This window comes from Populus alba, chromosome 18, assembly GCF_005239225.2.
Source record: "Populus alba chromosome 18, ASM523922v2, whole genome shotgun sequence".
In the NCBI taxonomy this organism is placed as follows: domain Eukaryota; kingdom Viridiplantae; phylum Streptophyta; class Magnoliopsida; order Malpighiales; family Salicaceae; genus Populus; species Populus alba.
Genome location: NC_133301.1, coordinates 12,360,141 through 12,502,057, shown reverse-complemented (window position 1 = coordinate 12,502,057; position 141,917 = coordinate 12,360,141). Strand labels below are relative to the sequence as shown.

Sequence of the window (141,917 nt, the reverse complement as noted above, 5' to 3'; positions counted from 1 at the left end):
TAAAAGGGCAAATACATCCAGCTAACAATATTGAGGTTTGGGCTCCGATAAGTTTCGGGGCTTCTCATGACAGTAGTCAAGTCATCTACTTTTTCCAAGTAGTCAACAGCCGATCTCAAATACTCATCGTCCATTCGTTTTATTGCTTTGTGAATTCTCTCCGCTGTGTGCGCCAATGGCTCCGATAAGAGGTCACCAGAGAGAGCAATGGGTGTAGCTAGGAAGATTACATTTCCAAAATAGCCAGGTGGAATTGGTGGACGAAATCTATTCCTGCCATTCGTGGGCATGCATAACTTGGTTGCTTGATCATTGGACAAGCCTCGCGCTTTGCAAGCACAACGCCATATATGTGCTGTAAGGATCACGTAAGTGCTGTACTCGGTCTTGCTTGCATCATTCTTCGCCATAGCTCTCAAAGTGTCAAGTAAATCACTTGGGATCTTAAGGTTGGCTACAGAAATGTCTTTAGAGCCTGCTGACCCGGGAATGGGGTTTTGGAAGGGGGTGTTGATGGTAGGGAATGGATCATATTCGATGTGATGGAAGGTAGGGTTGGGCGGGACTCTGCCACGAAGAATGGTTCGATCGATGAATGGTGGGGTTTTAACAGGGAGGCCTCGGGCTATATCAGACCATGTGTTCATGAAATGAAGACACTCGGTCCCATCTGCCAGAGTATGATGCCATCCAACTCCAAGGCACACTCCACCGCATGCGAATCTGGTTAACTATCAGGGATGAAAATCATCAAAGTGAGCTACATTTTTATTGATAAGCTAGCAGCTTTTGAGTTCCAATTAAAAAAGAATTTTGGGATTTGAGATAGGCAATTCCCAATTTAAGCTGCCCAAATTTTCGCTGGATCATCTGATAATTATGCATGGAAAAGAAATTAAGCACTCCAATCTCTCTCTCTCTCTCTACACACACATATAGATATACATTATCAATAACTCTAAAACACGTGGGGAAAACACTGTAGTTTCCTGGTTTTAGCAACCAACTCAATGACAGAAAAAAATACTGCAACGGAGTGACAAACATGTATCTAGTATGTGTGTGTGTGTGTATAAAAGAAAACTCAACATGAAACTCTTTTTAGTATTCCAAATATTAATTACTATCTGATAGATCCAAGTACTCGTACCTGTAAAACAAGGAGCGGGTAAGAAGAGATGTCACTGTAGTCAACGGTAGGAATAAGCTGTCGAAGTTCGTCGCTGGGCTTGAAACCAACAAAGTCACCCATAGCAGAACCTGTTTCAGCCTCAATGAATAAAACCCCTTCGCCATCACAATTTATCTCAATTCTACCGTTCGCATCCCTTGCCAATCTCCCAGCTACAGGATAAAATGACTCAAGAACTTTGCTCAGTGCCTCCTTGAGCACTTTAACTTCAAAGAAATTGGAAGATCCATCTGGCTTGTATATGAACAGCAAAGGGACATGATATTTTGCATGAAACAGGTCTAGGTTAGTGACCTCTTGCCGGTGGTTTGGTGCATCCTGGGTCGGCAGCACCATGGATGATTCCTTTATGGTAATCTGCATCTTGTAACTTTGGCTCGGTATTCAAGTTGAGAGAGAGAGAGAGAGAGAGAGAGATGAGGACCCAGGCACTAGCGATGCTGTTCTGGCAAAAAATGGCACTAGCTGTGAACGTGATGTACTGGTCAAATTTCATGATGCCATTATTTATTTTGTACTGCCGTTTCAGTAGTCGTTTCCACGTGTAATGTAGATTGCAATCATAAAATTATATTTTTACCCTTCAGTTCAAAAAATATAAGTCTAATACTGGGGCATTTTTTGTTTTTCAAATGGTTCGTAAAATTATTTGAGGATATATTTATTTTTCAAAACAAACATAAACTGTAAAATTATTTATTTATCTTTAAAGTAAAAAAATAGAATTATTCAACAATAACTTTTTTCCTTATTAGAATACAATTAGAAACTTATTATAATACAATTAAAAGATGTTTTTTAGAATATATTTATTTTTCTAAAAATAATATTACATGTGATGAAATACAAATCAAGTAACTTCTTATTATTATAACATAACATTAAAACATTTGGCTAGAATATTGCTATGCTATAGTCAGGAATTTTTCCTGCCCTAAGCTATTATATATATATATATATATATAAAACTCATGTACTTTGAAGTTAATAGTAAAGTTTTAATTTCAATACACTACCTAAAATATTAAAAAATTGAATTTGAAAGTATATAAAATTAATGTGAAAGTAAAAATAAATTAATTATTGAAGTACATCCTTCGATGTTTTGTGGAATATAATTCATTTATAATCGAATTTGAATTGATATTGTAACAACCTCTCAACCGAGATAACATAACAATCTCATTTCAACTGGAAAACAAAGTAATTAAATTTTTTTTCTCTTTCAATTCCTCCTTCCTTCACTTGATTCTTCCTTAGATTAGTGTTTTATAACTTGGACTTTGTAAGTTTACAAGGTTATTCTCTAACTTTTCTTTTCTTTTTTTGAAATTTTTTTTATGTTTTTCCCTCACTTTTCTCTCTTTCTCTCTTGCCTTTTTTTTCTTTTTTAAATTTTCATATTCTGCTTCTGCCTAGTCGGAAACATAAAAAAGGAAGGAAGAGCTTATTTGTTTTATTTTTTAATGGCAAATAACCATTTTACCTTTAATGAGTCGTTTTGCTTTTATTTGACAGTTCTTTTTTTTTTTGTTAGCACTACCAAACTCTGTCCATCCTAAAATTCTAACAAGATTTTACTCAATATATTTTAAGATCACTCGTAAAATTTCAGCTCAATCTGATAGTAGGATTAAAAATTACACCCAATAACGTAAAACTAGTCAAATTGTGATTTTTCATCAAATTTCTAAATTTCTTCAAAAATTCTGAAATTTTAACCCAAGCTAAAGCATCATATTAGAAAGCTCCACGTAAATTTTTAGATTGATAGCTCAATTTAGAATTAAAAATTGTTTTTTTTTACATAAAACTAGTAAAAATATATATAAAATCTTGACTTGGGCTATAACACACCCAAGCCTTTAATATGTCTTTGCCGTTGTCTGCTACTGTAACCCGTGAAATATTTTCACTATATATTGTTGTCATAACCTATTTTTGGATTATTCCCTAAATTCACGTTTTCTCTTCCCAAAAATCAAAAAAATATTCAAACTAAAAACAAAAAAAAATCCAAAACATAATAACATTGAGAAGAGGATGTCAAAACGCTTAGAAAATGGTTAGAAATTGGCCGAGGAGGCTCAAAAATTTCAAAAATTAAAATTTAACAGTATATTTTTTTTACAAATAAAGAGTCATGTTAACAAAAAAAAATCAATTTGAAGAAGAAAGATCCAAAAACAAATATTTATAGACTCAATTAAATTTTATTGGAGGTTTAATTGAATTTATGAAGAGTTTGATTACAAGAAAAATTGATTTTTAAGTCAATTTGGACTTTAATCGGAAGAAATTAAAGTTCTGGTGTTAAATTGGAATTTTTGATAGTTGATTTGGTCAAATCAGGGGCTTAAATACATAATTATTGAAGTTTGATGACCAATTAGAAACTTAATTGAATAAATCTGAAACCAAGGACCAAAAGAAAAAAAGATGCTGAAATCTGGTGCTCGAATTGAAGTTCTTTAAGGGTGAAATTAAACAAAATTGAAAGTTTGAAGCCAATCAGGGATGTAATTAGAGATAAATCACAAATTGAAGGACTAAAGCATAATTGGCAGAAAAGTTGCTGTTCGAAGGGCCTCCTTCTCAAGGTATTTGATGCCTCGTTTTTTCTCCAATTTAGATGAAAGTTACACAAAAATGATCCCCTGATACCTGACTAAACGCAAGTATAAATCGTTCGGGTTGATCGAGGCTGTAGAGGTGATGACACCACCCCAAAGTGACTAATCGGACGAACTATTTTTCCTGCACAAAATTGACAGTTAATCATTGCTATTTCGAGCCAATAATTGGGATGCTTTCGGGTTGGTGGATACGTTAATTGGGTTGCTTGATCATTGGACAAGCCTCGCGCTTTGCAAGCACAACGCCATATATGTGCTGTGAGGATCACGTAAGTTCTGTACTCGGTCTTGCTTGCATCATTCTTCGCCATAGCTCTCAAAGTGTCAAGTAAATCACTTGGGATCTTAAGGTTGGCTACAGAAATGTCTTTAGAACCTGCTGACCCGGGAATGGGGTTATGGAAGGGGGTGTTGATGGTAGGGAATGGATCGTATTCGATGTGATGGAAGGTAGGGCTGGGCGAGACTCTGCCACGAAGAATGGTTCGATCGATGAATGGTGGGGTTTTAAGTTTTAACAGTGAGGCCTCGGGCTATATCAGACCATGTGTTCATGAAATGAAGACACTCGGTCCCATCTGCTAGAGTATGATTTCGACCACCAAAACATTAGATTTTGAGTAAGCTACATTCTTATTGATAAGCTAGCAGCTTTTGATTTCCAATTAAGAAAGAATTTTGGAATTTGAGATGGGGCAATTCCCAATTTAAGCTGCCCAAATGGTCGCTGGATCATCTGATAATTATGCTATATTTACTGGCTGAAAATATCGTCAGTTATTACTGCCTGTAAAAGAAATTAAGCTTGCTAATATCTATATCACTTATATATACACACACCGCGTGGCTGTTTTTTTGCATATCATTTTATTGTTTACCCTTTTATGTTTCATTATGGATTCTAATAATGAGATTTTAACAAAATTTTAATTTAGTAGTCCTTGAAAAGCATCATGGATTTAGTAAACATGTGAGGCCAAGCACCATTGATTTGGAAACATACCAAGCCCAAGCGCCATAGCTTGGGTCTCGAAGGTAACAAGTTCTTTGCATTTTTAATAATTTTATTTTGATATAAAACTTAATTTTCATCAATTTTTAGTTTTTAGTGAGTGAAAGGAGAGATAGAGGATGACTAGAATCCAACCTAGAGATATAAAAATATCATTTTTTTGATTCCGACCACCAAAACATTAGATTTTTGTTTCAAATTATTTTATATGATTGAGAAAAGTTTCACTTCAGTATTTTTTAACCATGAAAGTACTTAAAAAAAGTAAGATATGAGATCTAAAAAAAATTGATTTCCAAGTTGATTTTGAATTTTTAGTCAGTTTTAGCGTTAAAAACATCATTAAAATAATTTTTAGGTATTTTGAGTTAAAAATAAGTTGCTAGAAAATAAAAACCAACTATCCAGATTTTCTGGCAATTATAATTGTTGGAATTTGGATATTATGAGCAATGCATTGTACACGTTTTTTTTTATTTTTTAATCCAGCTGATTCAAACAACTTGAGTTTGACAATATATTGAGTTCAAACATCTTGAATTTGATAAATATATTACATCCAAGAGCTTTGAATCTAGCCAGCAGACACGCTACAGCCAAGCATCTTGGTTTTAGCAACCAACTCAATGAGAGAAAAAAATACTGCAACGGACGGAGCGACAGACATGTATCTAGTATGTGTGTGAGCGTATGTATATAAAAGAAAACTCAACAGGAAACTCTTTTTAGTATTCCAAATATTAATTACTTTCTAATAGATCCAAATATTCATATATACCTGAGCGGGTAAGAAGAGATGTCACTGTAGTCAACGGTTGGAATAAGCTGTCGAAGTTCGTCGCTGGGCTTGAAACCAACAAAGTCACCCATAGCAGAACCTGTTTCAGCCTCGATGAATAAAACCCCTTCTCCATCACAATTTATCTCAATTCTACTGTTCGCATCCCTTGCCAATCTCCCAGCTACAGGATACAATGACTCCAGAACTTTTGCAGATGCTATCTTTTCAGTGTCAACCATTAAGGACATAAACCTTACATGCATTACTCGCACAACAAATCCTACATTTTGCAGATGAGTTTGTTGCCCTAATAACGTACGATTGACACTAATCAATCCTAATTCTTGAATTGTATCGTTTGTTTGCACTAATAACGTACGATTGACGACGCTAAGCAGGCCTAATTCCTTACAGATCGTTGTTTGCTAGTCCCTACTTCATGTTCTCACATTCCGTGGTGATTAGCTTTCAAAAAAGAAAGAAAACAAAGATGATCAATCCAACTGCAACGTGTCTGGATAAGGTGGAGAGGAATGAAGAGGGTCTCAACAGCAACGAGCCTGCTCCATTCCGGTGGCCGGTACGGGGACGAAGGAGATCTCCACCACCATAAACTCCTCTTGCACGTCTTTGTAAACTACCTGCTTCTAGATGCATTTCATCTGCAAGCATAATTAATATGATAACATGCAATATTTGTGGGGTATAATTAATTTTATATACAAAATTCAGACGTAAAGGAAAGGATTTTTCAAATTGATAGCACTTACTCTTATTTTGATTTTCCCTTTGCAATGGCGTGTTGAATCGAGGAGTAAGAGAACTTTCACATGCGTAATATGAAAGAAGCGTAAAACAAATCATGAAGAAAATCCATGCAAGCATACTTCTCTTCATTTCAACAATTGATTTTCAAAGGTATAGCTGGAAGAATTAGGAGTTTTTAGCTTGCCTAGATTACTGGCGCGAGCTTAGTGGTGGTAAATTAGCTTTGGCCATTTTAAAGATGAAATTAGTGGACGACAAAAAGAAAGAGAGAACTGTTAATTAATTATACGCAATTATGGGGCATTTTAATGAGAACCTGTCGGTGGATTAAAGGCAATGTCGAGAAAGTTTTAAATGTTTTTTTTTTTTTTTTAATATGCATTTCATTTGAATTTCCTTTCCCCTTTTTATTTTTTCATTCTTTTTAGATTCGTAAATATTAATTATATTAATCGTGGGGTATATGCTAGTGATAGTGCTTTTATCTTTTGAATTGGATACCCTTATTTCCCATTCCCGTATTCTGGGCAAATTAAAGAATGTAATTCGTAGAAAAACAAAATATATAGAAACTAGCTATATTCTGGAGGTGTCTAAAGATTTATCTATCTTATAGTTGAATGATTCAACTTCTAAATCCACGTGACATAAGAGATAATCTTAAATTGATTAAAGTTTTATTGTTCATGTGAATTGTTATTTCAGTCTTTTAACTTTTTCAAGTACAATTTCATCCTTCAAAAAAAAATCTACCTTAATAATTGCAATATAGTTGTCTATGAATCACAAAGTATGAGTAATATTTCTATTGGAGTCAGAAATAAACGTTGGCATGTGTGTGGTCATGTACTAGCAAGATCTTGTGATTATTATTATTATTATTTTTATTTTGACGTCTTGTTTTTGTTTTTTTTTAATTAGTTCTTATATCATACATTATGAGAATTTTGAATGGATAATTTATTTCAAATTATTTTTTTATATGGTTATCAAAATATTAAAACAATATCTCAGCATTGAGTTGGTATCTTGAAAATATTTTAACAATATCAATGTATGATCCATTTTTAAAAAAATTTAATTAAATAAAAAATAATTAAAAAAAAACTAGATTATTAATGGAGTCAATTACCCGATTTGTAAGTTTGGTGAGGTAACCTTAGTTATCGCAGTTCATGGGTTTAGCAGGTACCTTTTTGTTTTTTGTTTTTTCTAATTGAACTTAATTATGTAATCATCTTTTTTTTATATATAGTATAGTTAAAAAAAAAAAAGTTTTTAAAAAAAGCATGTTAATAAATTTTAGAAAGTTCATGGGCTTGTTGACGGGTTTGGCGGGTTTAAGTTTTCTTTTCTTTTTCTTTAAATTCATTTTTTATTTTATTTTTTGATATTGGGTTGATTGAGAATTAAGTTTTATAATTTGTTTTATTTTTCTTTCTATGAGGTTATCGTAATCTTAAAAAAGTTTCAATAATGGTTTAATATTCGATTTTACAATTATCTATTTTTTATTATCATATAGTTAAATAAACAAGAGTTTAGAAGAATAAAAAATTATCAAACTCAATGGAGTCCATTACCAGGTTTGCAGGTCACCCGATTCACAAGTTTAAAGGGTTGACCCATCAAACTTGATATGTTTATTTTTTAGTTTTTGACCCTTTAATTTTTCTATTTTTTTTATTTCACTCTTCTTCAATAGTGCTTGATTTTGCAGGTATTTATTGTTATTATAAAATTAAATAAAAATAATTTATAAAAATAACAAAGTTATTAAATTTATTAAAGTTTATGACCCAAGTCATAAGATAATTGAGGTTAATTTAATTTAGCATTGTCTCAATATAAAAAAATAAAATTATCATCTTGAAGTGTTTTTATAAAAATTATGTTATGTTTTTACCAGTCATTCATGTTATTTTTGGATTCATTAAATTAAAATGATTTATTTTAGATCAACTCCCATACAGTTTAATTCGAAACTCGAGTTAGAAAAGAAGTAAGGTTGGTAAATTTTAAAATTAAACCAATTGATGTGCATCATGAGAATTATAATCCATCTCGTAAAGCTGAATCTAATATGCAAGAGGATTCAGATGGTCCAATGACAAGAGCGAGAGCGAAACAACTACAACGGACCTTGACGAATCAAATTGCAATGATTGAAGCTGCGTCGGAGTTAAAAATTAGCAATCAGTTTGAAATTGGTTCAAGGGTGCTTATTTGCCTACAGTTGGAACTTGGAGATGGGAAAAGCCCTTAATGGTTCTTTTCATGCTGGGCTACTTGTATTTGGATTGATAATGCAAGTGAAGGAACTAATGTTGTTTACGGTCAGAACAGTAGATGGATTTGAACCCGAATTTGAAGTCATCCAATGCATGTGAAAAGAAGATTTATGTAGGTAAAATTCAAGTTCAGAACTTGATCTTTCTATATTGTCCAACCATGATTGCATTAGACTTTTGTGTCAAAAGTTATGGCTGTTTTAAATTTCGTCTGCATATGTTTTAGAAATGTAAAAAAAAAACGTCTGTTAGTTAAATTTGTCTACTTGCTTTACTAAAAGTCTAGTTTTTAGGCTTGACTTCTGTCATGTTGAATTCACCTAACTTTGGAGGGATGTTCCAAAGATAAATATGTATCAGAATATGAAATAAACACTTTTGGCCAAGATTGAAAAAAAAACTTAATTCAGAGAATTAAGAGTTGTTCTTCCAAATTCGTTTTTGTGAAGAACCCTACCTGACTTATCACTCTTCAATCACAAAGAGTGTGGCGTCGAAATCCTAGATTGATCTTTGTGGCGTCCAGATCGACTTATCAAAGTATCACTCTAGTCTATCCTCCATCTTATTTACCTTAAATCACTACAATCCAGCCTAAATACCAAAAGAAAGACAACACAACCATACCCATCCTTCATCCATTTTCGTTAGAATCATTGTTGCCGATTTTCAAATCATTCACGGCACATCATTTGGTATCAGAGCATTAGTTGCGATCTAAGACAGGAGCCAAAAACAACAACAACAAGAAGAAAGGTTTGCTGGAACAGAGGTTGACAGACTTAACTATGGCTGGAGATAAAGAAGATTTGCCAAGAGGGTTAAGTTTGGAACAGGCACAAGTCATGGGCTTACAACGATCTCATGCTGAGATTCGGGATGAGATGACTGGAATTCGTGAACAGTTGAATACCCTTATGCAAAGGATGCAAAGAATTAATTTGCAACCCCAACCGAGGTAAGCACTTAGGGTGCCACGAAATGATATTATAGAAGCTGACGAAGATCCAGATGGGGATGACGAGGCTGATGATAGGGTCAGACCAAGAAGGCAGAATTATAATCCTCCTAATGGTCTCAAACTTAAAATTCCACCGTTTAGAGGAAGTAGTTCACCTGAGGAATACTTGGAGTGGATTCAGAAGGTTGAAAAGGTGTTTGAATGGTATGAATATTCTGAAGAAAGGAAGTGCAAGGTGGCAGCACTTGAGTTTACAGATTATGCTCTTTTATGGTGGGAAAACGTAAAGATTCAGAGGAGAAGGGATGGAGAGGAGGAGATTGCAACATGGGAAACTATGAAAAGAGTGATGAAGAAGAGATTTGTTCCTGATTACTATAAACAAGAGCTATACATCAGACTTCAGACTTTGCGATAGGGATCTTTGACTGTGGAAGAGTATGTGAAAGAGTTTGAATTGCTGCTGATTCGATGTGAATTGATGGAACCTCAAGAGCAAACAATAGCTAGATTTCTTGGAGGGTTGAAGAAGGATATAGCTAATGTTGTTGAGTTACAACCGTACATCTTCCTTGAGGAAGTTATAAAGCTTGCAACCCGAGTAGAGAGGCAGCAGAGACGAGGAGGTGTCCGAACTAGTGTAACTACGTCAAGTGCGACAAAGGTTGTTTCTACGCCTACACGAACATGGAGCACACCTAAACGAGATGAGAAGGTGGAGTTTAGCAAGGGGAATACCAGTTCTGATTCTTTGAAGGGAAAGGAGAAAGTGACAGAACCTCAACACCCTAGGAGGTCTCGAGACATCAAGTGCTTCAAGTGCTTGGGACATGGGCATATTGCTTCGGAATGTCCAAATAAAAGGGTGATGATTTTGCATGGGGATCATGAAGAGCTGATCAGTGGAGATGAGGTTGAAACTGAAGACGAAGATGAGGTACAAGTGGCTGAACAAGAAGAGGATTTCGAACCAGTGAAGGGAGATTTGTTGGTTGTTCAACGGGTTCTGAATGCACAAATTGACGTTAGTGATGAGCAACGCGAGAACATCTTTCATACTCGATGTCAGATTCGAGATAAGGTGTGCGGGATGATCATTGATAATGGAAGTTGCACTAATGTTGCGTCAACTACCTTGGTGGAGAAATTGGGTTTAAATACCCTTCCACATCTCAGACCCTATAGTTTGCGATGGCTGAATGAGAATGGGGAGATTCGGGTGACAAAACAAGTTCGTGTACCTTTTTCCATTAAAACCTATCACGACGAGGTTTTATGTGACGTTGCACCAATATCAGCTAGCCATTTGTTGTTGGGTCGTCCATGGCAGTTTGATAATGATGTGACCTACAATGGACGAAAGAACACTTAATCTTTTATGCTGAATGGAAAGAAGGTGAACTTGTTACCACTGAGTTCTCAACAAGTTAGAGAGGATCAGTTACGAAGCCAACAAAAGGAGGTGACATCACGAAAGGGGCTGTTGTTAGCCAAAAAAGGAGACATCAAACAAGCATTAGCCACAACAGGGATTGTTTTCATGGTCTGGGCAAAGAAACTACTACAAGTAGAAGGATTGGACTTACCAAGACAGATTAAGGAATTACTTGAAGAATTTAAAGATGTGTTTCCAGATGAATTGCCTAAAGGATTACCACCTATTCGTGGTATTAAGCATCAAATTGATTTGGTACCGGGAGCTTCACTTCCTAATAGATCAGCATACAGATGTAATCCAGAGGAAGCGAAAGAGATTCAAAGGCAGGTCGGTGAGCTCTTAGAGAAGGGCTATGTGCGAGAATCACTTAATCCATGTTCCGTACCTACTTTGCTTGTACCGAAGAAAGATGGTACCATGAGGATGTGCATGGACAGCCGCGCTATCAACAAAATAACAGTTAAGTATCGATTTCCTATACCCAGACTTGATGATTTGCTTGATGAGTTGCATGGTGCTGCATTGTTTTCCAAAGTCGATTTGATGAGTGGCTATCACCAAATTAGAATGAAAGAGGGAGATGAATGGAAAACAACATTTAAAACTAAACAGGGGTTATATGAATGGATGGTAATGCCGTTTGGGTTATCTAATGCGCCTAGTACATTTATGAGGCTTATGAATCATGTTTTGAGGAAGTATATTGGGCTGTTTGTTGTAGTATATTTTGACGACATCCTGGTGTATAACAAGACCTTTGATGATCATGTGAAGCATCTTAGAGTTGTGTTTGAGACTTTGCAAGATTCTAAGTTGTATGGGAAACTCACAAAGTGTTACTTTTGTAAAGAAAGTGTCGTGTTTCTTGGATATATTATCTCTAGCAGGGGAGTTAGAGTTGATGAGGAGAAAATTGAGGCAATTTGAGACTGGCCAAAACCTGCTAGTATCACTGATGTGAGGAGTTTCCATGGTTTAGCTTCTTTCTATAGGCGATTTGTGAAAGACTTCATCTCTATTGTTGCTCCTATGACAGAATGCTTGAAAAAAGGGAAGGAGTTTAGATGGAGTGAAGATGCGCAGAAAGCTTTTGAGCTAATTAAGGAAAAGTTGTGTACTGCTCCAATTTTAGCACTTCCAGACTTTGCTAAAACATTTGAAATAGAGTGCGATGCTTCCGGGGTTGGAATTGGTGCTGTTTTGATGCAAGAAAAGAGACCGATTGCATTCTTCAGTGAAAAGTTAAATGGAGCGCGTTTGAACTACTCTATTTACGACAAGGAGTTCTATGCTTTGATTCGGGCTTTGGAGGTATGGCAGCACTACTTGTTGCCTAAAGAATTTGCTATACATACTGATCATGAAGCCTTGAAGTATCTTAAGGGGCAAAACAAGTTGAATCGAAGACATGCTAAATAGGTGGAGTTCATGGAGTCATTTCCTTATGTCATAAAGTACAAGAAAGGGCAAGTTAATGTGGTTCCTTGTTGCTACCTAATTTTTGACCCATGTTTTGATATATTTTCAAAAAATCCAAAAAAATTGAGAAAAGCAAAGAAAATCAAAAATATGTTTTTTAATATATTTTCGTCATTTTAGCATTTTCAACGTCGTCTAAAAAAGAATTTAAATTGTTAAAAGATTTTCAAACGCGTTCGACTTTTCACGCGTCATTTTTAAATCATTGATTTTCCGCATTTGAGTCGACATTGATATTGTTCGTTTTTAAAAAATACAAAAAAATAAGAAAAATCAAAATTTACAAAAAAGAAAGAAGTTAAGGGACCAAGTTGAAAAACTTAGCAACATTCTGCCTATAAATACTGGTCTTTAACTCAAACAAAAGGGGGGGGGGAGGTTAATTTGGGGACATTGAGAAAAAACACAAAAACCCTAAAACCCAACATTTTCCCTCCACCACGGCTAAACATCCCCCCACCTTCTGATTTTTCTTCTCCCACCGGCCGCCAGGACAGCCCCTCTTCTTCTCTCCCGGTCGCTCCTTTCCTAACCAGAGAACTGGCCACCGTTGATCTCCCTCCCTCATCCCCACGGATCCGGCCATATCCTCCTCCCTCAGCCGACCCATCGGCCTCCCTCTCCGGGTCAACGAACGGACCCGACCACGGCAACTGGCCAGCCCGCCGAGACCGGATCAGAACCCCCAGTAACAGATCGGCCTCCAGCAACAACTTCACTATCCTTTCTCATCGGCCGCCTCTCCACCAAGCCACCGATCTGCCACCCGAAGCAGAGGAGAAGAAGACGAAACCCAGCGCCTACCGAAGCCAACCGCAGCAGCTCCTTTCCCCAACGGCGCCACCCGCTGCTCCGGCCTCCAGCAGTCGTCGCCAGTACAGGGAAGACGATCTGAAGAAGAAGAGGAAGCAGCAGATCGGAGAAGAAAGAACAAAAATCAGATCCGAAAACAAAGGAAATAAAATCTAAAATCAACTGTTTGCGGCCTTTATTTTGCGTTCTTGTGGCAGGTGAAGGTGGCAGTGACCGCCGGCGAAGAAGAAGGGAGGATCTCCCCTGCTCTTTTTTGGGCGGCGCGTGAACCCACGCGCCGCCAGTGACGGTGGCGCGTGGAACAACGCGCCGCCCATGTTCAGCTGCCCAGAATATGTTTCCGACACTGTTCCTGTGATGCCCTATAAATTCCAGATTATGTTGGGGCTGTTTTTTTGTTGTAAATTTTAAATTAATTAATGTAATTTTTATTTTGTTGTTTTGAATTTGTATTGTATAAATGTGATGTAAAAGGAAAAAAAAAGAAACAAAAAGAAAAGAAACAAAAAATAGTAAAAGTGAATGTGGGTGTTTGTATGTGTTTTATTTTTTATATATTTTATTGTTTAATGATAAAATTGCAGATATTAAAGAAGAATTTAATATTTTGATTGGATCACGGTTAAGAATTATTAACTTATACGTAAGTGATATTTCTAATTTCCGATGAAAAGACAATTATTAAAACTTCTTTTAACACATCAAATTCGCGAAGCAGCTTACCTCAGGTAGGGTGCGTTAGGGGTGCTAATACCTTCCCTAACCACAACCAGTCCCTTACCCACGAATCTCTGACAAGACCAGTACATTCGGTTTCCTAGTAGCCTTCAATAAATTACTAGGTGGCGACTCCAATTCAAGCAAACAACAACAATGAGACTTAAATCGCCAGCCCGATGCCGCGCGCTGATTTTTTTGGGGTGCGACAGAATGGCGACTCCACTGGGGAAGGTACTGTTTCTGACATTATTGGACTAAGCTTTGTATATTTGATGTGTTTAAGTTTTAGCATTTTTATCTTTTTTGTTAATATTTATTTCCATGCATTTTATAGAATTGTCTCATGCATCACCTATATTTATTTTTGAAAGCACACACAAGCTTTTAAGTTAGGTGGGGAACTAGCGATCTGCCCTAAGACTATTGGTCAGGGTTCAGATGCGTGAAACACCCAACTCATATCTGAGTGCCTGCTTGGTAATGGTGGGTATACGTGCCTTAACTATTCCTTGCAACGCCCCCACACTGTCTTTACGAAGAACGTCACTGGGCAGATATGAGACCCTTTTGAGACCAGATAGAAAACCTACCCATGTTCACATAATGAATAGAACCTGTCCTTAGGTTGTATGTGCCATCGTTTTTTTTGCATAAGGGCAAATCCTTCTTGAAGCATCTTGACCTCAAGACTTATGGGTGACACATTGGCCGTTGCTCCGAAAATTTTCATTGTAGAGTTTGGGCAAAAATCACGATTCTTGTCCATCATACAAGAGTTACGACCATATTGTCACCTCTCGAAGGGTGAGTTCATCATATAGATTACATATTCATACATTTATCATACATGAACCGGGTTGAAAGGTAGGTCCCCCGCACAAGCTGTGCTGCAAGTGATTGGAGAAAAATGATGGAGGTGAAGAAAGATGTCAGATAGAGGCTCATTATCAGATTAAGGTTGAGAGCATTAAATGTGAAGTAGCTGGACTCAGATCTGCTCGAACAAGTGTTGAGCATCAAATGGAAAGAGAATATCTGCACAGTCTTCTGTGGGAACCCTGCTTGTTCACATCTAATTGAAGCTGTATCTCTCCTTTTTCATCATGAACAAAAGCAACAACGCCTTCAGTCATCAACTAATGACAACTCTGGTTCTTATCCAGTTGCATTGTTAAATGTTCATCGCCTCCACATCATCTAATGGAACCAAACAATTACCGGTCTCCTGTACATGGTGCATTAATCTGCTTTGAAGTTACCCCGATTACGAGCTCAATTGCAGTTCAGCAGCACAAGATGGTCTGAAAAACCATGATTGAACATTGAACTTCAATGTGGCAGAGCTCTCTCTACAAAAATCAATTTATGGCTATGCAAATTGGGAAGGCAAGAGGGGATTTATAAGTTGCATATGCTACAAATATTTCTCTCATCAGTTTCAGCACGAAGACCTCTTAGTAGGTTGAAGAGCCAGACCTGGTCTGGAAAATATGAGCAGACATCAAACTTCAACGTAGTAGAGCTCTCTCAGCAGGAATCTGTTTGTGGATCCGCAAGTGGGAAGTCCAAGAAGGAATGCAGTAGTTTCAGGTCATCTATGATTTTCCTCCAACAGTGTCAGTATTAAAACGCAAAAGTAGAGAGAAAAGACATGCCTAGACTGAAAAAAAACATGAAGAATACTGAAACTTCAACAGAGCAGGACTTCCTCTATAGGTGTTTGTTTGCTGCACTGTCAGTGAGAAATCAAAGAGGGGACAAAGGACTTTCAGATTCATCAGGTGCTCTTCCAATAGAGACAATGTGTGATTCCACACGTCGGTAGTGGCGATACTACAAGTTTCTAGGTGCTGCCAAAATTACCAAGCTGTTGGAAAGTTTTCTAACAATCCTCAACCAACCACAACAATATTGGAAGATTGAAATGATGTTGTGAGGATTTGCCGAAGAATTGAACAAGCTATGAAAAGAGGAAAGATTGAAGGATCTGCCATGGATTCCAGAACAATGATGAGAGGCGAATCAGGAGATCACTTTGACAGTGTGAACCCTTAATTATGTGGTATAGCCAAGTCTCATGGTAGAATCAATTGCTCAAATGTCTTTGCCAAGATGGGACATTCCTCTGCCATTTAAGTTTGTCGACCAGCATCTGCCAGATTCCAGAATTTTGTTTGACTCCGACAAATCCCATGCAACCACCAATTTCTAGGTGGTATAATCCAGATAAGAGATGTGATGTCATTATGGGGTCCTCAACCATTTCAAGTGAACAGTTGCAAGAATTGAGTCTGAAAGTTGGTGAGCAAGAGACAAGTGGAGTCGGTGAAGGAGGGTGTCATTGGCTATATTACCCTCCAAAAATCTTCAGAATGACACGTTGATCAAAAGTGCTTGGCCAAACACAGATATAGCCAGAACAGCTAATTCAAGAATGGTGATGAATGGCGCCAACAATGCCAATCATATTGTTATGGAATTTTGCATTTTTGTTTTGATATCACATCTCATCCTTCAACGAAACATGTTTGGCTTTTGTCTCTTTGTTGTTTTTGAAATCAACAGATGTTTAAACATTTTTATTCTGACAAAATATTTTGATCAAACTCCAACATGCGATAAAGGTTAATTAATCCTGAAGATTTAAAGTGTTTTGATTGTAGAAATGACTCGCTTGTTGTTTGAAATGACATGAGGTGACCGAACAAATTTTGAGCTCACACTTAAAATTGAACCACACATCATATAGCTGAGTTTTAGCAGTATGCATAATGACATGTAGTGGATTCAATAGTTATGGACTCGTGAATCATTGACTCTTACAAGTCCAAATCGTTACACTAGATGAGGTCAAAATTTATCGGTTTTAACTGACCTTGCTTGAAATGAGAAAAGGCCATCTTTGATATCCCTTCACTTTCTAAAGATTATATCCCTTGTAGTCCCATTTTGAGCTGGATAGAATATTTTTTTCATGAAAACCCTGACTAGGATCACACCCTACACTGGGGGCAGATGAGAGATATGTTGGAGACATTGATATAATTAATGGATAAAGGGGAGGGCTTAGAACAAAGGTCCAATGATTGAGAGAGAGAGCTAAAAGAAGAGACATAGACTAGGGGCGTATGGGAAATTTTTAAGGAAGGCTATGATGAAAAAAAAAGAAGAAGAAGAAGTTGAAATTGCCTTCACTTAAAGACAAGTCAAAGATAAAGGAAGGAGAACGCCTATCAAGTCTATGAAGAGCAAAAGAAATTCCAATCAAGGAAAGGCACAACAAAAGTCAATACCAGAAAAAAGAGTTGATGAATATTTGATGTTGATCCTAGGTCTTTGAAACCCTCAAACACTTTTTGAGCCTATGAAATTCCTTTCTTCTATAGCCATGAACCATAGCCTACATTACGTGCTTTTAAAAGTCCTTTTTAATCAAGCAAGCGACTTGAACCGATAAATGGCGCTCTCGAAACTTGAAGAGCTTTTCCATAAAGGTCGTGACTTCATGAATTAAGCTACTAGTTATTATGCATGTTGATAAAATAAACGCTAAGAAAAGAAACAACCTTTCTTGATAAAGCCTGAGCATCTTGTTTTTGAAATTCATAAAAATGTCACCTCATCACAGACTATCAAAAAGATATACCCAAAATCAAAGTTTAAAATGGACACAAAGAACCATGAAAAAGTCATTTTAAATCTTACAACGGGTCATTTCTGTTTTCAAAATACAAGACAATCAAAGGACTGCATTGAATAGTGTGTTGGGTCTTTGACCAAAGGAGCTCGAATTTCAAAAATAACTTTTCAAAAACTGATATCTCTCTGATTTCATTTCAACAATTATACTTGAATAGACATGATCGTTGAAATGTTGAGATTTGATTCCAGAACAAGAAAGATTTTCAAACAAGAACATCAATTGAGTTTGCAAAATTCTTGACAAAAATGACATCAACATTTCTCGACACTCCTTCTCGACACTCCTTGAAACGTTGACCACCTGGGGGCAATACAGTGGACCTTAAGAAGGAAAGCAAACAGTATCCAGATCAGCTGGGGGCAAAGAAAGAATCCGATGATGAGTCGTCAAAGTTATGTTTAGCATCTGACAATGACAAAGAAAAACCTTCTTGAGTATAAACTGATGAACGAACTTTCAGATCATACTTGGGCCAATGTTGTTCAAAGACAATCCAGGATCTAGTGCACTTTAGCAGCAATTGATGAGCAACGCTGCACTAGAAAGATATTTTCATATCTTCATCTTGGGTCACCCTCTGAAACATGGCTATGACTCCTGACAGATGTTATCGGGTGAGTGAATTTGAATGAACATCGAACATATGCACACCACCAAGACTGACTGTGGAACAATGCTGCACTTGAAGGACAATCTCATATTGTCATCCTTTGAAATATGGTTATCGACAGGCATTATCATGCAACTGCATTAAATGAATGTCAGAAAGGCACCCACCCCGAAGACTGACTGTGGGGGACAATTTGTTTTGAAGCCATATGAGCACTTCACCGTATGAGTATGGGTGATAACATGAACATCATTGATGATGCCAAAGCAGTTATTTTCACGATCTGATTTGACAAGCTAAGAGGAATCCATAGAGAAATACATCGCGCTTATAATGATGAGTTGTTTACTGCAAAGAATGAGATGCATGTCGGGATCACGCGACAGTTCCATGATTATGATTGACCACATATACTTGAATGATGTTTCAACTAGAGGCAAGTTCATGACTGATTAACAATCTTGATGGGTGTTGACATGATGCACACAATCAATCAAAGGATAATTCTCAGAAGAATCCAAGAGAGAAAATCCTTCATAATGAATCAAGCAGCACCACACTTGGGGGCAGGGTCAAGCTTGATGAACGATGCGAGCAGTAATTGTCGAAGACCGCCTAGGATGGGCACTGCATTTACAGCTGAGTGGATGGCTAACACATGAATGAGCCAATACATCGGAAGAACAAAGAAAGCTTTGGGATACAAACAAGGGCACCCTATGACGATGGAGCATCAAAGAGGGGGGACCTATATTTCAAATCAGGTAAGGATGCATGCATATCATCTAACCTCAAAAAAAAAAAAAAAAACATTTGCACATATTTTTGAATTGTTAAAGGAAAATCTATAATGAAGTCCAGCAAGATGGTGGAAAGAGAAAGAAGCATTGTGGTGATGATAAATAAAGAATCAGTTTTGATCATGGAATAAAAGGACGATGGGATGAACCCTACCATTAGGAAAATCCCAAAGAAATGAATAGATCAACCTTGCAACCGGGAAGCCTCGAGTTTTCAACCCTTGCAGTCAGGAAACACCGAGTTTTCAAACCCCATGATCGGGAATTATCAGGAAGCACCAAGTTTTCCAGCCCTTTCTTCTGTCATCCCTTCAGAACTTCACCAGGTAAGTCCTATTTTTCACACTTGTCATATCACATTTTTTTCCCATCTGGGTAGGTCGCCCATCATAATAAGACCGTTTTTCATATTTTTTCCATCTGGGTTGGTCACCCATTACAATGAGACCACACTTCATATTTTTTCCATTTTTTTGGGTAGGTCACCCATTACAATGAGACCGCACTTCATATTCTTTCTATTTGGGTAGGTCACCCATCACAACGAGACCGTTCATCATATCTTTTCCATCTGGGTTGGTCACCCATTACAATGAGACCACATTTCATATTTTTTCCATTTTTGGGTAGGTCACCCATTACAATGAGACCGCACTTCATATTCTTTCTATTTGGGTAGGTCGCCCATCACAACGAGACCGTTCATCATATTTTTTCCATCTGGGTAGGTCACCCATTACAATGAGACCCCACTTCATATTTTTTCCATTTTCGGGTAGGTCACCCATGACAATGAGACCGCACTTCATCATATTTCTTCCATCTGGGTAGGTCACCCATTACAATGAGACCACACTTCATCATATTTTTTCCATTTGGGTAGGTCACCCATTATAATGAGACCGCACATCACATTTGTTCTATTTGGGTAGGTCGCCCATCACAACGAGACCACCTTTTCATATTCTTTCCACGTGGGTAGGTCACCCATTACAATGAGACCACACTTCTTCATATTTTTTCCATTTTTGGGTCGGTCACCCATACAATGAGACCAGCATTTTTCCAGGGTTAGTCACCCGTACAATGAGACCAGCATTTTTCTAGGGTTCGTCACCCGTACAATGAGACCAACATAGGGTTCGTCACCCGTACAATGAGACCAGTTTTTTTTCTAGGGTTTGTCACCCGTACAATGAGACCAGCACTAGGGTTCGTCACCCGTACAATGAGACCAGCAGCACCAGGGTTCGTCACCCGTACAATGAGACCAGCTTTTTTCTAGGGTTAGTCACCCGTACAATGAGACCAGAATGAGGTCGCCAGATGGGATCTCATGTAGCTTTGGTTAAAGGGAATCGCCAGATGGGATTTCAGGTTAACCGAGTTACATAGTTTAGTTCCAGTAGAATGAGGTCGCCAGATGGGATCTCATGTAGCTTTGGTTAAAGGGAATCGCCAGATGGGATTTCAGGTTAACCGAGTTACGTATATTTCGTTCCAGTTGAATGAGGTCGCCAGATTGGATCTCAGGTAAACCCAATGTGTGGGCAGGTCGCCCGTGAAAATAGACTATTGGGAGAGTGTGGGTCGGTCGCCCGTGAAAATAGACTTGAGTGAGTACGTGTGGGTAGGTCGCCCGTGAAAATAGACCAAAACAGATCAGTGTGAGTGTGTGGGCAGGTCGCCCAAGATAATGAAATCATTTTCCTTTTGTTTTCTTTACAAAGCTTACTATGCAAAATTTTGAGGAGTTTTGCTTCGTAAGCATTGTAAAGAGGGGGCATCTGTTGCTACCTAATTTTTGACCCATGCTTTGATATATTTTCAAAAAATCCAAAAAAATTGAGAAAAGCAAAGAAAATCAAAAATATGTTTTTTAATATATTTTCGTCATTTTAGCATTTTCAACGTCGTCTAAAAAAGAATTTAAATTGTTAAAAGATTTTCAAACGCGTTCGACTTTTCACGCGTCATTTTTAAATCATTGATTTTCCGCATTTGAGTCGACATTGATATTGTTCGTTTTCAAAAAATACAAAAAAATAAGAAAAATCAAAATTTACAAAAAAGAAAGAAGTTAAGGGACCAAGTTGAAAAACTTAGCAACATTCTGCCTATAAATACTGGTCTTTAACTCAAACAAAAGGGGGGGGAGGTTAATTTGGGGACATTGAGAAAAAACACAAAAACCCTAAAACCCAACATTTTCCCTCCACCACGGCTAAACATCCCCCCACCTTCTGATTTTTCTTCTCCCACCGGCCGCCAGGACAGCCCCTCTTCTTCTCTCCCGGTCGCTCCTTTCCTAACCAGAGAACTGGCCACCGTTGATCTCCCTCCCTCATCCCCACGGATCCGGCCATATCCTCCTCCCTCAGCCGACCCATCGGCCTCCCTCTCCGGGTCAACGAACGGACCCGACCACGGCAACTGGCCAGCCCGCCGAGACCGGATCAGAACCCCCAGTAACAGATCGGCCTCCAGCAACAACTTCACTATCCTTTCTCACCGGCCGCCTCTCCACCAAGCCACCGATCTGCCACCCGAAGCAGAGGAGAAGAAGACGAAACCCAGCGCCTACCGAAGCCAACCGCAGCAGCTCCTTTCCCCAACGGCGCCACCCGCTGCTCCGGCCTCCAGCAGTCGTCGCCAGTACAGGGAAGACGATCTGAAGAAGAAGAGGAAGCAGCAGATCGGAGAAGAAAGAACAAAAATCAGATCCGAAAACAAAGGAAATAAAATCTAAAATCAACTGTTTGCGGCCTTTATTTTGCGTTCTTGTGGCAGGTGAAGGTGGCAGTGACCGCCGGCGAAGAAGAAGGGAGGATCTCCCCTGCTCTTTTTTGGGCGGCGCGTGAACCCACGCGCCGCCAGTGACGGAGGCGCGTGGAACAACGCGCCGCCCATGTTCAGCTGCCCAGAATATGTTTCCGACACTGTTCCTGTGATGCCCTATAAATTCCAGATTATGTTGGGGCTGTTTTTTTGTTGTAAATTTTAAATTAATTAATGTAATTTTTATTTTTGTGTTTTGAATTTGTATTGTATAAATGTGATGTAAAAGGAAAAAAAAAGAAACAAAAAGAAAAAGAAACAAAAATAGTAAAAGTGAATGTGGGTGTTTTGTATGTGTTTTATTTTTTATATATTTTATTGTTTAATGATAAAATTGCAGATATTAAAGAAGAATTTAATATTTTGATTGGATCACGGTTAAGAATTATTAACTTATACATAAGTGATATTTCTAATTTTCGATGAAAAGACAATTATTAAAACTTCTTTTAACACATCAAATTCGCGAAGCAGCTTACCTCAGGTAGGGTGCGTTAGGGGTGCTAATACCTTCCCTAACCACAACCAGTCCCTTACCCACGAATCTCTGACAAGACCAGTACATCCGGTTTCCTAGTAGCCTTCAATAAATTACTAGGTGGCGACTCCAATTCAAGCAAACAACAACAATGAGACTTAAATCGCCAGCCCGATGCCGCGCGCTGATTGTTTTGGGGTGCGACAGTTCCTGATGCTCTTTCTAGGAGGTATGCACTGATCTCTATGTTGAATGCAAGGCTGATGGGTTTTGAACAGGTGAAGGATCAGTATGCCAATGATTCCTACTTTGCTAATGTGGTTGCCGAATGCGCAAAGGGAGCTTGTGATGGGTTCTTTATGCATGAAGGTTACTTGTTCAAAATGGGCAGAATGTGTATTCCTTCAGGTTCGTTACGGGAATTGCTTGTGCGAGAGGCTCATAGTGGTGGTCTTAGTGGTCATTTTGGGGAGAAGAAGACTTATGAGCTGCTGAAAGAACATTTTTTTTAGCCCAGTATGTTATGGGATGTACACAAGGTGATTGAAAGATGTGCTATTTGCAAGAGAGCTAAAGGTAAAGAGAATGCGTATGGACTATATATGCCACTGCCTATTCCAGAGCAACCATGGATGGACATTAGCATGGATTTTGTACTTGGACTACTGAGAACACAACGTGGGAAGGATTCAATAATGGTGGTGGTTGATCGATTCTCCAAAATGTCCCATTTCATTCCTTGTACGAAAACTGACGATGCAGTACATGTTGCTGATTTGTTCTTTCAAGAGATTGTTCGTTTGCATGGAATTCCTAAAAGCATTGTCTCTGATCGTGATACAAAGTTCTTAAGCCACTTTTGGAAGACTCTTTGGAGGAAACTTGGAACAAAGTTACTTTTCAGTACGGCATGTCATCCACAAACTGATGGACAAACTGAGGTAGTAAACCGAACTTTATCTTCTTTGTTACGAGCTGTTATACATAAGAATTTGAAGAGTTGGGATACTTGTTTGCCGATTGTGGAGTTTGCATATAATCGTAGTGTGCATGGGGCTACAAAATTTTCACCATTTGAGGTTGTCTATGGCTTTAATCCTTATGTTCCTATTGATCTTGTTTCATATTCCAATTGATGAGAGGACATCTATGGATGGATGGAATTAGAAAGGCAGAATTGATGAAGAAACTACATGAGCAGGTTCGACTACATATTAAGGAGAAAACAACAAAGTATGCTAAACAAGCTAACAAGGGGCGAAAGATGGTCAGGTTTGAACCTGGAGATCTTGTTTGGATTCATATTAGCAAGGGCAGATTTCCAAGCAAACGTAAGTCCAAGTTGATGCCAAGAGCTGACGGTCCATTTCGTATTATAAAGAAGGTGAATGACAATGCGTATAAGGTAGATCTTCCTGGTGATTACAATGTATCAGCTACTTTTAATGTGAAAGACTTATCTCCGTACTTGGATGATGATGACGATTCTGATTTGAGGACAAATCATTTTCAACCCGGGGCTGATGATGTGCATCATGGGAATTATAATCCATCTCGTAAAGCTGAATCTAATATGCAAGAGGATTCATATGGTCCAATGACAAGAGCGAGAGCGAAACAACTACAACGGGCCTTGACGAATCAAATTGCAATGATTGAAGCTGGGTCGGAGTTAAAAATTAACAATCAGTTTGAAATTGGTTCAAGGGTGCTTATTTGCCTACAGTTGGAACTTGGAGATGGGAAAAGCCCTTAATGGTTCTTTTCATGCTGGGCTACTTGTATTTGGATTGATAATGCAAGTGAAGGAACTAATGCTGTTTACGGTCAGAACAGTAGATGGATTTGAACCCGAATTTGAAGTCATCCAATGCATGTGAAAAGAAGATTTATGTAGGTAAAATTCAAGTTCAGAACTTGATCTTTCTATATTGTCCAACCATGATTGCATTAGACTTTTGTGTCAAAAGTTATGGCTGTTTTAAATTTCGTCTGCATATGTTTTAGAAATGTAAAAAAAAACGTCTGTTAGTTAAATTTGTCTACTTGCTTTATTAAAAGTCTAGTTTTTAGGCTTGACTTCTGTCATGTTGAATTCACCTAACTTTGGAGGGATGTTCCAAAGATAAATATGTATCAGAATATGAAATAAACACTTTTGGCCAAGATTGAAAAAAAACTTAATTCAGAGAATTAAGAGTTGTTCTTCCAAATTCGTTTTTGTGAAGAACCCTACCTGACTTATCACTCTTCAATCACAAAGAGTGTGGCGTCGAAATCCTAGATTGATCTTTGTGGCGTCCAGATCGACTTATCAAAGTATCACTCTAGTCTATCCTCCATCTTATTTACCTTAAATCACTACAATCCAGCCTAAATACCAAAAGAAAGACAACACAACCAGACCCATCCTTCATCCATTTTCGTTAGAATCATTGTTGCCGATTTTCAAATCATTCACGGCACATCACCAATTAATTGGATTTAATAATATTTCTAAAACCAAAAACAATGAATGCAAAACTTAGACAACACTTATTATTATTTTGTAACTAAATGTCTAACCATAGTACATCTTTAAATCCTATATAAGCAGAATAAATATTCAGAATTAATCCATTCCCGAACTATAATGCTTATCTTCTGATGATGCTACAGTCTAGCCTAATTTATAACTTTTTCAACGGCCAAACACATCTTAAATATTTCCTTGAGCAATTTAGTTTTCTTAAGAATATTATGATCCTAATAATGAGGGGTTTTTTTTCTTTTCTTTTTTCTGATATCATATTCTTAGAATCCAGTATACAAAGCCTTTTATTATTCTATAAAGTAACTGTAGAGAAATCTAGAGAAAAATCTTTGTTATTTTATTGAATATAAATAATAATATTGATCTCTATAAAATAAATTAGACATCTTTATTTATATTAGTACTGGAATTTTTTATAGAAAATGATTCTTCTTTAAAATTTCATAAATAATTGAATAAATCTAGCATTATAATTTGTAATTAGTAAAATATTAATTAAATTAAAAGTCCTAAACTAAGTAGAAAATAAATAATTAAAATCTAAAATTTACTAGAAAAATAATTAAAACAAAAAAATAGTAACTTCAAGCTTCATATAAAATGTTTCCAAATTTCTTCACAGACTTATTTTTAGGCTTAACATTATCAATATAGTATATAAACTTTTGAGATAATTGTTCCATGTCATTATAACATACTCTAATTTTCATTTATTATTATTCAAAATGGAACAAAGTAAACATTGAAAATCTCAACAAGAAATCTGAAATGACCCAAGATCTTGAGCTAGATGAAAGTTGTTTCATCTTGTTTTATATTTTGAAATAATATAGGGTATATCAGTCATTATAGCCAATACTGAATGAAATTGACAACTTTAGTTCATATGAATAGTAACAAATTTTATTTTCATTTCAATTTTTAAACTTTTTTAATTACAATTCCATCCTCCCAAATTACATTATCATGGTTTTATATATGGAGATGTCTTTTGAATATATTTCTCATACATATAAAGCAGTGTCTAGTGATATTTTAGTGATGGATTGAAGAGCAATTTTATAAAATAAAAATTTATTTATAGTTACACATAAAAATTAAAAGAAGGACCAAACTTAACAAAAACAAACACCATGTCGATATTGGCACAAAAAACTTTAATTTGCTCCTTATAGTTTTTTTTAAATTTTCTCCTTATAGTTTTAAGCTCATTTATTGTGTGGTCCTTGTTATTTTAGAATTTCTCATTTTGATTCAAAACTTTATCATTTTTTTTTTTGCTTTCCAGTATTTGAAAGTTGATGAGTAAAGAGAAAGTCACCGAAAATCTTAATGAGAGAAAACATGGCTAAATGTCAACATTCAAGCCACTAAAAATAGATATTAGTGTCACTGAATTTGAATGTATGGGGGTTCATTGAAAGTGGGTTTTCCCTCTAGAAATATCAAAATAAAAATAAAAAGATCTTGGTCGTTAAAGTTTTTTTTAATTCATAATTAGTTTTATCAAATGATAATTAAGGATTAGGTTTTGTATTCCAAAAGTTAAGAAAATAAAAGATTGTCGGAGCAAATTGGATAGTTGATTAACATCAATATTCCAACAAGAGGCTTAATCCACCATTAAGGAGGAGGAGGAAAGCAAGGTAAATTAGGTAACAATGAGATTTGGTAACAAAGCTATACTACCTCGATCTTAATCAAAAGAAAACCAAAAACATGACGAATCCAACTATAGCAGATCCGAATGTTCTTGACAGAATTGTAGAGGATTTCAACAGTAAAGTATGTGCTCCGCTCTTGGACTTGGTACGAGGACGAAGCATATCTCCGCCACCAGAAATTCCCTTGGCTCTTTGCAAACTCTTTAAATCAACTCCCTGCATGACCCCCTCAAGCCTTCTCCGATCACCCTTTTCTTTTGATTCGCTCATCATCCCGTATACATCTGCACAGGACAGGAAGAACAGGTAGTTTCGAAACAAAAATGGCAAATTCTACAGTCCGAATGAAACAATCTTGCTAACACTTACTCTGGAGTTGATCTCTTCTCATCAATGCGTTATATTGAGGGGCAACCGTTCCTTCGCATGCATAGCATGAAAGGGCCGTGAAGCAAATGAGGAGGAGCAGCCATGCTAGTGTTCTTCCCCTCATGTTATACCTGCTAATTCTCAGCTTCTATTTCAAATGTTTATGCAGGTGTGAGGGAAGTAGAGACAAGGTTCAGTTGACAATTCAGCTACCTCTTGGAGCTCACCGGATTTACATTAGCGGTGGTCGCTTATAAGATTTCCTCTCAGGTGGGCCATTAAGGAAATGGAATAAGTTCGGTGACTTCTTTTTCTGTAGAGTTGCTGGCTCCAGCTAGCTTTAACTGTGGCTGCAATAAGATGCTCTTCCTTCTTTTCCATGAATAAAAAGAAGATGCTTTGTACATGGCTTAAACTATCTTATTACTCAACAAGTTTTTAGTTTAATTGGCACTCATATTCCATCCCCTTAAAGTTTCTGAATTTCATTCTTGAAAATGTGATAATGGTTGTTTTTAAATATTTTTTATTTAAAAATATATTAAAATAATATTTTTTGTATTTTTAAAAAAATTATTTTTTATATCAATATATTAAATTAAAAAATAAATAAATTTTATACAAACGCATGAAACGAAGAAACCGTTTGGCAATGTGGTGGCTTCCACGTTTCCTACGATTTCAAGCTTGCAAGTTGTTTGGTAATTAATAAACGTGTGTTACTGTTCACTGGGTCTCACATGCAGCTGCGTGTGAAACGCGAGAAAAGGAGAAGTAGCTCCTGCCTGCTTTCTACACGGCCAAACTGATGTAGTTGTAGTGCTCCACTGTTCACTAAACAGTTTTTTTTTTTTTGGAAAACAGTGGAGGCATGCATCCATTGTTCAGTGAACAGTTTTTTTTTTTTTACCAGTGCAGTTAATTAATTTCACTCGCACTGTTCACGTGAACGTGAACAACAACTTTTTTCGTTTTAAATTAGTTTAAGGTGAATTAAATTTACTTGTAATGTAATCTTAATTTTATTCTTGATAATATTTTACTTAATTTTGTAGTTCTTGTCGGATGAATTTTGTAAGTAATGAAATTGTAGATAGTTTTTTGTTAAAGTAATTTTTTTTATATAAAGTGTGATTTATTTCATGATGTAATAGCAATAGTTAAATCCATAATATTTAAATTAAAAACCATCAATATTAATATATATTTTTTAAAATTATTTTATAATCTCAATTTCAAAAGCATTCTTAACCAAACACATTAAAAAAAAAAAAAAAATTCGACCTTAATTTCAACCACAGTTTTAACCAAACACTTATTTTTCAAACCAACCTTAACTAAAAGTACTTTTTATAAAACAATTTTTTTTAAATCACAACCATAATTATTACCGCAATACCAAACACACTTGAAATAATAAACGTGTGGTTTAAATGGCAGTAAAGTAGGACTATACCTCACACTAACATTTGCAATCCTTTAATGTGAGATTCTAAAATTTCTCTGCCCACCAATAAGTCTTTTTCTTTTTCAAGATTCACTGAAATTGCTTCCATGTCAATTTAATGTGAGACCAAAGAGCATCACAAAGTCAAATCACTTTAATATTGTAATAAAAAAATCATTTTAATTTTAAAATTTATTCTGATTCTAAGATGTAATTATTTAAAACATCCTGTCTTTTCCTTTCAAGTGGAGCAATGTTTTCGGGTTCGGTTACAGTTCTGAAACTAAGAAGAAGAATACTTCTACTGCTCATTCTAAATTCCCAAGGAGAAATATGAATATTTGGTACTAATTACTGGAAACCTAGTGGGCACTTTCCCTTCCCCGTAAGTAAAAAAATCTTTTGTATTGTGATTCTTTTTTGAGGTGCTAATACATGTTGATTTGATATGTGTTTGTGATGATGATAGGATAAGTCTGTAAATTTTGAATTTATGAATCTGGTATCATAGTGTAGTGATGATCTCCGTATTTATCCCGGTCAAGCTACTAAGCTAGTATTTAAGATATTTCTTGGTTTTAATAATTTGATTTATATTTTTTGAATGAGATGATTGGTTAATTATATTTGATATCCACAAAAAATCATCTATTTTATATTTACGATCTCTCCAATAATTAAATGAGTATCATTTAAGGGGAAAAAATTATAATTTAAATGAAAAACCTAAAATTAGATATGTTATTTGTAATGAAAAAACACTAAACCTGCTTTTAAAGAATTCAGACATGTTTGAGTTAAGTGTTTAACTGAGCTTAAAAATGATGGATTATTACCCTTTTGCTGGTCATTCTTTTAAGGAGCAAATTCAAATAAAAACAATAAATGCTAATACAAGAAAATTATGAAGTTCAAAATAAAGTTTAAAGAATAATTTTATATTATTTTTCAATAATACATGCATAAAAATGACCTTCTACCATTCAAAATGATGTTAGTCGATCTATTCAGAATAAGAATTCGCCTGCAGTCTTAATTTCCCTTCAATCTTTTCACTTGTTCATTCTTTTTAGACGCCTAAAGATAATAATGGAAAAAAATGGGGGATATGCTGCTGGACGGTGCATGACCGCCGGTAAAGGAGTTGGGCGGCGGATGCAAAAGAGAGTAAAAGAAGAGGGAATAAAGATTACTTTCTGGATCAACTGGCCTAAGCGCACTGCATAAAGGAAGATCTAACACGAATAATTATCATAAATTTCCTTCAATAATTTGTGCTTTAAATCTTGTGCTTCTTGTTGCCTCCCTCTCCCCCGACCAGAAGAATCGCCTGAACTTCAGAACCACCGGTCTAAAGCACCGAATTTTTCAAGTTGGATTGGCTGAGGTAAACACGATCCTCGAGAATTAATAAAGCTTAACCTCAACGCAAAACATATGCTGTGATGTTTTCTTATCGTATTTTTATTTTATAAAAATGATATCATGAATTATAATTCTGTGTATATGTGAAGATTTAAAGAAACAAAAAATAATTCTTTGTATTCATTTTTACATATAATTAAATATAAATGAAGGCAAATCTCGTACTATGGGTGCTTTCATTGACTTCCATCAATTATGAATGTTAATGCTTCTCTGAACCCTGTTAAATTAACAGAAACAATAACGTGCGTAGGCTAAACATTGTGTAAAATATATATTTTTTTATCTCATTTTGTTTTCCTTCTTCATCTCTCAATATTATTTAAAAAAATTGTTATGTGGTTATCTTGAATTTTTTTTTTTATTAGTTTATCCTGGTGTCATAAACTAGCCCACGAGTTTTGCAAAAAAATAAAATTGAATAAAGGTTTTTTTATAATTATTTTGAGTGTGTTTGATTTTTGAAGATATTAATTTGATTTATTTATGAATTTTATATATACATATATGAATTTTATTTTAAAAAATATTATATATTTATTTTTTTAAAAATATTTCTAATATATGCAACCTTGCATGGTATTCTTTTCACTTTCATTTTATTCAATCATTTTCATGTGAGTGTTTATTTATATTGTTATTGGATTTAATAAAATATTAATTTTAATAAACAAACTCAATAAACTCATTTGGATAAATATCTCATGTTGTGAGATCAAATATCTTGATCGAAATCTATCACTTAATTTTTTTAATTTTGCTTTTAGTTATTGTTGATGAATCTTTTTTATTTATCTATACAAATTATTATCGATTTATTTAATTAAGTGCTTGCATAAAATTTTTAATTTAAAATTAAATTTTTTATATATATAAAAACATGTTTAAAAAACCGGATATCCAATAAAAGATCTTTGATAAAAAAAAAAAAAAAAAGAAGGTGTGTGACCATATTATAGGTAGTAAGAATATATTTTGCACATGCTACAAACACAATGAGATATATAATAAAACCTTAAAGTTAATAAAAAAAAACTAAATTTTATTCAAAAATAAAATAAAATGAAGAAAAAGATCTAATAAAAACGAAAAAGCATTAAGATATCTTACATTATAAAAAAAAATACTAAAATACTATAAAAGTCTCTCTCACCTTTTTCTCCACCAAAGCCAAAAAAGAATTAAAATGATACCACCTTAGAGAAAATAAAATAAAATAGCGAAGTTACTAAAAAAAAATCTAGATTTTATGCCATTAAGAAAAGATGAGTTTATTTACACACAAAAATATGCTCGAGTTAAGATCAAGAAAAAAAAGTAAGAAAAAAATTTACAAAAATACAATAAAAGTCAAAGCCTCTCTCTCCATTTTCTATACCCCTGTTATTAGCAAAAAAGAAAGGCTCATATTAGTCCCCTAACTATTAAGAATTCTCAACATAGTCTCCAAAATCTGGATCCGTGATGTAAATAGTACTCATGAGTCGTGACAAACAGGCGCATAATTGAGGAAACCATAAAAGATGGGTGACCCAAATGAAAAAACAGGAGCAAAATTGCTTACTTTCTGGTCAGAAATTAGAAGAATCGAGCCATATATTTGTATTCTGCACGTACGACTTGTGTGAAATCCATTTAGAAAATGGGTTAAGCCCAAATTGTATGGAGACCAGATGAGCTGTTCTTACAGGATTTTATAACCATCTCAAATCTCATAAACGATGTAAAATAAAATTATATCTAAAATAATTTTAGAGTTGTAATTTCAAAACATGAAATATAAAAAATACAGACCACCGGCTCCACGATGTAAAAATGTTTCTAAGTGACTGTATACATGGAGCCGAGGCTCGCCGGTGAAAAGCTCAGAGGAGAAAGGATTTCCAAACCAAATCCAATGTGACCCTTTGAGAACTGTGAGCCTAGGTTGTGCCACAGAAAGAGAGGGATGTTTATTATTGATTTTTTTTAAAAAAAAAAAAAAACTTTTTTGGCATAGCTTATGTCACCGGAAGCTGTGGGGTCCTGGAACTGGCATTTCTGTTTTCTTACAGCTTGACCTTTCTTGGAACGTGGCACCGAAAGGGAAAAGATTTTATTGGAACATGCCATCTGCTATTTTAGCCGCTTGAAGCCTGTGTAAAATTGAAGCTATGAAAAAATTGAGATTTTATTAAGATCCTGTTTGCTCAAAATGGTTGCCCATCAGATCTTAACCCCCTTTTATGCCTAGGGCTTCAAAATGTTGGTTCCCCGTCAGATTGAAATATCCTACGTTTTCTTACAGTCGAATGCTTCGTATCATATCTGCATCGTATTATATTATTCGAGGAAGTTTCAAAATCCAGCAGGTTATTTTTGTATTTAGATTGAGGTTAATTAAGATGTTCACCTATATAGTTTTTTCTTTTGAGCTCATGAAGCACTAGGTTAATAATAAAAGTTTTATTACCTGCAAAAACAATTCCTGATTGTAAGATTTAAAGACTAATCAATAATAAAATCGGTAACCTTCTATGAGAAAAAACAATTAAAAAAAATTTAATTATAAAAATAAGAGTATTTATTTTTATGTTTTTAAATGATTAATATTTTGAAATATATATAAACTTTTAAAATAGAAAAAGTTTTGAACATTTTACTTGAATAATTCAGAAAGTATTTATATTTCTCGAACCTTATCATTTTGATGAAGACAAAAGGACTTAGAAACCCATCTTTACTTAATTATATTAACGAGGGATAAAATTTTTTTACAATATATTAATAAGAGATACATATCTCTTATATGTTATTAATGAGATGGAAGATAAAATAGGCCATTTGAGAAACTTTGTATAAGTCTATAGATGCAGAGAGATAATTATATCTGACACGAGTAGTTTATTTTATTAATCGAGAATAGGGCTCTATAATTTTAAATTTCTAAGACCAATTGGACTTGACACGTAGCCAAACTTAGATTAAAAAAAAATGCATGGATATTCATTAAAAAAAATCATATCATATTGGGTTTAATGGTCGTAAAAACTTAAGTTTATTGAATATAGCAACATGCTAGGTTCATGTTCCCTTTAAATTTAGTTAATGGTTAAACCTAAATGCATTGTCTGGTAACCTGCTAAGTTCACATTACCTTGAGTTGAGTTGTAGACTAAACTCAAGTCTATTAGATTTGACAACTTGCTAGATACATATTAGTTTGGGTTTAACTGATGGCTAAATTCAAGCGTGTTAGATCTGATAAATTAATGGACCCATATTATCTCAAGTTTTTTTAATATATAAAAATATTAAGTGAAAAATATTGAATAATCATTATTGATACAGGTAAGCTAGAGTCATCAACCCCATCCATCATCGAGGCATGCTCAACATTCTAGGCATGCTACAATATAAAAAAGACTAACTTAATTTTCAATATACTCGGGCGGGCCAACTAGACAGTTCTTGTCCTGTTGGCTATTCTAGTTTTCATGTCACGCTCAATGCTAAAGGAAAAGGAGATTACTTCAAACTCAAAATTAGTAGATTCGTCCAAATTTCAATACTAGGTCCCACCCATGCTGTCATTATTATAACCCATATTTTAAAAACAAGCGCTTATGGACAACCCACCAAACCAGATATTATTAAAAATAGGCTGACATTTTATTTACTTACAATATTAAGAAAATTAACAGGCTAAGTATTGGTACAAGCAACTACCTACTACGACTCTCTGTTTATGCAGATCCTCTAGTTGTGCTGAGAATATCTGCTAAATAAATACGAGGCACGTGGAAAAGCCAGAGGCGGGGTAACATAGAAAAGACATCCTTTTTCCTAATAAGGTAAAGCACCGCTTGGTATACGGCGACTCATTGAGAGAATTACTGAACACTCAACTTCAACAAATTGGGCAATTAACCATCAGGCTTAGAACAGGAAGAAACTGAGGAAGGCGAGAACTGAACCAATTATATGGCGGGAAGGAAGTTGGGTTCGGACAGCAGACGATTTGCGACCACTACGAGGATAATAACGAGCCCTTTTTCTGATGTGAACTCCTAACTTCGGAGTCTGAAATGAACTGACCAGGCCATTTTGTCTTCCCTGAGGCAGTTGGGGTTTGGTGGGAACTTTATCAAATTGACTCTTGACAGCTGAACTTGGAAGAGAGTGTGATAGCAAGAGGAGGCTGAAGAGCAGGAGAGTGAACACATTCCTCGTTTGAGTCATGTCTGCTAAGGAAAAGTAGCTAAGATATTTGTTGTTTAGTGGACTCTATGGTTGATAAGGAGGAGATATTTATAAGTAGTGCCGCAAGCAATCAAGAATTTAAAATATTACCTACCTGTGAAATGTCCCTCCCTGCACATGGACGTCTGTTGAAAGATACCCACAACAGCCTAGCAAATTGACAAGAGTAGCAAACTTAAGTAAGGTATCTCTTTCCAGCATGACAAGGGAATTTGAACGGCAAGATTTTACTTCACTTGATTTCATGATAAGAAAAGGGCAGAACAGAATCATCTTGCATGTCAGCAAAAATAACTTTTGAGTAAAAAATGACGAGAAGAAAATAAGCTAGGACTTCTTTATCCCAAAACTAGCTTCGAGTTTTCTACAGGATACCCCTTGTAATAAAATTCATGGGGTAAATTACTTGGATTGCCAAAAAACAATTGACACAAAATAAAGTTCGGTGGAGGATGATTCTTGATGTTGATATCAAATATTGACTCCAAGGCAATGGTGCAATGTCAATAAACTACTAAAGCACCTAAAGTGGAAGATGAATTTTAATTTAATCAAATCTTTCTATCTTTTTTCCTAGATACAATGCTTCCAACTAATACTAGACAGACTTTATTTAGATCTTACTATGCAAAGGCCTTACTCTTCTGCTGTTAAACATGTTCCTTTGGCATTTGCTTTGCAAAATTCAAATAAAGCACTGGTATCTTAGAAAGTTGGTGTCCACTGGTATTTTAGACAGGAAATACTGGCATTGGATGAATCCATGCTTTAGTCGGCAGAATCGTTTATCAAGAATATCTTGGCTGAGTTACTGAAATGTTGAAACATGGCCCACATGTTTAGCCAGTTCACCTGTGACTCGATCCAAGGACAAAACATAAAGCCCATTTCTGCTTTCAAGAAGTGCTAATGCATTGCGAGCATGGAGAAATGAGATCACCCACTCCTCAAACACCGCTGCAATGTAGCTATTGGATGTCATGTTTATGGTTTCTGATGCATGCTTCTAAAGCGTGATCTTAGATCCAACAAAGAGAAGTATACCAACAATGTTCTCAAATTACAGAATGCCAAGAATGTATTAACTTCTGATCCAGCTTTAGAGAAATACTAATTGTAAAACAGCTAGCATGAAATTCGAAAGCAAAACCAAGAGGAAGCTTAATCAGCAGAAACCAACGAGAACCTAATCAACATGGACAAAAGGCGGGAAAGATATATACCATTGTCTAAGCCTTCAACCCTCAACCAAGTTAACAAGTAGCCTGATATCAAAAACTCAATAAGCTGGATCATATCATCTACCAAAAAATTAAAAGAACAATGAGAAGAAGATAAATGAGAAGGCCAGGGTACTCCTAGAGAACCAACTTATACTTGCATCTAAATTCTTTATCGAAGAACCAATATGAAATTTCCATTCTAATAAAAGTTCAGCTCAAAATAAGATCACATATCCTCAAAGAAAGGTCTGATGATAAGACATAATAGATAAGTAGAACCAGCAGGAATCATGCATGGATTAGCTTCACATAATGAAATGCTGTTTCCAAGCTCAAGTTAATGGGCTTCGGTTATGAATAGTTTTGAAAAACTGATTAGGGTCAGGATGGAATTGATGATCATGATTGTGAATCTTACCACAGTACTTACATGATGAACAGGCACTCATGCAAGTTTGGAAAAGCCTCTTCTCAAATGGATCCAAATTCCAAGAATAGCCCTTTTTCTGCTACCATGGAAATTCTTTGAGAAACTGGGTATTGCACGCTGCCCAGAGTAAGGTTCACATCCAAGTTTTCGGATCAAGTGGTGAATATAGAACTGGGTATCAGTTTCAATTTGATGTGACCCTGTAACAGCGCATCAAGATATTAACAGGAAGAACTCATTAACAGGCAAAAATACAATGAAATTAAATAACATAAAACAGCCAATAGAATACTCGTTGGAGCAAACCAAAGCACTTAGTAATTTCGTGTTCCTTCCAATTTTGTCACCAAGGAAATCAAGAGTGTTGGTTCAATTAACCAAGGAGAGACACCAAAATAATAGATCAAAGTTCCTACTGTTAGATATCATATGTGTATCTACTAAATTTTATTACATCTTAATTTCCAAAAGCAGCCAGATGCTTAAAATCTCCATGTGTAGGGAAACACATCCTTTTCACTAAACTCACAATTAAGCTACCGACAATTCCTTCAATGGACTCCATGTTTATCTCCTATTGATAACGGGTTCCTCAGTGACGCTACAAGAGACAGGAATAAGAACAAAATTTAAAATAGTCTAAGCAACAAGGGAAAAGATTAACAGAAGTGGTGATTGCAGGAAGATGCGATGGCCCTTAACCAATCTATCGATGAAGAGAAACTGTACATAGAAAAGAGGTAATAATGCAAAGCTTATCAGCCCATCATTGGATGTATTTGAAAACAGAACTGCAGAGCATATTCAAACATTAATGTTTGAATCTAAGTCTTTCTTGTACTGAATTGAACAAACTTCAGACAGCTTACGGTATTTGATTGAAAAAATGCTAGCACCTAATCAATGGAGAGTGGCTAATGAAATAAATAGGCATGTTATTATTTATTTTCTTAGCAGTTCTTCATCACCAACTAGTCCAAATCAACTTAAGTGAAACGTTTCCCAACTTATCACCTAAAGCCATAGGTTTAGTTTTTCTATACAACGATGTCTCTTATTCCTTTTCTTTTGATTTGTGAATACGTGCCTTAAAACCTGAGAATTCGATATATGATGGTGTCAAAAAGTATCGCCACCCGCTCCCGCTCTGTAGCAACTTCCACTAGAATTAATCGACAGCTACTACTGCGTAGGACATATTCAACCTCTTCCTATGGTACTTTTTCCCCGTACTCTCGTGAGTCCTACAGCTTACAAGCATCCGGAATATCATTAGGTTTCATGGCAATGGCGGATATTTAATTTAATTTAATTTATGAGATTTAACTTGGTTGAGAACATTGATTGTTCAGGTTATATTTGTAATCCATGAGATACGTTATACCTATTATTGCATAGAAGCAAGAGTACTTCCCTTTCTATATGCACCTACGTCATGTCCAGTCAGTCTGCACAATTATTCTTGTGAAAGTTTAAAACAAAATAACCAATCTAAAGACTCATTTACCATCACGATTGCACCCAACTCGTTCTTGGAATAAAGAACAGACGGTAAAAGACTCATTTACCATCACGATTCCCTCACTTGCACTAGAGCAAACACAAAATTCCTAAAAACCCTCTTGATTACTGATAACAAAACAGTAGGTCTGCCTAGCAAACGGAATCAAAACGGTTGTTATATTATTTTTCAGCAGTTTTATGAATTATTGACTTTTCAGAAATCTACAGTTAATAGCTATAACCTTAGCGCTTGAGAAACCCTAGTTTTATTTTTTCCTTTATACGTTGCTTCAATGCCTCCCAGCGCCTATCCTACGTAAATCCCCCAATCCCCACCTCTGAACAAGATATGATCACATCAATCCACCGATATCTTCATAAATGAACTAATATGTATGTTTAGCGACTTACTAACAGGAGAAGGAAAAAAATGTCTGCTGAAGATGCTTCAAGTTAATTCCACATGTATCAAAGGTCGGGAAGAAGTGAAGAAAACAAATCTCTATTGATCTCATAGTGTCAAAAATTACAGATAACTCATGTGAAGCAAATTAAATATATTAATCAAAATGCATTTAAAAGCAATAAATATTCCATTCATGGTATTAAAAAATTAAAGAAAATACTATTTCCAGGAGATTACGCAACAGCACTTGAATTAACTCAATTAACCACACTGATTCCAAATGCCGCTAATTTGAGGTAAAAATTGTCAGTCGAATCACCTGAAAATCGTAGTTTTCTATTTGAATTATTTCTTCTTCTTCCTTCTTTATCTTTAACGGCACTGCAAAAATAAAATATCCAGTCAAGTAATTATATTGATTAACTGATGAACCTAGTTAATAAATTGAGAGTGAAAATCGTTATATCAGTCATAATGATAATGAGAATAATGAGACCTTGTCTAAGAAATCGACGGCGAAGAGCATCTTTAAATCTGCGATCAGAGCCGTCTCCGGCTTGCTTAGGCCTTAATTTCCCCAAATTATTAAAGAAAAAGCATCTGCATAACCCAGTTTGTGGAAACAAATCACACTGTGAAGCATCTATAACACACACAAAAAACAAGAAAAAAAAACTGAAAAACCTAAGCAGAGAGAGAGAGAGAGAGAGAGAAATTCTATAACCTTCAGCTTCCTTGAGATCTTCTCTCAGTCGAAGCTCTTGTTTTCACTCCAGTCTTTCAAATAAATAAAAAAAAAAAACAGATTATGCTCTGTTTGTTTTGTCAAAACCTAATCGCGTTAAATTTTGACTCAAATGTCTGCATTTTATTGTGTTCCAAACAGAGAATAGAGATAGGTGAAAATCAAGCGAAGAGCGTCGGATTCTGAAGGAAGATTGTTAGGCGGAGGAGGAGCAGGAGGAGGCTGTTTCCGGAGAAGTTTTGATCGCAGGAGTGAAATTGCAACGGTGAGCTTCAGTGATTAGTCATCTGTTGATGACGCCGACGCCGTTTTGGTGTTTGTTGCTGGTTTCACTTGAGGCCATACTTTTAATTTGAAGTTTACTTAACGCGGGAGAATCTTGAGCTTTGTAGTTCAGTTTGCTATATTTACAAGGACATCCGCTTATATAATGGAAGGGGGTCGTTATATTTTTCAAACAAAAAAAACTATTTATTTTGCATTAGAGGCTGTTTGTTTCGTGCAATGTTTGGAATATTTTTATATAAAATATTTTATATGTAAATATTTTTAATGATATTGAAGATGATAAAGAAAATCGTGAAGGTGATAATAAGATATTTTGGCAATAATAATAAAAAAAAATAATTATGGTAATAATAAAAAAATTTTAAAAAAAATGATAATAAGACGACAATAAAAAAAATAGTTATAATAACAATAATTATTATATAAAAAAAATTTGAAAGTAATGAAGTGGTGATAACATTAAATAAGTTTTTTATTGGCAAAAAAAGAATTCAATTATCTAGTAGATACCCAAGTTATAATAGCTTGTGACTAAAAGGTTTGCTTTTCCTGTCTATGTTTATTAATATGATGGTCACTAGAAGCTTACATGGTCATTAACTTTAAAGTCTGTAAAATTAATCGAGATACGTATAAGTTAACTCAGATACTTATGATAATTTAAAAAAAAAAATCCAAAAAAGTGCTGCTGCCTAAAATTGACCTAAAAGCCACTGTAACCAGAAAAGAAAATTTGACTAAATAACGAAGAGGTTGATGCAGTACAGTTCTTTGCCATGTAAAAATGTATTATCATGGAGAAATTAGGGATCCACATCGAATCACTCAGTTTCATTGAAAGTTGTGTATTTGAATGTAAGGGAACACCTCTGCTGAATCTTCTTCGTGTCAATGATTTTTATTGTTTGCATGGGACCCTGTCAAGGGAACCACCGCTCTATACCGGACCGGTACCGGATATTGATAGTATAACCCATCAAAAGTAGAGGGTGAGATGCCCTCTTCACACCACCCTAGCCATTATTCCAGTGGGGTTTCTTGTCCCAGAGACGTTGAAATGTGACCTAAAAATTGGAAGGCATCCTATCTGCAAGCTTCCAACCTATAAATTCAAGATCCGATTAAGATGTCCTGTGACCAGCTTGACACTTTACACTTCACTGGTCACTTTCCACCGGACAAATCCCACCACTTACACCACCGCCACCACTTGATGCTCTTTTTGACGCTGGATGGCAAAACAAAAAGACAAAAGAATTACCTGATTACGCCACCGCCGCCACTTGATGCTCCTAACAAACCAAAAATTACCCAAATCAAGGAAAGATATAATTTTGCAAGGACTTCTGTTGCATAATTATAGCACGCCGACAGCTTGCATTTCTTCTTTTCTTTTTTTTTTTTTATTTACGTAGGTGTTCGAACCAGCTTGCACGCACCACAATTAATCTCACGGCTCACTGAACATCCTACAAACCCAGTAAACATGTAAGGCACCGCGAGGGTGACAGGCGTACACGGTGAGGTTTGAACCCAGGATGCAGAGGAAGGGAACAAGTCCTTTCAACCGCTAGGCCAAGACTTCAAGTGCGACAGCTTCCATTTCTTGAATCCATGGCAGCTTGCAGGGAGCGTAATCAAATGTGGAAGGAGCAGATTAACCTTCAAAACCAACTAAATCTGGTATGTTATAGCACCAACAATCAGGCTAGCATCAAAACTGATGGGCGGCAGAGAACGCAACAGCCCAACAAACAAAAGGTGATACAAGTGAGGATGTAGAAAGTCGGATTTAAGAGCAGAGCTCAAATAATAAACTAAATTACTCAGTCAGGGGAACAAAAATTGAAAACTAATCAAATACAAAACAACTGGATCCCTTGAAGGGACATGCTTCTCGAGCTACAGACACACGAGACCAAAATCCACAGCATTTTGGTTTGATTTCTTTCTTCGGTAACACACAACTATGATCTCAGGAAAAAATATACAACTCAAAAAATATGTCATGTTCATGGCAGCTCCACTTATCACATAGTACAAGTTGCTCGCCTCAAAATGGTGTAGGCGGGGGCATTATGAAGTAAACGTAAGCACAAAAAGTTGGATACAGATGGTGAAGTACTCACGTAATGGAATGGTAGACTTACTAAAACAAACTCTGGCAAGCCTCAATGGTGGATGCCTGAGTGTCTAATACAAGTTGCCCATCCGGACTTGAAATAATGATCCTTCTTGCTGCATCAAACACGGCTCTCCGATACATATTATCCTCCATCTTCTTAAGGACCTCTATTACCATTTCAAAGTCCAATCCCCCAACCAAAACTAATTTCCCAATAATTTCACCAAAATTATTTGGTGCCTTTGGCAAATCAATGCCAATATCATCCAACATAGAACCATAGAGTAAGCACCCAGTCCCTATGTCTTTAGTTGTGAGGACCTTCTTGGAAAACAAATATTCCAAAAGTTTGGCAGCTGGTTCAACACATGGTGGGTTTGCCTCTAGTGCAATGAAGATAGCTTCCTTGACAACTTCAGGGTGATAAGCTGGAGACTTCAGCTCCTCCACACATTGCAATGCTTCATCCAGAAGCAAGACACTGAAATATTCCTTCAGGAGTGAGACAGTCTTTCTCCTGAGTTCATCAGGATTCACCCTAGCAGCTGAAACACCTGGTCTCTCTGAAACTGGAGGCACGTAAGGAGCAGGAAGGGTTTTACTAGGCAGAGGGGCTTGAGCAGGAGGCTCTGCACCAAAACTTGAGTTTGATGGCCTAGAAGGAGGACCACCACTTCCCTGCAGGAGGGCACTACTCCTACCACCTATAAAACCACCACTGCCCTCAGGTAACAGCCTGGTGTTTAGTGATTTAAACATTGGTGATTGGACACGTCCCCCAAGCTGCATAAGACCATCACCCCTTGGCATTGAGCGGTTTCTAGGCATCTCCCGGTTGTCGTTATCAATTCCAGGCATCCCAGGCATTCTCCTAGTTCCTGGCATGCCAGGCATCATCCCCCCAGTGCCAGGTCGGTTGATGGGGAAGCCCCCAGGGCCAGTAGTCCCTGGAGTGGTGGAAATAAGACCTCGGTTATTTCTAATGCTTGCAGTAGCACCTGGACGCAGCCCAAGAGTCTTTTCTGCCTCAGAATGTATCTCTGTGATGGTTTTAGCTTTGACCTGCAATGACAACCAATAAAATATTTACATGAATACAGCATCTATTAGCTGAATCAGAAATTAATGGCATAGAAATCTTACCTCTTCACGCCTAGGAATCCAGTTGTTCATCCGTAGGTCAAGAACACCTCGCACCATGAACCTCAGTCGAGGAGCCAGCTGAGGATTTGATGCCAATTCCTTCAATCGACCAAAGTACACATCATTTATCCGTCGTGACTTTGGGCTTTCATCAAGCTGCTTACCAATGGTATTAAAGAACTGGCATATGGCCTCAACACTTTCTTCAGCAGGACAACCTTTATTATCGGGCCCTAGAAGCTCCTGTTCACATAGCAAAGTAGCTGTAAGCAATCCTAAGAACCTCCACCAGCGTCACGAAAAGTTATACAAGTGGAAGCTCCACTGCTAACCTGAACAATATGATGGACAATCTTTTCAGGAACCATGTTCTGCTTCAGAAGCTCTCCAATCAAACGCATGTTTCCAAGAGTGCGAAGCTTGACCAGTTTTTCCTTATCCCTACGCTCAAGCTCTTGCTCTGGACCTGTCATCTGCCTTAATTCCTCCCTCAGCTTATCAGCACCTTCAAATGCCTCTTGACAGATATTCAAGAGCACCCGCTTAAATGTGATCTCTTTCCCACCAGGTTCATCTGATGGGAATGAGGGGAGCTTTTCATTAAGATCAGAGCACAGTTGTGCGTACATAGGGCAGAATGTGGGTTCAAGAACAGCCTTGTCGAATATAAGTGATATCACACCCTGCATTCAGAATCAACCTTTGAGCTCAACTGGCAGCTGTATAAATCTAAAGGAATAGAAAAAATATGAACCAAAAAGTTAACCTTCAAGATATCAGTTGATGTAATTCCAGAGTCAATAAGTTGGCCCTTGAGAACATCAAACTTCTCAGGGGTGAGCTTGTTCAGTATACTGCACAGAAAACAGAGAGCATTCAGCATATAGCCACCATAAATACTTGTATTGAACAAGCCCTTCAGATTTTTTGAAAGCAATGGCATGAGTCTGAATCACATAAAGAGCCATATAATCCAAATAGGTAAAAGTACACAAGGAAATGATGATAATTTCCAGCAATTTCATGGGTGAGAAAGAACCAAGGTTAAGAAAATAAAATCGAACCAAAATCTACATGGAGTGACATATCTATTTAGGCTATCCATTGCTGTCAATGGCAATGATGACAATCAAAAACACATGTTTATCTTGGTGTTTGTAATAAATAACAGTTGCAGGATAGTGAAATGTTCTATGTTCAGAAATCCAATTAGTTATGTGGTGCATACTATATACGTCAAACAAATTCTAAAACCATGGCTGAGAAATTCTTGAATTGTAAAAAAAATTTCTAAGTGAAATTTGATGTTTTGATTTTAAGAGCTTGCAAGTTCAAAGACATTCAAGATTACAGCTGAAGCTTCATGGACGCTTTCATTACTCAAAATTAAAATCAAATTATACAGATTTTAACATAAAAAAGAATATGTGAAAACCCAAGGTGATTGTGCAATTGAGGACACTGCACTATATTCCAGATATAAAATATCACCAAAATGCTGTCAAGTTGCCAACAAGTCCACATTTTCATGTGGAGATTTTAACATAAAAACATGATGATTGAGAAGCCAACCATGTCTTGGGTAAAAGCACAAGTAAGCCTGTACCCAGACCTTACTGCATTCGGGCCATAACCATGAAATGACACATGTATCCCATTTGATATTTTCTGACTCAAAGAATAGTCACATAGGAAATCATCAGCATCAGTTACCCTTTTACAGTCTTCAAGACACGTTCCTTTTCAGAAAGATTCACCCTTCTAGTAGACCATGGTACCTCAGCCTTGACCAAAGCAGGAGCAGGTCCTCCCTGGTTTAAAAGGAAAGTACAGGAGTTGAAGCTAAAATAAAACATGAGCACATAACTTAGTTTAAAGAAAGCACCAGAATACAGCATAATAACAGACAAAGAGTAGAGTGAAGGAGAAGTTCAAAGAATTCATAGTAGAACTAAGATCAACTAGATGAGGAACCGACCTGAAAAAATCGTATTAATACCTTGAACCAGACAGAGTTATTATATTATGGTTTGATAGTCAATGTGTTCCACTGAACTAAAATGTTACCAAATTTATGTAATACAGCAAAAGAATGAGACAAAAGCTGCCTGCACTTCTGGTACATTATTCATAATTAGAAGTTCAAAAGGAAGCTAAAGAAAACTTCTAATGGTATGCATTTCATGAAGATGATATGGTTGATGGCAAGAGCATCTACAATTTAACTGCTTCAGGTCAAACTTTCCATGATATACAAGAGAGAAGGTGTTGGATTAAAAATCTTGCGAGTAAATTATTATTCTCGATATAGTAAAAAATTTACTATAGAAGAAACTCTAGTTCTGACAATGCCATTAAATGGCTTTACACACTACAAATTAAGTGTGTATCGGAAAAGCAAATAAGAAAATTTCAGCTGGATAGGTAAACAATTATTCAAAAAGATTGCCATATGCAAATAAAAGGAGAGAGGCATAAATTACCTGATGGGAAGAGACTTGTGCTCTCACGAATTGGGAGTTGAGCTGGTCTTGACGATTAGACTGATTGCCTTCTTGCTGCCTGGAGTCATATCTCCCACCAAAGTCTCTATTTTCTCGAATAGAATCCCGAGACCTCTCCTCTCCAGATGGAGAAAATTGAGCAGAACGACCACGCCAATCCCGATTGTCTGGCTCAGAATAACGAATCTGAGATTGAGTTGGAGGCTGGAAGGAGCAAAAGAAATCATTACTATAAACACCGTCAATCTACCATGAAGGACTTATGATACATCAAAATAACTAGATTCCATTCTTATCTAGCACTTCTATACCCCCAGCGCTTCTTGCAATGAAAGGGGTAATTTAATGAGGCAAATCAAAATGGAACAAAGACTCACATTGGTTTCTCCACGACTCCAGCTCTGATCTTCACCAAAAAGCTCAACTTCAATTTCTTGTTTGATTTTTAGAATCTCATCAAAGATTACAACAGCCTATGAGAAAATAATGGCCAAGATTAAATAACAAATAAACGAAGCATACAAAAATATATACCAAGTGATATGAGCCTCCCAAAACAATGATATTTACAGAATACATCTCTGTGCTCTATTCACCATTATAATCATTAGGATGCTTCTGAACAGAAAGTATATGAAACCAAATTTTAAAACAGAGTGAAATAGAAAGCAAAAGAATAAAAGTAAATTGAAAGGATGAATCCGTATATGAAAATTGAAATGAAACACCCCCCCCCGCGTATATTTACACTAATTTTTTATGCTCCATGCCAACAAATAAATGCCACCCAGATCAGCACATGAGCCAAGAATTAAAAGTTCTTTGGAAAATCAATGCCAACGAGCTTAATAAGTAATCATGTCTTCATGGATATTTAAGATCAATACCTCTTTAAGCTGCAACAGTTGGTCTCTAGTGTACCGAACACGCTCACGTCCCTCAAACCGCAAGTCTCCAGTCTATAAGAAGAATACAATTGGAGTCAAGAGCTTCCAACAAAATCAACCAAGTTTAATATGCCAAAAAAAAAAAAGCTATTGCAGGAAGCAAGTGTAATGGGAAAAACCCCGACAATAGCATAACTGAGAAAAATGTATGGTATGGCTTACAAGACTAAGATACGGTGTTGAAACTGATGCCACGGATACAATAATATTATTAAACTACAGCCTTGAATCCACAAAAAGATTGCTATTATCATCTGTTTTTCCTTGGTAGATAATTAAAAGGTGTATAGGCAGAAGAATTCAACTAAAACATGCATCATACCAGCATAAGTGATTAACATATTTGGATTCTAAAATATGGCAGAAGAGGGCATGCTTAACATCATTCACATGGATAAAAATGGACTTTATAATGTTCTACATGGAGGATTCATGAATAAAAACAATGGTGCTAATAGAACGGATGAAATTTCCTTGGCCCGACCACATTCAAAAGCTCCATTCTTTTTGATATAATAAATCACAGGCAAGTAAAAAGCTGAACTTTGACATTGCAGAATACGAAGCTCAATGCTAAACCAGAAGCTACTACCCACGTCAAGTAGAATAGACTGTGAAGTAGAACCAAACTACACTTCAAACGTTTCATCATCAATATTCCTAAGAGTCTGAATATGAGTAGGTCCTTTATGGGCAATCTGAAACTCAATAGACACCCACCTAAAGCCTACATATTGCTGTTCGTCCATATTTACAGCAGGTACACATATCAAGTGGCCAGCCAAGAATTAGGACACTACAAATTCCCAACCTTTCCAAGTTCTCATTATGAAATAACCTTTTTCATTATCGATCAACAACATAACAATCTGACTCTTAACAAAATCAAATCAACAGAACAGCAACTAAGAACAGCAAACAAGAACATGGTAGATTGCTGGATTTCAAAAGTAGAACTTGAATCGATTATCAGAACAGTTATCAAATCCAACAGGACATAGCCAAGCTTCAGTTTTTAATCCAGAAAAAACCAACCTCGGTCACTCTTAAAAAGATAAAATAACAAAAGAAAAAATAAGAACAACGATTAGATATTGCAAGTAACGAAAACATAAATGACAGATCCAATTTTTCTTCAAATCCAATCCACACTTAACCCAGAAAAACCAATCCCACAAGACCACAAAACCAATCGAATAAAATCAAAACATACAGGTTTTCAAAGCAAATTTTCTAGATCCAAAGGTGGGTAATGATAAAAACCTTCAAAGAAGTAGCACCGCCATGAGGACGCAAGAGAGGGAGATCACCGAAAGAAATAGAAGAAGATGTAGAAGAAGAGGACTGCTCCAAGCGAGGATTGAAGAGTCTACTCCCTCGACCACCACCAGGTCTTAAGCTTAACACCGTCTGATCACCTTGCTGCATAACTCGGTCTTTCACTCGTTTTTAAATTCCAATCCACAAAGTCCAATCAAAAAGAAAGAATAAACCAAGAAAGTGACAGATACAGCCGCTAATAATAAAAGCAAGAGCTGAATCAAGATAGAGAGAGAAAAAAGAGAGAGAGGTTTTTTTGGGTTTTCTACTCGCTCTTCTGCTAAGAGCAAAGAGGAGAAGAGAGTGGGAGGCCGGTTTACAAAAAGAGAAAAACCAAACCCTTCTATAGGTGGTGAGTGTTTTTTTTTTTTTTTTTTACTTTTTTCCTTCTGTATTTAGGACTGCTTATGTAATTACGTCGGTGTCCTTCCGCTTGGGAATTTTAGTAAAAGATTCAGGATTGATTTTGTTTTTTCATAGAATTAAAAGTAACAAAGAAACCATCTTTTTCTGGTGCTTTTTTTGCAATGATAAACACTATCTCAATAATTCCAATTCCGTTCCAGAGAATATCTAAAGTAAAAGGATGACATGTAGTCTCCAACTAGCTTTGTCAATCATCATGTTGTATATGTCCAATCAATTTTTTTAATATAAAAAGTTATTGAAAAATTTAAATTATATAAAGATTGAATCAATTTAATCTGAATCCACTTAATAAATCTAAAAATAACATTTATAGCTTATAAAAACATAATTTGATTTAAAATAAACATTCAAGATTAAAAAATATTTAACTTGATTCGAATCAACACAAGTTAATCATGTTAACTTGCATGTCAAGTCATGATACCATAATAATCTCATAAAAATAAATCAAGATAAATGATGAATCTCAATTTTCAATAAATTCGTTGTTAAGCGGTAAAATTGAAACAAAATAATAATTAAAAAAATAACAAAAAAATAACTCATGTCAACCCAAGGCTTGTCAGACCCATGATCTAGGTCATGAAATCAAGATAACTTAGTAAAAAAAATTGAAATAAATTATGAAACCAAATCATCAATCAACTTGGTGTTAAAGGATGGAATTAAAAAAGATTTGATTAAAAAAACATAAAAAACAACTCGAAATCAACTAAGGTTAATCAATCAAACTCAAGTCGTGAGATGAGGATAACCTCATAGAAAACAAACAAAAAAACATATAAAATTTAATTTTCAATCAACTCAATGTTAAAAGGTGAATTTAATATAACAAAAAGAGAAATATTTAAATATTACTAATATTTTTGTAATGAAAACAAATTAAATTATGTAAAGATTGACTCGATGTGATCAATCGACTTGATGAATCTAAAAATAACATGTATAACCTATAAAAATATAATTTAACTTAAAATAAATATTCAAGATTAAAAAGATATTAGATCGATCCAATCAAAACAGGTTAACCTATCAATCTGCATATCAAGTCATGATACCATAATAATCACATAAAAAGTAAATTAAGATGAATTATGAATCTTAATTTTCAATACACTCAATGTCGAATAATAAAATTAAAAAAAATAAAAAATAACTCAGGTCAACACACATGCCAGGCTATGGGCGAGGTCATATGATCTAGTAAAAAAATTAAAACAAATTATAAAGCTAAGTTCTCAATCAACTCAGTATTGGAAAGATGGAATTAAAAAAGATTTGATTAAAAAAGAACATAAAAAACAACTCAAGTCAACTAGGGCTAATCAGTCAAACTTAAGTCATGAGACGAGAATAGCCTCATAGAAAGTAAAAAAAAAAAAATCATAAAACCTAATTCTCAACCAACTTAATGTTAAAGGATGAATTTGATATAAAACAATTAATAAAAAATAGGAAAAAAAACTAGAGTCAATCTGTCAAACATACAGTTCAAGTCATGAGACTGAAATAACTTCATAAAAAATAAATTAAAAAAAATATAAAACTCAATCTTTTAACAAACATAATACTAAATGATGTAATTGAAATCAAATATATAAAATCAAACAAAGAAAATAAAATAATATTCTAGTAAATAGTATTTTATAAGGAAATGCATAGTTATTAAATCCGATCCGAGGGTTGACCCAGCTAGGGATAAGGTAACGGATTACATGGGCTGACCAAGGTCAACTCAGAAAAATTAAAAAATAAATATTTAAAATTGTAATATTTCACATGAAAAAAATTTAGAAACAATCCATGTGAATATAAGTTATACATGTTGTAAATAAATAAAATTTAAAATATTATTTTATCCCACATTGAAAAAAACATAACTTTTTTTTTTTGTGAACATAAAGTATGTATACTAAAGAACTTCAAATCCCAAATTGAAAAAAATAATATTTTTTTGTGAACATAAAATATGTATATTAAAAGGCTTCAAATCCCATATTAAAAAAAATAAAATATTTTTCTAGTATTTATATTGTAAACTTTAAAAGGGTTAGCAACCAACTAAAAAATATATAAAAAAAAGGTCTATGGCTTGGAGAAAAAACATATTTGAAAAAAAAAAAGAAGGATCCCTACCAGGTTTTATTAGGTCGTTGGGTCACGGGTCGTCCCAGCGGGTCAACTGGATTTGATCATTTTTTTGCTCTTGCTGGTCTTTTACCTTACCCAAATAGGTTCAACCACTGGATCGATCTGCTGAGCCGGACCGAGTTTAATAACGATGAGAAGGGGTAATGTAAAATCCCCTCCTTTTTTTTATGTAATTGGTTATAAGCATGAATTATAAGTTTTTTATAATTTTATTTTACTTCAATATTTGTATTGTTGTTTCTAAAAACTTACTCTTTCATTTTTTGAGGAATTATTATAAGGGTTTATTATAAATGAATAGAATTAGGAATAGATAAAATAAACAAGTAATTGCTAATGAATAATAAATCAATTGGTTTTAATATTCTCTCTCTCTTGTAAGAAGTTAGCTTGTTTGGTATTGTCTTTATAACATGTTTAATGTAATTTTAACTATTGTGTGTTTTTGTGAGTTTTTGTAGAGACCATTTGTTTACAAGGTGGCGTTTGCGTTTGAAGCAAAACGTAGGAGCAACATGTTTGGTAAAGAAAAAACGATATTTACTGTTCATGGACCCCATTGTTTATTGAGTTTGCAACGCAGGGTGAGAAGAAGCAGCCAAGGGCTGCTTTTGTGGAGAGTGACTCTATTGTTTACGTGAATAGTGGAGTCACCCTGCACTATTCTGATCAAATCGAGTCCGCTTCAAAGCTAAATGCATTGAATCAGGTCCGACCTAGTAAAACAAAATAAATTTTTTTTTTATCTTTAATTGTGTTTTATTTAAAAAAAATAGTGTTTAACATTATTCAATGACACTATATAAATTAGACGGAGATCGCAATCTCAATTTTATTTCTGATGATATTTTACTTGATGTTGTTGCGCAATTAAGAAATCAAGAAAACTGTAGTCCTTATCGGATGTATTTCATATATGATGAAATTGTAGATAGTTTAATGGAACAATAAAAAATATTTTATATAAAGTATAATTTATTTTATGATGTAATAACAGTGATTAAATCTATAATATTTAAATTAAAAACCATCAATATTAATATATATTTTTTGAAATTATTTTACAACCTCAATTTGAAAAGCATTCTTAACCAAACACATTAAACAACTTTTTTGTTCAACCTCAATTCCAACTACAATTTTAACCAAACATATATAAATACCAAACTAATTTCAACCAAAAATACTTTTTATAAAACAATTTTTTTAAACCACAACTACAAAAAACTTTAAAAAATATTTATAGAAAATGTCCCATGATAAAGAAAAAGTATTTTTTAATTACTAAAACAACCTCTTAAAATTGTGTGTTTTGTATTGAAAACAGTTATTAGTATTTAACATACGTATACAATAATGTATGGTATGAGAAAAGTTTGATTCCACATTGGCGAGCACTAATAATATGCATGGGAAAAACTTAAAAGAGAGAGATTTAGTATATACTTGCTAATGTAATGCAAGTGATTTTTTGATTTTTTTGATTAAAATAATATTTTTTATTTTTTTAGACATGAAAATCTTAAAACTATAAAAAAATACTTATAAAAATATTAAATTAATATTTCTGAATTTTATTTTTTTGAAGATTACTTAAAAAAGAGAAGCAAGCCAAACGGGTAGGCAAACTACTTTCAAATCCAGCGTATGTACTAAAAATTATACAAGGACAAGATCGGGACTTCAAATTAAAGATAAATACGGAAGGAGTATCAAACAAAACAGGGAGAGGACGTTTTCTTTTTCCTATTTTAGCTCGTGTTTGCCCTAAACTTATATCGTCCGGGGCCCACTTTTCGGTGCACTCAGTTGCTTATCTTCTGGCCGAATGTCAAAGTGACAGCTAATAGCCTTAACACACACGTGCCGGTTTAGCCCTCCACCTTCTGTCGTGACCTTTGTGATCTATCTTTTTTTCTCTTTTCTCGACTTTAATGCATAGTTTTTAGATGCAGTTACGTGGCTTGCCGGTTCGGTTTTAAGGTTTTAGGTTTTAATTAGATTATTGGTCCATTATTATTTTTTTATTTAAAAATTAAAATGATATTATTTTAATAAAAAATAAAAATTAAGAAATTATAATATAATTTTTAATTGTATCTTATCGAGTTAATCTACCGAATTATATCGGATTTTTTTTTATTTTTTCTCAACCCAGTATAATTTCAACTTTATATAAGTTGAATTTCAGATTGATCCGTCGGGGAGGCCGGAAAAATATACTTTAATGTATTTAATAACAAGTACTCCTAAGTGCGAAGGTCGGCACCTGGGGTTCCACTTCTTGTGGTTAGCAAGGACGTGTTAAATAATTCAATCCTTAAAAAAATTGAAACTATAATTATTAAAAAATTAAGAGTGCTGAGTCATTCACAATGGAGCAAAACACTTTGTGCCGTGCAAGAAATGCAAATTAAAAGGTAAAATATCATTTCACGAGGTTTTAGTATTAACAAATTAAATGGAAGTAAATCATTTTTCTCTTTTTTTTTTCAAAACAGTACAAAGATTTAATTACACTTAAAAAGACTAAAAAAAAAAGCTAGTTGTAGGAGGGCTTTTTGATCTTTTTATTTTTTTTTTCAAAACAGTAAAATAATTTAATTATTTTTAAAAATAAAAAATTATTAAAATTTCACAGAGCAACTTTGATGTCGTTTTAATATTAAAATAATGGATTTAACCTTGAATTTAAAAACTAAGATCGTTGCTTTAAGGGAATTATTTTCATTTTCTTATGGTTTCTTCATTACTATCAGTTTCAATTTATTGCTAATTTGGTATCTTTAACAAATATGAATATTATAAAAATAAAAGTTGTCATGTGTTAGCACATGGATAGCGTGCGCTATGACATCCAAAGAAAAAAAACAGCCTTTTGTTATGTCTGGCCCCTTTTTTTTCTCTTCTAACCTTAGTATTCGCATATACCTTTTTTAAATTAGATTGTGTCTACCAATTTGTATTTATTTTGATTTCAGACCTCAATAATTTAATTGTTATTTGTGCTGATTTTAATATTTTTTAAAGTTTATTGTTTTACAATTTTATCTTTGAGTATTTTATTTCATTTAATTTTTTTATTAAATTTAATCACTATTTTCTTGATTGTTATTTTTTTAAAAAAATTTTATTTCTCAATATTTTATTTCATTTGATTTTTGTTTCAAGTTTTTTTTTATTCCTTTAATTTTTTTTAATTTAAAACCTAATTCTTTTTTTTCATTTAGTTTTTATACACCTATTGTTTCTTTTGACGTTGATGCAAATGGCATGTTGAATGTCACAGCCGAAGACAAGACTGCTGGGGTCATGAACAAGATCACCATTTCCAATGATAAGGGAAGGTTGAGCAAGGAAGACATTGAGAAGATGGTGCAAGACGCAAAGAAGTACAGGGCGGAAGATAAGGAGGTGAAGAAGGTGGGAGCAAAGAATGCTCTAGACAATTATGCATATAATTAACATGCGGAGCACTACTAAGGACGAGAAGATTGCAGGGAAATTGGACCCTGCAGATAAGCAGAAGATTGAGAAGGCAGGGGATGAAGTTGATGAACTCGAGGACTAGTTGAAGGAGCTGGAAGAATTATGCATATAACCTAGTTGGGCCTTCAAAATTATTATGGGCTAAATTTCTCCATCTAGACCAGCCCACAATGCTCACTCGCTCACTCGCTCACTTCAGATCAGACTGCAGTCTCAAAATATCGAAATTCTGTGTCTGGATAAGAAAAGAAAATCTTATGACTTATAGTTACTTTTGTTTCTTTAAATTTTGAAAAAAAAAAATTATAGAAGCCATGGCTGGTATCACCAGCGCTAGCAGCAGCAGCTGTTTTCCGTTAGTAACCCGGGCTACCACAACCAAAACGACACACTACGCGCTCTGTCTTTCTTCTCTCGATTCCAAGCTCTTCGGCCTCCGGTTTCACAACCCGAATCTCTCCAAACCGGACTGTTTTATCTCTCTCCCGTGCTCTTCTCCCAGCCCCGTCACTACTGCCCGTTTTGGCGGTCCACGATCCTACGGTGACTCGCGGAGGCCGCGGAAGAGTGATTCCGATGATGACCAGGCTCTTAATATATCTAGCATTAGGTGATTATTACTATTATTATTAATGGCTATTTTTGTGTGATTTTGAAATGAAATAAATTGTAATTTACAGTTTTTTTTGTAATTTTTTTTTGTAGGTCAGCTACTGTGAGACTCATCGATCAGCAACAGAATATGGTTAGTTTTAAAAAATGAAATGTTGTTTTCTGTTGGTAGCTGAGAAAATAGAAAAGAAAAAAAAAAGAAACCGTTATCCCTCTTTTAATTATAAATTTGATCAGTTTTAGAACTGATAGTGGATTTATTTATTCATTTTAAGGTTGGAGTGGTAACTGTTCGTGATGCAATTCAAATGGCTGAAGATACCGAGCTTGATTTGGTATATTATTAATTTTTTTAATTTTTTTTTTCAATTATTGTGAATTTACGAACTTTATTTATTTAAAGATGTGGTTTCTTTACATGATGACTACATTGCATGATATAGTGTGAGGAAAAAGGTTCCATTTCATAACTATCAATTGGTTTAGACTGGATTGTTTCCTCAGTTCATCATCGAAAAGCATTAGCATCCATGTATAAATATATTTTCTTGAGGCTGGACTTCGGTGTATCAAATTTACGTGGATGATGAAAATAAAGATTAACAATGTTCATTTTTTTTTTTATATATCCTTATTATGATCATCAATAGTGAATTTGAATGTGAAACACTTACCATCTTCTTGGTTAAATACCAGAAGGGAATTGTTGTTTTGTTTTGATAGTAACAGAGCAAGTGTTCTACTTTATGGTCCTCAATAAGTATATTCTTTTGTTTTAAAAGCATTGATTTTCCCCACAGAGCCAACATTCCTTTTTGGTTGGTAAATTGGATGCGGCATGTATGCTGTTGGTGTTGCAACTACATCCTTTGTCTAACGCACATCAAACTTCTCGTCCTGAGCTTCCAATTTGTTTCTGTTTTTTGCAGGTGATAGTGTCTCCGGATGCAGATCCTCCTGTTGTCAGAATAATGGATTACAAGTATGACTCTTTTAGCATTTTCCTTTTATAAATAAATGAAATGAAGTATATGTATGTTTATGTGCTGAAGTTTTTTACATCTTCGCTATTTCTCCACATCAATTAAAGAAGACTAACCAAGTTGCACATTTTAAATAGTGTCAACCATCATTGAATTAAATCTCCTCAAACAACAAGCATTGAGATTGTCTATTTTCCCCCCTTATGCTATCAGTATTGTTGATATCAAGGTGGGAATAATAAACTATGGAATGTATAGATCTATATTTGCGGTTGGGGGGCTTGATAATCCATTGAGTTATAGGTTTTAAGGGTTGTAGGATCTATAACTATGTTCTTTTATTCTGTGTAAGCCTGATATAAAACTTAAAAGTTTTTGCTGACTGGGATTTTTAAGTATAATGCATTTTTTCTTTAATTTTATTCTTTAGAATATGGGTTTTGTATGCTGCCTGTGAGCATGATAATCCATTGAGCATGGAGATTTATTTATTGGTGGCCATTTCTGGTTCTGCCTTTTTTAACCTCCAGGACACACAGTGTTTGCTTTCAATATTAGAATCTGTACCCCTTAATTTGGTAGCCTTTTTACCATAAGCTGTATAACTTATCCAATGTTTTGGTTGCAAATTATGCTTCCATTTTGACCTGTATAGTTCATGTCTTCTCTGCTGGTCTATCTTATTTTTTAAAAATACCACTATGTCTTTTCAATTAGGCATTCAGCTTTTTTTGGTCTTATTTTCTTTATTAACCAAAATAAAATTGCATCGCCCTATTTTTTGTGCGTGTCCATTGATTTTGAGTAATAGATATGGCCCTTTGCTGGAAGAATATTGGGATGGAAGAAATTGCTCATCTTCTTTCTTCTTTGGTGGGGAATCCCGTGTTGAGACATTGTTCAAAATTGATGCCCTGTACAATTCTATAGTAGGCTTTCTACATTGATGTCTGCGTTGCAAATGTTTTCAGTTGAAAATTGCCATAATCCTTGATTTGCTTCTCTTTCAGCAAATTTAGATATGAACAGCAGAAGAAAAAGAGAGGACAGCAGAAGAAAAGTGCTGGTGAATTCCTCTTCTATTTTATCCTCTATTTTAGAGTTTGATGCTTTACTGCATGACTAAATTCTCTTATGAGAATGTATACTGACCAAGTGTACTCTGAAATTTTAGCAAGTCGCATGGATTTGAAGGAGCTTAAAATGGGGTAAACAATGTACTCTTAAAATGTTATCATGTCTTTTCATTTAGCTGCCATCTCATTTATCTTTCTTCAGCTTGCAGCATGCTGTGATATTGATGGTGTTGCTGGTTGATTAACTGCTACATCTTATTGATAACTACAAAATATGACCTTCTTTCCATGCTATCATGCTCAATCCCTGCGAAGTCACATTTTCACATTGATTAGCAAATTGTTAATATCCATCTGAAAATTGATATATCAGCATTGCTGAAAGGAAACTTACTGTTAATAAATAGAAAGCTAAGAAGTTAAATCACAAAGTGGGTGGAGTCTACTTCCATATGCATGTTGTTCCCAAGATCATTAATCTCTGAGGTAACCTGAAATGTATGATATAATTTTTTCCTTGTCTATATTTATGCTCTTGCATCATTTTAGATGGCATTGCAAAAAGGTAAGATTTGTTACAGGAGTAGTTCTTTGTTCTGCAAATTATGAAGTAGCTAGATACCACCTGGCCATGGGGCCAGCAGTGCTTTCTCAATTAAAATTTTAATCGCCCTTTCTTTTTATTAGTTCACTCTTCTCTCATCAGTACTGCCTGGACAGCATCTACACTAGAGCAGGCAGAATGTTGGAAATATGACAAGTAGAAAGTAATCATTCAAAAATGAAGCATATATGTTTCAAACTGTGTGATTTCTTCAAGATCTTTACTAGAAAGCTGAAGTATAAATGTATTCTAACTTCTAAGCTACAGCTATGCATTCTATGTTTAACCTAACACTAACACTTGCTTTTATCAATTCTGTTGACAGTTACAATATCGACCAGCATGATTATGATGTGCGTTTAAGAGCTGCTCGGAAGTTTTTGAAAGATGGTGACAAGGTCGGCTTTATTTTATTTTTTTTCTCACATCTATGCCTGCATGTTCTGATTCCATTTGCAGGATTTTTGTTTCTGATTCATTTATTATGTTTGGTTATTTCAGGTCAAGGTCATAGTGAACTTAAAAGGCCGTGAAAATGAGTTCAGAAATAATGCAATTGAGCTTCTAAGACGTTTCCAAAATGATGTTGGAGAGGTACTCATGATGTATTTTTATTTGTTTATGCTCAAAATAATATACAAAGTACAGGAAGATTGATATGCAATATACTCTGAAACTCCTAATGTCTGGATGAATGCTAGTGCTGTTGGATTCTTTATTCTGTTTCATTCTATGTAACTTGTATAAGATGCAGCAATTGTTTTTTTTTTCCTAAAAAAAGAATAGAAAAGGAGCCTTTTTTATGAGAAATTTTTTGAACTAGGCTGGTCTAGACCTGTGCATCTCAGGCTGACCAATTTTGAGAGAACCCAGTGCAAAATTGCTTATAATAATTGCAGTGACTGGTCCTATAAGCTTTGATACTTTCAAACAGACTCACTGAACAGTATCAAGCTCATTCTGTGTTAAGGCCATTCAGTAGCAATTTCAAAATCTGCAAATTTTTACCAGTATGTCCCCTGCATATCACGTGCATGTTCTCAGTTTTCATAATTTTAGAGATGTTCATTATTTCTTCATTGAATTCTGCATTCTAACTTCCATTTGATGCTGTGAATTGCAGCTCGCCACCGAGGAGAGCAAAAATTTCCGTGATAGGAATGCATTTATTACTCTGGTACCAAATAAAGCTCTTCTACAGAAAGCTCAGGAACCTCCCAAGAAAAAAGACAAGTCAGCCGCAGATGAAGTATCAGCTGGTGTGTGAGCGCATGCAAGTTTACAAGGGGTTTTAATTATGGAACACCCGCCAGGTACTCCTGATCACATTTTGTAGGAAAGTTTGGAATCTTGTATAGCTTTAGTTTAATACGACATGTACTACAAACGTGATTTCATTTTTTTTTTAAACAAAGTAATCTTTTGTAATCTGAATAAGGTTAGACAGGATATTGCTTGTAAACTGATTTATTTATGTATTATTTTTTAAGTTCGAAGCAGATTAGGATGCTGTTAATGTTTGATCGTGTATAAATCCATTACTGTGGTTTCTATATGCATGCCAGTCCAAGAATGTTATTTGTGATTGTTAGAGTGGGATGATTATAGGTTGCCATTTTATAGGCCACAAACTTGAGCACATAGTGTATCACACAAAGGAGACTGTATACAAAATGGTCGAGAAATGTCATGGATTGGAAGGTTCGACATATCACGCGGGAGCTACAAGTTAAAGATTTCAGGCCACTTTTTGAGAAAGTCATGTCGCAAGCCTTCCTCCAGCAGTTGCTGGATAAGGTCTTAAACTGGGAGGTTGGTATATGGTTACTCCATAGACAAATGCAATCAACTGCACAAGGTAGTGATTTGGAAAGAGACTAGTGATGGGGACTGAAAGTTTTAAACACTAAATTAGAAAGTTCAGCAAGATTGTACCTCAAATTTGAAGAGTTTAGAGGTTCAGAGTAAAGGATGTATAGAGAAAAGGAAAGGCCACTGGCGGATAAATTTGCTTTCAAGTAACTGGTACTTCTGAGACGTAGTAGCCGTTCCAGAAGTTCAGTTTCTGCAACTGATGTATTCTAAGTTGATTCCCTATGTGCGGGGCGCTTTTGAAGTGGTGGATGAGGAGTGATGGATAATTTATAGACACGATTGAATTTGAGGTCAGTGGAGCAGTGTGATCTTAAAAAATTTTAGTTTGCGCAGAACACGGTGAATGCTTGTGGCAGTTTTGGGCATGTAGGCATATATTGAAAGGGTTGCTTGAAGTACAAGATCCAGAATTTACATGAAGTGAGCACAAAGTTGACGTTGAAGAGCTTGTCCATGCATCTTGCCAACAAGATTACATACAGAATGGCAGCAAAGGTGCTGTGAAGAACAGGGGTTGGTCCTGTGAGATGACCAGCTGAGTAAGCGGGCTTAACAGAGCAAGGGATATTTAGATCTTGTCTTTATATTGAAAGTCTTGATCAGTGGAAACGTTGAGCCTACCCGAAAAGCCATTTCACATTTGGGCCCACCCTGTACCCTTCCCTTACCAGGAGGAAAAGCTTCTTTTTTCGAGTCTACAGGAGGGAGGAAAGCTTCAAGCGGGACATAAAACCTCGTAGCTCTACCTTGAAAAAAATACTCGGTTTGAAGGGAAAGGGGGTTACTTCACTTTCTAAACGAGGTTGGAAGGTGAGGATTCGAACACGGGTACTTTACTTTCTAGTGTCGTTTTCTTCTTCTTCTTCTTCTTCCTTTTTTCTTTTCTCTTAAATGGAGATGAAAAATAAAAATTCAATAAACAGAGCTACCTGCCTACCGTGCCAAACTGCCTATGCAAATCAGGCAGTGGAAAAAGAAAATGAAAGGAGCAGTTCATTACATTGCGTGAGTGTAGAGTGTTGTCCTAAATAGAATTCTTGTGTTCAAGTAGGAGAGGTTGCTCTGTCTGGATGGAGAAGCTCCAACTAACGATTGGAACATGACTTGGGTTTGAAGTTCTTGGATTCTAAGCATGCTCATTCACATGTTTTTCTGCTTGCATTAACAGTTGACGGGCAGCTCAAGCTTTGAAAGAGATGGATTCAAACTATAGCAAGCATCATCACAGGTTGGCAGCTAGGAGGGCCTCAGCCATGTACTCTCAAAATCATACACATCTTTCATCGTTGGCAAGCATGTCTTCTGCCAGTAGGTATATGGAATTCTAATCTAGCAATTCACTCATCCATTACAGAGCTGTAGAACAGATGGGAGTTTCGATTGTGCATACATTTTTACCAATTAATTAACATAATAAAATTAGGAAAAAAAAAAAATTGTGGCAGACACGACCTTTTTTAGTGTTAACCAAGAACATGACTTCGGTTTCCTTGAGCAATTTAATCGCATAAGACAGCATGTGTCTAACGAGCATGATTATTTCAAGGGTAAACTTTAGTTTTGCTCGTATAGATCCATCAAATTTAACTTCTATCCTTGTAGTTTAACACTAGATGCGTGGCTGGTTCTCCGTCACAGGCTGGTCAAAATTTTTTCAAAGTGAAAAAATGCTAAGAAAAATAAAATTGAGACCGAAGTCATTGCTCTTGATAGTTTAAATAGTATGAATAATAAAAAAAAAACTACAACAATAATAAATAACGGGACAAGCTAAAAAAAACAGAATTTAATCTCTAATTGAATAAATACTAAAGGATAAAATATGAAAAAAAAAATTGCTTAGAAAAAGAAAAAAAAAAACCAAGCAAACATATTAAATTTGATCAAATCTTTAAAACTCATAACCTATAAAATACTATATCTGGTCCAATCAAGAATTTTATTAGAAATCAATTTGAAAAACTTGTCAAAAAAAAAATAACAATAAAAAAAATAAAAATTAAATTTGATAGAAAAAAAAAACAAGAAAAGAGTGAAATAAAAAAGAAAATTAATTTAAAAATTAATTTCAAATAAAATAAATAATAATAAAAAATTAATAATTAAATTTAAAAAATAAAAAAAATTAAAGCGGTTGAAATTGAAATGCTACTCAAGATAAATAATTATAATGAAAAAAAAAAAACCAAGAACTAATAAATTAAGGGCTGGCCTAGGATTTTTAAGAGGTTGGTGTGAAATTATAGTTACTATTTTATTTTAGTAGTTAAACTATTGTATATTTGGATTTACGCTCATCCTGTGGGTTCCATTAACAAATACATTAAATGGCATGCAAGAATCATGTCTACACCAAATAAATGTCAAAATAATTGATAAATTAAAAATAAATCATCAAACATAATATAAAAAATCAATTGGAATAAAAATCCTACTCATCATTTAATCAACAATAAAAAAAAGGAACCATGCAAATGCAAGTCATTAATTACATAGTCTTTTGATGTAAAAATACAATACATCATAAAATGGGTGTAAATCTGAATAAGCAATAGTTCAACTATTAAAATTAAAAAAAAAAAAATCTTTGAGGGGTGTGAATCAAAATGGATAATAGTTAGGTTTTTTTTTTTTTCTAAATAGAAAGTGGTTCTCATTTGCTGGTGAATCAAAAGCAGAAACACATCCATGTATGTGGCATTATCTCTTGACTTGTTAGAGGTACTGAAAAGGGCTTGGAGAAGCAATATATAAATAACACAAAATACAAAAAAAAAATAAAGGGAGACCATTAATAATTTGTAGTAGAGTAAAATTTACCTCATTTTCCAAGTTTTTAATTTCTTATAGAAATTAATTAAATAATGAAGAAATATTTTCCAAAAACTATAGATACAACATACACACCAAGTTAGTCATTGAAAAAGAAGGCATGAGAGAAGGGCATGGTGGTTGAAAAAAGACGAAGCTTAACTTCAAGGCAATGGCGACTCTGCAACCAACTTCCACAGCACCGGTACCCTTACCTGGCCACATTAGGTGAAAGCAAGATATACAGCACAACTCTCCATACCCTACCCTTCCATTCATAAGGAAGAAACATCCATCACTCCCTCTCATCCGCCCAGTAGCTCTCTCACCCCATTCCATTCTTCAGCATGGAAGCTAGTGCTGGACTGGTCGCTGGCTCTCACAACCGCAACGAGCTTGTTGTCATTCATGGCCATGAAGAGGTAAGAAATACTAACAAAACAAACCTTAAACAAGAAAAATCAGCAAGATACTAATCACGAGAAACCATGCATGAAGTGACTCGTCATTATTAATTCTTTGGGTTTGTTTTTGTTGTGGTGCAGCATAAACCTTTGAAGAACTTGGATGGTCAAGTTTGTGAGATTTGTGGCGATGAGATTGGCCTAACTGTGGATGGTGATTTGTTTGTGGCTTGCAATGAGTGTGGTTTTCCTGTGTGTAGACCATGCTACGAGTATGAAAGAAGAGAAGGGACTCAAAACTGTCCCCAGTGCAAGACTAGATACAAGCGTCTCAAAGGTAAAATATACAAGCCCAAAGCTATAATTTTTCTGTTTTGGCATGGGATTCTCAAGGTGATTTTATTTCAAAAACTGTCTAGGGAGTCCAAGGGTGGAGGGAGATGATGAAGAAGATGATGTGGATGATATTGAACATGAGTTCATCATTGAAGATGACCGAGACAAGAATAAGCATCTCACTGAGGCAATGCTTCATGGGAAAATGACTTACGGAAGAGGCCATGATGATGAAGAAAATAGCCAATTCCCACCAGTTATAACTGGAATCAGATCAAGGCCTGTAAGTGATGCCGGTCCTTTTCTTTGATTCCAATTCAATGGATTTGTTTGACATTTTTTAAGTGGACTTTAAGAAAATGCTTAAACATCTGTGCAGGTGAGTGGAGAGTTCTCCATTGGATCTCATGGAGAACAGATGCTATCTTCTTCACTTCATAAGAGAGTGCACCCATATCCAGTTTCTGAACCCGGTATTTACTCATCGCAAGCATTGATTAAAATGATTAACTGAATCACTATTTCGATTAATATTACATGATTTGCATGTATTGCACGAAACAGGAAGTGCAAGATGGGACGAAAAGAAAGAGGGAGGGTGGAAAGAGCGGATGGACGAGTGGAAAATGCAGCAAGGAAATCTGGGGCCTGAACAAGATGACGATGCAGAAGCAGCCATGTATGTATCTGGCTTCTATATACCATCTTTTAGTAGGAAATGCCTAGACCAGTCTTGCCATCTTTGTAGCGATGAATTAGCTAGCCTTAAACCGAAATCATCAAGCTGGCATTGAATGGTATGCTGTAAACCATTATTGCAGGTTAGAAGATGCAAGACAGCCACTCTCCAGGAAAGTTCCTATTGCATCCAGCAAGATCAATCCGTATAGAATGGTTATTGTTGCTAGGCTAATCATACTGGCCGTCTTTCTTCGCTATCGAATTTTGCATCCGGTGCATGATGCAATTGGGCTCTGGCTGACATCTATAGTCTGCGAAATCTGGTTTGCAATTTCATGGATCCTTGATCAATTCCCCAAGTGGTTGCCAATCGATCGCGAGACTTATCTGGATCGCCTTTCTCTCAGGTTCATAGAATGTTCAAACTAGTATATAAAACTAAAATTTCAGAGATTTTATGTTTGGAAAGAACACCGATCAGAATTATCTCATCTGATAATTATTTCTACTGTTAAAGCAACGTTAAGAAATAAATTACAAACCGCTAATAATTTTTGCAACTCAGGTATGAGCAGGAAGGCGAGCCCAATATGCTTGCTCCAGTGGATGTCTTTGTCAGTACCGTGGATCCAATGAAAGAACCCCCTCTAGTCACGGGCAACACACTTTTATCAATTTTGGCCATGGACTATCCAGTTGAAAAGATCTCATGTTACCTATCTGACGATGGCGCTTCAATGTGCACCTTTGAAGCCATGTCTGAAACTGCTGAATTTGCTCGAAAATGGGTGCCATTCTGCAAGAAATTTAACATAGAACCACGAGCCCCTGAGTTTTACTTCACTCTAAAGGTTGATTATCTCAAGGACAAAGTTCAGCCTACCTTTGTTAAGGAACGTCGAGCTATGAAGGTTCGTAATTCGCATCGACATCTATAGAATTCATCGATTTTTTAAGTTCCTGCAACCTATTTTAGATAAGATTCTATGATATTTTTGGTATTTGACAGAGAGAATATGAAGAATTCAAGGTTCGGATAAATGCGATTGTAGCAAAAGCACAGAAGGTTCCTACAGAGGGGTGGATTATGCAAGATGGAACACCATGGCCTGGAAACAATACGAGGGATCACCCTGGTATGATTCAAGTATTTCTCGGTCACAGTGGAGGACATGACGTTGAAGGGAACGAGCTCCCTCGCCTTGTATATGTATCTCGAGAGAAGAGGCCTGGTTTTTCACATCATAAAAAAGCCGGTGCCATGAATGCCCTGGTAAATAAACTTGAGAAAAAAATATTTATTTTACATGCATAAAGTTCCCTCACCTTTGAAAGGCCTGCTTTATGTGATACCTCTCGACTTCTCGCAATTTACAGATTCGGGTCTCTGCAGTCCTTACCAATGCTCCTTTCATGCTGAACTTGGATTGTGACCATTATGTAAATAATAGCAAGGCCGTTCGAGAGGCTATGTGTTTCTTGATGGACCCCCAGATTGGAAAGAAAGTTTGCTACGTGCAATTTCCTCAAAGATTTGATGGCATTGATGCACATGATCGATACGCCAACAGAAACACTGTTTTCTTTGATGTAAATCCCTGGCTAAGAAAACCCCGTGTGTATGCTCTCATAACCTGTGCATGTGAAAAGTGAGATGATGTTTCTTTTCCCTGTGTTACCTGCAGATTAACATGAAGGGTCTAGATGGAATTCAGGGTCCAGTGTATGTGGGCACAGGATGCGTTTTCAAAAGGCAAGCTTTGTATGGCTATGACCCTCCTAAAGATCCAAAGCGCCCAAAGATGGAAACCTGCGACTGCTGCCCATGTTTTGGACGTCGCAAAAAGAAGAATGCTAAGAATGGTGAAGTTGGAGAAGGTACAGGCCTGCAAGGTTTTCAAAGATCTTTTCGTATTGATTTGCACAAAATCTTCTTTTCCCCTTTTGATCCTAATATGTAAAGCCTGTTGAGCAGGAATGGATAACAATGACAAGGAGCTGTTGATGTCCCACATGAATTTTGAAAAGAAGTTTGGACAATCAGCAATTTTTGTGACTTCAACTTTAATGGAAGAAGGTGGTGTACCTCCTTCCTCGAGTCCGGCAGCTCTGCTAAAAGAAGCCATCCATGTGATCAGTTGTGGATATGAAGACAAAACTGAATGGGGACTCGAGGTAATGTAAACAGAGAAAATTCCGCAGCTCTGAAATGTATTGAGCAATTGAGGATAAAAAGATGAATTATATGGTGCTTTGAAGTTTCTGTATTGAATAAATTTGCCTTTCTCCTGTGCAGCTGGGCTGGATTTACGGTTCGATCACAGAGGATATTCTGACAGGTTTTAAGATGCATTGTCGTGGCTGGAGGTCTATTTACTGTATGCCAAAGAGAGCTGCATTTAAGGGTTCAGCTCCCATCAATCTATCAGATCGGCTCAACCAAGTGCTCCGATGGGCTCTTGGTTCTGTTGAAATTTTCTTCAGTCGTCACAGCCCTATGTTGTATGGCTACAAGGAAGGAAAGCTCAAGTGGCTCGAGAGGTTTGCGTATGTGAACACAACTATCTACCCCTTCACCTCCTTAGCACTCGTTGCATACTGTTGCCTCCCTGCCATCTGCCTGCTTACTGATAAATTTATCATGCCAGAGGTAACAACAATACGACTGTTATTTTTTCCATGAAAACATTACACAGAATAAAATAACAGGGTGCAGAGCTTTATAAGGCCAAAACATTCGAAAAATGAGACTGGAATTGAATCCAATGAAGATACAGTTACATGCTTTCAAATCCTATGTTAACATGAGAACGTGATTTTGTTTATTTAAACCCTGTGATAACATGTTCCCAATTCGTTTTTGATCCAGATAAGCACCTTTGCAAGTCTTTTCTTCATTGCCTTGTTTTTGTCAATCTTTTCCACGGGCATTCTCGAGCTCAGATGGAGCGGAGTAAGCATTGAGGAATGGTGGAGAAACGAGCAATTCTGGGTCATAGGAGGTGTATCAGCTCACCTCTTTGCTGTTGTCCAAGGTCTTCTGAAAGTTTTAGCAGGTATCGACACCAACTTCACTGTCACATCCAAGGCAACAGACGATGACGATTTTGGAGAGCTATATGCCTTTAAATGGACAACCCTGCTTATCCCTCCGACCACTATCTTAATCATCAACCTTGTTGGAGTTGTTGCTGGAGTCTCAGATGCCATAAACAATGGGTACCAGTCATGGGGACCTCTATTCGGGAAGCTCTTCTTTGCCTTCTGGGTGATTGTCCATCTCTACCCATTCCTCAAAGGTCTAATGGGGAGGCAAAACAGGACACCGACTATTGTGGTTATATGGTCAGTGCTCCTGGCTTCCATCTTCTCCTTGCTTTGGGTCCGGATTGATCCATTTGTGATGAAAACCAGGGGACCTGACACCAAGCAATGTGGACTCAACTGTTAAAAGTGTGTTTATTTTCTAGTTGATTTGTGCATCAATAGAAGATACATGTGCATCCTGCTTCTAAGGAAATACGATATGCGATGTATAAACTGACAAGATGGAGATGCACAAGGAATAAAGTTAGAGTGAAAATTTTGTGTAGCAATGTGCATTGAACCCAGTTTTGTAATTGGAATGAAAAAACATTTTCCTTGTCACTCGTTCTCACACTAACATCCCAAACGAGTGCATATTTCTGCTTTATACAACTTGGATGGCAAAAATTCTAACCACTGCACCCATCTCAGGACACCAAGAAGTTCAATCTTTTGAAGTCTCACAAGTTATCGTGAGCTGTCATGGAACATGTACCAATAATGGTTACCTTAAAATTGGATTTCTTCTAAACTTTATGAAATAAGCCTGGTGCTCTTGTGAAGATCTTCACAGAACCCTTCACTGGAAGAACTTAACTTAAAATACTTCATTGATTAAGGATCCCATGCTGGAAGATGCTATTATCTATTTATACCGCTGTCCATTTCTGCTTGTTTCTTAAATATATCTGACGGGATCACAAAAGCACACACCAAAGTTAGTGGTACATGTTATGGGAAGAAGGTAATGCAAGAAAGTTCTTAAGGTCAATCTGAAAGGCAAACCGACAGTGAAGATTTGAGGCATATGCACTTTACTTTGAGATTGTTGACAGAAGGATGACATTTTCTATTCTCTTTGAGCTTAGCTGCGAGGCAAGTCTCCGCTGTTATCCATCAGTCACGTTCAATGAAGGATATCACGATCTCCGAAATAACTTACAATCGCTCTTGTCCTAACCCTTCAATAAGAACTAGATTGCCAGAAAACTGAGGGGAAATGATAAACAAACCTTTGTGTTCAGCTCCAGATAATGATGTAAGCAGCATGCAAAAAAAGCAGCGGAAAAATTTGTTGATTTCATTTTTTTTCCTAATGGAGAATCGCATGCACATCCCATAGAAATCCATAAAACCAGAAAATCATATATGCTTTCGCTAAACCACTAGCAAACTTGGCAGGTGATTTTTCTTCTTTTCGACGTTGGTATACACACAGCAAAAGGAGGAAAAACGATGCATGAAATAGGTCATTAAGCTTATCGGAAACATTTCCTTTTTCACAGAATGCAATGCACAGATTTGTAACTCAGCCACAGCAGGTGATGAAACAGCTATAACTGTGGCTAAATCAAACTTGGGCCCGTATCTCCAAAAACTCTAATTGAATCCTCAAAACAAGAATTCTTAACAAACTCAGATGTCATTGTATTAAACAAAACAGTATCTCTTTGAGGCAATCTATCAAACATCTTAATAGCTATATTCGTCCGCCAAAGCTTAAAGCAAGAATCAACAAGAGCAGAGCCAACAAACAAATCCAAACCAAACCCATCAACTATTGCCTTTGCATGTAAAATCCCACCAATTCTAGCATCCCAAAAACTCGCCTCCGCCGATATAACGAAACCATAACTATAATCATCGGGTTTCAAACGAGCGCCTTGTCTCAAATGGGTAAACAGCGAGATCGCCAACAAAGACTTGTTTTTGTTTTTAGAAGATACATCATTTGATATAAAAATAAAAGACTGTTTAAATAAATTCAATAATTTTGATTAATTTTTTCCTTTTCGAACAGATATTTCAATTCATAGATCCGGCTGGATCATGCAGTAGGTTTACTTTCAAACGGATATATGAACATCAGGTTGACTGCTTGACCGGGCATTGCAGTTAACAGCTGTTCTCCCAATTTTCAGTTCTTTGTTTGACAACCCTAATGCTTAAACTCAAAATGTTTAAATTTCATGGATGTCAGATCCAATCTATTTCTTTTATTCAAATGGTTTCGACTTTTCTTTTATGCTCAATAACATGGCTGGCAGCGTTTTTCAACTGCAAAATCAGTATCATCACTATACACAATTTATCTTCTTCCATTTATTTGAACCTACGAGTACATGCTGAAAATAACAAGACTGGTGCCACATTTGCCTGTTTCCCAGGGAAACATAGAATATGTAACTTTTAATTTCTTTTTTACTTTTCTGAGATCTGCTTCTACATTGAATTTCCAACCCTTAGCTTCCCTTCCCTTTCATTTTCTTTTCATTCCCTCGATACAAAAAATTACAAGAAAAAAAATGAAGAAAAAGAATAAAATAAAAATAAACTTTCCCACCGAAGTTAAGGTTATAAAGAAAAAATCAATTTACATTTGACCAGAGAAGACCCCGTAATTTTATCTCTGCTGAGTGAGAAAAGTTAGCTTAGTAATTGCTCAGAGCCATGAGGGTGTTTTCATTGCCATGAATGGTGGTTGTTGCTTCTCCAGAGCTTCTTTCATTTGTATATGATGAGTCCTAATGCTGTACTCCTCTACCTGCTTGACGCTGAATGCAATTAGATACAATCCAATATATGCATGGCATGATAATAATATCCGAGGGGGGAAAAACCCTACAAAATGTGCATGATAAGTACAGCTACAAAAAGCGATTGATTTCAATTCTTTTCACAGTTACTGAGTGTAAGCAAGCAAGGACCCCACCCCAGCTGAAGGTGTACCCACTGACAAAAATATAACTTTTCTTGCAAGAACATCATTTCAAGCCATGCAAGCAATGATGGACTGATTTTGGCCAACCAATCTGATAGAGGACAGACCAGATTGTCCACATGTATGATCAATGAATTGCCAAAGGACAAAAGGATTATTGAGCACATGAGTGAGAGAATGAAGACATTGAAAGCCCATATTGATTGATCCCACCAGCTCGGATATCTAACCAGGTAAACACTGCCATTCCTCAAACCATATCAAATAAATGAAATGGTAAAAAGCTCAAACGATCGATACTGCTAGGACAGTTATCACTACAGCAATTAATTGACTGGCAAGGATTTTGTTCTGCCTTTACTAGTGCAAGACTCAAATCCAGACCAAACAGACCTAACCACTCCCACCTTGCAACAGACAAGTTAAAGCATGTTGAGTGGCCATGTTATCCAGAGCACAAAAAAAGATTATCAATCCAAATCCATGCAAACACAGCATAAGGTTGTTCTACATGCTTGCAGAGATTGAGTTGTTGGGTGTTATTGGGACCCTGCAAACGTTGGGATTCTTCAATTATGAACTCAACTAAATTCATTTCCCCTTCAAGGAAGAACAAAGTTTATGATCTGAGAAAGAATGACATAGCATAGCAAGAAAGTTATAATGGCATAATCCAAGAACTAGTAGATGGTGTAGAAAAAAGTTAAACATATATGGAAAGAAGGTATTCTTAAGAAGCAATTCAGCTTACTACTGATCATAACAGCACAAATTTTCCTAAATGTTTTTCTTTGACGTCCAAAAAATCCAAATGTGAGAATCGTTGATCTTACAATCCTACAAGAGACTTTGATTTAAAAATGTTGATTCACACTGCCGAAAATGCTTCTATCTAATCAAAATAAAAACTTGTTAATTATTGCATCAAAGGACTAAATTTGGTATAAATTTCTTCCTAATGAAGCTTCGTTTTACAGCCATGCATGTTTTTTTCTCACCTGCATAGCTGTTGTTGATGCCAATAGAGCTTCACATTGATCAAGCTTAGCTTTCTCTTGTGCTGCAGCAGTGGCAAGCTCAGAAACCAAAGCATTCATCCCCTCCACCTATAACAGAAAAAAAAAAAAGTTTAGGAGACCAGCATTAGATCTGCAAATAACTTTGGCAACAGTATACAGTTTGAGGTGGGCATTGGAAATTGAGAAGCATAGCCTAAAATGTAAATTCAGTTCAATCTATTTTTTTTAGGAAAAAAAAAAATATGCAGAAGAAACTATGAAAGAACTGATAAGATATCAATTTTGCATTTCAACTGAGTGGTCCCAGTCATAATGGGAACCTCAAACGAGGGTGAGCACGGTCCATAAAAATAAAAATTCAATTTGCCGATCAATTTCCAATTCTCTTTTCCCAATTTATCCACTTCAACCATCGGTAGTGAACGAATTGGGTTATGGCCTAAACAATGCATGGTCCATATAATGGCAAAAACATGCAGCTAAAATGAGAACCAAGGGGGAAAACCCCGTCATCGTGCTTTACGCACTAATTAACAAAATTGAATGAGGGATAGTTAAGACATGTATCTCACTCTTGGAAGTAAAGAGCATATGGATGATCCCATTGCACGCATCACATCAACAGCTGAGCAAATAGCAACCTTCAAAGATTCTATATCTGCCTGAAGAAGCGCAATCCCAATAATGATGTCAACATCAATAATTTCTCTCTCCAGAAATCACTTCCAATCATCTTTTAAAACAAAACATACCTTTGCTCCACTGGTCACTGGAAGACGAAGAGTGCTTGCCTCCAGATCTTCCACAGCCTCAGATAAAGAATTAATATGGTCTCTTTCAAGTAAAGCCCAATCATCGAGGTAGGTGATCTGAATCAATTTACTTAGCAATTAGATAATGGGGTAGCTCAATTGGATTCAACTCCAAAAGACTAAACCTCAGTTCCAAATTAGTTTAGGAAATGAGGCATGGATAAAGAACTTGAACAGATGGTAAATTAAATTTCAACATGGTAATAGACCACCGAGATGCTTGGAGTTGACTCTGACCAGAACCTCAGCATGACATCTTTTTCACATGAAAATGTTTCTCCGTAAAAAGACAATTCTTTGTAAATTACTATATAGAATTTATAGTATAACAGGAAACTAAGCTGGTTTTCTTCAACATCAACTTGATTCTATAGGAACATAACTAAGATGTTGTGAAAACTTCTGATAAGCTGGATTTTAAACAAGCTTAGGACCCTACTTGATAAGTTAAAAACAAGAAAAGCAACCACATTTTGTCAAATAATAGCATCTCATGTACGTTGTGCATTTTTCTGAAGGCAAACAAACATTAAGTGCTTGATTTTGAGTATAACATATGCTAAAATTACCCGCTAGGGTGGATTCATACTTCCTCAACATCATATTTAGAGCCACATTCTAGAAGTTAACAATGCTGCAGCAGAGCCAAGAATAACAAATCTCTTGCAATTTATCTCCCTGTAGATGCTCATGCTCGTTAAGATCAAGGCTATCTTGTTTGCTGCTGCCACAACCAAGTTATATTTCCTTTGGCCTTTCTCTCATCAATTACAATATCTGACCAAAACTTATCCTCTCCATGCAGATACTGTTTTTGGCTCTGATTCACACAGCCTAACATCTTAAGTAAATTCAACCCATCTTGTCCTGAGTTGATGCTAGCTACTGCCTTCTCAAAAATGCTTCTATAATGAGCTACAAGTTCAAACAAGCCACATATAATGAAAAAAATGGAATGGACTGCTTGTATCTTCCCCCTATTTACGTGTACTTTGGAGATTGGAGAAGACCTTTCACCAGTTCAGTCCAGCAGCCCTTACATTTCATAAGGTTGTTCATTGTGCCGGAACCCTTTCTTTTTCATACATGCCTAAACCGTTAGGATGTACTCTTTAAAATATAGATTTCAAAAATATACATTAACTGCTCTTCAGAATTTCAAATACTCTAGTGTACATTCAAGTTAACCAATATTCCCCCACCATAGCAATCCACCTTTCTTCTGTTTCAAACCACCACTTTCCTTTCCCCCACCAAAAAAACAGAGAATCACATTTCGGTGAGAATAAAATTGCCAAAGGATTACTTAAAGCTTCGAAAAACTGCTCTTAAAAGCTACCCTATTCACCACCTATTCACTATCTGTTCATGTAATACAAGATCTCCCAGATGCATATAGGCGTATTTTATACATGATGGATTAGAAGCTCCCTGCACTTCCATTTCCATAGACAATAAGTGGTAATGGTGGGCCCTTAGACCCAAATATTTGCTTGCCCTAGATGTTATAAGAAACCAAAACAATTCCAGTCTAAGTTGAAGCTAGATAGAATGAATCATTTAGATAGGACTAGAACTCATCTTTCTCACAAACACTTGACATACTCCCGACATGTCAGGTATTTTAACAAAACTGTTCTCATTGACAATCACGGGGATACCTTGTTGCAGGAATTAAATTATGGATTGAAAAGATGTCCCTTTTCCCTCATTCCCGTCAAGAAGAAATGGTTGCAGCTTCTATTCACATAATTTTAAATTACATTAATAAGAATTAAGGATTGCAACAAAATAGATAGATCTAAAATGCACAGCGGTTACCATAAAGAGCTACACCCTTCAACATTTCAGAGAAAACCACTCGGTAGATGAATAGAAATAATTAGTTCATGCTGTGAAATACTAAAACAATAATGTCACGATAAAGAGAGGCATTACTTGATCAATCAATACTGCATTGAGTTTGAGCTCCAACTTCAGCTGTTGGAGATTGACCCTTTTCCTGATTACCAAATCCCACAAAGCTAAAGTAGCGTCCCAAACGTTGTATAAAGTTCTCTGCACCATCAAAACATGTTTTTATGAATTTAAAACATCAAACGAAAGGAAATTTTCTTTCAGCATCGATGTTAAGACCAAGGTTCATCCTCAATGAAAAATCACTGAAACATAAAAGGCCCATCAAACCACAAAAAGTGGTGCAATTTAACAACCTGCTGCATATTTTCTTCATAAACAGCACCACTAATTTTTTTCACTATTTTGCATTACTCCAATCAAGCATACAACTTTCTGTATTTCATAATATAAAACTATAGTTGTAGACTGCTAAAAGGGATTGAAACCGAGAAACTATTACCTAGAATAATGGTTGAAGGCACCATATGACTAGAATCAAATTTATTGAAAGAAGGCCAACATGACAGATGCCATCAAAAGTTCCATGCAATTAACAAAACATTAAGATAGATGGCAGATTCAGGAGGTCTACATTCTAAGAATATTGGTAAACGTTCAAATCCTACCTCTGCAGTCACTTTCTGAATGTAAAGAACAGCCTCTGCTCGAGCATTAGCAAATCGCCATTGCAAATATCTATTGTATAGCAGTCGTATCTGATGAGCATCTTCAATATAGCTTGCACCCCTTTTCCCCCTTTTAAAATCCGCTATAAAACTAAGCACAGAAGTAGAATTATTGGGCTGAACGGAGACACTAGATGGCCTTATACGAGATGGACTAACCCCTCTAGAAGGAGTAGATGGTCTTGTCCGAGATGGACTTACACCTCTATTAATGGAAGTCCTACTTGGTGATGCAGGGCGCGATCCAGGAGTAGGCAAGGACTGAGATCTAACAACAGGAGTTACTAATGATATTCTGTCCGATAAACTTGATGCAACAAGCTTCTGAGCACCCGAAATCCGCTGCAATTTATCATCAAACGAATTCACCTCAGACACTACTCTGCCAATTTCTTCCAGTGATAACCTCGAGGTATCACTAGCTGATTTTTGTAAAGGTTTTATTGAATTATCAGGTATGGGCGTTCTCCTGAGTGAAGATAATCCAATTCCAACTGGAGTTGACAAGGCTTTCACATTCTTATCAGTGAGATCCACACTTCTATTCAGTGATGAATTAGAGCATACCTTCCCACCTATCCTACTTGGCCATCGATGCTGATCAATCAATCTAGAATGTAAACCATCTACTGGTTTGGCGTTTTCTGATTGATCCTGCGAATTCTTCCCTTTAAGAGGACTCCTCTTTCTCTCTGGTGTAGGCTTTCGTGACCCAGTTGGCGTTTCAGCCTGCTTATGGACTACATTTGAAGAAGGCCTCAATGTGCGATCGGAGGAGACATTATTAACTGGTTTTTCCTTCTTACTGATGGGAATAGAAATACTATCCGATTGAAATGAAACACTGAGACTTCTCATTGTAGAGGGCCATAAACTCTCTTGTAACCGACCACCGGTACTTAGCCTTCTAGATGGCAACTGCACATCAACTGATGAATCTTGAACCGGTGTGAAAGGCCTTGAGGGTGAAGGTGGGGTTGCAGGGCGCCTCCTCTCCGCAGATTGAGATCTTTTAGGCACCACCGGAGAAGGTGTAGGCAATGTTCTACTGAGGCTCGGTGATGGGAAACGCCTAGCAACAGAAGGTGTTGATGAAGAGGGTGATTTGTACCTAGAAACAACTTCCCTCGTCCGAGGACGGCGGGTGGTGGTTGCTGCTTTCGCTGTTGCATTGCTGTTTCTTTCAGCTGGAACCAGGGGGGGTCTTGGGGTATCCAGTACTGCTGTGTGCTTCTCTAATTCACATACATCCATCAAACACTGTCCAAATTAGACCACATTGATGGATTCTTTCACATAATTAAACAACCAAATTTGACAGCTTTCATTTTCTAGTATACCACATTGAAAGGAATCACACAAATTGCTCAAAAAGAAGATCCTTTTCCCTGCAATAAATCTGCCACAAATGCACATAACCAAGAAAAAAAAGTAAGACGCTACAGAATGGCAGTAAAAAAAAAAAGATTATAAACCAATAAAAAAGAAAAAGTAAAGCCCAAAAATTGAGAAAAGCTTACATCTTTACAGAGACTCAGATCTCAAAGATTGCAAATTTGAGAATCAAAACAAAAAAAATGCAAATGGGTATTGAATATTCATCAAAACAAGCCCAAATCCAATCAGATCATGCCATGACAAAGAGGTTAAGCAATGACTATGATAAAACACCATCCGGGACCAAAATGTGGTCACGGAAAAATCCGGAGAGGGGCACAACGTGCATTAATGGTCATCACTTTTTCGGGCTAAAATGAAAGTAACTCTTGGTGTTAGGGGGTCCCCTATGAAAATGGGGAGACTGAAGAGTGGACTACTGTGATGGAGAGGTAGAGGATAAAAGAACAAAGAAATAAAATGGGTGCGTAGGATAAGTGATTGTTTTTCTCTTCTTCTTCTTCTTGTTTTTTTTTTTTTTTTTTCACTTTCTTTGTTTTTAAGCTTATACAATTTGCCCTTTTGTCCCTCTCACGGGAGTGCCATGGTCGGGTGGGCTGGCAATTGAGGTACACTCAACCACGCAACATTACCTCACTCCTTCCCTGTTTCCTTCTCCTTTTTTACTACTTTTCTTCGATGAAAGTGATTTCAAAGCTTACACTCGTAAACAAACTTCTTAAAAAACAGTAAAAACATAAATATATTTAGTTAATAGAAAAAATATCAAATTAACTTATCTTTTATATGGTTTTATAACAAATTTTTATATTAGTGAAACAGAAAAATATATTATATTTCATCTATATATCTGATAAATAATGTTTTTCAAATGTTTTTTTTTTATAATTCTTTTAAAATTTTGATATTAATACTATAAAAATATCTAATAAAAATATTAATTTAATTTTTTTAAATAAAAATAATAATTTAAAAAACACTTTAAAAACAGAAATTTTACAGCATACTGTTCAAGATTAAGTGAAATAATGAGAAATAAAAGTCACATGTTATAGGGAGAAAAATAAAATAGCTGTGATGGGCATTAATGAAATAAAGAGTTACCTTGGGATCACACAGTGAATTAATTTCTTTTTTTACCTGGGTTTTCTTGATTTTGTCATCTAGTAAAATTACGTCCAAGAAAATATTTATGGAAATAATGTGATTTGTTCTTTTGCGAATAATTTAAAATAGTTTAATAATTAGAAGATTGAAGTTGCAGGTGTTGATGTTCTTGGGGGTATGGGAACAGACATGGAAGACCACGTGCAGGCAAGACCATTGTCCATCCCCATAAATTACTACCACTTACTAACCCTCCCCAATTCATACTATTATTAATTCAATTTTTTTTTGTAATTTACAGTTTGACCACTTGTGCCGAGGTTGTTATCTTGTATAATTTACAGTTTGACCACTTGTGATATTTTTAAATTATAGGATTGATTCCCTAATGTGCAGAGCTTGTCATCTTATTTAATTTACAGTTTGACCACTTGCGAGATTTTTAAATCCTGATTCAGTGATCAGATCGATGAAAACCCAGAAGGATTTAAATTTTTCAGAGAAAATTAATATGGGTTTCCAATGAAGAATCTATCTGACCTAACAATGACTGTGTTTATATGTCTCTGGCATCGAAGACAAGTAATACAGCGATGAAATGGAAGAAAAAAAACTGTATAAATCTCTCTGAATTCTGATAGATTTCAGAAATGGAAGACACGCAAGTTCTATGGATCATAAAAACTTCTTATATTTCTCAATTTTTTGTCTAAAAACAGGATTTAACCCGTCTCAGGAGGGAAAAAGGAAAGAAATTAAAATGTCTTCATAGATGCAAAAAAATAAGGGGGAGTTTCTTACCTTGAATCACTGGCATTAATAAAACTGTTCTTCAATGATGGAAACTAATCAATTATGATTAGTTCTGTTAATATTGCTTCAATATCATGAAGAAGGATCGGGAATTGAACAGCAGAAGACGGTGGCGGCTTCAAGGGACGGCGGATCCAAAGAGGAGAGAGTACTGTCAACGGTGATCGTAGAGAGAATATCACGGCGAGGGAAGTGTAGTGACCGGGTTTTATGGAGAGAGGGAGGGAGAAAAGGTAATATATTAATATAGAATTAAAAGGAAAAAAGTAAAGAAGGTTTCGAATTGAAAATGAGGGAAGGAAAGGAAACGGTTTTTCAGTTGAGAAGAGGGACGCTGTTTTCGCGCCACCTACTTTATCGAGAGTTGCAGAGACTTTTCTTCTGGAGTGATTATTGTTTTTTCGCCTCTTTTTTTTCCTCTTTTGACTCTCTGATTAATTGTTTTCTAATGACTAATTTACTACCTAAATTGCTCTCCTTAATACTTTATCAAACCGTCCTCCAGCCAAATAAATAAATGAAAACAACGTTGGAAATTAATTAAATATGTTTTTCCTTGAAAAAACATTATATGATGGAGAAGGGTTATTTTTTTTTTTTTAAGGTGCATTTGTCTTAAAACTAAACATATTTTTTTTATTTTATAATGTATAAATTAAAACTTCTTTAATTACATGATTGGTTTGTCTGCTTTGAACGAAAAATATTCATTCACTAACTAAATCTCCCGTCTAGTATCCCTACTGAATGGTGTCCATCGGGCTGCAATGATGTTAAGTGTTTGGTATTGTATACCAAATAATTTAAAAGTACAAAAATGAATATGACAAATACAATTCAAAGAAATTATATATATATAAAATGCCGCTAATTGCCTGCATACATTTATATATATATATATCGAGAATTATGTTTCATATTTCTTTTAATTTTAATATTGGGTTATATATCGAATTTAGTTTTTATTTCAATTTTAACCATTAACGTTATATTTGTTGGAAATGTAGCTTTTATAATTTTTTTGTTATTTTTTTAAATAAATTTATTTTGAACTCATAATCTAAGTCAATGATTTAAAATATTAATCTAGATTCACTCAAGTCTTTTTTTATTTTTTTTTTATTGAAATTATTTTTTTCAATTTCGTCTGTCAACATTTGATGGTTGAAAATTGAACTTTATAATTTTTTTTTATTTGCTTTCTATGAGATTGTCTCGATCTCATGACACGCGTCACAAGTTTAGCAAGTTAGCTGAGATGACTCTACTCAATTTTTAGGTTATTTTTTAATTCAATATTATTTATATCAGTTTCAGTTTTTTTTATTTGCTTTATATGGGGTTATCTCAATTTCATGATTTGGTCGCGAGTTTGGCAAATTGACCTTAATTGAATCGGTTTATTTTTTATTTTTTTTTTAATTATATTTTTTTATTTAATTTCACCCTCTAACAACTCAATCTATTATTTATTTATTTATTTATTTTGTTTCAATTTCATCTTGTTTGAGAATTGAGTTTTGTAGTTTTTTTCAATTTACTTTTTGTGGAGTTATTCTGGTCATATGGATTTAGTTTTTTCTTTTTTCGATTTCAACCTCCAACATTGAATCTATTGGAGAAGGAGTTTCAAGGTTTTTTTATTTGCTTTCTATAAATTTATTTTGGTCTCGTGACCTATGTTATAGGTTTAATAGGTTAGCTTGGGTTGAGTCGGGTTGAGTTTTTATTTTTCTATTTTTCAACCCATTAGTTGTGTTTAAACTTTTTTTTTTACCTTAAAAATAATAATTTGACCCACAATGTATATGGGTCAATAATACCACATTATTATGGGAATTATATTGTACAACTTTATACATACCTTATATAGTTTTGTGATTTTACATAATGTATTACACACTTGTTATTGCACACGTGCCTAAATAAATAAATATAAAGGATAGTTGCTAACATTGGTTAAAGCCAGTTATTATTCACAAAACTTGTTTCTTATCTTTTCAAACTTGGTATTAAAGCCTATTTTACATTATTGCTCTTAATGGATCATGCAATCAATCAAACAGTGGCTTCCACCTAATCTTTTATTGTATTGATTGCTCCTCACTCAATTTATAATGCATTGATGGCTACCTCCTCTCTTTTTACTATTGCACATTGTTACAACTTTTTTAATGTTGTTGAACTAATTACTGTTTCTCTCCCATTAACTACTACTGAGAATTTTCATTCAATGGCTACAACTTCTCATGGTGTAATCCTGACTCTACTATCTAAGACATAATAAGTTATTTCTCTAAAGTTAACTAATAATAATTTTTTATATTAGATGATGCAAATGAAGCTCTATTTACAATGTTAAGAGGTTTATTCTTTTGTTGATGGTTCTTTTCCTAGTCCTCTCTCTTATATAGTTTATATATATATGGTTGCCCCCACAATTAATCCTTCTTTTCTTTCATGGAAACAACATGATAAACTAATTATGAGTGTTTTTTTGTCATTGCTTCTTTTTTTTTTTTTTTTTTTTGTTATTGAAGTCTTGCTCCTTGTTGCTAATTGTAAACATCCAGTAACATTTAACAAACTCTTGAAATAACATTTGCTTCACCATCTAATTCTAGATTTATACAACTTCATAGTTTCTTTCAAGAGTTAAGAAAAAAAATTATACATTCAATACTTATTTACAAAAAGTAAACTCTCTATTTGATGAATTAACTATTGTATGAAAACTGATCTTTTTTGAATTATCTATATTTTATTAAAGTTACTCTTTTGAGTTACTCCTTTATGACATATGCTCAATCATTTTTAACCTTCCTTGCATAGTGGCAATCCTACCAATCTCATGGAGATTCTTCAAACTCCAATGGTTATAATTACCATCAGAACTGCAGTGTTAAGGGATGCTTTTGTGGTGGATGGAGAAACAATAACAACAATAATACTTTCCATAACAACAATAGATATAGTTTTGGATATAATTTTTGGCAACAAGGCACCTATTTCTCCTCCTTAAATTAGTGGTCTAATAATTGGTATGTAAAATGCCAGTTATGTTATGATTTTGGTCACATAATAATGTCTTTAGTTAGCTACTCATAATTTGCAATCTAATTCTAATCTAGCATTTAATAATGTTCTTATTGCTACTTCTATTAGCTGGTTTTTTTATATTCATGTATATCATAATATGACACCTGATCTTAAAAGCAATTAAGTCGTAGTTAAGCCAACTATAATTTTTTTGGTTCTTATTATTATAATTTTTTGGTGTTGGCATACTAATCAACTAGAATTTCATAATGCATTCTTGAATGAGATACTTCAAGAAGAGATGTACATAAAGAAACCACTTAGTTTTGTTCACTCCACTCTTTCCTCTCATATTTTCCATCTTAATAAGTTTTTAGATGGCTTGAAGCGGCCTTCTTGGGCTTGGTATAATCGTTTAAATGACTATCTCCTCTTTGTTAGTTTTTAAACTTCTAAAGTTCATACTTTTTTATTTATTTTTTTATGGTGGTGATATCTTTTTTTTTTTTTGCTTGTGTATGAATGATGATTTTTTGCTTACTGAAAGTGATTTAGCCTTGCTCCAACATTTAATCTCCTTGCTTAGTTCAAAGTTCAAGCTTTAAGATTTTTAATGTTTGTTTTTGTGGTTCAACTTGTTTTTTTAAAGTATTTTTCACTTAAAAAAAACAACAAATCAATGTTTTTAGATGTTTTCTAATGGTTTTGGTATACTGATATTTAAAATAAAAAAAATCTTAAAAAAACCATTATTTTGATGCATTTCCCATTAAAAAATATTTTTGCAAAAACAATCTGCACCACACTACCAAACACACACCCATACTCTTTGCATTGTTTTTTTAGGAATTAAAGTTAAGCATACTTTTATAGGTCTCATGCTTACTCAACAAAAGTATTATCTTGGCATTCTTCATAGAATCGATATGTCTTCTTATAAACCTATTGATACTTCTGCATTTTCTTCCTTTAAGTTGGCCATAGTGTCTAGCGCCTTGTACTTTGATCATACTAATTATAAATAGATTGTTTGTATTTTTTAATATCTTACTTTCATCATGCCTAATATATGTTATGTAGTGCATAAGCCAAATATATGTTTGTCAATTTATGAGTGCTCATACTGACTTTCATTAGACTATTGTTAAACACATCTTGCGTTATCTGAAAGCTACGACTAACCATGGTTTACACATCAATCGCATAGTTCATTTTTTCTCTTTATAGGTTCACTAATGTTGATTGGAACTTGTAGTATTAATGATTATAAGTCTACTAGTGATTATCTTGTTTATTTAGGCACTACTCCAATTTCCTAAAAGTCTGGGAAGCAACGAACTATTGCTCATTCCTCTACAAAAATCGAATATAAAGCTTTAGCTAATGATACTGCTAAAATTTTATGGATTCACTCCTTGCTTTCAGAACTTTAACTTCCCTTTATTTCTCCAGCTATATTATGATGTCTTAATTTATGAGCCACCTATTTATTGGTGAATTTTATTTTTCATGTTTGTAGTAAGTATATTGAGGTTGGCTAGCATTTTATCTGTGATAGAATTGCTTAAAAGGAGCTTCAAGTTTAGTTTATTTTTTTTAAGGATCAACTAGTTGATATTTTTACTAAATCTTTTTCTCATATTACTTATGCTCATCTTTAGTCCAAACTTCATAGGGAGTCTCCGAGCATATTATGAAAATTATATTGTACAACTTTTATACATATAATTTTGTAATCTTGTTACTAAATCTCCTATTTATTTATTTATTTATTATTTTTTGTGTTTTACCATTGATGTGTATTTTGTTGGCATTTAAACCTATCATATTTTCTAAAATTTGTCCTACAAGCAATCGCAAATTTGCAATACATCAAAATCATATGGTTCTAAACTTTGTCCTATAAGCAAAGGCAAATTTGCAATACATCAAAATCACCACCTACAACAATTTTACTGGCGCTCCTGATATTTATAATTATAAATAAACAAAGCATTTCATTACATTGCATTTAAATCACCATCTACAATATTGAATAGTATTAACCACCATAAGGTCTGCACGCATGTCCATTGTTGTTTAATTATACAGTACCATTTGCCTAAATGTGGTCCAAATTTTAGAGATGAATCTACTATTAGCATCAGGTCCCAGAAATGGATGCGTAGCTCTCAAAGGAAAAATCTACTTTAAATTCTTTAAAAAAGAAACACTATAATTCCATTAATTTGCTTCATTTCAGAAACGGAAAGGAAAAAAAAACAGGGAGAAAAGACCTGAAGAGCTTCTATTAATTAAGAGTAGTAGGTTGTTTAAACAATAAAAAGCATTTTTTTTTTATTTTTTAATATTAACACATCAAAACAATATAAAAATATATATAAAAAATTAATTTAAAATAATAAAAAAAATCAACCTTTTTTAAAATACACAACATGAACCGCTTCAACAAACAAAGCATCAATTAACCAAATACGAGCTGCTCATCAGGACCTGCCAAAGGTTATATAAGTTTGAAACTGTTTTCAAAGTTGAAATTTTAGCCACTTCACATATTTTTAAAAGGATCATATTATGTGATTACTATATTGATCAAAGTTTAAAATATATCACTTCATTATAAAATTAGTACAAGTCTCGAGATTGAATATAAATGAGTATTCTCCATACTAATTAGTAATTATCTAAAGCAATTTTTTTATGGGAGAATTTTATTATAAGATTAAACAAATAATGTATATGCAAGTTTGGGGATAATCGGAGCTGGTTTGAAGTGAATGGAGATTTGGGTAAAATCAAATTATTTAAGAAATATATATATATATATATATATATATATATATATATATATATGGCAAGTAGAGCTTTAGACAACATTCATTTTGTATTTAAAATCTTTTATTAATTAAATAGAGTAATTTTTATTTTATAAAATATAGTTGATAAATATCTCTTAATTATTTTTTAGAACTTTTTATTAAGCAAAGATCTTAAAGTATTATTATCAATATTTTGAGAGTGTGGTCATAGTTTTGTTTTTAAAGTGTTTTTCATGCCAAAATGCATATTTAAATGATATATTTTTTTATTTTTTAAAAAATTATTTTGAAGATCAGCACATCAAAACGATTTAAAACATATAAAAAATTAATTTTTACTAAAAAACATTCAATTTTTAAAGAATGTAATTTGCATTACATTTCCAAACGGTATTTAATCTCTAACCGACTATGAGAAGAGAGAATAAAATTTGAAATGATTAAAACATGAATTGTTTTAATATAGTATTAAAAATGTTATTCACCTAAAAAAAATCTTATCAAATCATCGATGAGTTGCAATGATGATATTCTCTCAAGTTGAAGCACTTCTTTTTAATAAATGGACTTGTAGCATAATAGAATTTTAGGTCTTGAAATTAAAGTTAATTTGAGCATGGAATACATAAAGTATGAATTGAGAAGCAATGAATGCGAAAGATTAAAACAATACCGACCTAGACAACGTTCAAAATAATTAGCTACTTTAAGAAACTTAATTATTTCGAAACTCATGGAAAGAATATAAAATCTGTAAAGTTCCTTATTAAAAAATGAAGTAGCAGAATCATGGCAACATAAATAGACATATGGGGCAAGAATTTGTCTGGGCTAGCCATTGTTTAATGCATTTTTCATGAAAAAATATGAGAGCAAAGTGTTTTTAGTATGATCTGCAGAGACAACTCGATTCGACGCACTTTACTACCAAGCTTACCACGTTCTTTTGCCACCACGAACAAGAATAACTTATTGAAACAAGTTGATAATGAAGTTTGGATTAGTTAAAGAAAAATATTAGATGTTTGTTTTTGTATTTCAAAATATTTTAAAAAAAAATTAAATATTTTTTATTTTTTTCTTGATTTAAATTAATATATTATTTTGGTATTTTTAGATTATTTTAATATTCTGATATCAAAATTAATTTTTTAAAAAATAAAAAAATATATTATTTTAATATATTTAAATGAAAAACTTTGAAAAAAAATTTTTCAAACTTATAAAAAAAATTATAGAAGAAATGGGTGATTTCAATTGTGTATATATCCTTTGAATATAGAATAATGAAGAGAGTGGGTAGTTATTAAACAGTTATTTATAATATTTTCTATATAAATTAAGGATAGAAAAACAACAGCAGAATTTAATAAAAAATTAACAACAATTACTATGTAAGTAAACCAAGTTCTTACGATGTTCCAAACTTATTTATCAGTAAATTTATAATCATGTAGGCAGTAATCAATATACATATAGTTAGTTTATAATCATGTAGGCAGTAATTAATATACATATAATTTATAGGCAAGTAGCTTGTAAGGTGGTAATTTATATGCCGATAAAGACTTGTTTTTCATCTAGAAATTTTAGTGTGTTTTTGTAATCAATTAAATAATCATTCAATTGAATGCAAATTTTTTTAATACTAAGTTGTTAAGTTAACTTTTACATTCAAAATATTTAAGTTATTTGATTATTTATTAGTTAAATTTTCTTTTTACATATTAAAAAACCATAAAATTTTGAAATATTGTTTCCGAATTCAGTTTTTAACATCAAATAATTTAACATATAACCATGAAATTCAAAATCTTTTTAGTTGGGAAAAAAATTAAAAAAACCCTAAACACAATGAAAGCAAAAAATGACATAAAGATAGTTGGATATTTCTTCTATGATTGAGATATCAGGGTGTGGATGAAGCTCAATTAAATATGTGTTTGGGAATGTGGTGCAAATCGCATTCCCTTAAATTTTTAAAATTGTTTTTTTTTTTTGTTTTAAATAATTTTTTTTTTATGTTTTCAATGTGAACAGTCATAAATAATATTAAAAAATTAAAAAAATATATTTTAATATATTTTCAAGTGAAAAATATTTTGATCTGCTACCGCTAACACAATTTTATACACACCATAAATCCTAAATAGTAGGGATAAGGACTTTTTTTATGTCATCGTTAGACAGTAAAATTTGAAGATCAAAAGGGTAAACATAGTTGGATTTTTCAATGGAGACATGACCGACACCATTGGCAAATTTGTTGTTGATGGAAAATATGAACAAATCTTGTATCTACAATTTTTTCATGAGTTTTCCTTCTTAGCTTTTCATTCCACTTTCGAAGTCTTTTAGGGTTTAATTGCTTCTTCTTTTACCTCGATGGAGTGTGTAATTCTTTTATTTCACTATCAATTGTTTTTACAAAGAATAGAACGTTTGGGAACGGATGCAAATTACGTTCTTAAAAAATTTAATTTTTTTTTGTTATACTAAAATTTAATATAGTTTTATTTTTTTAATTGTTTTGATGTGCTGATATTAAAAATAATTTTTAAAAATAAAAAATATTATTGACATGTATTTTGACATGAAAAATTATTTGAAAAACAATCATTATTATATTACCAAATATACTCTTATGATATAAAATTATTCATAATTAAAGGATGTTGCAATTTTTGACGAGGATTAAAATTCTACTCTATTACTTCGAAAAAAAAAAAAAAAAATCTTGCTCTACGACGGCTTTGCTATTATTATGTTACTCCTCCTTTATTTTGGAGCGGCCCCTGCTTTCTTGCCGACAAAAGCCTTAAAGTTCAAGCTACAGGTAAGCAAACAGCAATGATAATGAGTAGGGAATCCAATTTAGATATTTAGATAAAGATGGTAATAAAAATTGTTTTTTTAAATATTTTTTTATTTTAAAATATATTAAAATAATATGTTTTTATTTTTTATAATTTATTTTTGATATCAATATATTAAAATAATTTTAAAACACATAAAAAAATAATTTAAAACAGAACAAAAAATTCAATTTCTAAAAAAATAAGGTGTGCAAGCTGACCTTCTAGGCCTTTATTTATAGGCCAAGCATGCAAACTTGTCTTTTCATGTCCAAGCATGCTTGAACTATTGTTAAATAACCCTTGACCCCTTTTATTATTTTCTTAAAAAATAAAATAAAATAAATTTATATTTAAATAAGCATTCAATTATGTCATAGCTCAAAGAAGATGAAAGCTTTTATAGTAATATTAACAATTATTTTATGAATAATTGTATATATTAATCTAATATGCATATTTATTTTTTAAAAATCTATCATTAATATTCAATACAAACAAAATGTTTATTTTGGTGATTTCTTATTATAATTATTTTATATAAGTTTCTTGAATTTATTATAAGTGTAAAATAATAGATCCATGGAAAAAAAACTTGTTTTCACAATCATGATAAGTTTCTTCATAAAAAAAAAATGCTTCTAATAGAAAAAACTTGATTTCACAAAAAAAAAAAAAAAAAAAACAAGAAGAAGAGAATGAATAAAAAAATGGATTTTTTTATTAAAAAAATATATTTTTCCTCTTTAATTCAAGTCATTATAATTTTTATGATTTTTTTTAATCATCATTAGTTTTTATTCAATAAACCATGTTGCCAATAAAAAAATTTTATTAAAATAAAAGAGAACCAAACGAATGAAAGGATATAATTTTGACTTTTAAAAAAAAAAAAAAAAACATTTCGATAGCGTGAGTAAAATTATTTACCACAATGGATTGTCGTTCTTCTAGACATGCGCTGAAACCATCACAGGAGGTGGCTGGCTCTCTCTCTCTCTCTCTCTCTGCCACGCCATCAATCCTAATCTCATAAGTAGAGGGCCCATTTGTCTTTTCCTCTTTAGAAGACAATCTAGTACTTCCATCAACAATTTTTAGTCATTTGAGAACTGCAAAAAGCATATTGGACCCCCTTTTTCTGATTCAATGAACCACATTCCAAGATTTGACCTTTAATCATTGTTAAGATTGGGGCAACAAATTGCCTTGAGGCACTTTACCTCCAGAGATTATTTAGAGATATGATATGTTAATAGTGTTTGTTTTTGGAGTTATATTGTGTTTTAAAAAATATATATTTTTTTTAAAATTAAATTTTATAACATTTTTTCAATCGTTTTAATATATTGATGATAAAAAATAAAAAAATTATTTTAATAAATTTTTAAATAAAAAATACTTTAAAAAACAAGAATACAACAATAATACTAAATTCTATCGTTTTTATATTTTATTTGTTGTCGGTGCGTTCTAGATCTCTAAAAATTAAAATAATTCAAATCACATCATGAAGAATATTTTTTCTCCTTCTCGATCAGGTGAAAAAAAATTAAAAGAATGAACTTAATCATTTCTAGGTAAACAATTCAATGTCGGTTGCAAAATAAAGAACACGAAGATGATTGCAAATTCTATTATTAATTGATTTGCTATAATTGATGATTATGCTCACATTGTTGACATAATGAGAGAATTCTTATAATAATAATGTTAAGTCCGTGCAATAAGCAATTATTAATAAAAAGAAATAACATATTATGATTTATTTATTTAGTCTAGTTACAATAAATAAATAACAAGTGAATAAAGTCTCAACTTTATACCGTGTTATAAAAAAATGAAGCTCTGTTTAACAGATCAATTTGATAATTTTTTTATTTAAAATCCTTAAACTCAAGTTGTGTTTGCTTTTAAATTAACTAGAGATTAATCTATTAAATTAATCAGTGACACAATCGAGAATTGAGCAAGATTTAGTAAAAATAATTTAATTTTTACCCCAAATGACATCATTTCAGGTTTTTTCAACAACAAAAAATGCCCAAAAACAATATTTTTTTTTGAAGAAAAATACTCCAATAAACCCAGGACAATCTATTAACCCACGAGTTGACCCACCTGCCTTGTCATTTTTTTTTTTTGATTTACGTGGGTGTCCAGGCCAACTTGTGCGCACCACGATTAATCACACGGTTCATTGAACATCCTGCAAACCCAATGAGCATGTAAGGCGCCGCGGGGATGACAAACATGTATGATGAGATTTGAACCCAAAAATAAAAAAAAAAAAAACAAATTCCTTTAACTACTGGATCAAGATCTCAAGTGCTCCAACCTTGTCATCTTGCATGTCTGCATGGTGCCCTAACATGACTTTTTTAAAAAAAAAATTCTCTCATTCAAAAGATCATCGAAGCTTTACTTTTCCAAAAAAGATATGTTTTGCCTGATGTGGCGTTTTGTTGATGAGACATTTCAAAGCATAGCAGTCCCGAATCCTCATGTGGTATAATTATTTGAAGCAAGAAGAATCCAAAATTAACAGAACAATCCATGATTCTCGCCGATTTTATTTTTATTTTTATTTTTATTTTTATTTTTATTTTTATTTTTGGTTTCGTGGATTACTATAATTCACGTTGGATACCATAGCAAGTTAGCAGCCGCTGTCAGCTTCTTTGCTCATAAACTACGAGCTGATTTTTCTAAGGGATAAAAAAAGAAAAACAGAGGAGTTGAAAGTGGAAAATGATTGATCTTAAAGATTGAAAAACATGGTGTTTGAAAGACTTGTATAGATTATTAATTTAAAAAATATTTTTTACTTAAAAAAAATAAATTAAAATAATATTTTTTTTTATTATTAAGGAATAACTTGATTAGATTTTGAATTTAATTTTTAATAATTATAATTTCAAATCTTTTTAGAATTATTAAAAAATTATATAATTATTAATTTTAAAATTCAATGAACAGACTCAAACAGCTAGCTCGCCTGTGGAAACATGGCATAAAAGTTTCGGCAGCTGAAAGTGAGGAACGGGCCTTTCCTCTGGGCTTGATGCCTGTCCTCAATGACTTATTGGACCCGTTGCTTAAGATAGGGACCCAAGGGAGGAACTCCTGCTTTCAGGATAAAATATTTATTTATTTAAAAAATATATATATATGCTGTAATACTTGAAAATATAATATCATAATTATTTTTAAGTGTTATTTTCAGAAGCTACAATGTTTTATACTTTTAAAAATTATAGCCACAGCTAAAGGTCATATATTTTTCTAGACTCTAAATCTAAATAACAAAATCTCCACTTTGCAGAAATCCCAAACATTACCAGCAACATCTATTCTATTAAAGTTGACCAACATCGGCAATTTATCACTTCATAGTTTATAATCACATGATCATGCAACTCTAAATTCTGAAATAAAAAGCCATGATATAGGTTAAGAATAGTAAATGGAAGATTAACAAAGAAACTAAATCATGTTGCGGTATTCTTGTTCATTCAGACTCATGCAACTGTGGATTGTAACAATTACTTCAGCCCGCATGTCTGTTGTTTTTGTTTGTGCATGCATGCCCTCTCTTTTCTTTTGCTTTTGCATTATTAATTAAATTAGTGGGCCAATATGCATTAAATATATCCTGTTTGCTAGCAGCTATGCCCTTTGTTTTCTTTTGGATCTGCATTGTTAATTAAATTAGTGGGCCAGTATGCATTAAATATATCCTATTTGCTGTTACAAAATATATCCTAATGCTATTTGCTGGCAGCCGTGCCCTTTGTTTTCTTTTAATTCTGTATTGTTAATTAAATTAGTGGGTCAGTATCCATTAAATGTATCATATTTGCTGTCAGAAAATGTATCATAATCCTATTTGCTGGCAGCCATGCTCTTTGTTTTCTTTTGGTTCTGTATTGTTAATTAAATTAGTGGGTCAGTATACATTAAATGTATCATATTTGCTGTCAGAAAATATATCCTATTTGCTGTCACATTGATCTTTTTATATTGGGAGGAGGGTTGTCTGGTTTGCATGGGAAATATAATCATTTTGGTTAGCGATAAGATTTTGCACTTTGTACAGCAGTTGTCCTCTATATTTCGAGTGACCAGAAATTTAAAATACCCTATTCTTTTTTAGTTTACAGCCAAATGCCTTTTCTTTTGCTTTGTTTATTTCTGATCTGTGTATTTCTTTGCCCCTGGTTTGTGTATTTCTTTGCCCACCAGTTGTTGGACTCTCTTTTTATTTTTTTCCATTGCTTTTTTTTTCTGGTTGTTGCACCATCAGTTTAGTTTTTTTTCCCTCTTTTCATTGCCCCTCTAACTATTTTTTTTTAGTTTTTATTCTTATGCATCCATAATTAATCTGTGTGGTTCCTTTGTTTTCAGCAAATTTGTTGAGCTTTTCTAGCTTTTTTTTTTGGTTGGGTTGTTGCTTTGTTCATGTTAAGGCTTACTTGCTTTAGGTTGCTGGTATGTGCATGTGTTATTGGTATGCAAGATTAATGGGTTTTTTTTTTTTTTGTTTTGTTGGACTGTGAGCCAGCCTTTTTTTTTTTGGTTGGGTTGAACTTGTATTTTTTTTCCAGTTGTATTTGCTAAATCTAATTCAATTAGCAACTCATACACGCAATCGGAAGGACTTTCTAATTCAATCATGTCGAATTATCAAGTTATGACCAATGTAAGGATACTTTAAAAACAAAAAAACTAACACTAGTCTGCTTGTTAGTGAAGTTGTATTCTGCTAATAATAGTTGATTTTGGGGTGTTTGAGAGCATGATAATAATTTTTTTTAAAATATTTTTTACTCGAAATGTATCGAAATAATATTTTTTAATTTTAAAAAAAATATTTTGATATAGTAAATCAAAATTATCTGAAAACACAAAAAAAAAATTAAAAAATATTTTTTTTCAAATAAACTTTTAAAAAATAAAAATAAATGGACTCTTCATCCAGTTTCTGGTGGAATAACTAGTTTTAAAATACAAAAAAAAATTAGAACCAATTTCATCTTTTCTCAATCTAATTTGAATTTTTTTTATTAAATACCGAAGTCACTTGTTTTATTTCAGATAAAAACTAGAACAAAATTAGAATATTATGTCCTAAATACACTTGAGCTCTTAATTTGATGACTGATGATAGATGTTCTAACCTCTCCTTTCATTATTTATTTTTGTATTAAAATATCTTTGTTTGTCAATATTCTGAGATTTTTCCTTTGTTTAACTACTTTAAGTTAATTTCATTTTGAAATTTATGTTTAGATACATGTTATTTTGTTTGAATTGCACTATTTATTGTTAATTTAGCTTTTACATTTAAGGTGAAATTTATGAATCCCGAAATATTATTTTAAAAAATTATTTTTTGCATTATTTATAATATCTTGGGATGGAATGTCAAAATACTTTGAAATCAAAATACATCGTAAAAAAGAAAGAAAGAGAGAGAGAGACAAAACAGTATTAACAAGTATAAAGCTGCCAATTGAACATTGAATTAAAGTGTCGATAAAAATTAAACAATGAACTTCAATCGCTTATTTAGGAAAACTTGAATCCTAGCATGTTTTTCTTATTATATGTATATTTTTGCCATGTATATCTAATTAATTTTAACTAGTACTCTATTTAAAAGTGATTATTTTTTATTTTTTAAAAACATAATCAAATTAAATTTATTTTTTTTTTAAAAAATCAAAACCAGTTCAAACCGACCGGTTTCGGTTCAGTTTTTTAAGAACAAAAACCGGTTTGACTTGATTTTTTTGGTTTGCCTCGGTTTTTTCCAGTTTTTTTTTTTTTCAGTTTGAGTTCTGTTCGATCTGATTTTTTCAGTTTCAAACTTATAAAACTAAACTGGTCTATTTTTTTTTTACAATTTGGTTTTTTTAATTATTTTTTTTTTGCTTTTCTTTTCTTGGTTTAATTGATTTTTTAATTTTTTCTAACTCCTATGCTTTAAAAGTTTTTTTTTCTTGGCTGCGCTAGCCTAATTACAACTTTTACTTATTAGTCCCCCATGTATAACGAAATATAACTCAAATTCAAAATTGTAAAGTTTTCAATCACAGCTAATAATAGAGTGTGACAATTAACAAAAGCTAATTGTGCTTGGGAAACACTAGTTATATAGATTTATAAGTATTTTTTATTGGAATAGTGTAACGATGAATTTGCTTTTGCATAATCTAGCAAATGAAACTTTATCATAAATAATCTGAAGATCTTTCAAATCTTTGTGAGATGAAGACTAATGTTACACAGCGCGCCTAGGTTTCAAGCTATCATGGTGTCTTTATTTACACATGACAGAAGTAAGCTACAAACCTACGAGTACTTCTGCAATACAAGTTTAATTTCAAAGCCAACTGACTTCTAATTTTCAATCAAGTATTAACCCTTCCATAGTTAGAACTCGGGTCGGTCTAGCAATCAGAAAAGATGACTTCAATTTACTCTTTCACGATCACACTAGGATCCTCTTCAACAATAAAGCACACAAACATTAGAGGAGTCAACATGACCAAGGAAAAGAGATTAACATTGGCAGACACTGGAAGACATTCCTCAGCTCCTGGATCCATCTGTTGATGATTGTTCAAATGGACTATAGCAAAATCGACTCTTCCAATCACCGAGAATCCTTCCAATTACCGAGAATCCTTCCAATTTTCTATCATGCCGCGTTCACACAAAAAACGAGACTGAAGTATCAACAGTTTATAGACTTGACATTGACACTGAAAGTTTCTTGATCGCAGCTCTAAAATGAAATGGCATAGTATACTAACCTTCATTCAGCAATGAAATCTGGAGTAGAAGCTGAACCCATGGCATGTCTTCCCCTTGGCTGCATGGAACCACAAGCCTACCAAAAGCCCTATGATTATGAGACCAATGACCCGAGTTGCTCCTAGTACTTTGCAAATCCAGCTCCTTGAGCCTTCCCCAAAACTGATTCTATGCCATCGAGAAACAAACCAAATCTTTTTGCCACGGCAAATCCTGCATGCATGCCATCAACTGCGGCACTTACAATCCCGCCAGCATAACCTGCTCCTTCACCAACTGGGTAGAGCCCTTTCAAGGACATACTTTCATAAGTGTCACTGCTACGAGGAATCTGAATAGGAGAGCTGGTTCTTGTCTGGAAGAACAAATGATTCAATAGCAAGTGTGAAAAATAGATCAACGCTTAAGAAGCAAGTTTGAGAAAATACACTGTGCAGAAGATAGCAAATCTGAATCCATTAAAAAAAATGCATGTTGGATGTATTGCAAATCTTGTGTTGCCACGTGTCTGGAAAAGATAAACAGAGCTACCTCTACTCCATGGAGAAGAGCCTCGTTGGAGATAAATCCTGGTAACTGAATATTCAAGAGATTTGCAAAGATAAGTTATTTTTTAATTGAGAGAATATTCAAGAGATTTGCAAAGAAATGTAGCTAAAGGTGAAAATGCTAAAACCTCTTTGTCAAACGCGGAGACTGAATGCCGCAAAGCATCTGTGATGTGCATTGGAAATAACTCATGGAGCTTTGCTGCTTTCACCCCCAACCGATAGCTTGATGGGGGCAAAGATGTTACTGGCAAAACAAGGCAGGTCAACTAAGGGAGATTCAGAAGTAAAAGATCCCTGGAAAAGAAATTTACATTCTACCTGATAGCTTGCCGTCTAGAAAATCAGTTGCTGTCTGCACAGGCACTACAAAGTCTCCTCCTCCCATTACAGCCGCTCTTCGCTCAAACTCCCTCTAAATGATGGGGAAATTATTTCAGGAAAAAAGAAGCAAGGACCCAAAACATGGACTTCCAAGATAGTACAAAGGTTTGAATCAATCTGGTGGAAATTAGAAAGGACTAGACCGGCCAGTGTGCGGGGTATAGTAATTTGAAACCTCTTTTATGGAAAATATGAAATTTGTGACAAGAATATTGGCTAGAGGCAAACAAAAATATTTCTTGTAAAACGAAATTCTCTTAAATTTTTATGGAGCTTTGTTTTCTATACAACTTTGGCTCAAGGCTAAACTTTATAATGCAGTGGGTACGTGATTAATATTAAGGTAAGAATAACGTAAACAAGAGCAGAAAGCCTACCTGGAAGTCAATCCCTGCAAGAGGCCCATGAAAATTCAGGGAATTAAAGTCCTGTGTCGAAACAGTGACAACAAGTGCAGCATTTGCCCACTTAGAAGCGCGACGAGAAAATGACATCCCATTGATGCATATCTCAGATGGATCTGTGCTAGTCAGGACAACCTGTGGTCACCAATTTAAGCACCCACATAAGTGGATACATTCGAGGTTTTATTTATGTACAATTTACCCCTCATCCCATCTTTCCCAGGTCCTAGGTTCTAACTTGTCCCTCACTGGTTCTGATTTTTTCTGGTGCAATAGAACTTTTAAACTGCATTACAAAGTAGTACCAGTGACACCCACAAGTGATTGCAACAAGTTCAGTTTATAATCCCGAAGTACATAATTAATTGCAAAAATTCAAAATTTTCATGTTAAACTGAATTTATCAAGTATTCAGTCAAGGACTAAGCATGCATTTACAGATGCAACAAAAGTAACAAACAAAGTGACCGAAAGGCAGTGTTCAAAAGAATGACTACATTCAAATCTATATTCTTTGCAGAAAATATCCAGACAAACAAGTATACCTGTCCACCAGGACACATGCAGAAAGAATAGCAACTACGACTTGTAGGCCCTGAACTTGAGGGTGTCTTCCCATCCTCTCTACTAACATAACTAGCAACCTTGTAATCTGCCACTGGTATTTTCCCCCGTCCTCTATGAACTTCAGTGCCCAGACTAGAATACTGCAAATTTGTATAAATTGAGTTGCAAGAACAAAACAGAAAGAATGCTATTGGATGAATCATGTTTTAGAACAGAAGTGAAATATCATGATGAGTCAAGCCAATTATCAATTCATCTAAATGAGGAAAAGATATACATAACCAACCTGTACACTGTTTATTAGCTCTTGGGGGTGTTCGATCCGCAAACCAACCTGTTCAACCAAGTAACTTTCTATGACAATGGCAGGAAAGTCTCAAGATGCCAAGTTAAAAATAAGAATCAAGCAGAATATCAATAACCACAGCATGGATGTCACATAATAAAGACAAAACAATTAAAGATATTCATGCTGAACTGTAACAGACAAGAAATAAAATGAATTTTTAACCCTAGGTTTTTTTTTCTGCAATTTTGCTGAAAGTCGATTTAAGTGACCTATTTCAGATCAGAAATGGCACAATAGACGCACTGCCAAAAATCACTTCACAAAATTTATAAGAAAATTTGATGCTGATTACACTGTCTAGACCAAAACAAATCATGCACTTCTACCCTGAATTGACCATTAATGAAGCTCTCATCAAGTAACAAAGGAAGTCAATTTGATTTTGGCTCTTATTACGGTCAACTGATGACCAAACATGCCTAATTCAGTGGCCAAACAGAAGCTTACTTCCTTGATATACACCATGAATAAATGGTGTGTTCTGTTTAAAGTAATTTGGTGGACCAAAGTAGCGAATGGATGGCCACTCATTGTCAAGTTCTTTTATTACACGATAGATAAAGGAGAAAAGGATTCTGAACTCACAGCAAAATCTTTTGGCGTCAAATCAATATCATGGGAAAGAAGCATGTGATATATATCACGAGCAGAATGGCCCACAGCCAGAATGACAGCATCAAATCCCAACTTTTGGCAATCCAGCCTCTGTTTGTCCTTTGAATCGGAAACTTTGACACCCACAACATGACCATCCTCTATTATCAGATCATCTACCCTTGTCCCAAACTTGATTGAAACCTAAGGCAGTATAGTTTTCTGGATGTTAACAGAGTGGAAAACTGTAGTAAAGAAACACAATCAACAACTTGTTTCAGATAGGCAAATGCTGAATCAGCAACTTACACCCTGGTCCTGTAGATTTTGGCGAAAGTTGCGGAGCAATGGAACCAGCCTATCAGTTCCCAAATGAGGCTTTCCATCAATCAAGATGTTTTCTGGGGCTCCAAAGTGAACCAGAGTTTTCATAACCTGAGATTTACATAAATATTAGATACCTCGTACAATTGCTGAAACTAAAAGTAGAACTTGTTTATAAATTTTGTTTAGCAGGAATCTACAAATAAAAGTAAGAATGAAAAGAAGAAGAAATGCAAAAATAAATAGGCAATATGGGGAAAGACATGGACATTTTTTTCCTAGCAGTTCTGCAAGTAGTTTAACCTATTAATTTGAATAATAATGATCTTGTAACTGGAAAATCCACATCTTCATGATGACAGCTAATTCTGCAACCACCCGGTTAATAATCAAAGAGCTTTATTCATACTAAAAATGCAGCTCTCAAAAGGAAATTATATCAAGTTATAAACATGCATGAATAAATTGGACCTGTAATTGTATCTTCTAATAAAACTGTATGTAAGCTTCTTATTAAAAACAAAAAAAACACAGGCAAGCATTTGTGAGACAACCAACCAGGAAATCACGGATATAGTAGAAGAGCTAATATCTGTAAAAGATAGTACGTATAGTGCAAAAGCAATGCATAGGAGATTAGATCAGAAATATGAGGAATGGTTCTCACCGCCAAAACACTGTCACTGTTCCTTCCAATTCTAGTTACTAGCTTTCCATCACTCCAAGTACCTGCACCACCCTGCCATACATAAGTCCTTTATATGACTTGGTATCAGACAAGGAAAGAATGCTCACCAAATATAAGTAGGCGATGGAAAAATAACAAATAAACAGACAATGTCAAATCAATGAAACAAAATGAGAGCCAGAATGGAATAAAATTATCAAACAAATATAAAGAAACCCATATCCTCATTGTTGCAATTCATATTCCAGCTTTTCAGCCATTCATGGGCATGTTAACCCAAGCTATGCTTCATAAGCATTTCAAAGCAGAAAATATGTCAGTCCTCAGAAGCAGGCATGGGTAATTATATTAGAGCTTCCGCTAATTACAAAATAACTTTTGAACCAATTTCTGGGAAATATAGCAGCATATTTGGAACGGAGTCACTAAGCGCCATGATGGAGCTTTAGGAATTGAGTCACACATGCATCAGAGAAGCTTGGCTTTTCTTTGAAGCATTACAGTGCAAGAATTCATTCATCCATATACAGAGAACAAATAATCCGTTTATCACTTGTCTAGCCATTCCAATTCATTCAATGTAACTATAATGGGAAGGTTCAAGTCATTTAAATGGATACTGGAATCAAACTTGAAAAGAAATGTAATGAATAGACAAATGAACTTGACAAACAAATACTTCAGAATAAACAAAATGAAGACCATGTACTTGACAGAATAAACACACGCGCAAAGAAAAAATTAAGTTTTAGTTAAAAGTTTCTAGGTGTTGGAATGGCAACGGGCAAAATCATTATGACACTTTTAAGAAGCCGAGAATCAACAAGATAGTTTTGTTCTAGGAAACATAATCAGAAAGACTCAATCCAAAACAATATTGATTCGCATACAAGATACTAAAACAACCTTCAACAAGAGTACTAAGTGAAGCGAGATATAACCTCCCCAAAGCAAAAATTGCTCTCCAAATCCAAAATCCGCCGAACCATCAAAGCACCAATATCCCGTCCCCTTTGTTCAACTGGCTGGCCTCTTTCTATCAAAGTAACATCTGCACCAAGCTCTGCAAGAATCAAAGAAGCAAACAACCCAGATGGCCCGCTACCCACAACTGCAATTTTCGGTTTTCTACTCCCCGTGTACTTATATGCACCCGCATTGGAAGAATAACCATTAACACCACCTTCTTTCAGCAACCTTTCTCCCTCAACCTTCTTACAATCTTGTATTACACTAATTATATCACCCGAGACTCTTTCTCGAGGCATATGTTCTATAAGCCCAACTCTAGGCTCTAAATCCGAAATGAAATCCCTAGTACGAGGTTCTAGATTTATAAGTTCACTCACATCCATATCCACTGTATACACAAATTTTGCCTCCTTTAACATCTGAAAAAAGTAAAAAACATTACTAAAACAAATTAGACAGAAACAAAAATAAAACTTTTTTTTTATATATAACTAACTGTTTACCAATGAAGCATGAAACAAAAAAAAATAGAGATTGAGGATAATTTCAATCAATTTAATAGAAAGCAAGCAAAAACAGCAAACCCCTATTAATTAAACTGACCTTTCTCGCATCAAACGATTTCCTAATAACCGAAAATGCTTCTGGGGGCAACATTGAAGCAACCTGTTGCAGTTTTAAGTGATTAAAAATGGTAAAAAGAATATCAAATTTCGTTTTCAAAAAGGGGCAGATAAGAGTATTACCGGGAACTTGATAGCTTTGGCAATTTCTTGAAGCAACCCATCGGAGACGCCGAGAAAGTCCTTTCCGGGGTCGTCTTGAACGGAAACAGCAAGCTTGGATAGCCTCCAAATGCCATCAAATTTGTTCTTGACATCAGTCAGAGCTTCTTTGTGCTTCAACTTGAGTTTCTTCTTCTCTGAGGGATATCTTTGCTTTCCCGTTCGTTTTGCGGCGCAGAGGATTTTTGGGAGTGTTTGGGGACGGTGAAGTCTACGGGTGGGATAGGGGAGGATTGAGGTGCTGTTTGGGAAGGGGAGAGAGAGAGGAAGGAGGATGGACGGGAGAACGGACATGGTTGGAGGAGTCGGCTGGGTAGTGGATACGGGGGAGTGGAGATATTGGATTTATATTTTCGAAGTACGTAGCTGTCTTCAACATGTAATATATCCTCTTAATATGAAGGGTTCAGATTTGATGGTAAAATTCTTTTGAATCCATCATTCGGATTGGCTGCCTTTCACAATATTCTCACTTGGTGTTAATTTTCACTTTAAATGATTTTCTCGTATGAATTTGAATCGATCAAAATTAAAACAATTTATAATCGAATTAAAGTTTGTTTGATATATAATTTTTATATTTTAGAATATAACTTAAATTTTTTTTATATATATATATATAAATAACTTCATTAAAATAAGCTAAAATAACTTTAAATTATAAATATATTTGACGGAAATGACTTGTATATTTTTTATTTTTTTATTAGAATATATGCAGAGGAAGTTATTAAGATTCATAAGTTAATTTAACTTTTGATTAGGTAGAAATATTAACATCAACAAAGAAACTAAAATATAGAGTTGTTATATTATGTCAATATTCATCCTTCTATATTTTATTATTAACAAATTTCCTTTTTATGTCCCTCTAATAGTCAATCTATTTTAATTTCATCATAAAAAATTATTTATTTTTCAATTTAGTCCTCACAAACTCTATTTGTGTTGCTCTTAATTTATTTTTTTCCTCTTGAAATTGCATATTTTTTTTTATGTTTTATTTAATTTAAATTTATTTAAAAAAATATTTATTTTTTAATAGTATTTATAAAAAGTGCAACCTTATGAGATATCTTTTTTTTTCCTATTCAATTAATTTTATTTATGTGTCTATTTATAATATCATTTTATTAAATAAAAATTTAATTATAATAAACATAGTTATTGAATAAAATCATGTAAATGATTCTTGTTGCGAGATCAAAAATCTTAATTTACACATGTTTCTTGACCTTTTCAAATGCATGTTTAGTTATTGCTAGTAATTTTTTTTTATTAACATATATAATTTTAATTTATTTAATTAGATACATATATAATTATTTTAATTTACACTTAATATCTTTCATATAAAAAAAAAATGTTGAAGAAGCCTACATGTTGAATTTTTTAATTAGAAATAAAAATCCAAGTCATGGTTAAACACGAGTCAAGTTCATAATTAAAGGGTGTGTGTATTTGAATGAATTAGTAAAAATAAAAAATAAATAAAAATAGAAGGAGTCAGATTTTTGTGTACTTTTAAAAAAAATTATTATTTTTCTTTGTTTCAAATTATTATTTTTTTATGTTTTTTAAATAATTTTGATATGCCGATATCAAAGATATTTTTTTAAATATTATTTTAATATATTTTTAAATAAAAATCATTTTAAAAACAACTATTATTATATTTTCAAATATTTTTAAAAATGGATACTTTGATTCATGTCTTATTTAAGACCTTATTTAGAAATAAGAGTTACTTGAAACAAGACAAAGTAAACCATCTATAAATTTTAGCTTATAATGTTTGTTGTTATTTTTTTATAATAATTTTTTATATAGAAATATATTAAAATAATATATTTTTTATTTTTTAAAATTATTTTTATTATCAACCTATTAAAACAAATTAAAAAAAAAATCTTAAAATATTTTAAAACCCAAAAAAACAAGCAACTACTTTCTTGTTCACGCACGCTTACCAACCTACCAAACCAGTACTTGCCCAGTAAAAAAATCAAAACGAAAACGAGGAAAAGGAAACAACGCTTCATCGATCACATCACCAAGAGCACCATGGGCAACACATCTTCGATGCTCACTCAATACGACATCGAAGAAGTCCAACAACACTGTAACCACACCTGTACGTAATTCCCTCGGTCTCCTCCTCCTCCTCCTCCTCTTCTCTCCACACAATCAATTTACAATTACATTTAATTAACTTGTCTGTGTAGTTTCGCAGCAAGAGATAGTGTCGTTGTACCAGAGGTTTTGCCAGCTGGATCGAAACGGCTGCGGTTTCGTCCCAGCCGATGAGTTCCTTTCCGTTCCTGAATTCGCCGTCAATCCTCTCTCTCAGGTTCTGCATTTTAATTTCTGTCTCTCTTTTCATATATTTTGTAATTTTTTTAGTGATTTTTTTTTATTGTTTGGAATAATAGAGGTTGTTGAGAATGGTAGATGGACTGAATTTCAAGGAATTTGTGGCATTCTTGTCTGCATTCAGTCCTCGAGCTCCTTTGCAACACAAAATCGAATGTAATGTTTATTTTTTATTTTTTATTAACTTTTTCAAAAATTAAAACATAAAAATAGTCTCTAATCTCCATAGATGTGTTTTATCTTATGTTGTTGTGTAGTTATCTTCAAGGTGTATGATTCGGATGGCAATGGGAAAGTTACCTTCAGTGATATGTTGGATGTATTGCATGATTTGACCGGTCAGTTTGTATCAGAACAACAAAGAAAGGTTAGATTTCAGCCTTCTTTTGGTTTCGTTTGAATTTGATTTGGATGTGTTTAGTGTTCCTGTCGATTTTCGTATGCATATGGTTAATTGGTAATTTCGAGATTCAAATAAGAACATGTGTGCCAAATTGCATACCTTGACCTTGTTTTAGGTATAAAAAGAAGAATGTAAGGGCACGTTTATCTTTGAGTGAATTTCTTGGAACTTTTATCAGTGCAGACATTTCTTTTTGCAAATAAGGGACACTGCGGGGCTCAATGGTTTAATATTTAGGGAGATTCAATGCTTGCCTAATTCTTCTTACTGTATATTTGGAGTTTTCCTACTATCTTTTTCTTTTTTATGAAAAAGAAAAGGCTTATTATATATTCTTAGGAGGTATATATGCGGCACCAGTTTGGGCTACTTAAGACGTCTTTGCAACAACTTTTGGAAGGTTTTTTGGAATGATAATTGTTTAGGTAATGAATTGATTTGTTGAATTGACTGATCTATGAATTAATCTCTCTAAAGCTGCCATGGATTATGTAACTGTTCTATTTGTATTTTAAGGTGCATGAGAATGGTTTTTAATTTTATCATAGGTGCAATTTGAGTTTTTATGAACATTATAGTGCCTCCAGGGAATATCAGATTTAGTAGAGTTTGAGGCAGAGACTTAGTTGAGTTGAAGTGAGTTTTATGTGGTGCTATATTTAGGAATCTGGAAAACCGTGGTAGCAAAAGTTTTACAGGCTTGCAGTTAAACTGATCTCCAAGCACATTGTTTGAACTTTTTCAGGGTTTTTGTCTGATGTGGTATGGTTTCAGTTAGAATACATGAGTCAATTCTGTTGATATAAAATCAATTGGAAGAAAGGCAATGGTAAACTTCGCAGAATAGTCCCTTGTTGTTGCCTACAATGAAGTTGAATATTTGAAATTCTTGTACAAATACCTGTTTGTAATGATGTAAGTATCCATTGCTGAAATAGCTTAAGAGTGCTTGTTTTTACTTAAACCGAGGACTGGTTATGAAGTGCACATTGCCTAGTTTTCAAATCAAGAAGTCAAAAAATTGAGTTCCCAATACATGTGATCTTATTGACTAACAGTATCAGATGTGATTTCAAGTTTTTGCTCGGTTATCATAGAAGTTTGATGTGATTTCAAGTTTTTGCTTGGTTAATATCATAGAGCTAGGACTGCTTTGAAACTTATTGTTTCTTTATATGTACATCTGGTATTGACATGTGCTTTGTTTTGGATCTTTACTTATGTTTGGAGCAGCAAGTGCTGACACGTGTCCTTGAAGAAGCAGGTTGCTCAAAGGATTCTTTCTTAGTCTTGTCAGACTTTGTAAAGGTACTGCCATTTATATCTGATATATCTGGTAATTATTGAAAGTTTTATGAACTTGATAACAAAAAACAAATGTGATTAACTAATTTTACTTGATTTACTTTATTCTTTCTATGATCTGTTGTGCTCATACATTACACATGCACAATAAACATCACCACCCTTAACTTAGTCACTTTAATATAAGTTTTCTTTTTTATTTCTTCTTTTTCCTTTTCCTGAAGGTTGGAACAATTGTTATGAACTTTGGATTGCTTTGTCTAGAGAAACTTTTGTTAGTGTATTATGGTTAAACTTGATATTTCATTGTCTAAAGGGGGATTAGGTTGGCATTTTCACATTGGGAATCAACTTTTCAAGCATGCTTCATAGGTAGAGAATTTGTGATTGTGAAATTGATCTTATAACATGGTGATGCGGGACAAAATAGATTTAAAGTTAAAGAAAGAAAAGAAAAATCTAAGAAGAAGAAGCTAAAAAAAGAGAAGAACAAGTGTTGAAAAAGTATGCAACTTTGTAGTTTTTATTCAATTCATCAATAACCGTCTAACATTTAGAAAAATAAAATATAAATACTAAATCCCTATTTATAACAAATAATTAGATTTATAGCTCACTATATAAAATACCCAACAATAACTAAATCAAACCCAACAAATAAAGTTTAATTAATAAACCTCAACTAAAAGTTCAAATAAATTAAATCAAAATATAAGTTAAAGTCCAATCTCTCAACAGTTTGAGCTACCCTTCATCGTCTATGATTATACGAGTGTGTAAACAAGGTTTCGAGTTCAATGTCATCATCAACTCTTTCGGGGTTGGAGAAACTTGACTTCATTGAGTTTTTCAAGGTTGCTTCAATAATGCTCCCAAAGATCATGATTAAGCTGTTGTAATGCCTCTTTGATAATCCAAGTATGATATGAATCTGGTCGTCTAGCTCATATACCAGGATTCAATGAAGCTCACCATTCCTGGTAAAAACAACTTCTGCTTTCAAAGTAGTATTAATATGTTTATTTCGTGTTAAAGATAAGAATAATGAGGCATATATTTTAAAATGAGCATTAGAGACAGGTTGTATTTTATACATAACAAAGTCCTTCATGTCAAAAGTAAAGTTAATATCAAAGTTTGATGACAGATTAATAACATAATTATTTGATTCAATCATTCGTAACATTTTGAACGGCTTAACACCACTCACTTGAAATTTATGATTGGTTTTCAAAGGACACCGTTTAGGGCTAATTTGTATCACAAAATAATCTTCAACATTAAGTACATCATGATACTTATGTGAATCAACTCGAAATTTATATTTTTCATTATTTGGTTGAGTTTTTTTTATGATCTCAATATGCAAATTATGAACTCTACATGCAAATGACACAATTGAATTAGATATTTTATAGTGTGGAGACATAGGAAGAAGATATACAAGCTTTCTAGGTTTGTAACTATGAACGCTATATGACTGAGGGTGTGGAGTGGAACAAATATTATTTGAAGTCTTAGTAGATGTAGTTTGGACATAACCTAGTAAATTATGATTATCTTCATCTTCCTCATCATCTGTTAGGGGTAAGGGATCAGAGAGCTCAACATGTTGCTCTAAACCTATGACATGTTGGACGTCAAGCATGAGGGGGTGAGGAGAATGTTGCTCAAAACCTTTGACGTGCTGGACGTCAAGCATGGTGGGTGGGGGAATTAAGTAGTTTAAGAGGACTAATATCATGAGACTATGATGAACATCAAGAATGAGCATCATCTCAGCAAATCTAACTCTTGTATTATCAGATAAGTTGTGTCACTTAAAGAATTAATCCATTTCACGAATCCACGTATCAAATATCCAAGGGCTATGATGATCGTCAAAAGTGGGGAATTCTATTTGGTTAGGGCTCATGACTCGCTCATCAAGGTCATCGTGTTTAGAGTAACCTAAATGATAGACATATTGGTGACACTCAAAGTGAACTTGCTTATAATGGTTATTCTTATGATATTTATTGGTCTTTGGGTGCTTTATTCGAAAATATCTTGTATTTGTTGTCATAGGCTTCCTAAAATGTACTTTCTTATGCTTGTAGATGCCATCCATTGTTTAGTCACTATATTTATTGGCTATGTCAAACATCACATGTAGTATAATTAATCTAGGTGCATTGCCCTTCACACCATCATGTGCCCGCATACCTTATTTAATTCTCTCTATAATTTAGGACATATGTGTTGGAGAATAATATAAATAATATCTTAGGACCTCACCTAACAACTTATGTCATTGGGTCGAGATGATTCTTTGACATGGTATCAGAGCTTTATTGACCAAACGGTCATGAGTTCGAATCTCATCACTCTTATTCTATTTAATAAAAACTAAGTACAAGATAGTATGAGTTTGTGCAAGTTTCAAACCCAAAGGGCTTTCACTTGAGGGGGTGTGTTAGAGAATAATATAAATCATATCTTGGGACCTCACCTAACATCTTAAGCTTTTGGGTTGAATTGATTCTTTAACATGGTATCAGAGCCTTAATGATCAAGCGGTCATGAGTTCAAATCTCATCATCCCATTTATTTTATAAAAATTAAGTACAATATAGTGTTGATCTATACAAGTTTCAAACCCAAAGAGTTTTCACTTGAAGGAGTGTTTTAGAGAATAATATAATTTAGATCTTAAATCCTCACCTAATATATTTAAGTTATTGGGTTGAAATGGTTAGTCGATAATATGCAATTTCCTTGTAAACTTTTATGGATTATATCTTTTTTACTGCCTTAAATTTCCCATTTGAACTTGCCCCCTTCAATTATTGCATCATCCGTCTAGCGTCTCATAACATTTAATTAGTCACTTTCTCCACTCAGTTCTTTAAATTCATCTCGTGCGATCACAGTTGATTGCTTACTTGCAGATTCTTGGAAATTCTGATTTGAAGATGGAAGTTGAAGTTCCAGTGGACTAAATGCAGTTGGTATCAAATAAAATTGCAACTTCAGCCGAGATAGTGAAGCGCAGACTGAATTCTGGTGGCGAAAAGTGTGAGCTGCCACACTTCTCTGTAAATCGATGTTCAAATGCAACTGTTGTAAGGTATCTGATTTTAGACCGTTATTTAGTTGATAATGATTCAAGCAATGAACTATTTTGCAATTGCCAGTGTCACAAGTCTTCTAGAAATGCCCTTCACTTCCAAACCTCGCCTGGTCATCCGTAAATACAGCATGCGCATCAATATGCGGTGCTTTAATATTTTGTTCGGCATTTTGATTTAATAATATTAAATTCTTGATTTTTTAAGTTTTGAATTATTTTTTTATATAATTTTAGATTGTTTTAATGTGTTATGGAAAAAATAAATTTAAAAAAAATAATATTATTTTAACATATTTTTAAAAATAATTTTGCATCGGATTCCTAATCATACGTGAAAGAGTAGGGACTCCTTAAATAGTCGGAGGAGGAAGTGTCAATCTCCATTTCCGTTTTATCATATGAAGAGCAACCTCCAAACAAACCGTGCTGGATTCTATTTGTTAAGCGTGATGCACAGGGAAATGATGACGGCAGATACCATCATCACTGTTAATGATACTGTTTCTACTAAGTAAAAGTCGTGGTCGGTCTCATCAAATTTGATAGTTTGTGTTGGATTTGGACAGGCCAAGATGCTTAAAATAGTACGTTTGAAATTCAAAAAAGAAAAAGATAAAGATAAAATAAATAAATACAAAGAATACAACTCTGCCATCATAATTAGCTTTTATAGTGACGCTTGTCTAAACTCCTCTCCCCCTCTCAGATGCCGCAGCGTGGGCGGTGATGGCCCTGATGGGGCCTATTAATAGCCGTTAAAACCTCCCCTTTTAACAATTTTTTAGCTTGATAAATATCCTTAGACGCCCGTTGAGAAAAAAAGCAACCAAGGCCCCCACATGGTAATCATAAATCTATTTGTTTTTTTTTTTTTTAAAAAAAACCCTCAATTAATGCATTAATTGACAAGTGACAGGAAGATTAACTATCCTTGTCATTTGGCCACCAAGGTTAATCGATTGAGATCAGGTGCATAGTTGTCTTAACTTGTTTTTTTTTTTTTTTTTTAATTTCCTTTTTATTCTCAATCCATGCGTTAAGGAATTAAGGCATCCCATGTCAGCAACATTTGAATACATAACTTAAAAAAGAAATTTACATTTATGTCAAATCTCTCATCTGCTTTGTAGAAAAAGCAATGGAAACGCAATGAGACTTCTATAAGCTATGTTTGGAAAGATGGTCCGGAAATGATGAGGTTTGCTTTGGTTGCTTAAAAATAAGTGGGGTCTTGTCCTAAGCTCTTGTACAGGTTTTTATGCCTGAAATTTTCAAGCCTATCTGGTCTGCTTTGCTATTCTTTCGTTTTTTCCAGAGAAGCAATTTGCTTCATGGTTGGATTGCTTGGTTTCTCGACCGGACAGTGTTATATCTTGATTTGTTGAAGACGACAGTTCCCATTTGCTAAAAGCTTTTTCTTTCTCTCTATTGGGTCATGCTCCAAGGAGTGAATATACAAACTGCAGGTTATAGGCTCAAATTTCATTTCTTGTTGTGCTTTTTTAACGTATTTCATAGAATGATTCTTTGTGCTCTCTGTTGTTTTGTCCAATATCTTTTATCATTTCCCACCCCCTCTTCTTCTATCTTTCGGGATTTCTCTGAGTTCTTTTCTTCCGCACCTCCTTTTGGCGCTTATGATACATATTTTCACAATTAAGTTGAAAATAATTATAACATCTCTTCTTTTGTTTCTGTCAAAACGTTATTTGTTCTGCTATATCTAAGTGTGGCACATGAAAATATTGCTTGTTTATGGGATGTAATCCGCCCTTTTCACTTGGTTATGTTTTCGGAAGGGAGGGCGGTGCAGATGGGACAGAGCCACCCAGTTGTGTAAAGGATCAAAGGAATTTATGTTTGTGTTCATATTTATAACCAAAATATTTACAACTGTTGCGTGCAAATGTGTTAGCTAGCAAGGGAGGGTAAGTTGTTGACCCTTTGCACTAGCCTATCTGCTTGCTTAAACTCTCATAAGTGCTTTCTAGTATGATTTTTTAATTCACTGTTTTTGTTTCTGGAGATACTAAGCGAAATTTGAGATGAACAAGGAAAACTGTTGATGGGTTATTGAGACTAAAAAAGAGTTGATGCTATTTTGTGCACAGGCAGTAGTCGCCATTTAATTTATTGCTCATGGATGGAAGTAGTTTATTACCGGCGCGTGAAACTAATATAGCAGCTCTGAAAGAAGCCCTTTATACACAGCAACATCTTCTGCAAACCCTTTATGCAGAGCTAGATGAGGAAAGAGAAGCCTCAGCCACTGCAGCCAGCGAAGCTTTATCTATGATATTGCGGTTGCAAGGTGAAAAGGCTTCACTGAAGATGGAAGCAAGCCAATATAAGAGAATGGCAGAGGAAAAGATGTGTCATGCAGAAGAGGCTCTGGCAATCGTAGAAGACCTCATATATCAGAGAGAACTGGAGATTGCATCTCTTGAATACCAAGTTCAGGCTTATAGGTACAGACTTTTAAGCATGGGGTGTAATGATTTGTGCGTGTACGAGAATACTTATCCAGAGAATCTGTTAATGCAAAGAAACGATCCTTTATTTGGGGAAAATGGTGCCAATGGAAATGTAAGGAGATTCAACTCTCCGCCTCAGGTTTCAATCAAGGATGCCAGTTACAATAAAAGTAATATTGAAAGGAAAAAATCTATAGTCCCTGTGCTAGATACAATGCAAATGAATGCGGAGGAAATTGCAATTCGAGAAGCTAATGATTCAGAGATGAAATCAGGGAGCCCTTCTGGTGCACACGCTGGATCATATTGGGAGCAGATCAAAAGGTTGGATGAACGGGTAAAAGAGATTTCTGACGACAAAGATCCCAGTAGGAAAAACTCTGCAATCTGGAAGGGTGGCACTTGGTCTCCGTCATTGTTTGCACAAATGGGCACTGGCACATCCGGCGATCTAACAAGAACGGAAAATTCTACTCATTCGGACAATGTTAAACAGCATCAGGATTCACGGGAAAGTGTTCAGGATATTTTTGAAGTCCCACAAACGATCGAGAGTTGCAAAGTTTCTGAACATCCTGTGAAAGAACGTCACAAAATGACCTTGGAAGGTGAAAACAGGCTTCAAAAGCCAGATATGGTATCCGAGGATGTTCTGATAATGCCTAATAAAGATGAAAGGGACCTGGTAAAGGCAATGGTGCTTTCCACGGTCCATGAGAAGAAATTGCCTAGGCCAAAAGATCGGGCAAGTTTTCACCGCAATGTGTCTCCCGTGAGCCGCCCAGCAATTAGTGCAAGCAATTCTCAAGCTGAGTATCAACAGCTGAGTCAGAGAGTTGAGAGGCTTGAGAGAGTAAGAAACAATACAAGTCAAGAAATTATTTCTGAAGGGGAAGAGGAATTGAATTTGTTGAAGGAGATACGAGAACAGCTCAATTCAATACAGTCTGAGATCAGAAGTTTGAAAAAAACAAAAAATCCCCATGCTGCAGATAAGCAACCTTTAGATCTTCTCCAGGAGGTATGTGTTCTCCTCTCTCTCTCACCCACTCATGCATGCAGGCATAGTCAAGTTAGAGATACGTAACACTAATATTATTCTTATTTTCAGGCAATGCTGTACTTTTGGTTTTAATTCGAGCAATCAAGTTCTTACTGCCTTAATCACCGAATTTTTATGAATTTCCGGGTTCTGATACACCTGCAACAAGGGCTACTTTGTAAGGATGATGTTTTGATCTTGAATAGAGTGGATATTATACAGTAAGTTTGCGGATTTTTTTTTATTTGATTTGTTGTACAAAACCTATTCAATGTAAATGTTGCAAAGTTAACATCAATCACAGAAGAAGTTTGATTTCAATACGATGTCTTAGGCATGCTGTCATTTTTATTTTGTTTTCTCTCCTAATATTGGGATGATGATTGTAAATTATATTCTATACAACTATCTCCACTTTGCTCGATTTCTCAATCTGTATATGCTCTATGTCCATTTCTTACAGTCTAACATAAATTTTTAAGTGGCTTGACAAATTTTGAGTGATGTAGAACTCTCAATTCCAGTTCATGAGTGTGGAGAGCAAGGCTGTTTCTGGTTTCATTTTCCTTCCTCCAAATGAGGTACCAAGTGATCTCTAAATGTGCAATTTGCATGTCAGGAATTGAATTTTAAGTGATTTATGTATTTGTTTCATAGCTGCATTGTATATATTCACAATTTCTATTGCTTGTGTCTTCTGGTCGGCTAGTTGTCTTCATTTAAGGCAGAATTATGAAGAGTAGATGTCGTCTTCTTTTTACCCCTCTGATTAAGTATTCTCTTCCGAGATTTAATCACTAGTAATCATTTTACTTGACGAGTTGTCTTTCGATCCTCAATGTTAAACAAGAACACCATTTGTCTAGCAAACTTATAGGATCATAAGTCACGACTGAGGACTCTATCATCTACTGGATTGTCTTGGGATGCAAAAGACACAAACATTATTAAGGATGGCGGTTTAGACTTTGCTTCTCGTAGTTCGGATCTCCAACAGATTTGGGATTGTATTAGATTCCATCCCTGGGTTAGCTCTATGGATCATTATGTTTGGACAAGTCAAGACATCTTCTCTGGTTTCCAGGACATATCCCACGACACTCCTTCATCTTATAGCTTATCTCTTTGGATCGTCTACACACTATGAACAGACTATAAACTTTTTAGATCATCACCTTTGTGGTATGTATCTTATAAGGTTTATATTTGGAGACTTATAATCATTTATTTTTGAGTGCTTCTTAGCTGCAAGATAGAGAGAGATCTCAGACAAGATAAACTTTATTACCTTGGCCTTCTATGTCACAATACCCGTTTCTTTAATGGGCTTCTCTTCAGTTTCGGGAGAAGGACTTCATGTATATTCTAGCATGATTGTTATTTTCTGCCACAATTTACTTGAGAGGAATACTCATAAATATTTATTTATGTTGTTTTATTTTGGTTTGATGTTATTTAGTTTTTTTGTTTTATTTTGGTTTGATGTTATTTAGTTTTTGAGCTTTCTTGCAATTTATTTACCCTAATTTTATAGGCTTCATGACTTTTGAATCTCAATAACAGATTCATTGTATATCTTTTTTTTTTTTTGGTAACTCGGGGTGTCTGGGCCAGCTTGCGCGCACCACAACTAATTCCCGGGTTTACTGAACATCCTGCAAGCCCAGTGAGCATGTAAAGCACCGCGGGGGTGACAGGCGTACACAAGTGGAGCTTGAACCCTGGTGTGGAGGAAGGGAACAAATCCCTTCAACCACTAGGTCACAACCCCATGTGTAGATTCATTGTATTTCTTGGGTATACTTTTCATATTATTTTTATATGTATCTTAACTTTCTCAAAAAATAAAATAAAATCCTCTTACTATAGAGGTAACGTGACCGGACACAACCATTCTGGTGAATGACAAGCTTGATACTACAGCCATCACTCATTTAATACTTGAGGAAAATAAAAATAAAAATCACCACGCTCATTTTCACCGGTGCACAACTCTAACCATGTCACATATCACTCTGCTGCATGTGATACTCGTTGTTTTCTCTTATTGGAATCAGGGAAGTGATGTGTAAGAACTTATTGACAATATTAAGTATTAATAAATAATTTTAAAATGATAATCATTTAAGGCATTCATATATTGCAATGTCTTCAAACATTAGTGATTTCTCTATCATTTATATTTCTTTCTCTTTTAATATTTTTATTTTCGCAACAAATATTATATGATAAGTTGACAAGGATAGTGATGATGTCCAATATATTTATAAATATAATTATATAAATATTCTAAAATGGTCTCATCATTATATTATTATACACATGGACTATCAATTTATACATACCAAACACCCATAAAACAATATAAATGTTTTCTACTCTCTCTTTCTCAATAGATTTTTTTATTCATCTCTGTTCTAGTATTTCATTAGATAATTGTCCCATGCTATGCTATGGGTTTTTAATGTTAAAAAAAATATCTAGACGTTGTTAATATTTTTTCTAGTATAAATTTTTTAAATCATGAGGGGATTGACCCAGTTAACTTGGCGGTTTTAAAAACAACTCGAATGACTGATAAAAATATAGTTTGACTAAAAATAAATATTTAAGTCAAGATCTTTTTTATCAATATTGAAACAATAACATATTAGATCGATTCGAGTTGAATTGTCAATTTGTATATTAGTTCATGAGACTATGATAACTTCATAGAAAACAAATTAAAATAAATTATAAAGCTTGATTTATAATAAACTCAATGTTGAAGTGTAAAATTAAAAATAAATCAATAAAAAATGACATGCTTTAACCCAAGTTAATCTGCTAAGCTCGTGATCTAGATTATAAGATCAAAATAACCCAATAAAAACAAATTAAAATAAATTATGAATCTTAATTCTCAATCAACCTAACGTTAATAAGGTTAAAAATAAAAAAATCAATTTTTAAAAAGGACACAAAAAACAACTTGAGTTAACTTGGGTTAACTCACCAAATCTATGACCTGAGTCATGAAAGAGAGATAACCTCATAGAAAGTAAAACAAAACAAATCTTGATGTCTAATTTCCAACGAACATAATATTAAAGGGTAAAATTAAGAAAAAAAGTTAATTAGAAAAAGAAAAAAAAACTCAAGTTAACTAAGTTAGCTCATCACATGAGACTAGAATAACCTCATAAAAAAAAAATTAAAAAAAAAATATGAAGCTCAATCACTAATAAACATAATGTTAAAGGATGTAATTGAAACTAAAGAATCGATCAAAAAAAGGTTAAAAAACAACTTAATTCAATCTAGGTTAACCTCATAAAAAGTAAATTGAAAAGAATTATGAAATTCAATCCCCTAATAAACCTAATATTGAAAGATGTAATTGAAACTAAAAAATTGATTAAAAAAGTTCACAAAAAAAACAACTTAAGTAAACAGCTTGAGTCAACTCGAGTTAACTCATCAAAGACATGATTCAAATCATGAGAGAGGAATAATATTATAAAAAGAAAAATAAAATAAATTATGAAGCCTAATTCTTAATTAACTCAATTTTAAAGGATGAAATTAAAAAAAAAAATCAATTATAAAAAAGAAAAACACTGGGTCAACTTGTCAAGCTTGCGGTCTAGGGCATGAGATTGATATAATCTAATAAAAGAAAAATTAAAAAACAAATATGATGTCCAATTTTCAATAAATATAATATTAAAGGATAAAATTCAAATTGAAAAATCAATTGAAAAAAGACACAAAAAAACAGACTTGAGTCAACCCAATTTTACCCACTAAACCCATGACTCGATTCATGAGATAGGGATAACATTATATAAAATAAATTAAAATAAATTACAAAATCCTAATTCTTAATAAATAAAATGTTAAAAGATGAAACTAAAAAAAAAATCAAATAGAAAAAAAAAACTCGAGTCAATGTAGTTAACCTAAGGAACTCATGGTCCGGGTTATGAGACTGAAATTATTTTATAAAAAGTAAATTAAAAAAAATTATGATGTTCAATCTCTAATAAACATAATGTTAAAGGATGAAATTAAAAAAAAATATAAATATATTAAAAAAATTATTACAATAAACTTATGGATCCTTCAGAAAAACTTTCAATGATGATTATAGTTGAAATATAATTAAATCTGACAATCGAAAACTATTTTATTCAAGATGTGGATCCAATGATGATTTAAATATTTTTTACACTTGAACCAATCAAAACAATTTCAATAGTTTTTACGAAAGGATATATATATATATACTTATCTTCAAATTTTCTTTATTGTAGTTAATTAGACAAAAAAAAAAAATCGAATATCAACATATAAAAATAATAAAAATGACACCCTAACAAAAAATAATCTGTTATCTATATTTTTACATTATGTTAATTATGAAGGTTATTAAAAACAAAGAAAACAAAGATTCTATTTCTAAAAGACATGACCACTGAATTAGTAATAAAAAAAATAGGCCCAATTCTTATTAAAAAGATTTCCGAAATCATCCAGATTCCTTTTTTATTACCTAATTAGTATAGTAATGATGGGTATAATTTGGTTCCAACGTCTTATTGATTTAGCATTTTATTTTACTGAGTTAATTTTAAGTACCAATAAAAACAATTTCCATGATGATTATGATTGAAATATAATTGCTTCAAAAAAATATATATTGAAATATAATTAAACTTTGACCAGTCGGAAAGTCAAGACTTTTGAAATTATAAACAAGAAAAACCAGAAACAAGATCATATTTTTTACTCAAAGATCATATTTTTTACTGAAAAATATTCGAGACCACGTAAACAAAATGAAGGATGAGAAACAAAATTTATGATGAGCCTTTTGACACTGGTCCTGACTAAGAATCATTTGAAACCTAACTAACAACCATGAAATTATATATGAACAAGGATTAAAGATGAAATCTACAAAGTCAAGTCAAGCTCCAACACACTTCAAAGCAAACTTTCATCCATGAAAACCACCAACAAAAACTTAGAGCTAAACTTTAACATCAAAACTAACCCAAAATCATTTGAACATAAGCTAAAGATGATGAATCAATTCAATCTTCAAGAGAGCGCCTTTACTTTTTTGTGATGAGAGAAAATAAGTTCCATTAGGCCTTTGAGATGGTTCTTGAGGTATATAGTATTTAGTGATTTCTGCTCTTTTTTTTATTAGATTATCCGGTTGTTTTGCGACTTGGGGTGATTATAACGAGTGTGAGGATTGTTTTGAATCGACAGCCATCAAGCCAATGTGTGTGATGGGGCAGAGCTTTTGGACATTATTCCCATGAAGGTAAACTGGCTTGTCTTTTTTGTGTGGAATTTAGGATGACATGAAAAGAATTTAGTAAATTGGTCTTGTCTTTTTCTGGACATTACCCTGTAAAAATACACAAATGCAAACTACTCATCCATGGATATTTTCCAATACCATGTTCTTTTTGCTTAAAAATCCACAAGCAGCTTGATTTATTCTCTCAGTTTGCAGTATTATCTCAAGTGTATATCAAACACTTCACAATTTGTCCTTTCCGATTTTATCATGTCCTGCTGAACATATCAAATACAACCTAATTGTATGTGGCTAGCAGAATTCAAATATAATCTTCATGGTCTTGTGATTTTCCTTCTTCGTCTCAACGTCTATATTCTTTGTTTTGCATCCTCATGCACTGCTTGTATGGTTCGGGATATTACGTTTGGTCCCTAATGTTCTTACATGTTTGTTTTGACAGAACAAGTTTCTCTGTAAATTAATCTAACATCTGTAGCAGAAAGAGATTTGTGAAACACGCTGGTTATGGAAGTCACTATCATGGAGCACTATATCACTTTAACTTTCCTCTTTCATCATGCTCAAGGAGTATTTTATGCACTCCCTGTAGCTAGTGGGCTAAACACTGGACTATGCTATCATTTACAACTGCTTTAGAACTACTCTTTCGATCTTCCTCTAGAACTCAATAATACTTTGTAACTTTTATGCCTGATTAGATTATCTTCGTGAGTGCAATGACTAAGAATAGTGGATGAGCTTTGCAGTTTCTGGAAGACTCCTTTCTCTGTGGAAGAAGGTTGTCAAAGTGAGGAGGAGGCAGAGATCATGAAATCTTTTGCTTTTTTTCTCATCTTCTTCGGGAGGTTGGTTTGTTTATGTCTCAAATGGTATCTATAAATGTCTATGAACTTCCGAATTCAGAGGCCAGATTCTGCTACCGCGGTTCATAATTCCCTGCTGTCGGTCTGTAGGCATTTTGGTAGCTACCTAAGTACCTAACCCCATGTCATTATTGCACTAATGCTCTACAGATACTTCAGCATTGAGTAGGCCTTTTCTTGGGATATTTTATCTCTTACTAACAATTTCTTCTGTAAATGGTTCACAACACGTGCTATGACTGAGAAAAGAGACCTTCAATTTACTGAAACTTGAGGATACAGCATAATAGATTTTTTTTTTTTTTTGAATTTGTACAAGAACTGTCTCGTTCTCAGGAAAACATTTCTGAAATGGGAGGCGTAATGAATCAATCCAGCAAGACTTATTGGAAAATTGCAGAAAAAACAGATGTATTGTTGAAAGCTGAAAACTGTGAGGAATGTTGATAAAATTAAGCCCCAGTTTGTCAACATCTCTTGCTAGATACAATCTTTGTGAAAAACCTCACCTGGATATTTCTTAATAACTCCCAAATATTCGCCACATTTAATGTAACTTTGAAAAAAAATGACATATTTTGGAGTGACATTAATGTAAGAATTCTATCTCGAAAGACCTATATATGATGATTATCTTGAACTCTACCTGTATGAGCGCCGAAGGTGATGTGTGACTGCAGCTTAATTCATAGTTGGGCACTAAAAGTCATAGAGCCCTTGTTTGTAAACAGATTTAATTTATCTCCATAAGGCTACTCACTTTGGAATGATTATTTCACCTCCATGTTGTACCCTTAAAAAAATACATTAAATTTAATTTGGTTAAAAAAAGTTTAATACTTGTGCGATGAGGAAGAAATTATTACTGGAGAAATTAGACCTTGGAAGGTGCAAGAGGCTAATGGTATTGGTCTAGCATATTCTTTAGTTCTTTGACTTCTGGTGGGACAACGGATTTAAATTTTGAATGAATTATTACAAAAATAAAATAAAATCTGTTGGAATTTTGTGAAAGAAGTAATTCATTGTGAGATCAAGGATTGAAAACTCCATAACATGTGAAACAGGAGCAAATAACTGGCACCTGAGATTTACTAGGCATGGTTACACCAGCAATGATATCATTTGCATGTACGTTGCAGGTGCACAAATTACCAGTTATTACTGATCTGAGGCCAGGAATTATGCTCCTTTTCAATTTCCCTTATGAACACAGCTTTCAATTTTCAGAAGGTGACAGGAACTGTTTCATTGGTAGCTGTACTAACTAATGTAAGTAGATAGCGTACCAATACCTGAAACATTTTTGGTTGCTTTAGTAGTACAGGGAAGGAAGAGAATCATTGGTTTGCTGAGGTCATGCTAAGAAATTAATTGTTTGTGATTGCCTGTGATTTTTTCCCACATATTTCATTATAAGACAAAAGTAGAGGGGGGGAAGGAAGAGGAGGTGATGGTAGGTGTATGAATTCTGATGGTCACTTAACCAAGCTGCCAATTAGAGAAAACTATAGCAAGATATTGGCAGTTCGTGTTTTTCCAGGCAAGCAAGCACACAATTTAGTTTATTAGAGATTAGGACAGCAACCTAATTCATAGTACATTGCATATGAAATCTGTCTCCAGGATAGTCTCGATCGAATGCTTTCGACCTTCTTTGGCATCCCTATTTGACTTTGATTGTGACCAGAGTTTCTTAGTTAATATAGTTTCAGAGACAATTTGACCTACTGCAGCAACCATTGTGTCAAGGGATACTTTCTCCGTATTCTATGAGAAAGTGATGAAAAGGTTCCGAGTGCTTTTTATGATTGATATGGAAGTACTGAGCATATAGGCTTATTATTATAATCTTCCACTAATCACTTAATTTAGGCAAATTCATATGATAGGTAGGCTAATTAAAAGGGATCCTAGTGCTTTTTCTTGATTATAGAAAAATCACTGACAACACAAACAAAATGCTGATATTTCTTAACCAGAATAATCTGGAAGAAGAAAGACATAGGTTGAAGCATCAATGCCTACCTATTTCATAGTTGAACTGTGATTCAGAGCTCACAATCTAGTGAAATCTATTAAAAAAATCAACAAATCAAAGGAAGTTTTTGGTTGGTTGTGATTAAAAATATGACTAGTAAGGGATAGAAGAATTGTTTTCCAGTTTAAAAAATCCTTTGGATGGTTGAAAGAAGATTTTCTTTATGATTTAACAATATACCTGTCTGGTGTTTTCACCTCACCAGGAAACTTCTGTTTAAGGTAATGAAAATAACCCAAGAATACACTACTGCGAAAACGTCAAAACTACGGCTATTGCATTGAATTAAAATCCATTTATTACCATGAAAATAATCAAACAAATAAGTACAACGATTAGAAGTTTCTAAGATGAAACTACTTTCAGTGCCATTGCAAATTCAAGAAGCACTAGCTTTAGGATATGATTATTCAATCACCAGGGAGGGAGGGAGGGTTAGAGAGATACTGCTTTAGGCTACCCATTTCATTGGCTACATCTAGCATGCTTGGTCTTGTTGAAGGGTTATTTTGTGTGCAAACAAGACCAAGCTCAATCAATTCCAAGATTACATCACTCCATATTTTGTTAGAGGATACGGGCATGACAGATGGAGCACACCTAAGCACTGCTTGATCAACTATGGGCTGGAGCTTGTGGGGATAGTGACTCTTAACCCATTCATGCAAGCTTGAACCTTCATGAAATAGAACATCTGTAGGGCGCCTTCCTGTTATAATTTCTAGCAGGAGGACTCCAAAACTGTAAACATCTCCTTGAGTTGAAGCACGCTTTCCCATTCCATATTCTGCTTGAGATCAAGTTGACAAGGAAATTATTAATAAACGTAACAAGGTATTTGAAAATGTTCCTCTCTCCCCATGAGGAACATGAATTATAAATCATTTCATAATTTAGAAATAATACCAAGTTGTTGCAAAAAGTAAGAACATACCAGGGGCAATATAGCCGACAGATCCACACAACAATCCATCAGATGAGCTAAGGAACACTGAATCATCCGTTGAATTACTATCATCAGCACCTTTAATCAATCTTGCGATTCCAAAGTCAGCTACCAAAGCTGTCATATCTTCATCCAGAAGAATATTGCTTGGCTTGAGATCACAGTGCACTACCCTAACAGGAGAATAGTGGTGCAAATAGGCCACTCCTTGAGCCACATCGTTACATATGCTAACCAACTGAATCAAATCCAGCCCTGTATTTAGTCCATGGCTTGGGTATAAATGCCCTTCCAGGCTCCCATTTGACATGAGAGGAAGGACAAAAGCCTTAAAGTCTGGCTTGCTGCATATTGTGATGATCTTGATCAAATTTCTGTGTTTGGCCCTCTTTAGTACTTGGCATTCTCTTTTGAAACTTCCTGAAATTTCTCCAGTTGCCTTTGAATCCAATACCTTAACAGCTATCCTTGTATTGTCTTGAAGAACGCCCTTGTAGACATGGCCAAACTGGCCTGAACCTATTAGGCTTGAGGCGCTAAAACCCCCTGTAGCTTCAATAAGCTCTCGATACGAGATTCTTGGATGTTTGAGGTCTTTTGTTTCTTTATCCTCATCTCCCAAGTCGCCTCCATTGAGTATCACCATTTGCCTTCTGAACCTTAACCTGAGTACGAGGGGGTATGCAAACATGCATAATAAGGGAGTAGCAAACAGTGACAGTAGGACAGGTAAAATAAATGAAAGATGAGCATTTCTCCTCTGGCAGTTGGGCATGCCCTTTATTTCTCCGCAAAGGCCATCATTGCCACGGAAGGAGTCTATTGTCAAGGAAGAAAATGCTCCCTTGTTTGATATGTTCCCAGAGAACTTGTTGAAAGAGAAGTTGAGATGCTTGAAAGTCGGCGATTCCTCAATAGATTGTGGTATATTGCCACTCAATTGGTTTGAAGATACGTCGAGTTCTTTAAGATAAGGCAGCTGCCCTATTGTAGCAGGAAGAAGGCCTTCTAAGACATTGCCTGAAAGGTTAAGGTACTCCAGTGCAATGCAGCTTCCAAGTTGTGGCGGGATTGTGCCAGAGAGATTGTTGGAAGATAGATCGATTGCTAGCACCATGTCCATTTTACTCAGCTCAAGTGGTAAAGGCCCATGTAAATGATTTCTTGACAAATTCAAATACAACTTCAAGCTCCTCAATCCTGCAACTTCACTAGGAATTGTCCCAGAAATGTCATTGCTAGAAAGGTCTAGGATCTCCAAGTTGACACATTGTCCCAAGCTTGGCGGTATGGTTCCTGACAGTTGATTTTCATAGAGAAAGAGTCTCCGAAGCTGTGAAAGGTAGGCAAAACTGTCTGGGATGGAGCCTGTAAGTTTGTTTTTTGACAAGTCAAGGAGGCCTAAATGGGAAATGTTAGCAAGAGCTGCTGGAATTTCACCAGAGAGTGAATTGTTTGATAAATAAACCCTCTCTAGTTTTCCCATACGACATAGTTCTGGTGGGATAGTACCATTCAAAAGGTTACTAGACAAGTTTAAGAGGGTGAGGTTGACAAGATTTGAAATGCTAGAGGGTATGGAGCCATAAAGAATATTCTCTTCTAGATGAATCTGTACACAGTTGGTAGAAAGATCACCAATAATAGGAGGTATCTCTCCAAGAAGGTTATTTCCTGCTAATTCAAGCTCCTGAAGGTTAGATGAATTAACTAAAGAAGCAAAAAAGGGTTCAAGATTTGTGTTACCATCATGGCTAACAAAGTCATTGTAAGACAAATAGAGGAACTGTAACTTTGGCATTTTGCGTACAATCTCTGAAGGCAATTCCCCACTCAGCATATTTGACTCCAAATCGAGCCATTCAAGATTGGAGGAGTTAGAAAGTGCTCGAGGGACCCGACCAACTAGTCTATTAGACCAAAGCAAAAGAAACCTCAAAGCACCAAGCTTACATTCATTATTCAAAGGAATTTTTCCAGTTAAAGAATTGTTAGAAAGGTCCATATACTGCAAAGAAGAAGACCCGTTGCAGAAAAGTGGTGCAGGAATATCACCAGCAAGCCTGTTATTTCCCAAATCAAGATATACTAATTGATGAAGAAATCCCAACTCCTCGGGAATGTTTCCACCGAGAAGATTCCATGATAAACTGAGCTGTCTTAACTGGAGAAGATCACCCAACTCTGCTGGAATATGGCCTTCAAAGAAGTTCCTTGACAAATCAAGAACCAACAAAGAAGAAAGATTCGCAAGAACCGGAGAAATCCTGCCACGAAGTGACAGGCCACTTAGGTCAAGCTGGACAACACGATCACTAGCATTGTTGCACTTGACTCCTGTCCAGTTGCAAACATGAATACCTGAAGAGTTCCAGCTCTCAAGCGCACCTTCAGGATCTAATACTACATCAGACTTGAAAGAAAGCAATGAGATTCTCTCCTTAACAAGCTGGGGACTTATCTCTTCCCCATAAACCACGAACAGAATGATGATCAAACAAAGGAAACTAAACATGGAGAATTTACAAGAACCCATTTTGATTCTTGGTCGACCTCTTCGAGTTAAAGAAACTCAAGGAAAGAGGTTTCAAATGCAAGAGGAAAGAGAGGGAGCCGGTAGAGAATGAGCAATGCACCACCATGGCCTGAAGACGATATATAGCTTTGACACGTTCATTATAAAGGAGCTAGCAAGACGCTTAAGCTCAGCTGGCTAAAGAGAATTCTTGTGCCTAACTGCCGTTGAATGTGTGAAACGTCCGTTTGGCGCCTGTGATGGTTGACTACGAAACACAACGAATAGCGGATGAAAAAGTGTCCACGTGCGAAATGGCACGTAAGCAATGTTACAAGCTGCACAGCATTGTGCTGTACATGTCAGCTACAGGCCTAACATCGTAACACCTTTTGGATTCTTGTTGTTTGCTTGTGGGAAAGGACTTGATTAGTGGATTGTTGGCTGTAATAAAAAGAAGATAATCTTGGTTAATCGAGCATGCTTAGGGGATGACGTGGCGTTTTGGTACATCTGTCTGCTAGATGATGGACCCAGAGATTAAAAGAAATATCCGATGGTGTTTATGCGTCCCTGATTGGGTAATATAGCACTGAAAGATCTCAAGGATAGCACACCATGGCAGTTAGCTCCCAGCAGGAAAACGATGATGTTCCAGTTACTACGTGGGTATTAGGAAAGGGAATTACGTGTTGCATTTTCATCTACAAATGTTGTTCAGTGTATTTGGCGACCTTTTCATCACTTCTGTAGGGATAACAGATAGAGACTTGTGGGTCTTCCGATTCGGTTAACGAGGAAAAATGACTGCCACAAACATGAAACCAAGTGGGTGGATTCTGGTTCTTGAAACCTGAACCTTGTTTGTTGTCAGAAATTGTTGATGTCTTCTGACCTTTTCATCACTTCTGTAGGAAAAATGATTCGGTTAACGAGGAAAAATGATTCTGAAACGAGGAAACCAAGTGGGTGGATTCTGGTTCTTGAAACCTGAACTTGTTTGTTGTCATCAGAAATTGTTGATGTTGTTTCCTGAACTTGAAGGAGAAATCATATAATCAATGCCCTGGAACAGCTGCTCTGTGTCTCTCGTTATGATTCTTAACTTCATTAGGCTAGTTAAGGGGTAAGTACAGTTTGAATACGAGGAGGACTGTGTACATATAGGAGGATCTCCTAATTACTCGTCCTCGCATAAGCATGACTTGCCTTTAGGTCGACGACGATTTCACTAGCACGCCGGAGCATCCGATACTATCCGATTTGGTTGGATTGGATTTTTATTTGGAATAAAAATATGTTTGAGTTTAAAAATATATTAAAATAATATTTTTTAATTTTTTAAAATTATTTTTTTAATTAAAACAACAGATACAAATAAAGTCTCCATCAAAGAGATAGATGATGTGGATTTAACATTCTGGATTAGAAAAATGAATGGATAATAAAATCCAACTCTAACCCCAATCCATTGCCATCCATACTTGACTCTGTCTTTGTATCCATTTTCTTGCTTATGGCTGAAAATAATGCAGGGCTGGTACTTGGGATGGTGACCAAGGTGAAACCACGTTCACATTACTAGCTAGATAATATCTGTATCTAGCTAATAACAACCTGTTTAAAATTATAATAGTGATTATAATTTAAAGTATTTTTTATTTAGAAATATATTAAAATAATATTTTTTAAATTCAACATATTAGAATAATATAAAAAAAAAATTAACAAAAAAAAAAACCATTTCTAAATTTAAGGTGACGCAGTTGACATCACGTTAATTAGCTACGAAAACTGCAGCCTTTATTATTAATTCATTTGTTGCTCATCGTGACAATTCACCAACCAGCCGAAGCTAGCCTTATTTTCAGCACCGCCCTCCATTACTTCCATCGTATTCTGATGAGTGTACATACGCAAAAAGCTCATCGTCAAGTCCCTATAAGGGAGCTTGCCCCATTAATTTACAAGAGAAAAGCCATGGAGGCCAAAATTTTGAAACTTGTAAATCCATTTTCTGCCCCTGGAGGTGGCCGGTGGTAAAATTCCACACTAGATAGCCCACAAATGTTTGCCGGTTTTTTTTATATATATAATCATCAAGAGTATATTAAAAAGATCATAAAATCAATAGCCGAAGTGAAATACAAGAATATGAAAAAAAAAAAAAAGACTTAGAAAAAAAATTGATCTATTATAACAAACAACATAAAGACTACCTAAGATTTCTTTTTACACCATAATTTGATGCCATTAGAAGATTTTAAGAGGTCGTTTCCTGTATAAGTGAAGTTTGAATCCAAAGTATGTAACCAAATAACAACCCGATGAAGGATGGTGGAGAAACAATTAAATAAGCTTGTAGTTTTCTCCTAAAAAATAATTTTTTCCCTCAACAATCAAATACCTAAAGTAATGCTACTGGAAATTAGTTTCTAAGCTGATCTTTGAAATTTGTCTTACATCATTTCAGGCCATTGCAGAAGCAGCGAGTCAAGTGTGCTTTGTAAATAATATTGAATACCTTACCAATCTAAAACTTTCATTCAAACACTTCTAAAAAAATTACAATGTATAAAAAGATGCTCTGATATTTTCAAATTTGAGCTGTAAAAGACATATGAAGCTTGTGTGGTAGACAAAATATTCTAGTGATGGAAAAAAACTCTTGTACTAACTTTGTCCTGAACTGCCAACAAAAGAAACACCTAACTTTCGGATAGGCCCTTTAATGAATTAGAATTAGGGTTTTGCACTACATTGTGCTAATACATGCTTCATATGCCGTTATAAAATAAAAAATTATTGCAAAGCTGTAAATTATTTAGACCTATTTAAATCCTTCTCGTAATGGTTGACAATTATGCTATAACTAGAAACAGGGACAACGCTACGCTAAGGTTAAAGAAAAAAAAAAAAATCAAAAGGAAAAAAAATTAAAAAAATTATACATGATAAATTATAATTAAATGATTATATTAAAAACAAATAAAAATTTAACAAAAAAATAAAAAAAAATCAAAAAAATTAAAATTAAAATTAAAATTGAAATACCAACACCAAATAGGACTAACTGGTGTTTTTTTGGGTACAAGGGAAAAAAAAAAATTAATCAAAGACAAACCGTCCTATTACCACTGACATGCCTATTACCATTGACATGCGTCATATCAAGAAGAAGAGAACATGGCAACGCATTCAATGGAACAATAAAAAGGGACTTTAAACCATTAGGATGCATGGTCCAAAAAGTATAGGTGACTTCCACACTCTAACAACTATTTAAGATTGAATAATATTTAACCATCTAGATGGTGGTCCAGTTGTAAAAATTTGAGATCAAGAGGTTTGCTTCCTCAGTGATCTCGGGTTCAAGCCCTGGAGTTGCTCATATGATGGCCACTGGAGGCTTATATGGTCGTTAACTTCAGGGCCTGTGGGATTAGTCGAGGTGCGCGCAAGCTGGCCCGGACATCCACGTTAAAAATAAAAAAAAAATGACATTGTTCCTCCTCATTAGTATATCTTGAAAGGAAATTTCCCTACGCTTAACTTTAATTAAGTGTTCAGCTACTTGAATAGAAGAGAGCAGTACGCGCAAAAAAAAAAAAAACTAGTTATTTCCTGGACATTTTACATGTTATGCTTGTTTATCTTTTATAAACAAAAGATCAATTGATCCAGCAGAACTTGGCAGATGACAACCAATTATGTCAACAAAGGAAGAATATATTTAAGTGATTAGGATTAATTATAATTAACACATGCTTTTGCTAATGAATATTGTATTAAAATCTAGTGCCTGCAAGCCTAATTGTCGGATACATGGTACGATAAACACTGTTTAAGGGCATTAATCTGTTCATAAACTCCCCTAGTGATCAAGTTGCACATAAACTATATGTAAAAAACATATAGATTACAGGAGCCAAAGGCGACCCATGATGCTGTCCCCAGTGCTCGTTTATAGATTAAGATTTTGCTAAACTAGCTGTGATTTTGTTCAAACCTGCTGTGAGCAATATGTAACAAAAACAATAGCATCCCTTGGAGCTAGCGTGCTTATAGTGCTTCTTTAACCAAGCAAGTTGCAGCAAAATATATTAGATTTGAAGGGTTTTCTCTTCTGTTTTTGAAACTCGTCGTAATTTCTCAGTTTTCCACAACTTTATGATCATTTTTATTCCACAAGAGAATCACCTTTCCGTAATTTAACTTGTTGGGGTGGTTCAAATTAAGCTGAGAGGGTTTTGACCTAGTTATTTTGTTTCAGCAGACTCTTGATCAAGTCTTCCACCATTTTAGTTATGTACTTGTCGGCTTGACCTTGCGATCGATGTCGGCAATTCTCTGATAATATTGATCCTTGCTATGTCCCTGAAGAATCTAAAACATGTCCGACAGGAGCTGAGCTTCATGCTAATACTACTGTTTGGTGGCAGCATGTACTAACTAGTTCCATATAGATACGAGAATTACATTGTTTGCCAGCTGATCTTGGATCTTTTCTGGAAATACTGCTCTTGATTTGTTTTGTACATTTTTTTTTATATCTTTGGATACACTCCTAAACACAACACGATACAACGATACATAGGTAAGCGGTCACTCTCAATAAAACCTACCTACGGTGGAACTATATAAAACGAGAATGTTTAGAAAAATTGACAGATATAACATAAATATCTATAGAAAAGCTAATGTTTTTTTTGTTTTTGTTTGTAGCAGCTGATGTTTTAAAATGTGATGGGCCCATAACTAAAAAAATGACCCCCCATTCTATGCATTCATTCTTTTTATTATTATTATTATTAATTATTAATCTATGTTCGGGTTAGTTTGCGTGTACTCGACCAACCTTTCACAGGTTCTAAAATTAATGAATGTGTAAGTTTAATGACCATCATATGAGTAACCACATGCTCAAATCTAAGATTATAGAAAAAATAAATCTCTTAATCCACATATTTTATCACTGGATCATTTTTAAATTGTTTGAATTTATTTTTTCTAGTCAAAGAGATGGCTAGGTTTGCCTTTTTCTTTAAATGAGCTCCGATTTGAGGCCAATGAATGATAATGTGAAAGAGGATTTAATAAAAAAAAAATAAAAAAAAACATAAAAATAAATATCTTTATTGTATGAATGAGATATACTCCAATAAAACAAAACAAACAAAACGAAAAATGATTGGATAAAGTAACACTCAAAATCTCATGTATACATAAAAAAGTATTACAAAATTAACTTGAACGAGTAATCAAAAGATACAATGTACCTCTAATTTAAATCATGATAAGTTATGTATTTATTTTGAAATTAATATTTATATTAATAAGTTTTTTCCTGATTTTTTTTTTTTAAAAATTTCAGTTGAATCAATGCACCATCGCTTTTGACATTGTGCATGAAAGAAAAATTTACTAGAGCAAACGAGTTGCCAAGTCTGGTGTTTCATGCAGAGAGTACACTCGCTTGAGTTTGTTGAAAGCGACGGTTATTCTGTCCTCTACATTCTTCAATAAATGAAACTATAACGGTAACCCTAGTAGTTTTATTTATGTAATTATTATTATTATATTATGTAACTAAATTATATAAATAATAATAATAATATTAGTCACCCGATTGATGACGTTAGTAATGATCATTTTTATGATAATATAATAAACATAAACATATTATGTCTTTATATATTAATAAATATATATGTCCTATAAAAGTATTTATTAATATTATCTACAACTCATGCCTTTGGTGAGATCCACATTTATCATTTTTAAATTATATTTAATATAAACTTGTTTTTAAGAACATGCTCTATCTTGATGTGATCATAATTCTCAATTTTAAAGACAAACAAGATTTATCACTAACATTATTTTTTATTACTTGAAAAAATAAATAAATTGTCATAATTATAATCAATTCTTTTTCATGTACTAGGTGTTGCATTTGGTATTATAATACAAAATATTTTTTTTTAAATGAAATTTTAAAGAATTTAAAGGGTGTTTGAAAATATAATAGTAGTTATTTTTAAAGTAATTTTTATTCGGAAATGTATTAAAATAATATTTTTTTATTTTTTAAAAATTATTTTTGCAGTACATCAAAGCGATCTGCAAATATAAAAAAATATAAAAATTAATTTTAAAATAAAAAACAAACAAGTATTTAATTACTTTCGTCTGATTTGACAAATTAGATTCTGACTTTTCTCTGCATGGTGCATGCTGCCTTATGGGCCGAGTTTCAAGCTTACTTATTAAAAGAACCTGAGTTTATTAAATATGGGCTCCAATAATTAAGACCCAGCTCAAATGGCACAATTTCGAATAAGAGCAAGAAGGATCCATGAGTGACTCCTTGGCCCAATTGGCTAATGCTTTCTCGTGAGGGATAATTACTCTACAGGTGCATCGACTTTTCACCTTTTCTCAATCAAATAAAAGGAGCTTATTTTAACCATGTAAAAGATTTATTTTCTTAAGAAGATTTTCTTATAAAAAAAACCTTATATTTAGATAGCCAATGATTACTATCTAAAAATAAAAGAAATAAAAATAATAAAAACAAAAAATAGACTAGTTGAAGAAGATAAAAATAAAGACATATTAAATTAAATTGTATCCCTTTAATAATTTTAGAGTAAATTTTTGTATTTTCAAGATAAGATTACATAGAAGATATATCTTTAAAAATAATATTTATTATTTTATTCCTAAAATATATATATATATATATATATATAAGAATATAATTATTATCACAAAAACTTAATCCAACAAAAGATTTGTTTTGACTAATTAACTTTTTTTACTAAAAAATAGAATTTTAATATGGATTTTGACTGAAAATAATGAATAAATAATTTAAAAAATTGAAATTTATAATATTAGCCAACTAAGAAATAACCCCTTCTCAAAATGAATTCTAAGCTTGCAAGTATAACCCGTAGTTATAATACCTTCATAGTTATAGGTATTCCTTTCCTAATAAGAATCATGCCTCAGGAGATGTTTAAATTAAGGAAAATTTGCAACTTGTGGGTTCAAATTTGGTTCTTCCATATTCATAATTCATACCCTTACAACCCAGCCATTCTTTGTCTTATGATTCACATGTAGCAAAATATATTATTGACCCTATATCTAATTAATTATATTGTAATTGAATCAATAGTCTAATTACCTAGTAGCATGTTCTGAGTTGGTTTTATAAAAAACTAAAAAGTAAAATATCAGATTTTACCAAATCTATCACCCCAATTTTCAATTTGTTCTGGTCAATTAGAGTCCTTATGTTTTAGAAATTTCTTAAATTATATCTTTTTATTAATGTTTTTATATATTTTCTTGCAAAAGATTGGTGTGTGTTCTTAAGAAAGTCTACAGAAAACAGTAACAAAAAGCTCCAATAGACTTCCTGAGAAATGTCTTGAGACTTCGAAGGACTTAAAAGATAAAATCATTTGTTTTGGACTGTATTAATAATTTAATAGTACGGTAGGGTTTAATCTGAAGTTTCCAAACACAAAATTTGGATTTTTGGACTCCTCAGTGTTTCATCACTAAAAAAATATCCTCCTGTGGATTTGGCTGGTAGCTAGTAAGGTTTTAGAGAGGTTTGTTTGATTGATTTCCTTCCTAGTTCAGCTCTCTCTTCTTCTGTCTTGTCTTCTCTTCCACCCCTACCCTTATCTCCACTCTCTCTCCACAACAAAAATGGCTTCCACGACCACACTCTCTATTCAACACCCAACATGGACAACATCAAAACATCCTAAGTTTCATAAACCCTACAAAAACCTCCATTTCCTCTCTAACCCAACCTCTCATTCTCTTTCCAATCCTTCTTCCATCTATTCCTCTTCTTTCCCTCTCAGTCCCAAATTCCCTCTTCTAAACCCACCACTTCCATTTCACCCTTTGCATGATTCTTCTCATGACCGTCTCCTTGAAGACTTTGAAATCCCCACCATTTGTAGGCACCAAAAGCTTGAAACTTTGATCAAATTTGACCAAATTATGCACGGAGAGTCTTCGAAAAGGGTTTTCATTCAAGACCCACCTTGGATTTCTGCTCATTTTTGGAAGGGTATGTATAAAATAGCCAATAAAAAGGTGAAGGTAGAGTTCAAGGATATTGAGAGGAGGAAGTATAATTTGTTGAGGAGGCGGCAAATTAGGGAAGAGACTGAAGCGTGGGAGAGAATGGCTGATGAGTATAGGGGCTTGGTGAGGGAAATGTGTGAGAGAAAGTTGGCACCTAACTTGCCTTATGTGAAAGGTTTGCTCTTGGGGTGGTTTGAACCATTGAAAGAGGCTATAGAGAAGGAGCAGAAAATGGAGAAATCCAAGAAGCAGAAGTCGGCATTTTCTCCCAATATTGAATTGTTACCTGCTGATAAAATGGCAGTCATTGTTATGCATAAGATGATGGGGTTGTTGATGGTGGGGCATGAAGATGGGTGCGTCCGGGTTGTCCAGGCTGCAGTGCAGATTGGCATGGCTATAGAGCAGGAGGTGAGTGTTAACAGTTGCTTTTTTTGTTTCTAAGTTCTGACTAAGTATTGGGATGCAATTGACATTATTATTTGTGTGGTTCTAGATTTTAGGCTGGAGGGTATATGATTAATTAGCTAAATCTGAGTAGTTGGTATGCATATAGTGTATTGTTGGTTGCAGGAATGTGGTGCTCTTGTCGAGGTACTATTTGGAAATTCTGTTTGAATAATGTATCTCAGTATTTTTTAATATGTGTAGGAAACACCAAAGTAGTGAAATGACTTTTAACATTCAAAAGGCTACTGTTATTTAGTATATAGATGAAAGAATAATACTGCCATCAGGAGATATAATTGTATATACACTTTAGTCCATGTCTATAGACAGATTCAAAGTTAATTAAGAGTACAAATAAAACTTGAATATTGTTCTTGAACTTGATGCTAAGTTCGTGTTAGGCTTTAGCTTGATTTAATGTAGATAAACCAAACTTGAAAAGTATGAAATTCAACTTGTTGATTATGGCCCTAGCTCCCGTAAATTTGAGCTACCCATAATGAGATGAAAAATCATCCTGCAAAATCCATGCAAAACATCAAACTTGATAACTTAATTCTACCATTGAGCACCAGTTCTCTTTCTTCTCAGGTTAGAATTCATAATTTCTTGGAGAAGACCAAGAATTACCAAAGGAAGAAGACAATGCATGAAGTTCAAGAGACCATGGACAAGGAGAAGGAGGTGCTCAGGAAACGTGTAAATAGTTTGATTAGAAGGAAAAGGCTCATGGAGGTGCAAAATCTGGTGAAACAGGATGAAACTAAACCTTGGAGTCGAGGTACACAAGCTAAGGTTTGTAGCCCTCGCCATTTCCTTCTGAAATGGCTAGCTGTGCCCCTTCATCTATTTAAGTTTTGATTATATTTTTTATTTAAGTTTTTTCTTTTTGGGTTTCCCCATTCTTCTTTCTGTCTTTTGTTCCCCCCCTATCTACTTTCTAATGCACAGTATAATTTTGCAGCTCGGAAGTCGTCTAATAGAATTATTAACTGAAACAGCTTATGTACAACCTCCTGTTAACCAGTCAGAGGATATTCCACCAGATGTTCGACCTGCCTTTAGGCACAGATTTAAAACTTTATCAAAGAACCCAGGGTGAGACTTTATTTTCTATTGCCTTTTGTAAGCCATTTTTTCCATGTGCTCCCTATGCAGATAGGTAATCATCTAGTAGATCATTCTCAGACATCTCAGTTTTTGGGTTCTTCTTAGGGAATTGGTTGCGTAAGTGAACGTTGGCCAGTATGTGATTCTTAGGTTCCTCTTCTTGGTTTCTGTTTGACCATTGACATTCAAGATATGGCTTTATGTTTGATTATTTGTCCATAGACTTCGTTCAAGAGATGGCTTTATGGTTGATTATTGGTCCATAAGTTTCTTAGGGAGGGTGAATGATGGATTATTTTTTTTTGTTGGTTATTTGCTTTTACTTCCAATGTTTCACTCCTGGTGCCATTTTTTTTCATGACCCATTTTTATCCATGTAGGCAGAAAATTGTGAAGAAGTATGGGGTTATAGAATGCGATCCCCTCATCCTCACAGGGCTTGATGGAACAGTGAGTCAAAACAAAACATCTTTCTCATTCTGAATTTGAGGATTTTAGTACACTTACGTTTAATTTCCATTACTAAGTTGTTCTGAAGTTGCCTACCCATTTAATCCACCTAAATAATTTTAAACAAAGTTAATTCATTTCAATTACCCTTTTCCATACTTCTCGTTTTTCTTATCATAAAGTCAGCAAATGCTTCCAAAGGATCTTACCATAGTACATTTGACATCTCAAGCTTTTTATTGGTCCTTCAGAAGATAAGGAAATTGGTTTCTGATGGTATAACTTATTATTTACTTGGTGCATAGATCTGGTATGACTGTTTTCAAATCTTTATTTTGACTCCACTAAGAACATGTCATACTTGTAATCCTCTATGAGTTTGGGGAACGGGTGCACATATTGGAGCTATTAAATGCATGTCAAATTGTGACTTTTGGCCTTTGGATGCTCTGCTAATATATGGCATCTCTGTCCTAGTGCAGGCTAAGCACATGCTGATTCCTTATTTTCCAATGCTGGTGCCTCCCAAAAAATGGAAAGGGTATGTATGAAGCACAAAGGATTGATAATGTAGATATCACATGCTCTTTCTTAGAAAGATCGTTGTTACCTTTTTATGAGAGGCTGCAAAGGTCCAGAGTTGTTGTTTTAAGTTAAAGCTTAAAAAATGAAAGTATAGAATCTTGACTGACCCTGGCATGCTTTACCCAGCTGAGTTTTTCCTTTTGAAAAATAATGTAAATATGGACTGCACATGGCCAACCAGAATATTTTCTGTTATTTTGAAGCACTTTGGAAGTTTTATTGTCAATTTATATCATAAATCCTTGCAGGTATGATAAGGGTGGGCACTTGTTCTTGCCTTCGTATATCATGCGCACTCATGGATCTAGGCAGCAACAAGTTGCAGTCAGGAGTGTTCCTGGGAAACAGATGCAGAAAGTATTTGAGGTGAGTTCTTCTTCTTCTTCTTCTGTTTCTCCTCTTGCATAGAAATAAAGAAAAGGGCTGGCTAGAACTTGTGCAGTAATCGTGGAGCAGCTGCCACGTTTCAGGCATTCTCCAAGTGGACACCCCTGTCCTGCTTCATGATGATAACAAAAATACTGAGCAAAAAAGTTTAATTATATATCAGATCAACAGGATAGTGAAATATTATTTGGTATCATTACATAAAAATAAAATCTAATTGATTTAAATTAATGGTCCTAGGACTGATATGTGCACAAGCAATAATTTGATAGTATAAGTTATTCTAATGTTTTTACGATAATTATGCACATCACCTTCATCCAAATATTAAGACCATTAAACCTATACTGTTGAATCTTATTTCTAACTTATGATTTGTTCTTAAGATTGATTTCATTGTAAAGTGTGGCAATTGTTTTTTTTTTTGGTATGGGAAGTGTTCGTATAAAAATGCTTCCTATGCTAAAAGATAACATTTAATCTTGCCACTTAACCAAAATTTATGCCTGGGTCTGAAGTATGCTGCTTTAGATTCCTTGTCTAATGGTAATGGTCTGATCATGTTGCTACTTTTCAATCAAGCCATGGCTATTGTTTTCCATCATGAAGTTGAAATATGACTTGATTTTGGTCTGATGTCATATAAACAGGCTCTGGATACACTCGGAAATACCAAATGGAGGGTGAACAGAAGATTGCTGGATGTGGTGGAGAGGATATGGACAAGTGGTGGCAACATTGCGGGCTTGGTTGATAGAGAAGATGTGAGAAGAACCTGAACTTTCTCAGCAACAATTTCTTGTGAATAGTTTGTTGTGTTAGTTGCATGGGCAATGGGATGATTTGAAATGTTAGAACACACAGTATGCCATTATGCAAGCATTTGATAGCTTCCTGTTTGTTGTGAAAACCATGTTAATTTGATTTGATCCTTGAAATCTCATAGAACACATTTTTAGTGAAATTATCTATCATGCAGTTAGAATCTTGGTGTTTGTATATACTGCCACGAGCAAATAGTCCTCTAGTCAATTACAATGAAAAAATTTCTCCAATCTGTTAATTTTTTATGTTGTCAATTCGCCATTTAAACAACTTGAGATGTTTTTGATTTCATACTACATTGGGTTTCAGATTCCTATACCAGAGAAACCATCCTCAGATGATCTAACAGAAATTCAAAAGTGGAAATGGAGTGTGAGGAAGGCAAAGAAGATAAACCAAGAGAGGCACTCTCAAAGATGTGACATTGAACTTAAGCTTTCTGTAAGATCTACTTCCTTAGTTTTAAATTGACAAGATGTCTGATTGCAGTATGCTGCAACATTGAGTAGATGATTAAATTGATTCATTCGTATAAATGAATGCTTGCAAGTTCTTATGCTAACACAATCAAGATTGTATTAATTGACAATCTCTATATCTATCACAATAAATTATTTTTTGACTTCATATTCACTTTAAAGCTCAAGTAACTAGATAAATTTTGATTTTGCATGTCTTGCCTGATAACATGCATATCAATGCTTTACCTTTCATTCCACAACAATGGCTTATGCAGGTGGCTCGGAAACTGAAAGATGAAGAGGGATTTTATTATCCTCACAATCTTGATTTTCGAGGTCGTGCATATCCAATGCACCCACATTTGACTCATCTAAGTTCTGATCTTTGTCGAGGAGTTCTTGAATTTGAAGAAGGAAGGCCATTAGGGAAGTCTGGATTACGTTGGTTGAAAATACATCTAGCAAACTTGTATTCAGGCGGGGTTGAAAAGTTGTCCCATGATGGCCGTCTAGCATTTGTCGAGAACCATCTAAGTGAGATATTTGATTCAGCAAAAAACCCTGTAAATGGAAAACGCTGGTGGTTAAAAGCTGAAGATCCTTTCCAGTGCTTGGCTGCTTGTATTAATCTGTCAGAAGCCTTAAGTAGTGCATCACCACATACTGTCATCTCCCACCTGCCAATCCATCAGGTAAATGCTTCACAATAAGCATGGTTGTGACAGAAAAGAAATTTGCAGCTATAAACAATTTTTTTAAGGATGCATTTCCTTTCAATGATTGTGGCAAAAATGCAAATAAACAGGTAAATATTATCTGACAGAGACTGCTGGTGCCATTACCTTTTGAATCCAGCTCTCCTAGTCAAACTATTCCTGAATTTTGAAGGTTGTGGCAGAGAGCTTAGTTGTCACTTGAAAATATTTTGAATTATAATAAAGAAAATTTAGATGAAATCTGCCACTTCTATCACAAGGCATGAATCATCCTTCAATTTTGTTTTCATGTGTTTAGGATAAAAGTGTATATTTTGCATGATTGATCTACCATTTTCAATATGGCAGAATTTGTATGTAAAAAGAAGTCTGAACTTGTATGCAAAATGCCACACGGGTTCAAAACCCTTTACATTGTAATATTTCAATAGCTTCCACTGAAGTTCTTTTAGTTGATAATTAGCAAAGATTGTAGTGCCTCACTACTTGAGTTTTGTTTCTTTCATCTCCTTATGTCTTGTACTATTTCTGGTTTTGTTTCCTCACTGCTGCTTCTTGTTCTAGATAGCAAATATTTCGAATGAAATGTTACCATGGTTAATTCTCTTATTTAAGAACTCTCGTGTACCATGCCTTACTGATTGGTTTTTTCTTATATATTATATCTCATGCGTGTTGCATCTATTGATTAAAAGCATCTGGGTACACTATTTTTTTTCAGTTCTCCTTCTGAAAATAACATGCTAATGCAATCCCCCCCCCCCCTCTTTTCTTGTTTCGATATAGGATGGTTCATGTAATGGTCTCCAGCACTATGCAGCCTTGGGAAGAGACAGTGTAGGTTTACTATTTCATTTTTTTCATGGAACAATTCATTAATGACACTGTTCACTCTGGATTTGTTTTCATTTCTCTTTCTTTCTTTGTTTTGCTGTGTTTTTTTTTTTGGCACCATCATAGAAAAAAAAAGAGAGAGAGAAAACAACAGAAAAACTCAAAAAGTATTATTTGGTTGAAATGTCACTCTTGTAATTTTTATTTTGTGCATGATTAAACCAAAATGATGTTGTTGGCCAAAAAAAAGACACCACTGTCTGGGTAATATGACATCATTTGGGTTGATTTTTGAAGGAAATGAAAGTATTAGGGTAGCATTTGACTTCATAATCTCATGTTTTATTTCAGTTCTGAGTTGCTTGTTATGTATTTTTTTTCTATAAAAAAAGTTGTTGAGCTGATTGTGATTATATAACCACTACTTAGCGTTCAAAAATCTTAGTAATTGGTGAGGGTTAAGCTGATTGTGATTATATAACCCTTATTTTAAAAATGTTTGAAAATACCTCTTTCTGGTTTCAATATCTTTAAAAACGAAATAAGTAGAGCAATAAACTTTATGTGATTCCTGGCTCTTACATGTTACTCATGTACTCATTTTGCTCATCACCAATTCTTTTAGCCACCTTGGCTGTGCAATTTTGTACCATCTCTTTTTCTCCCATCTCCTTAAAAAAAAGTGGATTGCTAAAAAAAAAAAAATCATAATTGAAGTTTATTTCTCAATCATTCTGCTGATTCGTTCGTAATTTTAAAGCATGCTATCCTAAACTTGATTGATCAAAACTGCATCCATGAATACCTGAAAGGCTTCTCCTGGGCCTCCCAAAACCATTTATGATCCATCGGTGAATTTGGTTATAATAATTCCAAAATGATAAAACTCAACTATGTTCTCTGATGCTGGGACTCAGAATTGTTCGAAATAGAGTTTTGTTCTTATGCTGGTTAATACACCGTTTATTCTCTTGCATTTTGAACATAACTATCTTCCACATCTCTGGCTCATTTGAACTGAAGTTATGCATTCACTTCTTCTGGTGTTCTCCAGCTGGAAGCAGCGGCAGTTAACTTAGTTGCTGCAGAGAAACCTTCGGATGTTTATTCAGAAATTGCCGTTAGGTATTCTAATTTCCTCTACAGGATGTTAACATGTTGTCTACCATGAATATGATTCTGCATGACTGTGCATGTGTCTTTATTGCACGATTCGAATGTGCATTTGATAATTATTATTGTGCAAAATGAGACTGAAAGGATTTTTGCTGACAGGGTCCATGAAATAATTAGAAGAGACAGCAATAAGGATCCGGCTACAAACCCACATGCTTTACTAGCCAAGATCCTAGTTGATCAGGTCATTCTTTCTTTTCCTGCTCTGATGTTTGAATTATCAATATTTTTAAATAACTACAAAAGCTTGATGGAGAATAAGTCATCCTCCCACATAAAGAAGCTTGATGGAGGATAAGTCATCCTCACACATAATGAATCTTGATGGATTATCAATTTTTCCTTTTAATAAAACAATCATTTACTTCTGAACTTCTTTTGTCTAACATTTTGGAAGCTTTTCAGGTGGATCGGAAATTGGTTAAACAAACAGTGATGACTTCAGTGTATGGTGTCACTTATGTTGGGGCACGTGAACAAATAAAAAGAAGATTAGAGGAGAAGGGTCATATTACGGATGATAGACTGCTCTTCAGTGCAGCCTGTTATACTGCTAAAGTGAGCATCCAGCCAACCTAGTTATAAGGACATATTATGGCTGTTCTAGGATATGATAAATTAATTGCACTTGATTTCTAGAAAATGTCATTGAAAAGTTGATAGAATATAATTTCAACAAATGTGAGATATTCTAATCCTGATGTATTTCAGCCATGTTTTAATTTGTGCTCTGGATCACATGATCATCCCACTTTAGGCACACCTAAAACTATGAGAAGATCCTTGTGTTAGTGGAATCATTCTCAAATTTACTCACTACCTCTTCCATAGGTGACATTGACTGCACTAGGAGAGTTGTTCCAAGCTGCTCGTGATATAATGAGCTGGCTTGGTGATTGCGCAAAGGTATGGCTCCATCACATTTGGGAATCAAATTACATGTTATTTTTATTAATAGTAACATTTTATTCAAATTCATTTTATTGCTTGACCATGAACCTATTATAGATTATTGCTTCAGAAGATCAGCCTGTGCAGTGGACAACTCCACTTGGCCTTCCTGTTGTGCAGCCTTACTATAAGAGTGAACGACATCTTGTGAGTATTAAATCTTTACTACATTTTTTATTTGTTAGGTGCAGGCTGCTATAGATTAATAATATACCAGTATGACAGGTTCCTTGCTTTCATGGTGTTTGTAATTTTAAAAATGTTCATTTGCTTAATCTTTATTGCTGGTAGAGGAATATGAAATGGTTGGTCAAAATATTCCAGTAGATAAAGTTTTTTTTGAGTAACGGTAAAGATCCTTTAAGAAAACTCTGTTGGGATCCTTGCTTATAGCACTGGAGAACATTTGTAGTGAACTCGTGCTATGTGACTATGACATTAAATATCACAAGAAATGAATGACATGATATTATGTTAGTTTTTTCTCCTACACTAAGATTGGCATAAAACTTATGTCCTCTGCTTTCCCACTTTCTTTCTTTTAAGTAAATGGAAACAGTTAGGTAACTAATTTGGTGTTGCAGATAAAAACTTCACTTCAGATTTTGGCCCTGCAGCGGGAAGGCAGTTCGGTAAGCTTTACTCTGTTATCTTGCTTTCAGCTCTTCTTTCCTTTCTGACATTTCATTCACTCGCATAAAAACATTATTATACTATCAATATCAGGTACAGGTTAGAAAACAGAGAACTGCTTTCCCTCCAAATTTTGTGCACTCACTTGACGGCTCACACATGATGATGACTGCAGTTGCATGCAGGGATGCTGGTTTATGTTTTGCAGGTTTGCCTTGCATTCTTTAGTACATGAAGCTCAAACCTAGTAATAGACTGGATCTAACTTATTGACATGGTGTAGAAGATTAGAAGCCTTTTATGTCTTTGAAGAATGTCTTTTCAAAACAGTCCAAGTAGAGCGCTATTATTTGCATCATTACTTTTTATAGTTGGGTTCACTTTTTAGGCAAGTTTCAATTTGTTGTTTGATGCAAACAAAACGTTGTAGGAATTAATATTCTACTGCTTTATGATAATTGAAGCATTGGCTGACGAACCTCGATATATGGCTTGAACTTGACAAGCACTTGAGCCATTTATTTTATTTTGCCCATTAGGCTCTCTAAAGATTCTAATTTAAGCTTATTAGAATGTACCTTTTGGGTTGATTTTGATGAGGACTTGTCTTTTATTCTAATAACTTTGATCCAACTCTGAACAATTAAAAATGATGCTGAATTTTTTTTATCTCTGTAACTAAACCTGTTTAGCCCTAAAGACCCTTTATCTTTCTTTCTTTCTTTCTTTCTTTTTTTGAGAACCCTGTAAATGCTCCCTGAACCTACAGCATGCCAGCATCAATACCAGTTATTCATTGGAGCTTGTTTTGCAAATGCTAACTTTTTGCGACTTTCCTGCTACTATGATGTACTATGTTCTTCAGTTACCTAGCTAGTCATCCTTTCTGCCCTTGAATTTTGATTTCCTCTGAACTTATTGCGTGCTAGTTTCATTAGTGTCTTAGTGCAAGTCATTGTATTATCAAAAAATCATTTATATTTATCCATAACTAAAACCTATTTGAAGTGCTATTATTCATCTTTTTTTACTTGCACATAAATGTCCTGAGGCATTGGGGATGAGAAATGTTTACTTTTTTGGCTATGGTTGTACAGTTTCAAATGATGTAATAAGTACTCCAAATAACTCAAGTTGAGAAACTGGAAGTGTTACTCAAGTCAAGTACAGACAGTAATGTGTATCATAGTTAATTTTATCATTAAGTAGTTTCCATCTATCATCATTCTTTTTCTGAGGTCCTCGCATTCTTCTGAAGTGAATCTCCTTTCAGGTGTTCATGACTCTTTCTGGACCCATGCAAGAGATGTGGATTTGATGAATAGTATATTGCGTGAGAAGTTTGTGGAGCTTTATAACATGCCAATACTTGAAAATGTGAGTGCAATGGTGTGTGATGACCCAGTTTTTCTGTCTGACCAGCTTGACCTATTAAGTGAGCATTTGTCTTCAAAGGGAACTATAAATTACCGAGTCTGCCCAACAAGTAATTTTGGGGGGCTTTTTTCTTGGCCTTTTCTAGGAATAAACACCAATTTGATCTTTAAAAAGAAAGGAACAGTAACAAAAAGAAAAGAAAAGAATAGCTTATGAATGCCCCAGTATATTAAGTGGCTTCTTCCAGCTTCTCTCAGTAGCCAGGGATAACTGCTTGGCATTAGTGTCGCCTTTTTATTTTTCAGATATAAATCAACTCAATTATGATATTTCTTCTTTTTTATTTTTATTAATAAATGTTGCTGACCTATATGATGACTTGGATCGTCCCCAGTTACTTGAAGACTTCCAGACCTCGTACCCAACATTGAAGTTTCCACCTCTGCCTGAGAGAGGCAACTTTGATTTGCAAGAAGTTCTTAGATCTCCATACTTCTTCAACTGAATCTTCATCAAATGTAAATCGGAAGCTTTGCATTTTGGTACTTTTGACCATGAAGTTGTCAAGTTTTCCAGGCATATTGTGCAGAATTAAACTGAAAATTTGAAGTAAAAGTGGCAAAGAGAATTCTGATGCCATTGGTGAGTTTATTATCTTGAAATCAAAGATTTTTTCCCCAGAAACAGTCCTTGCACTTGGTTATGATCAGCTCAGGAAGGCCATTTCTAGTGCAGAGGATGAAACCCTCCAGCTGGCTCGTTCGTGTACACAGAAGGAAACTCTTGATATGGTTGGATTAAAAGAGCGTCAGATTCCTCTTCTATGGTTAATTTGGGGAGACTGATCTTCGAGGGCTGCATGATATGGATCGATCATTCTAGCAAAGGCATACAACGAGTATGCTTGGTGCTTGCTGCATTTTTTTTCTTGTGCTGTGAGCAGTTCACGAGAAACAAGGCTACTTGATGGTTGTAAGATCAAGTAAATCTTATTTTGCTTATTCTTTTTTTCTTATCATGTACCATTTCATCTGTACATATACAAGCATAGGAGAGAAGATCCTGCTAGATAGCGGGGCCATGCTAAATGTAATTTTCATATGCCAATTGGCAAACCATGTAAAAGTTCTCTACATAATGGAATGGAAGGAAATTTCATTGGTGCACATTGTTAGCTCTCCTGTGGATGGATTGTTCTTGTTTCTTCTTATTTCATGCGATTGTGCTCTGAGTTCTTATTATATATGATTGTGCTCTTCTTATTGAGTTTTAAGGACAACCAGTTCTTCTTTTTGCAGCTGTAACATTGTGAATCAAGATAGTGTGTAACATTGGCAGTTTCATTGCTGATGATTCGTAAAAATTGCTCACAGGATTTTACCATTTGTGAAAAAAACTATGAGATGAGGTAGACAACTGAAATTCAACAAGGCCACATATTCAAAACTAGAAAATGCTCCAAAGCAGTTGCAGTCGGAGGAGAGACGAATACTTTGGTGACAGGTTTGGTTAGGAAAGCCAGGAGACAAGTTTTTCTATAGGAGATGCATGCACATGAAAAACAGAGGAAACCCAGAATGCTTTTTTCATGTATCATATGAACATTAACATTAAAATCTGCTTTACATGAAAGATCAAAACAAATCATTGATAAACAAACAAGAAGCTAAGTAATGATGTTTCATCATTAAACACGAAGAATCAACAAGTTTCTAAAATAACCTTTAGTAATACAAGGATATGATAGAAAAATTTCATAAAATTGCTCAAAATGTTTCAAGAAATTAAGATTTTTAAAATTACTCAACCATTGAGATTTTTAAGAATATATTCTTGAAAAATTAAAATTATATTATTGTATACCTCTGGAGCATTTTTTAAATGAAAAATATAATTTTGAGAGAGGGATTTATTGGGGAATTTAATAGTACACAACACACAATTAGAAACATTACAACACATTAGAGACTTGATTAATTATCCAAGGATAGATTAAGTCATTTACTCATTAGCTTTGATAAGGGGCATGTTCGGGAGAAAACAAATAGTCACACTCGGGCACTTGTAAGAAAAAACTCATTAAAAAAAAGATTATATACTTGAACTTTATACAAATATAAAATTGAATAAATTAAAAGTATAAATACAGATTGGAAACACCTTATTATATAAATACAAATGCAGTCATCAATATTGAAATATTCCAAGTCTCCGGGGGTACATAAATGGTGCGAGGATGCAGCATGTAGATTACTTTTTAAAATAATTTTTTATTTAAAAATATATTAAAATAATTTTTTATTTTAATATTTAGCATATTAAAATTATTGAAAAGCATTAATTTAATATTAATTTAGTATTTTTTTAAAATAAAAAACATCTAAAAACAAAATAAGTCAGGCACCAGTACATTCATTTTGCTATGAATTCCAGCAACAGTAAACCGCGCCTTCTGCAAACATTGTCAAAGAAAAAGCTACTATACAAATTATAAGATCTTTTATCGACTAGAATAGAAATTGGTTGAGGAAATTCAGCTGTGAAGCAGAGAGCTTGATCAACCAGTGATTTGACCCTAACTGGAGATAGCAAAGATTAGAGGATAGAGGAGCTTGTTTTCCCCTTGAAGATTTGAAGGCCGTGATGGAATTCATTTTTAATGAGCAGATATAAACGATGGATTGGCGGGCATTTCACGTATATTAGTTTAGGTAGTTAACCTTCTAAAGCCACTGAGAATTGACTAGGAGAATCTAATACCATCTCCACTGACAACCCTAGATGCAGAATAATTTACACCATAAAATCCATGCAGAATGCCTCCAAAACCTGCTTTAACAAAAATGTATTAGCAGGGGAAAATTAACAATCCAACTCATAACATGTACAATAGGCTAGAGTCAGTGAAAGCACCGCAGCTTGGCAAAGGATGGTCAATTCCCCAGTCACGTGGTACAATCTACACGCAAATGCTTGCAAAGGCTTCCTCAAATGCCCTTTTCTTGCTGAACTCTATGCTCCACCCAGCGGCGCTACTCGCCCTCTCTGTTCGGATCCTCATTGTTTCCTCATCTTCTGCATATCCGTGCATGTCTGGCCCTCCTCTGAGAGGCACTGGTTGTGGAGCAATGCCTATTGGCCGAGGCTGCCCTCCGGCAATTGTAGGTGCATACTGCCCAGCTTCAACACTGATGCCTCCCTGGGAACTCTGGCTCAACAAATACACAATTGAATTGATCAGGAGTGAGGGGTGAGATAGACATTCCAAGGAGCAACAACGTATGATTTGAGACAATAAACAAACTTTCCAGGTCTGAATTCAACCTTTAAAAAGGTTAATTACTTCTGCAGTTTCAAAGCGACTAACTTTTCATCCTAATTGCCGAACAAAAAACCACAGCAAATTTATTTTTATCTCAAGAAAATCACACTGTTTTTGCCAATCATCAATACAAATTACTAGACTATTCAAGATTTTAGCAAAGTTGGACTGCACTTCTACAACTTTAAGTTATAAGTCTAAACTCCAAAAAGGATATCAATTCAGGGGACATTTCAGAGAGAGATTTATTAACATATTATATATGCAAATAGTGCTTTTGACCAGAAAAGAATATAGAGTCAATTAAGAACAATGAAAGTTCTGTGAACCATTAAAATAGTATCCTTTCTAGTAGAAGTTAGAAAACAAATCTCAACATTGAAGTCATATGCATAAGCTCTGTGGATCCCGAAAAGCATATTCGTATTGCTACTTGGTGACTCTTATAAATCATAACAGTAAAGAGATGTCCACTCTGTGTTGAAGAAAGTTGTCTAGACAAATTGTTGTCTCTTTCAACTTGAAAAGACACATTTGGGATTAAAACCAGTTTGTCCTAGAATCAACTGAATTTTATCACACTAATTTTCTCTCTTTTATTTTCCCAGACAATTAATTTAAAAAGATATAGATCAAGCCAACCTTTATTTTTTTCAGCACTCACTACTGGTTTCATCTTAGATTAAAGAGTTCACACACTATTCTATGCTGTATAGTTAAAATCTAAAAAGTACCATGGAGTTTAATAACTAATTCGAACTGGATTCAAAATCCAATGAAATGAAATCCTACCACATCAACCTCATACAGCACAAAGCAGCGAGTTGAAGTAGAGATGTAGGAGTAACAACTTTGAAGAGTAGTTATTGTAGGAGCACCTTTCATAATTATGGCAGAAAAATCCGTGTTGTATTCGGATCCACTAAGTCTC

General features: G+C 34.3%; 12 protein-coding genes, 2 long non-coding RNA genes and 1 other non-coding gene across 29 annotated transcripts in view; 5 read left to right on the top strand and 10 right to left on the bottom strand.

Moving 5' to 3' along the window:
- LOC118034380 (shikimate O-hydroxycinnamoyltransferase) overlaps positions 1-1,665 on the bottom strand; it is a 2,154-nt gene extending 489 nt beyond the window's left edge. The window contains exons 1-2 of the mRNA XM_035039653.2: positions 1,151-1,665; positions 1-731 (exon numbers count right to left, since the gene is read on the bottom strand). The exon at positions 1-731 is cut by the window's left edge and continues 489 nt beyond it. Of these exons, the coding sequence (XP_034895544.1) occupies positions 1-731; positions 1,151-1,555 (1,136 nt within the window). The 5' untranslated portion in view covers positions 1,556-1,665. The remainder of the gene's footprint in view (positions 732-1,150) is intronic.
- Positions 1,666-5,330: 3,665 nt separating this feature from the next.
- On the bottom strand, positions 5,331-6,632 carry LOC118034381 (uncharacterized). Its single transcript, XR_004685012.2, has 2 exons — positions 6,392-6,632; positions 5,331-6,283 (listed from the first exon to the last, which is right to left on the bottom strand). It is a non-coding gene; the product is annotated as an uncharacterized lncRNA (long non-coding RNA).
- Positions 6,633-26,614: 19,982 nt separating this feature from the next.
- LOC118034382 (uncharacterized) lies at positions 26,615-27,532 on the bottom strand. The gene is made up of 2 exons (XR_012168712.1): positions 27,087-27,532; positions 26,615-27,001 (listed from the first exon to the last, which is right to left on the bottom strand). It is a non-coding gene; the product is annotated as an uncharacterized lncRNA (long non-coding RNA).
- A 6,029-nt stretch (positions 27,533-33,561) lies between these two features.
- Positions 33,562-38,928, bottom strand: LOC118034383 (uncharacterized). 7 transcript variants are annotated; one of them, XM_035039656.2, is made up of 8 exons: positions 38,487-38,928; positions 38,259-38,362; positions 38,082-38,143; positions 36,583-37,097; positions 35,842-36,053; positions 35,424-35,501; positions 34,295-34,349; positions 33,562-34,198 (listed from the first exon to the last, which is right to left on the bottom strand). In XM_035039656.2, exons 5-8 carry the CDS (start codon positions 35,870-35,872, stop codon positions 33,877-33,879), a joined length of 486 nt encoding a protein of 161 aa, XP_034895547.1. In that variant the 5' UTR covers positions 35,873-36,053; positions 36,583-37,097; positions 38,082-38,143; positions 38,259-38,362; positions 38,487-38,928; the 3' UTR covers positions 33,562-33,876. The 7 variants fall into 7 exon arrangements, with proteins under 7 accessions (XP_034895547.1, XP_073262211.1, XP_073262213.1 ...); XM_073406110.1 differs by lacking the exon at positions 36,583-37,097; XM_073406112.1 differs by lacking the exon at positions 36,583-37,097 and having other exon boundaries at positions 35,424-35,465.
- A 1,702-nt stretch (positions 38,929-40,630) lies between these two features.
- LOC118034385 (eukaryotic translation initiation factor) lies at positions 40,631-47,165 on the bottom strand. Its single transcript, XM_035039658.2, has 9 exons — positions 46,778-47,165; positions 45,455-45,526; positions 44,945-45,040; positions 44,547-44,771; positions 43,777-43,874; positions 42,830-42,917; positions 42,396-42,746; positions 42,064-42,306; positions 40,631-41,982 (listed from the first exon to the last, which is right to left on the bottom strand). Exons 1-9 carry the CDS (start codon positions 46,940-46,942, stop codon positions 40,945-40,947), a joined length of 2,376 nt encoding a protein of 791 aa, XP_034895549.1. The 5' UTR covers positions 46,943-47,165; the 3' UTR covers positions 40,631-40,944.
- On the bottom strand, positions 46,185-46,289 carry LOC118034399 (small nucleolar RNA snoR103). The gene has a single exon (XR_004685019.1). It is a non-coding gene; the product is annotated as a small nucleolar RNA snoR103 (small nucleolar RNA).
- Positions 47,166-53,119: 5,954 nt separating the features above from the next.
- On the top strand, positions 53,120-57,677 carry LOC118034388 (translation initiation factor IF3-2, chloroplastic). Its single transcript, XM_035039665.2, has 9 exons — positions 53,120-53,513; positions 53,609-53,648; positions 53,791-53,850; positions 54,445-54,497; positions 55,509-55,564; positions 55,673-55,706; positions 56,504-56,576; positions 56,680-56,772; positions 57,302-57,677. Exons 1-9 carry the CDS (start codon positions 53,218-53,220, stop codon positions 57,443-57,445), a joined length of 849 nt encoding a protein of 282 aa, XP_034895556.1. The 5' UTR covers positions 53,120-53,217; the 3' UTR covers positions 57,446-57,677.
- Positions 57,678-60,932: 3,255 nt separating this feature from the next.
- LOC118034386 (cellulose synthase A catalytic subunit 7 [UDP-forming]) lies at positions 60,933-65,933 on the top strand. The gene is made up of 13 exons (XM_035039659.2): positions 60,933-61,286; positions 61,410-61,605; positions 61,688-61,887; positions 61,984-62,077; positions 62,169-62,283; positions 62,426-62,692; positions 62,851-63,196; positions 63,295-63,558; positions 63,663-63,875; positions 63,971-64,163; positions 64,261-64,460; positions 64,582-64,935; positions 65,155-65,933. The coding sequence occupies exons 1-13, from the start codon at positions 61,212-61,214 to the stop codon at positions 65,734-65,736; spliced, it is 3,099 nt and encodes a 1,032-aa protein (XP_034895550.1). The 5' UTR covers positions 60,933-61,211; the 3' UTR covers positions 65,737-65,933.
- A 1,810-nt stretch (positions 65,934-67,743) lies between these two features.
- Positions 67,744-76,481, bottom strand: LOC118034387 (AUGMIN subunit 8). Of its 3 annotated transcripts, none has more exons than XM_035039661.2 (7): positions 76,036-76,481; positions 72,670-74,128; positions 72,083-72,202; positions 70,085-70,201; positions 69,905-69,994; positions 69,312-69,419; positions 67,744-68,136 (listed from the first exon to the last, which is right to left on the bottom strand). In XM_035039661.2, the coding sequence occupies exons 2-7, from the start codon at positions 73,981-73,983 to the stop codon at positions 68,035-68,037; spliced, it is 1,851 nt and encodes a 616-aa protein (XP_034895552.1). In that variant the 5' UTR covers positions 73,984-74,128; positions 76,036-76,481; the 3' UTR covers positions 67,744-68,034. The 3 variants fall into 3 exon arrangements, with proteins under 3 accessions (XP_034895552.1, XP_034895553.1, XP_073262348.1); XM_035039662.2 differs by lacking the exon at positions 76,036-76,481 and adding an exon at positions 74,250-74,934; XM_073406247.1 differs by lacking the exon at positions 76,036-76,481 and having other exon boundaries at positions 72,670-73,964; positions 74,070-74,124.
- A 14,511-nt stretch (positions 76,482-90,992) lies between these two features.
- LOC118034389 (uncharacterized) lies at positions 90,993-97,567 on the bottom strand. Of its 4 annotated transcripts, none has more exons than XR_004685015.2 (14): positions 97,159-97,567; positions 97,016-97,078; positions 96,382-96,831; positions 95,420-95,491; positions 94,738-94,863; positions 94,420-94,632; positions 93,772-93,819; positions 93,464-93,625; positions 92,892-93,053; positions 92,452-92,545; positions 92,259-92,377; positions 92,114-92,158; positions 91,582-91,937; positions 90,993-91,494 (listed from the first exon to the last, which is right to left on the bottom strand). XR_004685015.2 is itself a non-coding variant. In XM_035039666.2 (13 exons), exons 1-13 carry the CDS (start codon positions 97,489-97,491, stop codon positions 91,704-91,706), a joined length of 2,121 nt encoding a protein of 706 aa, XP_034895557.1. In that variant the 5' UTR covers positions 97,492-97,567; the 3' UTR covers positions 90,993-91,703. The 4 variants fall into 4 exon arrangements, 1 of the variants encoding a protein (XP_034895557.1); XR_004685014.2 differs by having other exon boundaries at positions 90,993-91,463; XR_012168701.1 differs by having other exon boundaries at positions 90,993-91,433.
- A 1,601-nt stretch (positions 97,568-99,168) lies between these two features.
- On the top strand, positions 99,169-104,594 carry LOC118034390 (uncharacterized). Its single transcript, XM_035039667.2, has 6 exons — positions 99,169-99,331; positions 99,423-99,547; positions 99,630-99,726; positions 99,828-99,937; positions 101,207-101,281; positions 104,209-104,594. Exons 1-6 carry the CDS (start codon positions 99,262-99,264, stop codon positions 104,257-104,259), a joined length of 528 nt encoding a protein of 175 aa, XP_034895558.1. The 5' UTR covers positions 99,169-99,261; the 3' UTR covers positions 104,260-104,594.
- Positions 104,595-105,439: 845 nt separating this feature from the next.
- On the top strand, positions 105,440-108,260 carry LOC118034391 (uncharacterized). 2 transcript variants are annotated; one of them, XM_035039669.2, is made up of 3 exons: positions 105,440-105,856; positions 106,502-107,885; positions 107,976-108,260. In XM_035039669.2, exons 2-3 carry the CDS (start codon positions 106,530-106,532, stop codon positions 107,997-107,999), a joined length of 1,380 nt encoding a protein of 459 aa, XP_034895560.1. In that variant the 5' UTR covers positions 105,440-105,856; positions 106,502-106,529; the 3' UTR covers positions 108,000-108,260. The 2 variants fall into 2 exon arrangements, with proteins under 2 accessions (XP_034895560.1, XP_073262163.1); XM_073406062.1 differs by lacking the exon at positions 105,440-105,856 and having other exon boundaries at positions 105,863-107,885.
- Positions 108,261-116,383: 8,123 nt separating this feature from the next.
- On the bottom strand, positions 116,384-119,886 carry LOC118034392 (putative leucine-rich repeat receptor-like serine/threonine-protein kinase At2g24130). Its single transcript, XM_035039670.2, has 2 exons — positions 117,065-119,886; positions 116,384-116,917 (listed from the first exon to the last, which is right to left on the bottom strand). Exons 1-2 carry the CDS (start codon positions 119,610-119,612, stop codon positions 116,541-116,543), a joined length of 2,925 nt encoding a protein of 974 aa, XP_034895561.1. The 5' UTR covers positions 119,613-119,886; the 3' UTR covers positions 116,384-116,540.
- A 7,295-nt stretch (positions 119,887-127,181) lies between these two features.
- LOC118034393 (DNA-directed RNA polymerase 3, chloroplastic) lies at positions 127,182-138,830 on the top strand. 2 transcript variants are annotated; one of them, XR_004685016.2, is made up of 20 exons: positions 127,182-128,120; positions 128,751-128,954; positions 129,124-129,257; positions 129,650-129,719; positions 130,202-130,260; positions 130,553-130,670; positions 131,342-131,455; positions 131,826-131,957; positions 132,253-132,669; positions 133,480-133,530; positions 134,582-134,652; positions 134,803-134,887; positions 135,109-135,261; positions 135,535-135,609; positions 135,712-135,801; positions 136,239-136,286; positions 136,381-136,495; positions 137,561-137,664; positions 138,059-138,306; positions 138,400-138,830. XR_004685016.2 is itself a non-coding variant. In XM_035039671.2 (19 exons), exons 1-19 carry the CDS (start codon positions 127,320-127,322, stop codon positions 138,167-138,169), a joined length of 2,952 nt encoding a protein of 983 aa, XP_034895562.1. In that variant the 5' UTR covers positions 127,182-127,319; the 3' UTR covers positions 138,170-138,830. The 2 variants fall into 2 exon arrangements, 1 of the variants encoding a protein (XP_034895562.1); XM_035039671.2 differs by having other exon boundaries at positions 138,059-138,830.
- A 1,515-nt stretch (positions 138,831-140,345) lies between these two features.
- LOC118034394 (uncharacterized) overlaps positions 140,346-141,917 on the bottom strand; it is a 3,704-nt gene continuing 2,132 nt past the window's right edge. The window contains exons 5-6 of one of the 2 annotated variants that reach the window (XM_035039674.2): positions 140,578-140,872; positions 140,346-140,493 (exon numbers count right to left, since the gene is read on the bottom strand). In XM_035039674.2, the coding sequence (XP_034895565.1) occupies positions 140,624-140,872 (249 nt within the window). In that variant the 3' untranslated portion in view covers positions 140,346-140,493; positions 140,578-140,623. Of the gene's footprint in view, positions 140,873-141,917 lie in introns of both variants that reach the window. The other variant, XM_035039673.2, reaches the window with a different exon arrangement.

Bases quoted from the DNA above. Each gene is read 5' to 3' on its own strand.
- LOC118034383 (XM_035039656.2), bottom strand. From the start codon at position 35,872: ATGAGTGCCTGTTCATCATGTAAGTACTGTG. The intron at 35,502-35,841 runs GTAAGATTCACA...ATTTTTTGGTAG, and splicing joins TTCATCATGTAAGTACTGTG to ATGATATGATCCAGCTTATT. The intron at 34,199-34,294 runs GTAGGTAATATT...CAAATATCTTAG, and splicing joins CAGGGAGGGACATTTCACAG to CTACTTTTCCTTAGCAGACA.
- LOC118034385 (XM_035039658.2), bottom strand. From the start codon at position 46,942: ATGCAGCAAGGTGATCAGACGGTGTTAAGCTTAAGACCTGGTGGTGGT. The intron at 43,875-44,546 runs GTAATTTATGCC...CTTTTAAACCAG, and splicing joins CACAAGTCTCTTCCCATCAG to GGAGGACCTGCTCCTGCTTT. The intron at 42,307-42,395 runs GTTAGCAGTGGA...CTATGTGAACAG, and splicing joins TTGTCCATCATATTGTTCAG to GAGCTTCTAGGGCCCGATAA.
- LOC118034388 (XM_035039665.2), top strand. From the start codon at position 53,218: ATGGCTGGTATCACCAGCGCTAGCAGCAGCAGCTGTTTTCCGTTAGTA. The intron at 55,565-55,672 runs GTGAATTCCTCT...CTGAAATTTTAG, and splicing joins ACAGCAGAAGAAAAGTGCTG to CAAGTCGCATGGATTTGAAG. The intron at 56,773-57,301 runs GTACTCATGATG...TGTGAATTGCAG, and splicing joins TCCAAAATGATGTTGGAGAG to CTCGCCACCGAGGAGAGCAA.
- LOC118034386 (XM_035039659.2), top strand. From the start codon at position 61,212: ATGGAAGCTAGTGCTGGACTGGTCGCTGGCTCTCACAACCGCAACGAG. The intron at 61,606-61,687 runs GTAAAATATACA...AAAACTGTCTAG, and splicing joins TAGATACAAGCGTCTCAAAG to GGAGTCCAAGGGTGGAGGGA. The intron at 62,693-62,850 runs GTTCATAGAATG...TTTGCAACTCAG, and splicing joins CTGGATCGCCTTTCTCTCAG to GTATGAGCAGGAAGGCGAGC.
- LOC118034387 (XM_035039661.2), bottom strand. From the start codon at position 73,983: ATGGATGTATGTGAATTAGAGAAGCACACAGCAGTACTGGATACCCCA. The intron at 69,995-70,084 runs GTATGTTTTGTT...GCGCTTCTTCAG, and splicing joins CAGTGACCAGTGGAGCAAAG to GCAGATATAGAATCTTTGAA. The intron at 68,137-69,311 runs GTGAGAAAAAAA...AGCGTCAAGCAG, and splicing joins CATCAACAACAGCTATGCAG to GTAGAGGAGTACAGCATTAG.
- LOC118034389 (XM_035039666.2), bottom strand. From the start codon at position 97,491: ATGTCCGTTCTCCCGTCCATCCTCCTTCCTCTCTCTCTCCCCTTCCCA. The intron at 94,864-95,419 runs GTGAGAACCATT...TGTAAATCTCAG, and splicing joins ACAGTGACAGTGTTTTGGCG to GTTATGAAAACTCTGGTTCA. The intron at 94,633-94,737 runs GTAAGTTGCTGA...ATACTGCCTTAG, and splicing joins AAAATCTACAGGACCAGGGT to GTTTCAATCAAGTTTGGGAC.
- LOC118034390 (XM_035039667.2), top strand. From the start codon at position 99,262: ATGGGCAACACATCTTCGATGCTCACTCAATACGACATCGAAGAAGTC. The intron at 99,332-99,422 runs GTACGTAATTCC...TTGTCTGTGTAG, and splicing joins ACAACACTGTAACCACACCT to TTTCGCAGCAAGAGATAGTG. The intron at 101,282-104,208 runs GTACTGCCATTT...GCTTACTTGCAG, and splicing joins TCTTGTCAGACTTTGTAAAG to ATTCTTGGAAATTCTGATTT.
- LOC118034391 (XM_035039669.2), top strand. From the start codon at position 106,530: ATGGATGGAAGTAGTTTATTACCGGCGCGTGAAACTAATATAGCAGCT. The intron at 107,886-107,975 runs GTATGTGTTCTC...TCTTATTTTCAG, and splicing joins CTTTAGATCTTCTCCAGGAG to GCAATGCTGTACTTTTGGTT.
- LOC118034392 (XM_035039670.2), bottom strand. From the start codon at position 119,612: ATGGGTTCTTGTAAATTCTCCATGTTTAGTTTCCTTTGTTTGATCATC. The intron at 116,918-117,064 runs GTATGTTCTTAC...GATCTCAAGCAG, and splicing joins TGTCGGCTATATTGCCCCTG to AATATGGAATGGGAAAGCGT.
- LOC118034393 (XM_035039671.2), top strand. From the start codon at position 127,320: ATGGCTTCCACGACCACACTCTCTATTCAACACCCAACATGGACAACA. The intron at 128,955-129,123 runs GTTTGTAGCCCT...ATAATTTTGCAG, and splicing joins GTCGAGGTACACAAGCTAAG to CTCGGAAGTCGTCTAATAGA. The intron at 130,671-131,341 runs GTGAGTTCTTCT...TCATATAAACAG, and splicing joins AGATGCAGAAAGTATTTGAG to GCTCTGGATACACTCGGAAA.